The 141,304-nt window shown below is 37.9% G+C and overlaps 14 protein-coding genes and 2 long non-coding RNA genes across 22 annotated transcripts in view; 9 read left to right on the top strand and 7 right to left on the bottom strand.

The window, feature by feature from the left end:
* Window positions 1-8,613, bottom strand: part of LOC103441138 (uncharacterized) — a 9,902-nt gene extending 1,289 nt beyond the window's left edge. Inside the window, exons 1-19 of the mRNA XM_008379840.4 lie at window positions 7,574-8,613; window positions 5,872-5,987; window positions 5,187-5,395; window positions 4,824-4,943; window positions 4,477-4,605; window positions 4,276-4,401; window positions 3,883-3,938; window positions 3,634-3,733; window positions 3,427-3,544; window positions 3,102-3,311; window positions 2,663-2,999; window positions 2,458-2,551; window positions 2,150-2,258; window positions 1,707-1,978; window positions 1,472-1,599; window positions 1,065-1,299; window positions 712-900; window positions 326-612; window positions 21-222 (exon numbers count right to left, since the gene is read on the bottom strand). Of these exons, the coding sequence (XP_008378062.3) occupies window positions 21-222; window positions 326-612; window positions 712-900; window positions 1,065-1,299; window positions 1,472-1,599; window positions 1,707-1,978; window positions 2,150-2,258; window positions 2,458-2,551; window positions 2,663-2,999; window positions 3,102-3,311; window positions 3,427-3,544; window positions 3,634-3,733; window positions 3,883-3,938; window positions 4,276-4,401; window positions 4,477-4,605; window positions 4,824-4,943; window positions 5,187-5,395; window positions 5,872-5,987; window positions 7,574-8,403 (3,867 nt within the window). The 5' untranslated portion in view covers window positions 8,404-8,613. The remainder of the gene's footprint in view (window positions 1-20; window positions 223-325; window positions 613-711; window positions 901-1,064; window positions 1,300-1,471; window positions 1,600-1,706; window positions 1,979-2,149; window positions 2,259-2,457; window positions 2,552-2,662; window positions 3,000-3,101; window positions 3,312-3,426; window positions 3,545-3,633; window positions 3,734-3,882; window positions 3,939-4,275; window positions 4,402-4,476; window positions 4,606-4,823; window positions 4,944-5,186; window positions 5,396-5,871; window positions 5,988-7,573) is intronic.
* Window positions 8,614-10,981: 2,368 nt separating this feature from the next.
* Window positions 10,982-15,105, bottom strand: LOC103428780 (RNA polymerase sigma factor sigC). 2 transcript variants are annotated; one of them, XM_070826194.1, is made up of 8 exons: window positions 14,828-15,105; window positions 14,273-14,422; window positions 13,613-13,770; window positions 12,939-13,499; window positions 12,615-12,845; window positions 12,173-12,313; window positions 11,884-12,084; window positions 10,982-11,597 (listed from the first exon to the last, which is right to left on the bottom strand). In XM_070826194.1, exons 4-8 carry the CDS (start codon window positions 13,440-13,442, stop codon window positions 11,313-11,315), a joined length of 1,362 nt encoding a protein of 453 aa, XP_070682295.1. In that variant the 5' UTR covers window positions 13,443-13,499; window positions 13,613-13,770; window positions 14,273-14,422; window positions 14,828-15,105; the 3' UTR covers window positions 10,982-11,312. The 2 variants fall into 2 exon arrangements, with proteins under 2 accessions (XP_070682295.1, XP_008365120.3); XM_008366898.3 differs by lacking the exon at window positions 14,273-14,422.
* Window positions 15,106-16,839: 1,734 nt separating this feature from the next.
* LOC103415452 (putative lipase ROG1) lies at window positions 16,840-20,963 on the top strand. The gene is made up of 10 exons (XM_008353784.4): window positions 16,840-17,448; window positions 17,672-17,739; window positions 17,910-17,980; window positions 18,143-18,412; window positions 18,807-18,967; window positions 19,073-19,128; window positions 19,329-19,381; window positions 19,452-19,581; window positions 20,062-20,159; window positions 20,335-20,963. Exons 1-10 carry the CDS (start codon window positions 17,144-17,146, stop codon window positions 20,404-20,406), a joined length of 1,284 nt encoding a protein of 427 aa, XP_008352006.3. The 5' UTR covers window positions 16,840-17,143; the 3' UTR covers window positions 20,407-20,963.
* Window positions 20,964-28,608: 7,645 nt separating this feature from the next.
* Window positions 28,609-30,087, top strand: LOC103410786 (F-box protein CPR1-like). The gene has a single exon (XM_008349450.3). It carries the CDS (start codon window positions 28,624-28,626, stop codon window positions 30,085-30,087), a length of 1,464 nt encoding a protein of 487 aa, XP_008347672.3. The 5' UTR covers window positions 28,609-28,623.
* Window positions 30,088-32,618: 2,531 nt separating this feature from the next.
* LOC139198012 (uncharacterized) lies at window positions 32,619-33,503 on the bottom strand. Its single transcript, XM_070826243.1, has 2 exons — window positions 33,172-33,503; window positions 32,619-33,099 (listed from the first exon to the last, which is right to left on the bottom strand). Exons 1-2 carry the CDS (start codon window positions 33,501-33,503, stop codon window positions 32,619-32,621), a joined length of 813 nt encoding a protein of 270 aa, XP_070682344.1.
* A 4,797-nt stretch (window positions 33,504-38,300) lies between these two features.
* Window positions 38,301-39,281, top strand: LOC103441291 (EPIDERMAL PATTERNING FACTOR-like protein 2). Its single transcript, XM_008379980.3, has 2 exons — window positions 38,301-38,748; window positions 38,889-39,281. Exons 1-2 carry the CDS (start codon window positions 38,640-38,642, stop codon window positions 39,200-39,202), a joined length of 423 nt encoding a protein of 140 aa, XP_008378202.3. The 5' UTR covers window positions 38,301-38,639; the 3' UTR covers window positions 39,203-39,281.
* A 7,011-nt stretch (window positions 39,282-46,292) lies between these two features.
* LOC114826511 (uncharacterized) lies at window positions 46,293-51,849 on the bottom strand. 2 transcript variants are annotated; one of them, XM_029106920.2, is made up of 7 exons: window positions 51,498-51,849; window positions 50,781-51,145; window positions 50,452-50,637; window positions 50,240-50,341; window positions 50,081-50,155; window positions 49,862-49,978; window positions 46,293-47,723 (listed from the first exon to the last, which is right to left on the bottom strand). In XM_029106920.2, exons 1-7 carry the CDS (start codon window positions 51,724-51,726, stop codon window positions 46,494-46,496), a joined length of 2,304 nt encoding a protein of 767 aa, XP_028962753.2. In that variant the 5' UTR covers window positions 51,727-51,849; the 3' UTR covers window positions 46,293-46,493. The 2 variants fall into 2 exon arrangements, with proteins under 2 accessions (XP_028962753.2, XP_028962754.2); XM_029106921.2 differs by having other exon boundaries at window positions 50,084-50,155.
* A 644-nt stretch (window positions 51,850-52,493) lies between these two features.
* LOC103421204 (phospholipase SGR2-like) lies at window positions 52,494-62,904 on the top strand. 4 transcript variants are annotated; one of them, XM_070826193.1, is made up of 22 exons: window positions 52,494-53,135; window positions 53,244-53,344; window positions 53,441-53,635; window positions 53,975-54,127; window positions 54,405-54,476; window positions 54,558-54,710; window positions 55,577-55,627; window positions 56,302-56,472; window positions 57,358-57,507; window positions 57,641-57,706; window positions 57,804-58,352; window positions 58,448-58,526; window positions 58,629-58,750; window positions 58,864-58,936; window positions 59,938-60,040; window positions 60,353-60,446; window positions 60,560-60,622; window positions 61,133-61,181; window positions 61,321-61,424; window positions 61,697-61,743; window positions 62,024-62,160; window positions 62,304-62,904. In XM_070826193.1, exons 1-22 carry the CDS (start codon window positions 52,925-52,927, stop codon window positions 62,315-62,317), a joined length of 2,757 nt encoding a protein of 918 aa, XP_070682294.1. In that variant the 5' UTR covers window positions 52,494-52,924; the 3' UTR covers window positions 62,318-62,904. The 4 variants fall into 4 exon arrangements, with proteins under 4 accessions (XP_070682294.1, XP_028962749.2, XP_028962752.2 ...); XM_029106916.2 differs by having other exon boundaries at window positions 62,024-62,217; XM_029106919.2 differs by having other exon boundaries at window positions 61,318-61,424.
* Window positions 62,905-66,954: 4,050 nt separating this feature from the next.
* LOC139198011 (uncharacterized mitochondrial protein AtMg00810-like) lies at window positions 66,955-67,728 on the bottom strand. The gene has a single exon (XM_070826242.1). The coding sequence runs from the start codon at window positions 67,726-67,728 to the stop codon at window positions 66,955-66,957; it is 774 nt and encodes a 257-aa protein (XP_070682343.1).
* A 20,596-nt stretch (window positions 67,729-88,324) lies between these two features.
* LOC103428814 (wall-associated receptor kinase-like 9) lies at window positions 88,325-91,933 on the top strand. Its single transcript, XM_008366928.4, has 3 exons — window positions 88,325-89,312; window positions 89,397-89,561; window positions 90,628-91,933. Exons 1-3 carry the CDS (start codon window positions 88,979-88,981, stop codon window positions 91,848-91,850), a joined length of 1,722 nt encoding a protein of 573 aa, XP_008365150.3. The 5' UTR covers window positions 88,325-88,978; the 3' UTR covers window positions 91,851-91,933.
* A 12,491-nt stretch (window positions 91,934-104,424) lies between these two features.
* LOC139198010 (uncharacterized) lies at window positions 104,425-107,634 on the top strand. Its single transcript, XM_070826241.1, has 5 exons — window positions 104,425-104,629; window positions 104,675-106,044; window positions 106,805-106,925; window positions 107,043-107,154; window positions 107,274-107,634. The coding sequence occupies exons 1-5, from the start codon at window positions 104,425-104,427 to the stop codon at window positions 107,632-107,634; spliced, it is 2,169 nt and encodes a 722-aa protein (XP_070682342.1).
* On the top strand, window positions 107,635-108,219 carry LOC114826248 (uncharacterized mitochondrial protein AtMg00810-like). Its single transcript, XM_029106323.2, has one exon. The coding sequence runs from the start codon at window positions 107,635-107,637 to the stop codon at window positions 108,217-108,219; it is 585 nt and encodes a 194-aa protein (XP_028962156.2).
* Window positions 108,220-111,510: 3,291 nt separating this feature from the next.
* Window positions 111,511-114,278, top strand: LOC139198271 (putative wall-associated receptor kinase-like 16). Its single transcript, XM_070826745.1, has 3 exons — window positions 111,511-112,471; window positions 112,553-112,717; window positions 112,908-114,278. Exons 1-3 carry the CDS (start codon window positions 111,526-111,528, stop codon window positions 114,116-114,118), a joined length of 2,322 nt encoding a protein of 773 aa, XP_070682846.1. The 5' UTR covers window positions 111,511-111,525; the 3' UTR covers window positions 114,119-114,278.
* Window positions 114,279-114,772: 494 nt separating this feature from the next.
* Window positions 114,773-116,212, bottom strand: LOC139198356 (uncharacterized). 2 transcript variants are annotated; one of them, XR_011583783.1, is made up of 5 exons: window positions 116,104-116,212; window positions 115,952-116,005; window positions 115,558-115,829; window positions 115,170-115,280; window positions 114,773-114,978 (listed from the first exon to the last, which is right to left on the bottom strand). It is a non-coding gene; the product is annotated as an uncharacterized lncRNA (long non-coding RNA). The 2 variants fall into 2 exon arrangements; XR_011583782.1 differs by having other exon boundaries at window positions 115,558-116,005.
* A 1,386-nt stretch (window positions 116,213-117,598) lies between these two features.
* Window positions 117,599-117,926, bottom strand: LOC139198270 (uncharacterized). The gene is made up of 2 exons (XR_011583637.1): window positions 117,808-117,926; window positions 117,599-117,679 (listed from the first exon to the last, which is right to left on the bottom strand). It is a non-coding gene; the product is annotated as an uncharacterized lncRNA (long non-coding RNA).
* Window positions 117,927-120,963: 3,037 nt separating this feature from the next.
* LOC103428776 (putative wall-associated receptor kinase-like 16) lies at window positions 120,964-124,133 on the top strand. The gene is made up of 3 exons (XM_070826744.1): window positions 120,964-122,006; window positions 122,087-122,251; window positions 122,773-124,133. Exons 1-3 carry the CDS (start codon window positions 121,064-121,066, stop codon window positions 123,981-123,983), a joined length of 2,319 nt encoding a protein of 772 aa, XP_070682845.1. The 5' UTR covers window positions 120,964-121,063; the 3' UTR covers window positions 123,984-124,133.
* Window positions 124,134-141,304: the final 17,171 nt, after the last annotated feature.

Genomic DNA, 141,304 nt, shown 5'->3' with positions numbered 1-141,304 from the left:
TATATAAGCACGAGAGATACCTGGTGTCCAACAGGTTTAGTATTATGAAGTATAAAAGAGAGAAGATAAAACATGTCTCTCTTTTCTTCAAGCGTTTGTAAGTTGTTAGCATCTATAATCCCTCCGTATTCTCTTTTTGGCCTCATAAAATTTTCACTTCTGCGAGACTGGTTTAGGAGCGATTCTCTCAAATGACCAGATGAATCTTCTTTGTAGCTTGCACTGAAAGTCAAAGGAAAGACAAAGTCAGACTCAAGGAAGGGGTCTAAATGAAAAGGACTAAATAGGTGTACTATTTCTAAACACAAACGTTAGAAGCCATTACCGTGATTCTTCAGTTCGTATTTCTCCATCAATGTTCCTAACAGAGGCAGGTTCACTGTCTTCTTCAAGAACATCCACCACGAGCCCATAATGACAATAACCAAAAGATGTAGCCTGAAACCAGGCAAGATCAACACGTACACCATAAATCTTCAAGGCAGGATTGGCATAATGTTCTAGCCACCGAAGGACAGGCTGAAGTGTAACTCTTAGCCGTCCACGGCAAACTAAGCGTAACTGTGCATTCAAACCAGCAACCATACGGTACCATGCGGTAGGCGGGACTGACTGCACAGCAAAAAGCATTAAGATTAATGAAGTTCTTTAGAAGCTAGAGCATAAAAATATCAGAGCTGGGTTTGGATTCGTCAGCATCAATCAACAAACCTGACTCATGAGGCTTGTAAGAATGTTATCACTGTGAAGTGAGAAAGGGGCCATGTAACTTCCATCACCTCCAAAGGGTAATGAAATAGGAAATCTTTGATGTAAACGGGGGGGAAGATCAGTTCTCTTTTCATCACCACCAAGGAAGAAGTCGATATATGCTAGCATTAAATCAGAAGTTGCAGCTACCTGACGGTATTACAGAAAAAGGTTACAGGATGGTTTTCCAAGTCCACATAGTGCACGTAAATTAGTTTGAAGCACCCTACTATCATATGAATTGAATTAATCACAGGCAATGTATGCATTTAATTCACGACCCTCAGTGCTGAACTATAGAATGAATTTCAAACCTTAATCCCTTCATACAAAGCACGCGAACGGCAGGACCGTAAGCAGGCATGATCATACTCCGATCGAACAAATTCACGTAGATGTTGCAATTTCAATCTTCGGCGGCACTGCTGCCATGACCATGCAAGCGGGTATGCAAGAACAGAAAGAATGATGTACATTGCTCCCTCCCACCACTGATAAGTGGCTATGGAATTAATCTCATCGACAAATGTATTGAATGGCCCCTCATATCTGCCAGAAGGAATGCTATATTTCAAACTATGATCTTTTAGATTTGTTATAAGTTATACGCAGACTAAGATTGATAATTAATATGAGGAAAGTCGCCATAACTTTAAAGTCCTTAAAATTCCAAGTGGGATATTGAAATGAAAATATAAATGATATATAAAAGTTAACTCACACAATCTCTTTTATTTGTTCTGGAGGTGTGTGGGGCAAATGCCAAGGATCACCAAAAGTATTAGGACCCATAAAATACATCCGGTGCACATGGCTCTGTGACTCCTCAGCCCTGTTTGTTTCTAAAACCTACAATATGAATACCACCTATTAATAAAAAAAGTGGGGGAAGAAAGAGAGAGATATATATAGGGAGACAGAGGGAGATAGAGAGGTTCTATTATACAAGAACAAACCTCATTCAATGACTCTAGGAAAGGGAAAGAGTGGTCTATTTGTGAGCCATGTTGAGTGGGAGCAGGGCCTGGTAATTCATCAACCCCAACCAATTTCATACGTGCAACACTGAGTACCAAAGCCAACAGGATGAGGAGCCCAATCAGAAGAAGACCGAATAGCCAAGGCCCACCAAATGTGTAAATCAATTCTTCAAGAGCTGTAAAACAGTTTGGCATGTGATATCTGTCTGAAATGCATTTGTAAGGACAAGGAATCTCAGCAACACCACCTGATAAGAGAACAAGAAATGGTTTCATGTTTAGATACCAGAAGTGACTAATATGGTACAGGAGACTAAATACAACAAACTACAAATCAAAGGATGCAATACCACTAAAAACTCAAAGGCAGTAGGCCTGGCTCCCAATAAAGCAATAAATTACTAATGTTAGAGAAGAACCTCGGACAGGAATATAAATCGCACGAGGGGGAAGCTGAGTAGCAGGACAATGATGACAGAGTGCCCTATCAGACCCAATAGCATTCTTGTAAGTACCAGCTGGACATGCCTGGAAAAAAAAAAAGAAGTTTGAGTAGCAATTATTAACATTCAAAGTGCAATAATATTACTGCCTACAGAATCACTTTTTCTTATAGACTTTTAATGAGTGCACGTTCATGTGAAAGAGAGAGAGATCTTAGAAGTTAGAAAATAACTAGATGATTGTACATAGGAATACAAAGTATGTCCAAATAATGAATAAGTACCTCACAAAAGGTCCCATAGAGACCTTTTGGGCAATCTGCACCTGTCAATGTTCCATTTTCTCCAGCACCACCCTGGTCTCTACCCACCCCTCCCCTGCAATATAGTTATAAACCAATAAATTATTTGTTCCTTTCCCTTTTTTTTACTTGGAGAATTAATCATAATAGTCCTTATGCACATATGAGCAAATTAGACTACACAAACCCTGCAAGGATGCTTCCGTCCACACTTGCAATGGGCTGATACACATCTCCAGTGGGAATATCTGACCAATGAAAATGAATCCTTCCACCACCACCTCCACCACCACCGATGGAACTACCATATCCCCCAACACTTGAAAGAATAGCAGTCTCACCAAGAGCTAGTGTTCGCAAGAACAGAAGTATAGTTCCACCAGACCCACCCCCAGGCCCTCCAGTTGTGTTATCAACAAGGGCATACTTTTCCTCCACAACAGTCCCTTCAAAACTTTCACCATCAGCTGTCATCGCGCCTTCAACAGACAAACTTGACAAGGGATGTTCTGAAGAACCCATTACTGTTTGGAAAATACAACGTATTAGAATGGGGAAAAAGAATTGGAAATGGTAACTGTTAACTCAATTAAAGTGTAAAATATACAAGTCAAACATAAGCTTACTGATAATACCACCGCCAGCAGTTAAGCCAGCTGAAAGGTCATATCCACTTCCACTACCAAGTTCGCAAGGCAACTTTGCATTCCCATATGAGATTCCACCCTCAACACAGCTGCCATTATAACATGCCACCCCACCTTTACCTCCATGCCCGCCACCACTGCTAATTCCATTGCTTAAAATGTTGCCACTGCCAATACCACCAGTACAACCTGCATGCATATGTAATCCAACCAAGAAAGATTATCATTACCTAGCAGTAAAGCTTTGCTTAATGTATTCTGGGGTTGGAATTTGGATAGGAAGGTGGGATCCCAAAAATCTTACCCATTCCTGATGCACTTATTTCTCCAGAAGAATGGATAGCAATGGTCCTTGCCCGGTGAAAATTAACAACAGATCCTTTTATGAGGCCTTCAATAATGATATCCTCAACTCGGCATACCTGACAAAGAAAGTAACAGAACTGTAAAACTTGAATACAAAAATTAACTTTTTTGAGCCCCATTACTGCATCACTCAAATGATACGCACCTGAAGAGTAAAGGGCAGGGATGAGTTCACATTGCAATCTTCAGGTGGAAGAAGTAGCTCATAGGGGCAATCTTTGTTTTCACAATAAAGCTTTGGTGTTCTATGGAAAATGAAAATCGAAAAATTTAGTGACTAAAGGACCATACAAATTTCCCCATTCATTTTTATTTTTTTTTGGGTTTGTTTTTTTTTTTTGGGGGGGGGGGGGTGTTGTGGAGATTCAACAACAATACCCCAGGTCAAACTTACACAGAATCAGATGCGGCATTCTCTAAAGGACCACGCAAAACAGATCCCGGTCCAACCTTGATAAAGAAAAAGAAGTCATAAATAATGACGAATCAGAGGAAAATGGGATTTGTTAGCATGATACAGCACATAAATTATCCAAGAAGATCGCTTATCAAATCCCTGGATATATTTCAATTCAAAATGTCATGGTTAGAAACTTTAAACAACCAATTGATCGAAAACGAACACAGTCCACACAGAAACAGTACAAGAAGAACAAGCACAATCCATAGGCCCTTGCATGACCAAAATTGCTAATAAATTTTCAGAATGAAAGAATAAACAGTTAATGACATACGTGTAAACAGAAGATTAGACATTGAGGCTAAGACATCAAAGAAAACCACTCACATGAATACTGTAGAATAGCGATAGAACCAGACGTTGTGCTTGAATCCAATCTCCAGGTCCTGATAAGTTCAATAAACCTTGTCCATGAACTCCCAGATTTGCATTAGAGTGTATCACAGATGATCCCTATTACAAACAAAGATTACTTGGCATAAATGAAGACAAACTCCACATAATGCAAAGAGATAGTAAGCAACTTACCCTGAGAACCACCAAGTTGCTAGACTCGAGTAAGGATGTCTCAACAGCTTCTTCCCCTCCACCATCAATGAGCATCTTGGAATTCCACATCAAGAACATTTTTACAGTCATGCGTAAGGCCCCATACACCTGAAATTAGAAAAGGAGGGGAGGAAAGGCGACAAGTTCAAAATTTTGAATACCATAACATCATATCAAGTTCAAAATCAAAAGAAAAAATAAATAAATGGCTTCGTACAATGTGAAATTTATTTATCTGAAGGAATTGAAACAAAAAATTGTCAACAAGATTGCATCTTAATATAATAAGGAACTGCAAACAATGAAATCCAAAATTTGCTACTTACTTTGATTACAGAGTCGCTCATCAACAATTCTTCAGCCAATAACTCAAACTCTGATGAAGCATAATGTTGAAGTCCAAAGCTTAACACACCATCACTCAAAAGGCTTATCTGTCCTTGCACCTATACAGTACATAAACAATGGATGACTCAACCTTTTCCTCAAATTTTAAATTCTTTATGGTATTGATACCTGTATTCTCTTTTCAAACTAGACCAAAATCTATATGAAAGTAAGACAAGGGATATAAACAGAAAACACCTTTTATCCAACAAGAAAGTGTTTTTATATAAACCATACAAAAAACTGAAAATTTACAGAGAAGGAAGAAACACTATAGGTTACACATTTTGAGTTCCACAAACCTGGACACGACTCCAAAGCAATGGGACAGTCGCCCTCGCCTTATTTTGAATATAAACATTTGTCCAAAGAGGCTGATAAGGAAATTCCATAAGAAGTGATTCTGTATCTGTTGACTTGTTATGATTGCTAACAATAAGGCTTCGAGGAACTGCATCATATAAAGTCCCAGCCCCGCCTGCATTTTCTGGACAAGAATAGCTATTTCCTCCTGATAATGAGATAATTAATGTCACATCCCCTCAGTCCACATCAAGAAGTAATTACCACCAAAACAATTTTTTGAACTCCACCAAGAGGGTTTTCATAAAAGCTGACACATTTCAATTTTAAGAATCGCATAACTTAAATATATAAAGATAAATAATAATTTATCTTCTGATAGATGACATTTTAAGAATAAAAGCTAAAATGAATTGAGTTACTTGAAGAGAATCAGTCTTTAACAAGTAAACAACGAGATCAGTGGAACAATTGTGAACACTAAAATTACTTTTCGAAGAAATTTAATATTGAAATCAGAACAGCAGATTACAAAACAAGAGAAACTACTGAGAGAATATTATAAAACGCTAAAAAACAGGTCAAGAAAATCTCAAACATTGAATTGAACATAAGATTTGTCCAAATTTTTTTATAAGAAATGACAAACAATTAGCCATGTCAGGCAAACACATGGTGTCTCACCATGCACAAAAATTTTGGGGTCATCATGCCTGCTATAGACATCAACTGACACTCTTCCACCACCACCACCAGCGTAACCATCACCACCACAGGCACTTATCCTGCCACTACCAGTCCTGCAGTTCATAACAACAAAATTCTTTAGAAGGCATATAGGTCACCCTGCATAAGATTCACATCCGTGTTGATATAACTTGATGCAGATGTAAAGCACAATCGTACCAACAGTCACATGGTCTTGGGAAATGAGAACAATGAGATGAAGCACGGTGGCACGTTCACAAACAACTATGCACACATAAGAATCACATTTGAATAATAAATAAAAAAAAAAAATTTTTTTTGAAAGGTAACATTTGAATAATAAGTAAAATGATCATGTTTTGATGCACAACTACAGAGTTACCACAGACCCCTGTTGTTACCTTTCTATCATTTTTGTCACTGGCGTAGAAACAACAATGAAGACACAAATTCAAACATAAAATCAAAATTTAAGATCAAACATCAATCATTCACTTTACTTATCCACAAAAACTCCATTCCAAAAGACAAGTAAGTGGATGTAAACTAAACAAGAGTTTTTAGAACACATCTCAAGACTCAAAGTACAACCAATTGTGATTGAAACAGCGCACAAATATCATCTCTGACATTCTATAAGAAAAATCTGGGTGAACACAACGTAGCACTGTAGAATTTATTCCAACCGATCAAAATTTATGTCATGTCAGTTCTTTCAGTGTTCCATTCTATTTGACTTGCCTCAACAAACTAAAAACTCAACCAAACGAAGGGTTATAATCCAGGGACATCTCTGAGAATTTGAGGTCATGTGCGAAAATTTTAAATGGGGCCCTCCTTAATATAATCTTTTATGAAAACACCAATATGTTTTTAACATACTAATTTTTGTCTTGGACATTGTACAAGGAAAATGATAATAAACACACACGCTTTTTAACCTCTGACACCTATTTTTAATCTTGTCTGTTGTTTTTGTGTGATTTATTCAATTCGATCGCCAAAAATAAAAGTATCTGAGAAGCTAAAAATGATGTGTGAAAATCACTTGCCAATAAACAAATGTATTATCAAAACTAACACAAACTATAATACTAAAACTCATAATCAATTAAGAAACACTCAAGTCAATTCCATAACAGTAGTAAAAACATAAAACACCTAAATTTCCTATGTCCATTCAATTAACAATCGTATTATAATATACGTTAAATGCCTTACATGAATCAAATTGTTAGCACTTCACTCCAAGTAATTGAACGATCTCATGTATTTGGGGATTTACTTAAGAGCAGTATTATGAGTTATGGACTCATGAGAGAGAAATAATCCAATATTATGTTCCCTATTAGGCTATTATATATTTATATACTATTGAAGAAAACATATATTATATAATATATCTATGGGGTGCAGAAACATCTGGGGTGCCTGTTCAATTGGGGGGCTGTGATGGCAACATTTCAGTTCCCTAGCATTTCTGTAAAATTCTTACTGAACAAATAAACTCAAACTCGCCGTCTTACCAACGGTAAATTTATATCTACTTTCTCCTACATATCATCAACATATGCATCAAAAACACAAAAAAGATCATTTAACAGAAAAAAACCACTACAGAACATCTAATTATTAATTAAATTAAGGAAAAAATAGGAGAATTGATGATGAACATTACATTTTATGAGCCTTAATGTAGATACTGCCACCAGAACCACCGCCACCTCTATTCCCTCCGCCACCGCCTTCAGCCAAAACACTTCCCTCCACCACCAGCAATTCCTTCACTTGGAGCCTCACCCTCCCTCCCCCTAAACCTCCATAATCCACCTCCTTACTCGTCGACCCGCCTCGGCTCCCAAAACTAGCCGGCCTCTGCAGCGTCGACCACGAGTATGCATCCCCACCCCAGACGTCCTCCGGAAGCTTCGTCTTGTCCACCAAACAACACGCCCCACGCCCTCCGTGTCCCCCACCCGCCCCATCTATCCCCTGCGGAGTCCCACTTGTCTGCGGAGGCGGCTTCCCAGCCAAAGCCGTCGTGTTCAGCGCCGAGCCGTTGAGGAAGCTGGCATTGCACGCCGTGAGCTCGAAAGCCCCGGCCAAAAGCGACGCGTTGCTGCCTAAGCTAAAGTTACCAGTAATGTTAATAATTATCGCGCAGCCAGGAATCGCGCAGCCGAATCTCACCCCGGGCAGGATATAAAAGTTGCCCTTCCCTGTTATGTACACGTCGCTGGTGAGGTTCGAATCGGAGACTATCTGACACGTGGCGTCCAGAGAGCCGACGCCGCCGAGGTCATCGGTGCAAGAGACCGACGGCGGGAGCGGCGGAGGAGGTGGCGGAGCCGGCGGCGAGTAGTCTTGGTGGAAGAGATAGGAATCGGAATCGTTAATCGGAAAGTCATCATCTTCGGACGCGAGGAGGAGGTGGCTAGGGTTTGCGGTTAGGGCAACAAGGGCGGAGAGGAATGCGAGGAGGAGAGTGGGAGTGCGGAAGCGAGCCATTCACTGGTGGCGAGAGTCATTACTCATCAGATTGAATTGGGAATTTTTTAAGGCGAATTGGAATTAGGGATTTTCGAATACTATCAAAACGCAGAATGCAGTGTGCGAAGTTTTGCGTTTTGGTGTGTGAATTGGCCTGAAGAAATCCGACTGGCAACCCTAGAAATCGCTTCTGCAACAATGACGGAGAGAGAGGGGACACAGAAACTTCATCGAGTTTTGGGAAGGTTGAGGAGGTTAAAGGAAATGATCGCCTGCATCAGGTTCCACAAAACCTTACTCGTGCAATGCAACCATTGGCTATTGTGTACGGGTCTTGTCGGACCGTCCTACCAGGATTGGTGAACCGGGTTAGAGTTTCGTAGGATTGAGCGTAGGTGATAGCACAGTCAGATGGATCTCACGCTTCTATAGAGAACGTTTCAGACACTCTCCGAGATAAGGGGGACAGATAATGAAGAAGCGGGAAAACGACGACGTTTACTGTTTGTTGGCGCGTGGCGGAGGCAAGAAATTTGGCAGCAAAAAAGTAACGGCTACTTCCCCGCGGGTGAGCGAGCTACGTGACCGATGGATGAAGTTCTGCCAGCGAGGCCGCTCCCATGAAGTTTGACTTAATCCATCAACGGGAATCGGGGAATGGATTGGTCTGTGACGTCGGTGAGGTGAGAGGAGGGTGACGAAGTCGTTTTCTTAACGGAATGGGTTAGGTTGCTTTCGGGAGGATTAAAAGTAGACACGTGTCCAAATTGGGGTGAAAGCGATTAATGAAGCTTACTCACTCGCACAAACTTAAGGGCGTGTTTGGTTGCGGGGTTTTGCGTGGTTGGTTGGGAGGTTTGGGATATTTTTTTAACTAATTTATTTCCTTTTTTAATTACTTGCTGTTTTTAATTACTAGGTTCTCTGAGAGTGTGAGAAGAAAGTTTGGAAAACCTCTGATTTGTTGACGAATGATTGGATTCATCAATAAAGTAGTGTGTTTGGTGGTTTGTCAGTTTGATTTTTTTGGTTAACGTCTCCTCACCGCCATAAGTAGTCAAGGACAAGGATCCTCTCCGGATCCCTTTGTAAGGATCTAAAGATTAATTAATCGTGTCCGTTTATAGTATATCATATGGTTAGAAATCATTTTAAATTTTAAATTGATTATAAATAGTACCTAATAAAAACTGACCGTACAATATACGATGAACAGACATGATTGATTGATTATCCGAATCCCCACAAAGAGGATCCTATTCCAATAGTCATAAAGATTGTTGACTCCGTACACTCATTTTTACTTTTTACACATTTTTGGTTATTTTATATTTTTTGATATTCTTCAATTTCTTTGATTGGGCACCAAAAATTGTGAGGGATGTGTGGAAAGTAAAAAAGAATATGTGGATAACACATCTCTTGTCGCAAACATGGATTAAGACCGTGTTTCTGTATAATTATCTTTGAATTTTCTTCTTTTTAAATTATAATAGTTTATTATTTAGTATTCAGATATGATATTTTTCTTTATTTGTAAGTCAGAGATCTTAAGTTTAGATATTAGAAATAACGAGTTTACAACTAATTTATTACTCTATTTTTTTAGGATAAATATAATCGTTATATAAAAAAATATAATATTTGGGATGTTGACTTGTAAAAATTGTATGCAGTTAGATGTGTTATTTTACATCAGATACAAAAGCATTAGATTGTTATGTGATTGAGCAAGATTCATACGTACTTTTTAAATGCATTATACTTAACAAAATTAACTTGAGTAAAATTTGAGTTGTAATACAAAGACTGAGTAACCCAAAACAGCAAAAACTTAAGGAATGATATTAATATTTGGGAGTTTTAACGAAAAACTCATTGTACTGTTTACTTTAATGAAAAACCACATTTTTATACTAAAAAGTCAAACCTGATACTATTCACTTTACCCTTTATTTTGTCCTTATCATTAAAACTCGAAGTTTTCAAGTCATTTTCGTTAATTTTCTATTAATCTTTCCTTAAAATTAGTGCTCGTGGGAGGAACGAGAAACAATAAAGTTTACAATAAGGAGAAAGACTTAAGTAGGTTGCCTCATGCATCGTTCAATAACAAGGAGCTGAACTTCCTGTCCTTGCGCGTGGTACTGCATGAGTCAACCCTATTGAATAATATCTTCTACCCCGAGAGGTGTAAAAGATATGCCAAAAAGATGGAGGGGCGGCATCTCTATTAAAGCAAGAGGTGCAAATGAAATATCAGAAGGAAAAGTGACATCTCTTGGTACGGATGGATGGATTTTGTAGGAAAAATATCTTAAAGAGTCATCAATGTACATCAGACTGTATAAAACTGTGTCATACATTGGCGTACTCTAAAATTTTCAAGGTCGACAGGTCGTTTTATGCCTTGTTTTCATGTTTTAGAGACAAAAGAATTGGTATTGGAAGTATAACGAGTGAGGCAGATAAGTCCACACTTTCTATGATACACGATACATCCGTAGTCAAAATATCAAGCTACTTTGTCCTTAAGGCCTTCAAATTGCGTGGAGGGTGAGCTGACAGGAGTTTGAGAGAGAAAACACAGATGATCTGGAGGGAATCAATTTAGCATTCATCAAATAAGCTAGATTAACGGAGTTTAACCGCGTCATTAGAGCAATCCCTTGTGTATAAACACCACCATTAGATCAAATATACAATACGCGCCATACGGCCGCCTCTATACTATACAATCCCACCAAGGGAAATGAAAGAATGCTAAGGATACAATACAACAGTATATGATCTTCACATGAGAGAACGGAAAAATTCCCATGGTAGTGTTGTGAGCTGAAATTTTGGCGCGGAACAAAACCGAAGGTCACCCATGATTCTGATAGAGAAACTCAGAATGACTTGCTCTTTTTCGTATTACTCTGAATCTACCAGTTATTCAAGTAATGGCTTAAACTTCTGTGTGTTTCATCGTCCCTTAGCTTCGTGAGAGCTTTCTTTTCTATCTTCCGTATCCACTCCTTGCTCACATCGAAAAGCTTTCCAATCTCCTCGAGTGACTTGGGGTCGTAGTTGTTTAGTCCATATCGCAGCACCAACACTTGCCTCTCCTTCGAGTTCAAGCACTTGAGCAGATCATGAATGTCTTTTTTCATGTGTTGCCTCGTTACAGTTTCTTCAGGGCTCTTTATTGATTTGTCCGCTGTAAATTCCTAGATCATTAACACAAAACAGGCTTTCTAATTAACAAGCTAATTACACTACAACTTTCGACGAGATTTTCCATTTTATTGCACGTTTGCAGGATTTTACTTGTATTACAAGGTTAGCATCCCAAACTATAAAAGCTTCGAAGTTGACATGTAAAGAATAAGATAATTTAAGCGTACAAACTAGCGAGACTAACGACATTGATCTTCATTTAGCACTTCCTATAAACAAAAAATATGTATTTAATGCGAATGCACGAGAGATGGAGAGGATTAGTTAGATCGTTACCATAAATGTCCCAGCAGAGCTATCCCACATCTTCTCATCTATCGAACCCACAACTCTCAAGCATGTGCTAGCTGATTTGATTCTCGCCAAAGAAAGACCTGTAATCTTTGCAATTTCATCATCATCGGGGTATTTCATTTGGCTGTTGTAAGTGGCTTTGCGAGCTTTCTGTATCTGATTTATTGCCTTGCTTAGCGTGAACTAAAATAAAAACAACTCAAGGATCAAATGCCATCGCTCACTGAGATGATAATGTATGAAGAGTATTTAAAATAATGGAGGAACATACAGGAATTTGGATCCCCCTAGCATGCCGTGCCACCAATCTTGACATTGATTTCTTTATCCAATACCGGACGTAGGTTGAAAATCTGTAACCCCTCGAGGGATCATACCTTTCTGCACCTTGCAGGAGACCCAAGTTTCCAGCCTGTGAAATAGGGGGAACTCAAGAGAGGGACTAATAAATTGAGAGTAAATATCATGGAAATACAAGAAGTAGTAAGTTTCGAGAAAAAAAGAAAAAAGAATTTATGCATTGAGTTTTGATGTCTGAGTCTACCAAAGCTGTTTTTTCAGCGATCAATAACGAACTGTCTCGAACTTAATCATATGTAAATTATTTCACGAAAAAGTTTACTGAGAAGTATCTTTTATAAACTAGACAAAACAGTTAAATGTTATATTGCAACAAGCGGAACAACCACAAAATAGTTATAGGTTTCACAAACCTGCAGTAAATCATCCATGGCTACTCCTAGCCCTCTATAGCTTCTAGCTAGGTATAGGACTAAGGAGCGAGTGCTCCTTATAAGCTCATCCTGGCAATACCAACCAAAATGTAATTTCTGTAACAGCACCTTCTTGTGAACTCCAGCTGCTTCCGCCCAGCAACTTAAGGTAGCTACGGTACCAGTTTCCTTTTCCAAAGTTGCCTTAACTCTCTCCAATTTGGCGATCACCTGTTATGATACAAAAGTAAGGCTGGTAAAGACATCCTTGAAGTAAGGAAGGAAAGCTTCATTTTAATCTGTATGTTGAAAGATAAGTACAACCTTAACCCCAGTTGACAGTTCTGCCTCATTTAGAACAATTGTAAGTCTTCTCCTTCGAGAATTTGATGCTCTTTTTGCTGATGAAACAGTAGGCGGCTTAAAACCTTCCCAAGTTGTTTTAGGAGACAATAATTCAGAAGAAACTCTAGCATTGTCTGATGCTCTTTTCCTTGATCTTCGTTCTTCCTTCTTCCCAGACCAAACAATAGTCTTGCCTCTGTCATTATCTACTTTCTTATCCATCTTATACTCTTCAATGGGTACCGTAGGTATGTCAGACAAATCGAAAAAACTTGATGATGTAAGAGTTCTCGACAGATAGGCATTGAATAACTGTAGAGCTCCAAGCCTTCCTAACTGCGAAAGTATCTCATTTTCCAACTTTAACACATCCGAATTAGCAAAAGTCTCCTCCAGAGCATCAAGATTTTTCAGTAACAAACTAAAATGAGCTGCACTGCAAGCTTCTAAGCCTTTGCTGGATCTAAAGTCACCGTCAGGCATCTGGTTATTCCCAGTCGTATTTGATGAACTACTCTTTGGCACCCTCCTAAATCTTATCTGAGAGGCGAAAGTCCTGGGTAAGATTTTCATCTACTAAAAACAAGGAAAACATAGTGCCCTTAACACTCTGCAAATTGTATGCAACAATTCAATAAAAGGCAAACTATCACCTCTTCCAAATTTGAGAAGCCATCCTCTAAGATTTGTGGGGAAGCAGATGAGCAAGAGTAGATTTTCAGAGTATCTTTACCGGAAGTCTCGCCTTCCTCAGAAATAATTGACAGAAATGACAGCCTTGCTGAGTTGAAAGAGCCCTCCCTGCCTCTAACTGTATCATTTTATATTGAACATCATAAATACAAAAATATTTGACAAAAAAATCGAGCAAATACCAATGTCACTTATGTTAACAGATAAACAGGCAATTTAGGTTTAGCAAATACCTCGTAAAAAAAATACTTCTTTTGTGGAATTAAACATTCTCTTTCATTTAGGTTTAGAAAGAAATTTAATTATGATTATGTCCAAATAAGAAAATATGTCATGGTTGCAGGAGTCTATCCATCGCATATAGGCTTTAAGAATATTGTGAAATAACCGTCCAGGCGAAGTAGAGACCTAAACGATCGAATGGAATGATACATAGACAAGTATATAAATCCCGTATGAATTTTAAAGGACTCCTTTACTTTAATGTAAGGTGATTCATCATTCGAAGGGAAGTAGACTACTCAAGAATTTCACATTTCATTTGTTTTCTGTCAGAAACTGAATAAGGAATTCAGAAAATCTAATAAAATAACAAGAAGAATGAATCAATGAAATGTTGCCTGATCTTCTTTGAGAACTTGTGTAAGGAGTAGTCGTGGTTTTATAGAATTTTAAAGCGGGAACCCCTCTCTTTATCTTTATTTGGCGTAACTACTTCAGCCGGATGAGATTGCAGATGGGAACTTATTAAACTCCAAATTGCCCAATGTCTGCCATCATAGCACATTGATTGAAAACATTAAGACCCAATTCTTGAATATCCCTTGTGATCATCTTGCAAATTCACTCTACTACTATTTTGTTTCTCTTTGTAGGTTAAGATTGCAAAAAGCAGAAAGAAAATCCAATGCAGCATAATTCAAGAAAATCTCAAAACTTTCAAGACCCAATTCTCAAACATGCATTTTGATCATCTTTCCAATTCACTTTAGCATGATTCTTTGTGGGTTTTACTTAGAATATGCTACAAAGTTTTCAAATTGCGAAAAACAGATACAATGTCAAACCAAAAGATCAAAATTTGAAAGCAAAAGAAAGTTAAGAAACAGATTTTTTTTTCTGAAGCAGAAGCAGGAAATCAGCTGGGGAAAAAAGCCAATCAAAATTAAACTCACCAGAAGCAGAAGAGAGCTGGGAAGGAGAAGAAGCAGTTTGCCAGTGAGAACGCTGAAGTGGGAAGCCGGACTTGAGGAGGTTCAGCCTAAAACCAAACCCCATTGCCTCCTTTGGGTGTCTTTCTTCTTGGCAGCTAAAAGTGGTAGAGAAATAGGGTCCATTAAATCCTCATTCCTCATCAGCCACCAAAAAAATCTTCATGGGGTTTTGTTTCCTCGACAAGTAATAAATTCCCCAACTATTTCTTTCTTTTTTTTTCTATTTTTTCTTTTGACTTGCTGTCCACCACCGATTCTTCATCTGTTTAAACGTTTGGGTGAACTCTGTTTTTTCACCTGTTTGTTTGTTTGGGCTTTCTCGATTGTTGGGCTTTTCTTCTCACTCACTCTGTGATCGAGGACTGCAAGAAACAATAGGCCCAGGAGCTTGTGAATAAGAAAGAAAAAAGCCCGGGAAGTTGTGGGACCGGTGGCCGTCTAATTAAGGAAAATTGTTTGGTAATCCTTGAGCAATTAATTATTCAACTAATAGTCACTTAGTACTACGATCTAACGGTATTCCTCTTTATATATGAGTGAGAAATCTTAGGTTCGATTCTTGCTAAAATATTCAACTAATAATACAAAATAAAATCCTATATATAAAGGGTAGTGTTATCTGCACACTTATTTTTAATATTCGCACACCCTTATCAATTTCAGACCATCGAATCGACTGAATTGAAGAAAATTAATGACAAAAAATTAACAAGGTTGTGTGGGAGATTAATGAGTGTATTGAAAGTAAAAATGAGCGTGTAAATAACATTATTCTATATAAAATCTGGTATACGACCAATGAATTGCGTATTTGTGCAATCACAACTAAAATTGACATCACCCAACCTCATTATTGATCTTCCTCGTGGAAAGAATCTCACATTACAGTTGAACGTACATAAGAATTACTCTTAGACCATCTCCAACCCTGGGCTAAAAGCCAAATTACCCCCCCAAATTACCCCCCAAACACTCTCCAATCCATGCTAAAATTTTAGGCTAAATGCCAAATGCTATTTCTGGGCCAAATACCCCCAGCTTTCCCCCCGGGCTAAATGCGAAATGTTTATCGGAATTTAAATTTTTTTAGATTAAAATGTTCATAAAATTAATTTACAATAATCTACATATTTATTTTTTTAAAAAAAATTGATTTAAGAAAAAAATTTAGGCTAATTTCATTCTTTAATAATTCCGGGCTAAAATTTTAGGGTAGAAGGGTTGGAGCAGAAAAGATGTTTCTGGGCTAAAAGCTAAATTTTCCGGGCTAAAAAATTTGGCTTTTAGCCCAAGGGTTGGAGATGGTCTTAGAGGAGGAATACTTCATTGATATCACATGATACATATCTATTGAATACTAAGAGTAATTTTTAAATACGTGATAAATATTCAATAAACCAAAACGTTGCTAAGGCCATGCATTTGTTTCAAGACAGAATATTATCCTGGGTACAAACCAAAGCATCGTGATCCATGTCCAATGGTTATAAAAGAGTGCAAAAAATAAAAACGAATAAAAGGAACAGGATTCTCTCCTGACTTTGTGAGGATTTTAATATCCTTTAATCGTATCCGTTCATCGTTACGACTAATTTTCATCAGGAACTGTTTGTGTTCATTCGAAGAAAAGAATATGAAGTTCTTATTATGTTACACCCTTTTTTACTTCTCACATACCCTTGTTAATTTATGTCAGCTGATCTTCTTCAATTCATCCGATCCGACGGCCTAAAACCAAAAAAGTATGGGAGAAGTAAAAAATGATGTGTGGATATCACACCCCTTATGTTATTTATGGTATGTGTTGCATAATTAACCTAAAAGCTTTCTAAAGATTCGATAATACAACGTGGCAATTGGCCAACATGCAACAAAGCGAAAACAAAAATAAATTAAATAATACAAAAGGGCGTAATTTTTTAATAAATCATGTAACACATGCAGGAGAATTACGTGTCAAACCGTCAAAGTCGTTTGCTACCCAGTAGAATCGTAGATGCAAATTTCAAAGCTTCTGGATACAAAAACAACCACTACCAGCGCAACATATGACATTTCCGTAATTAACTTCAAGACCAAGGGCTATTAACCACCAACCCCTTCAGCAATGGTTCGCTCCAGTTCGCGGTACGGACCCATCTGCCCGACGCCAAAGTCCCGAATCGAAGGCGAAAGATCACAAAAACCCACATTTCATATTGCGATTCGCGAGCTCGTGCGACTTCCAAAAGTCCACAACCTCTCGCATTGACGGAAGATTCCGCGGATTTGCAGAGCATGGCGACGATGGATGTGGAGATCGGCGGCGATGGAGTCGTGCGGAAGGAGGAGCCGCCCCCGATCGAGATGAAGCACAGAGGGAGCAAGAAAAACGCGGGGAAAAAGAAAAGGAGCAAAAGCAAGGGGACGATGACGACGAGCGGAAAAAAAGAAACGTTTTCTTACATGCCCAAGTTTCGGGGTTTCAGATCGAAACCCGAAACGGATAAGAATGGGGGTTTCGATATGGAGGTGGAGGATCAAACGGGTGAAAAAATGAGTCCGACCCATTTGATTATTTTGGTGAATGGTCTCATCGGCAGGTAAGTGAAAAATGTACTCTGTTTTCTGAGTCTCAGTTTCGTTAATTTGAATGTGGGTTAGGCCAGTTGGCGAGGGTGGTGAACCCTCGGCCTTGCACCCGAGTTCAAATCCTGCTCTCTGTAGATTAGAGTAGTTTAGAATATTGCTTGCATCGAAAGAAAGGAAAAAAAATGAATGTGGGTTGCTTGAGGGTTGAGTTGATTTTGTGCATTTACGGTGTAGTGCTAAGAATTGGAAATATGCAGCAAAGGAGTTTCTGAAGAGATACCCAGAAGATGTTGTTGCTCACTGTGAGTCCTTTTCTTATCAAAGTTGCTTGCTTTGGCAATATGTTTTGTTTTTTGGTTTTTAATAAATTACTATACTTGATAAACCCATGAAATTAGACTGTACGAAATACGAATGGCATTTCCAAGCAATGAAGTGAGTATGCTAAATAATTTGCAATTTTGCATTGCAGGCAGTGAATGCAATTCTTCAATGTTAACATTTGATGGTGTTGATGTGATGGGAGAGAGATTAGCAGAGGAGGTCGGTTTTTTCTTTTTTTTGGATTTGTTCAGTTTGAACCTACTTGTTTATCATTTTTCATTTGAATTTGAATGATGGGTGTTTGATCTCGTATTCGTTGGCTTGGTTCGTATATGAAGGCATTATGGAGTTAATGGCTATTGTCATTGTTTATTTTCTCAGGTTATTTCTGTGATAAAATGTCACCCGAGTGTACAGAAGATCTCGTTTGTTGGTCATTCGTTAGGTGGGCTTATAGCAAGATATGCCATTGGAAGGCTTTATGAACGAAACATCACAGGAGAACTATCTCAAGAAAATGGAGAACATAGGAGAGATGGAGTTGAGGATCCCTTGCTTAAACAAAAAGTCCAACGCAAAATTGCTGGACTGGAGCCCATGAATTTTATAACGTCCGCAACTCCGCACCTCGGTTCCTGGGGGCATAATCAGGTGAACCAATTTGGTTATGAACTTATGATATAATGCTTATTCTATGTTATATCATCTGTATTTTTGTTTAGAAATTAAAGTTTACTTTTTTGGTGCCATTTTATGGTAGAACTATGAGATATTGTTTTAGTTGAATGAAGAATTAGGTATTTATTCACATATCTACCAACATCTTGATAGATGATGAATATTAATTGGGTTTTCTCCCCCAATTCGTGACATTTTTCTGGACTTCCAAGACTTATGTGAGGGCGGAATTATATGAATTGCCTTAATCTAAACAATACATGCAAACTTGAAGCTTCAGAATTTCTTTAATGAGGAGAGAATTGGTTCAAGTGAATTGGTACAGAATTTCTATAGTTCTTGATTATTTGTTGGTTTAATATTTCAGGTTCCAGTGTTTTGTGGCGTAAAACCCCTTGAAAAAGTAGCGGCTCGTACTTCATGGTGTCTAGGTAGAAGTGGAAGACATCTGTTTTTAACTGATAGGAATGATGGAAAACCTCCCCTTCTTCTTCAGATGGTCCATGACACTGAAGATCTCAAATTCATGTGAGTCCTCATCGATAATTATAGCTTCTTCTTTTTCGTAATATATGATCGTCTATTGTCGTTCATAATTCTAGAACTTGCCATCATATCTTCTTGTCTCTACAGATCTGCACTGCAGTCCTTCAAGCGCCGTGTTGCCTATGCAAATGTTCGATTTGATCGTATCCTTGTCATTTATTTGTGCTTTGTGTTTCTTTTTATTTTCTATTATTTGGCGTTGTTGAAGGGTAAATGTTGGGAGATAATTTGGCGTCTTTAAATGTAGGTAAAAGTTTGAGTGAGTTGAACTTTCAATTTGCACTGACAAGTCTGTTTATTACTATGTCCGTCATGTATGTGAAGCACTTAACAACTCTTATAGACCTTGTGGGATGGAGTACATCATCTCTACGGCGTAAGAAGGAGCTGCCAAAGGTATTTCTGAAGCTACTCATGGGTGCTTTGTTAGTGTCTGGAGTTAATCTAACATGAACTTTTCTGTCAGCTTAAAAATTTATCCAGAGATGACAAATATCGACATATTGTAAATGTGGAGACAATTAAAAGTCCAAGTCCTCAAGAAGAATTACCGTTGGAAGCCATAGCCAGTGGGCCCGAGAAAATTGATTTCGAAGGTATTCTATTTGTGTATCTTGTCTGACTAAAAACTTATTCCCAGTGGTTCATTGCTCTCTGAAGCTTATTCCAGCTTTAGCACGAAGGAATTTCTACTCATAGGGTTCCATGTTCCCATGGGATTATACGGGTATAGGACATGCACTAGTTGTAGACAAATTGAAAGAAAAACGTTGGAAATTCTGAGTACCTTAGCAGATTATTTTTAAATATGTGTAGGCTGATTAGTAGTTCTATGGGACTAAATTGATGTTAATTGTAGTAATCATAAATTTGGAGGGAGAATAAGTTTATGTTGCGAGAGGCATCCATTGTACATGGTTTTGTTTTGAATAAAACTAGTTTGTATTTCTATCTCTAGTTGTCGCATTCATCCGATAACTCAATTTTATGATGTCAACCCCATGATTGCCTTATTATGACGTTGTACTTCTTAGTTCCTTGACATTTTATTCACTAATTTCGCAACACGATTGCAGAGGAAATGATCAGAAACTTGACCAAGATGAGCTGGGAACGGGTGGATGTGAACTTCAGCAGAAGTAAACAAAGATACCTTGCACACAGTACCATTCAGGCAAGTCGATGCTTTCTTTTCCTTGAAATTCATTGCGTTTAACAAACAAATCTTGTAATGTAGTTGGAAAGATTAGTCAAAAGGCTTCAGAAATTCACCATTGCCGTTATTTTTCTTATTCGTTTCACATTGCAGGCCGAGTTTGACATGCGTTACGGTTTTTATTGTGTTGCAGGTGAAAAACACCTGTCTACACTCTGATGGGGCTGATGTGATCCAACACATGGTTGACAATTTTCTTGTGTGAAATGTGCCAATTCGTTATCAACTCAAACTCAAAGCCAGCGGAATTGCATGCCCTACAACAACATTGGCTTCGGAAAGAGAAGCCAAGGATTGAGGTTCTGGGGTCGTGCTTGGAGGGTGTGTTTGGAAGATTCCAAGCCTCAGGTGAGCTTAAGCGTGGGGATCTGAAATGGACATTGAGAGAGCATGCATAAAGCCGGTCGGTTCGACAACCAAGTACAGTACGTACCTGGAAAAGAGAGGCAATGTGAACTTCCTGAGGCAGGTAGTAAGATGTGGATGTGACATTACGAGTGTATGACCTGTTTTCGTGTATCAACATCCCTCATAAAACTCAAAAGCATGTTTAAGTGCTTTTAACATCAGTAAAGGTAGACAAATTCGTTTTAGTAAATCTTCCTGGCAAGCATATGCATGTTAGGAATATAATAGAACCTATATGTAATTAAAGGTTTTACTTTACTTAGCTGTTAAGCTAATTGTACCTATTTATATGATATTGTATTCTTTCGGACAGTAAGATGAATTCATTCAATCAATACACTTCTCTTTCTAGAATCCTCTCTCTCTCTCTACCTTTACCCTTTCTCTCACAGAATCATAAGTTTCTACATGGTATCTTCGCCGATGTCTAACGACCTCGATCCACCGCTTCCGTCTTCTTGAATTTTCTCACCCTTTTCTCTTCTCCCAAACAGATCTAATCTGCCTGACCTTCTTCAATTTCTAACAATTTCTTCTCCAATCTTGCTTCTCTGATGGCGACTGGTGTGAATTCTGCGGATCTTTCTTCTCCGGCTGGTTCTTCTGGTTCTAATGTCGCGCCCAATGCGTCCAATCCGTCTCTTTCTTCGATCACTGTTCAAAATATCACTGGCATGGTTGCAACGAAGCTCACTCGCCATAACTACATCACTTGGCGTAGTCTCTTTCTTCCTGTTCTGAAACGATTCAAGCTTTTAGGGCTTGTCAATGGAACTGATGTGTGTCCTCCTCCATTTGTGACTGATTCGTCCGGATCTCAAGTTTCTAATCCTGCATTTGAGAATTGGTGTGATCGTGATCAAATCCTGATGATTTGGATTAATTCAACATTATCTGAAGATCTCCTTCCATTGACGGTTGGCATGGACGATTCCAGATCTCTCTGGCAATCTCTCGAACGTCGGTTTTCTGGTGCATCTCATACTCACATTCACAGCCTTCGTTCGAAGATTCAGACTATCCAAAAAGGAGACTCTTCAATGACTGATTACCTCAACTCTCTTAAGGAAATCTCTGATAAACTTGCCGCGGCTGGCGAACCAATTTCTGACTCAGATCTTGTGGCCTACATTCTTTCTGGTCTCTCTACTGAGTATGAATCATTTATTGATTATATTGAAACACGATCTGACTTTGTCAATCCTGATGAGCTGCATGGATTACTCCTGAGTAAAGAGATTTCTCTTCTGAAACGCAAATCCAGAGAACCGTCTTCTTCTTCAGCACCTTTTCATGCTTATACGGCTCAACCTGGTTCCAACAATTTCAGAGGCCGTGGTCGATTTCAGAACAAAAATCGCTACAATTCGAATCGCAATTTTGGAGGAAATCGTCATTACAACAACACTTCTGGAGGTCTTCTTGGTCCTGGTCCTAATTCCAGATCCACATTCTCTGGTCAGAATTTCACCAATTCCTTTTCTGGCCGCTCTCTTCAGTGCCAATTATGTCTTAAATTTGGTCATGAAGCTCTCAACTGTGAGAAGCTCCTTCAGTTTGCATCTCAAAGATCACCTCATGGACCTCCTGTTGGCATGACGGCTGCGACTTCTCCTCCACCGAGCTATTGGTTGACTGATAGTGGAGCCTCTCATCATGTGACACCTGATCCATCCTCTCTTAATTCTGCAATTCCCTACAATGGCAGTGATCAGCTGTTTGTTGGTAATGGTAAAGGTCTGTACATTTCTCATACTGGATCTGCCTTAATTCGTACTTCCAATGCTACATTTAAGCTCAATGATGTGTTGTTGGTTCCCAAAGCATCCCATAATCTGTTATCCGTTTACAAATTTGTCTATGACAATTGGGCTTCTCTGACTTTTGATCCTTTTGGGTTCTATATCAAGGACCTAAGAACTGGGAAGATGCTTTTCCAGGGCCTCTGTGAAGGTGGCTTATATCCTTTCTACTGGACTGCATCCAATAAAACCTCAGGCATTGCTCTCTCGCCTACGGCATTGATGATAGCTAAGGCAGATGTTCATCTCTGGCATAAAAGACTCGGCCACCCATCGAGCTTAGTTTTACATAATGTTGTCCATAAACATTAGCTACCTGTTATTGGTTCTGTCAATTCAGGGTCCATTTGTACTGATTGTAAGATGGGGAAGGCATCTAGATTACCATTTTCTACTTTGCCTTGTACTTCCACTAGGCATTTTCACTTACTGCATACAGATGTTTGGGGTCCTTCTCCCACTCTTTCATGTACTGGTTTCAAGTATTACCTCATTTTGGTAGATGACTACACTAAATACAGCTGGTTTTATCCTATGGTTTATAAGTCTGATGTTTACTCCACTTTCAAGACTTTTGTTCTCAAAGTTACAAATTTCTTTTCTTGCAAGATTCAATGTCTCAGGTCAGATTCAGGGGGTGAGTTCTTAAGCAAGAATTTTCAGTCTTTTCTCAATGAACAGGGTATTACACATCAGTTAAGTTGTCCGCATACACCTGAACAAAACGGCTGCGCAGAGAGGAAGCACAGGCATGTTGTTGAAATGGGTCGGACTCTTCTCTTTCAGAGTGGAATGGCACCAAAATTCTGGGTTGAGGCTTTTCAGACTGCTGTCTACATTATAAATAGACTGCCTCCTCAAGCATCTCCTACTAGCCCTTGGGAAAAACTTTTCAATGTTGTACCTCAGTATCACACTCTCAAAGCCTTTGGCTGTGCGTGCTACCCATGGCTGCAGCCCTATTCGTCAACTAAACTTGATCCGAAGAGCAAGTTGTGTGTTTTCCTCGGCTATAGTCTCAATCATTGTGGCTATCGTTGTTTTGATCCTGTGGCTAACAAAGTGTATATCTCACGGCATGTTACTTTTGATGAACACCTGTTCCCGTTTAAGCAAGGCTTGTTCTCTGCCTCTCCTTTACCCCAGCGTCCTTCACCTCTCAGCTCTTCTCCTATTACTGTCACTATTACTGTCTCCTCTTCACCAAGGACTTCACTGAGTACTTCACAGCTTGCTAGTCCTGCTGGTTTATCACCACATCAAGCATCTTCTGTACCTGACAGTAATCCACATCAAGCATCTTCTGTACCTGACAGTAATGCCTCCACAGCTGCTACTTCTCCTCAGTCTACTCCCTGTTTACCATCTGTTACTGTACCTGCCCCTGCTCTATCTAATTCGCAGCCTATGATTACGAGAGCTAAGGCTGGAATTCATAAACCAAAGGTCTTCACAGCAACCAAACATTCCCTTCCAGCCTCTGTTGATTCTATTGCTTGTCTTCCTTCCACACCTACAACCTTTTTACAAGCTTCCAAAAATCCCAACTGGATGCAAGCTATGAAGGATGAGTTTCAAGCATTGAAATCCACAGGCACTTGGGAATTGGTTCCGTTTCAGTCTCATTTGAACTTGGTTGGTTGCAAATGGGTCTTTCGACTCAAACATAAACCTGATGGCTCTATTGAACGGTATAAGGCTCGTCTTGTCGCCAAAGGTTTCCATCAACAAGAGGGTCTTGACTTCTCTGAGACATTCAGTCCCGTTGCAAAGCCTACTACTATCCGCATTCTCTTATCCATTGCTGTTTCCTATGACTGGTTTGTCCATCAGCTTGATGTCAGTAATGCCTTTTTGCATGGTACATTAAAGGAGGATGTCTACATGGTTCAGCCTCCTGGTTTTGTTGATCAGTCCAAACCTACACATGTCTGCAAACTCCAACGGTCACTCTATGGTTTAAAACAGGCAACTCGTGCCTGGTATGATGCTTTTCACAAGGCTATCCTCTCTTTAGGTTTCTCCTCTTCACATTCTGACTCCAGTCTGTTTATCAAAAAGGATTCTACCATTACTTTCATCTTAGTCTATGTTGATGATATCATCATCACTGGTAGTTCTACCACGGTTTGTCAATCCATTATTACTCAGTTACAAGCTATGTTTCCTGTGAAAGACTTGGGTGATATTCACTACTTTCTCGGTATTGAGGTTCACCGATCTGCCAAAGGTTTATTTCTGCATCAGTCCAAATATGCTCTTGATTTGCTGAAGAAATCTGATATGCTTGGTGTCAAGCCTTGCTCCACTCCTGTTGGTTCTGCGAAACTGGATCACTCTGGTTCTCCTCTTTCTGATCCTTCCTTTTATCGCTCCACTGTTGGAGCCTTGCAGTATCTCACATGGACTCGGCCTGATTTGGCTTTTGCTGTTAACCAAGTCTGTCAACATATGCATTCTCCTAGGACAGTCCACTTACAGGCAGTTAAACGGATCCTTCGATATTTGAAGGGTACCCTTCATTTCGGTCTTTGGCTAACAAAAGGTCCTCAATACCTCACTGCGTGGTCTGATGCTGACTGGGCTGGCTGTCCTGTTGACAGAAGATCCACCAGTGGCTACTGTGTTTTTCTTGGACCGAATCTCATTTCCTGGAGTGCAAAGAAGCAATGCATTGTTGCTCGATCATCTACTGAAGCTGAGTACAGGTCTCTAGCTCATACAGCTGCTGAACTCAGTTGGGTTTGTCAAGTATTGCAGGATCTTTCCTTTCCTCTTCTCAAAACTCCTGCGATTTTCTGTGATAATAAAAGTGCAATTGCACTGGCCTTCAATCCTGTATTTCATGCTAGGACGAAGCATGTTGAAATAGACTATCACTATATTCGTGAGAAGGTTCTCTGTGGCAAAGTCAGTGTGCATCATGTTGCTTCTCTTCTTCAAATTGCAGATATTTTCACTAAATCTTTGCCCTCTGATAGATTTGCCGAATTGGCTTCCAAGCTTTCAGTTCGACCTCCTCCCTTCACCTTGAGGGGGTGTGTTAGGAATATAATAGAACCTATATGTAATTAAAGGTTTTCCTTTACTTAGCTGTTAAGCTAATTGTACCTATTTATATGATATTGTATTCTTTCGGACTGTAAGATGAATTCATTCAATCAATACACTTCTCTTTCTAGAATCCTCTCTCTCTCTCTACCTTTACCCTTTCTCTCACAGAATCATAAGTTTCTACAATGCAACAGGTGTGAGGGAAGGAAGTGGACTGATGGATTCGCTAGTACTGGGCTCACAGCAACCCCATTTCTAAAACTCAATGCGCTAGCCATTGTCATCCATTGATTGTCGCGCCTCTTGGTTATGATTTAGTGAGGTGCACCCAACTAGAGCCTTTCGAACAGTAACTATGTTGTGCGGCTTAGATTTATTGACCGTTGCAGTCCAACGGTAGGTTTCGAATTTTTTTTTCAACGGCAACTTTTAAATTCAAAAACTCAAATCCAATTTAATCAATTTTAACGGTAATAAAAAAGATTCAACGGTTCAAATAGGAATTTAACAATCAAAATAATATTATTAATTAAGTCAAATCAGATCCAACAATAAAATTATTCCAAAATCCTAAAAATACCCATTAATTTGTTCACTAATCCATAAAAAATAAAAAAATTTAAAAAAAAAATCAACGTTCTCGTATTTCAACTATGGCTGATTCGGTTCGATCCCGAACCCAAAGTATTCAAGAAAGAATAGTAAATACCCTTTCCACCAAATCCACGATCCGGACCGTTAAAATTTGATTTAACAGCTACAGTTATTATATCTTTTAAAATGATCTCCTGTTTATTATAACTTTTAAAAGGATCCCCTATTTATAACCGTTAAATCAAATTTCAACGGCCCGGATCCCGGACTAGGATCCCTTTCCGGTAAATACCAAATCCAAGTTTTCTCAAAATTTGGTAATACCAAAATTATTTTTATTTTTTAGTTCGGAATTGGGATCGGGATCGGTAATGACAAACAAATTTCAATAAAAGATACAGAGAAACAATTGAATTTCAATTTCAAATACACCAATTCAATTTCAAATACACCAATTTCAGAGAACCTAATTTGAAACCCAAAACCCTAATATCAAAAACTTCAATTTTAGAAACCCTAATTTGAAACGCGAATTACCATTTAAGAATCCCAATTTCAGAAACCCTAATTCAATTTCAGAATTCCTAATTCAAAACCCTATTCCCTATTCAAGGGGGTGTATTCAATTGGGATTTTAATTCTTTTAATGAATCTAGGGGTATTTAATCATGATTTTAAGTGATTCTCTAAAATTCAAGGTGCATTCAATTAGAATTCTAAGATAGTTTATTAAAATCCTTAGAAATCCAAGTGTATTGAATTAGGGTTTTAAAGAAGTTTATAACATTCTAGGTGTATTCAATTAGAAATTAATTTTAAAGAATTTGATAAAGTTGAGGAATTAGAGGGAATTGGAGAGATTTCGTAGTGTATTTTAAGCATCCACAAATTTCACCTCTCCCCATGAAATTTTGAGGGAATTGAATCAAAATTTTATATGGAATCTCTACAAATCAATTAAACTCCATAAAAATCCATGGATTTATATATCCATTAAAATCTCTTAAATTCTCAATTGAATGCACCCTCCTAAGAACCCAAATTTCAGAAAGTCTAATCCAATAAAACCCTAATTTGAAACCCTAATCCCCATTTTAGAATCCCAAATCGAAACCCTAATTAAACTTGACGAATAAAAGTGAAAATTTCTTGCTTTGAGCAAGACTCAATCAAGAGGGAAAGTCGGAGAGAGATTGAGTGTTGCCGGAGTCAAGATCAGGTGGCTGTGGCTCATGTGGGCAGAGTTGAGAAAGTGACAGAAATCAGGAAAGATGACTGAAGATCTGAAGTACTGAAGAGAGGCCTGAGGAGACTTGGGAGAGTTGAGTCGAGATTGAGTGAGGTGAGGTTGATCGAGAGAGTACTGATTTGGTACTGAGATGCTTTTATAAAAAGTTAGTATAAAAAAAAGTTGAACTTCAAAAAGTGTTTGGTAAATACTTAAAAAGAGCTTATTTTCATAGTTTTGAGTAAAAAAAGTTGAAAACATGAAGCAGTAAAAATGAGCTTATTCTCACAGCAAACCAGAATCAGTTTTTTTCCAAAACACATCAATACCAAACCAACGTGACTTGATTTTAATTTCACAATTAAGATTAAATCTTAAACAATCCGACAGCATTAATAATTTGGAATCTTACAATGGCGTTCTAGGATTCATATAGCCGACCTCACTTAGTGGGAAAATGCTTTGTTGTTGTTATTGTTGTATATTATGCATTTTAAATTAAAATTTTATTTATATTTAATTCGGTTTGAGTCAGTCTTATCAAATGAACCCACATTTCGTACTGATTCTCGTACCGAAAGTGTCGGTTTCGAGTACTGAATAATTCAGTATTTTCGATTGGGTATTCCTTCATTTCGGTTTTTTGGTCAGTGTCGATTTTTTTTTTGGTATTTTTCTCTACCACTATATTTCACTATCAATTTCTTCGACCATTCCATTTTCCTTTTAAATTTAGCTAATCTGGTAGACAAAGAGAGTGTTAGAAATTCCAATTGCCTTCTTTCTTGTTTTTAGTATTTTTATTGGAACAACATGCTTGGAGTATTCTTGTGTAATCTCTTTGTTATTCATGTAATGTTAGGAATTTTAGGTAATGTCAATTTTATTTGTCTGCAAATCATAGATATTGTGATATACAATCCAGTGATCCAACTCTAATTTATTTATTTTTTTACATCACAATGTTCGTAAGAATAAAACAAGATTATACAAACATTAATTCTAAAATTGATAGAATAAAAATTCAACAAATTATAAAGTAGGAGGTGTGAATTATAGGTCTCGTCATTGGAGGAAAAAACTGAAACCTAATACATGTAGATGAATAGTTGAAAATAGGAGACTAAATTTTAGGATTTCCCGGCTTAGATTGAATTGGAGATAAGTCTTAGAAGTCCGATATGTCCTACAGTTTGGATTAGAAATATATCGTTGTGGTTTTGGATTCCTAGTCGAATACTCCTTGTCGACGTACACACACATATATATAAACACCAAGGGGAAGGAACTTTTGCTGGTATACCATTCGACAACTCTCAGTTCCAGCAAACCAAACATGTCCACCTCTTCTCTTGGAAGCGCCACCAACATCAATTCACCACCACGTCCTCCCTTGAAGGAGAGGAAGTTGTCGTCATCTTCTTCGGTGGAGGAGGCTCCAAGTGATCCTCGTCGCCGGTTCTCTGTCCTAGGGGAGAACCCTAAGACCACCACCACCTACGCCGCCTTTCAATATCCACCTGATGTAAAAACCACCTGCATCAAACTCCAAGGGGAATTTCAGTACTGCTGCGACTTACCCGAAGAAATCGTGCGTGAAATCCTGTTGAGGTCGTCCGTCAAATCTTTAGTTAAATGCTGCGCCGTAAGCAAGTCATGGAGATATATGATCCAAAGCTCATCCTTCATTGCCGCCCATCTCCGCCGCAGCCAAAGTCCAAATACCGACGACAATGATATTGGTCGTCTCCATCTATTATGGTCCTTTAATGATTATTTGTTGTATTGGGATAAGCCTGCTTCTGCTTCTGCTTCTTCCTTCAGCATTAATGCTACCAATACCAAGAAAATAACTCCCGTGACTTACCAACCGGCTTACAAAGGAGGAAGAAGCAAAGTGACTCCTTCAAGTTACGGTCTGGTTGGGACTTCCAACGGCCTCATATGCTTTGCTAATGACATCCCCAAATTCCCCATAATAATTTGGAACCCTTCGGTTAGAAAGTTTGTGACTTTGCCCCCTCCTTACACGTATAAACGGGTTAGACCTACTTATGCGTTTGGCTACGATTCGAGCACCAATGACTATAAGGTTCTAACAATTTTTAGGAATGATCGTGATCGTTCTAGTGGTCCTGCCAGGGACACCCCAATCGAAGTCAAGGTTTACTCCTTAGCCAGGGGCTCCTGGAAGACTCTCAGTCCTCCTCCACCAGCTTCTCCTGCTGTTTCTCTTCAACGTTTATATCATAAGACTGTTTTCGTCCGTGGTGCCGTGCATTGGATCCTACGCCACGACCGAGACTGCAACAATGATGTCATTGCGTCGTTTGATATGGCCACTGAATCGTTCAGCGAGATTGAGTTGCCGAAATCATTGACGAGAAAAAGGTTGCTCCGTGGTGCCTCTCATTTTGTTCTTTCGGCACACGAGAATTCCCTCGCCTTGGTTCAGTTTCCTTGGCATTACTCGAGATTAGGAGAAAATACTTGCTGCCTCAGTTTATGGGTGATGCAACAATATGGTGTGGTGGAATCGTGGACTAAATCATCCCGCGTGGTGCTGTCCAAGGGCCCTGAATCACTCTCTTTAATCTTCCATGTTGCTTATGTTGGTTCTAAAGGCAATGGAGAAAAAGTCTTCCGCATGAGTAGTAAGAATAGTATAAGACTGGTAACGGTGGATTTTAAGACCAAACAAGTTAAATATTCTGGAGAAGGAGAGGGAAAATACGAATCCATGCATGCTTTTGTCGAAAGTCTTGTCTTACTGGACCAATTTAATGCTTATTCTTACTAAATGATAGATGATGAATTTTTTTTTTTTTTAAAGTTTGATTTTTGAAGTGTTTTTTTTTTCCGTAAAGAATCATGAGTCTCTACATTTAACATCGATGCATTTATTCGCATTCAGCACGATCTCAACCATTAGATTAATTTACCGAATTTCAATCCGTCAGCACGATCTCAACCATTAGATTAATTTACCGAATTTCAATCCGTCCGCGTCAACATAATTGTATTAAACCATTTACACAGTATCACTCACCCGTCTCTCCCTCCCATCAGGTGCGATTGTTCCCATTATATCATAGGTTTTTTTTAGTAAAAAATAGTCTCTGAAACTGACATAACTCCTCACTTTTTCCATTGAGATTGAAAATCGATATAAGTCTTTCCTTTGGTCATTGCTTGAAAATTTCTGTTAAATTAAGGGTATTTTTATCTAATCAATGGACAAATTTATGGACCAATTCTGTTGATTTTCAATATCAAGGACCAAATGAGTTGCGTCAATCTTTAAAGACCATTTTAACTAAAAAAACCTAATATCATATTCATTATAACAATCAAACCTGAAATCCCATAAACCTATGAATAAATTATGGCCTCCATTAGATTATAGTCCAATATTAACCATTGAATAGTCATGGATAATCCCATAAATAATGGCATCAGATCGTCTTTCTCCTATTTTTTCAGTTTATCTATCTCACCCTCTTTTTTTAATATTATCTCTCTTTGCACCAAAAATTATATATGGAGATAAAACTTTATTTGGTGTGCTTTATCTCTTTTTCCGAAATTATAAAATCCCATAAACTTGAAAAAGCTTTCAGACTGCAGATTTTTTTCTTAAATTCCGTGGGCAGTATTTCAGGGAAAAAAAAATGAAGCGGAAAATTGCAGACGAGAAAAATATGAAACGGAATGAGAAAGAGAGACGGTTGAGTGATGATTCGGTGTAAATGGTGAGTTTTACTTTAATACAACTATTCTGTTTTGGATTGATTGTCCTCGATCTCTGTCTCAATTTCTAAGGTTTGTCTCAATTTTCTTGAATTTGTCTCAGCCTTTATGCACTTTTCTTTCACCAACGGTTTTTTCCATCGTGTATCCTCAACTACCAACCGCTGCGACTCGACTCGGGTGCTTCTCCTCGGCAGCACCCTTGGGTTTTGAGTGGCTGTTAAAGTAGAATTAGCACTATTTAGTAGGATTATGGGAGCGCTCATTGCACGGGTGACTCGCTCACCCCCATTTTTCTTTGATCTAGTTGGTTTGTTTGGTTCATTCTCTTGGTGGCGGTAGCCATGCGATGGAGGCACATCGGCTGACTTGGTGGTGGCTGCTGGTTTCCTCTCCATTTTTAGGATTTTTTGTTGTTTCTAAATTAGGTCTTGTTGTGTTTTCCATTGTATTTTCTTTTTTCATGTTAATCTTGTATTTAGGTTGTGAACTGACTTTTGGGTTTTCTTCTCCTTGTATTAATCTTTTTATTCAATGAATGTAACTTAGTATGACAAAAAAAAAGAGAGGTTAAAATCTTGCTAATGCGAAAGTGTACTGATGCTAAATATAAAGATTCGGGATGTTTCACTAAGATAAATGGTTGTTAGGGAAATACACTAGTTAAAGAATTTTTCTTTTGGATCAAAGGTGATTCAATGTGCAAAGAATATTGCTTGTGTTTCTTTCATTGGGGAACATACTTGTCTTCTCATTTACGATTAACGTATCTTAACCAAGCGAATATTATAATCAAAATTGTTCATTCTCTTTATAATCATCTAAATATCATACATGCAAAAATCATTCAATTTGAAGATTTTTTAATCATCTATACGTCTCAAACCACTCAAAGATTTTGTGACTAAGTAACAAGTAATACCCCAGTATTTTACTTGTTATATATCACAAGTTATGGTTGTTGCAATAGCATGGTGCGGTGGAATCGTGTACTCAATCATACCGCATGACGCTCCCCAAGCCAGTCTATCTTCCATCTTGGTTCCAAAAGCAACGGTGAACAAGTGTTCACAAGTGTTGATGATGAATACACACACGCGCGCACACACATATATATTGTTAAATAGTATACGGTAAAGCATTGTTTTATTGATTGATAAATAAAACCAAATACAAAGAGTCCTTTAAATAGTGAAAACCTAAAGCAAACCCTAGACTAAAACAATAAAGTAATTTAAAACTTAATGAGCAAGTGATTAATCCTTGGCCCGCAAGACAACTAATTTAAAAACTAATAATCTAAATTCCAACACCCCCGTCAAACTCATGGCGGTACACGACATGGGTTTGCTAAAGTGATGTGGATGCAAGCTCCATTATACTATCTTCCGATGCCAATTCCAATACGAAATTCCATTGGTGCAAGTGCAAGATCCCAAATTCCAGTGCCAGTGCCAGTGCAAGATTCCAATGCTAGTGCCAGTACCAGTGCAAGATTCCAATGCCAGTGCAAGATTCCAATGTCAGTGGCAGTGCAAGACAAATACTAATGCTAGTGCAAACTTTCAATCCAAGTTCAAGCTACCATGCCCAATCATCCTTTCTAGATTCAGATTCTGAATCATTTGCAATATGCAAAAGAGAAGGCACAACTGCTGCTACATGTGGTGGTTTATGTGGAAATCCATGTTTTTGAGATAACTCGGGACATTGGGATTTCCAATGCCCTTTCCCTTTACAATAAGAACACTCATCCATAGCAACACCAGTTTTATTACGAGGTCTCGGCCCAATTGTCGCAACCAATGCTGAAGTGTTTGACAACGATGAAGAGAGCCTATGCGACTGCACACTGACTTTTTTGGCTTGTAACTCATTAAGAACAGAATCAACAGATGGAAGAGGAGTTCGATGTAGAATGGAGCTACGGAGTGTCTCAAACTCATCCCGAAGAGGCATTAGAAACTGAACAAGACGTTGTTCTTCTCTATATTGACAATAAAGCTCGACGATGCCAAGTCCTTTAGGTTCAGTCAATGCAAGTTGATCCCAAAGATTGGTCCTTTCATTATAAAAAACTTGAATACTCTTATCACCCTACTGAATTGCACGAATCTCCATTTCTAGTTGATACCTCTTAGCAAAATTTGCCTTGGTATACAACTTTGCTAAGTGATCCCAAATTTCCTTACACGTTGAGAACTTAGCAAGTTGCATTCCAATAGTCAAATCAACAGAATTATTAATCCAAGTAATAATCTTTGAATTATTCATCTCCCATGCAACAAACAATTCAACATGTTTCTCATCTTTAGGGTTATTCGGAATAGAAACCATTCCAGAAACATAGCCCCACACTCCTTTTCCAATCAAAAAATTCTTCATCACATACGCCCAATACACATAATTATTTCCATTTAATTTCACACCAATGGCTTGTAGGGAATCATCCTTTGCAGATGCCATGACAACACTAAGGAAAAAGATACTTGATAGCAAGCAGGTGACTTACTGGTGCAGACTGATGCAAGTGCAAAGATGCAGATTCAAAGGGTGTGGGTGCGAGGGTTTCAAGGCTTATGAGCACGAGGGATGACAGGTTGCATGTCAAGTTGCAAGTATGAACTCGAGAATACAAAGGTGCAGGGCAGCGAAGCGGTGTGCGATGGTCCAGTTGGCTGCGATGATTGCAGCGATTCAAGCAGGTGCAAATTCAAGCCGATGCAGGCAGGTTGCAGTCGAAAGCGTACATATAGGTGCATTGGTGCAGGGCGATCTGGTGCTAGTGGTGGACTCACGAGTTGACGAATCACTCAGGCTGACGGCACCGAGACAGGTCCAGCGAACCTGCTCTTGATACCATGTTAAACAGTATACGGTAAAGCATTGTTTTATTGATTGATAAATAAAACCAAATACAAAGAGTCCTTTAAATAGTGAAAACCTAAAGCAAACCCTAGACTAAAACAAGAAAGTAATTTAAAACTTAATGAGCAAGTGATTAATCCTTGGCTCGCAAGACAACTAATTTAAACTAATAATATCTTTTTCTTTCTTTCTTTTTTAAATATTTTTTTTTATTTTTTATCATATAGTACGTTCTCAAAACTATTGTAACCGAAAAGAAAAAAAAACCTCAAAACTCCTTTTTCATAGTCAAAATACTTAATTAAAAAACACCGTTTTGGAGAGCACAGAATTTTTTCGAACTCAATGTACTTGACTATCATTACATCCAAATTAACAGTTGACAAATAATATAATTTTTTATAGTTTGATCGTTGAAGTGTTTTTCACTGAAATAAATCGTTGTAAGAGAATTAAGCACAATAGTTTGTAAAGTTATTTTTCCCCCTCCTTTGGCAATAGATTAAACACCCTCCCAACTGGCTGTGATTTATAATCCTACTGTGATCAACAGAAGGTATAAGATTAAATTTCTTGTAATGTCATTGGACAAATTAATGGTATCCATGCGATCGATGTGATGCAATTCAGAGATATGAAATTTGTTTGAAGTTTGGAACTAGAAGTAACTAGGCTGCATCATATATATATATATATATATATATATATATATATATATATATATATATAGGAAGCTCTTAGAGCAACTCCAGTGTAGGAGCCCTCCCCCCAGGCTATTTACTATTTAATCCACCCAGTGAACAGTAATTGTCCTTAATGAATAGTGCATTCTCCTGGCAATTGCATTTTGCATCTCCACCCCTGCACTGAATAGCCCTGGCAATTGGTAATAAAATATTAGTATTTTATTTATAAAATAATACAAAATAATTTTTAATTGTTTTCCTTTTTCCTTTTTCCTATTCCTTTTCCATTTCATTCTTCCAAACTCAACCGACAACCATTCTCTCATTTTTTTCCAGAACACTCTTCATGTTTCTAGCCCTCTGTCTCTCATTTCCCTCTCTCTCTCTCTCTCTCTCTCTCTCTCTCTACCGACGCAACCCCCCTCATTTCTGAAACGTCTCTCTTTAATCTCTCTCATTCTCTTGTATGCATCATCATATCACAATTTGGGTGATCCACCATTGAAGCCGACGCCGGAATCGCATCATCAGATCTACTATGCTACCTATCCTTCCCTCCCCTTCTTCTCCTCCACCGCCACGTCCTACACTGTGCAGTCTCCGTCTCTAGCATCATAGACGTCGGAATCGCATGCTCCGAATCCTCCGTCAGCTCCTTCTCCTCCTCCACCGTGACCATCGCTGGAGCTGGAGAGGATGGGGATAGTGGACAAGATCAGCGCGATGTTGGAGGAGTTGGAGGCCTGACAGAAAAAACAAACATTAAAAAATGCGTCTGACGTCAGACCCACCTCAGGCTCTCGGGCAGGCGAGAATCGACGGGCCTGGCGCTCGGGGGTGCTCGGGCTCCCTCGCCAGCCAACGCTGGACTTCCTCCCTCGGGCAATCAAGCCTGTTCCGGAGCCTGTCCCTCGAGCAAGAGCTCCCGCTGGAACTGCTCTTAAGGGAAGAGATCTCCATTTAAAAAAATAAATAAATAAATAAAGACACCCTCTTGATCGTTAGATTTAGCTTTAATGAAATTATGTGGCTTGTGATTTAATCTGAACCACAAAATTTCATTAAAGCCAAATCTAACGGTCAAGAAGGTGTTCTTATTTTTTTTTGAAAAATGAAGATCCGTTTCCTTAAAAGGCCATATATATGAGAAGGTGATTAGTAATAGTTCTTGTGCAGACAAAGAACGGAAAAAGACATATATAGAATGAGCTCATCGTCATCACTGTTGGATTTTGGAACCTGCCAGTTTTCACGGCGTTACAGTTTGTTTAGCACTTTTGCCACAATTTCCTTCAGACTTCTTCACCTGTGACTAAAAGTTTGTTACTATTCAGTGTATTTTTTTTTTTGGCAAACTACTATTCAGTGTATTCTTTCATTGTTTCAGATATACATTATAAGAGTCCTTTTTATTTGTACACATTATGTGTTTACTGTGTCGAGTTAGTAAGATTCTTGATTACGTTAAGATTTTTAGTCATGTATATAATGAACGGATCGAGAATCTTATTAATTTGACACATATATGAAAGGGTTGTGAAACCAAACGTGAAGCGCGCGCATGCAAGTTATGCTTTGAAAAACAATACCATGCACAGTTAAATCGATGAGTTGTAAGGGAAGAAATTTCTGCAAGTACTTTTTCATTTTCTACCCACTCCTTTTAGTTTTAACCGTTGATTCTCCTTTCATTTCAATAGTTAGAAAAAGAACAGAGTGAGAAATGTGTTTGAGGTGAAAAAATTAGTGTGCAAAAAGGATTTCCTATAGTCCTGTATTGTATTTAGGCTAAATCACTTAAAAAAACAATAGAGGATTATTGAGCTCAACCCTATAAACCACTTGAATCGAACATAGCCTGAATTTTCCTAAACGAACCAAAACATATCACTTAACAGTTGTTTAGTTTGTTCATTAACTTAAAGTAAAATAAATCAAATCAAATCAGAGCGCGTACAAACTTTAATGTAAACCCCTTTTTCACTCATATTTTTAGAATGATTTGTTTTCAGTAATCCTGCCTATCAAATAGTAGACTTTTAAACAATTATAACCGTTGAATTTCTTAAAATCAATCTTCACCTTTTATTTTTTAGCCTACTTTGTAATCCTAAACCGTTGACGAAAATTGGTTTTGGGATGGAGCTTGGTATGAGTTGATTCCATGCGATGCATGATGTGAACTGAGCAATGTCGTAGCAAAGATGTGGTGAAAACTTGGAAAAGCATTGATTGATTGTCTTGAAAGATGACAGCTTTTTAAGGGTCCGATCAGGACCAGAGTTTTCCAACTCCAACTCTGTCCCTTTGATTTTTGGCTAAAAACAAGCAACCGTCTGATTTGATGACGCAGGGCTTCTTTTCCATACACGGTTATTTGGGAACTTGATGAATAACTAATCCCGTTACTATTGCGCACGAGGTACAAATCCAATTCCAAACCGACGGCTCAGATTCGATCAAGGACAAGTGTTGTCAGAATCTGATGGAAGGAAAGAAACTTGTCTAAGCAATTTTTGGGTGTCCCCAAAATCCAGTTTCCTCTATGCACGCCCAGAAATAGTATCTTTCTGGGGAAATCTATGGAATCCAACGTCCATGGTACTCTTTTCGAGAAATAAAGAAACAAACAGAGCACTCTAGCGTGTTGAGATGGAGCACCCCAGATTCTCACAATCCATTAAAAAAAGAAAAAGAAAAAAAAAAGACTAAATAAAGTTATAGTCCTCATAGGTTACTTGGATTTCGATTTCGTGTTTCTTAGTTTTTTTTCTTGCATTTTCATCCTTGTAATTTCATTTTGTTTTCACTCTTAGTCAAATTCGACAAATGAGGCAAGTTCATTCAAAGTTGAGTTTTCCAAAAGGGGTGGAGGGGCGGGTCTAAGACTGTTGAATCGATAGACCAAACTAAAAAATTGTGTTGAACAAAAGTTAATTTTGGTTTAAAAGTTGAACTGAAGCGGTTTTGACCAATTTAATTCTTAATTTTTGCCTTAAAATGGTTAAGGTCCAAAACCGAATAAGACCAGGCTAACCAAAGTTGATTGGTTTGGTTTCCTGGACTAGTTTTGCTTTTAGCGAAACCTGACCAAACTGATGAGGAGCTTAGATTTCGTTTACATCTTTTCTATGATCAAATGTGATCATGAGAAGATGTGCACTAAAATGGATTAAAATATTACATTAGTTGAAGCGAAAACAAATTGAGACAATAAGGACGAAAATGCAAAAAAAACCTTTCAGATAGGAAAATGAAAACTCTAATAAACTACATGGATTATTAGTGCAATTTGAAAAGGACACGCAACACCAAAACTGAATAGAATAGAGACATACCAAACTCGGCTATTTTAGGTCCGAATTGGTTTAAATTCCTTCACCATTTCTGCATTGGGCTGGACTGATGAGAAAACTCAACATACTATTCACTAGGATACTTTAAGAGAGAAGAGAGTTTCGAAGTCAGAACGAATGAGTGAAACCTAATATCTTATTCACTAAAATATTAGATCACGAAACCTTAAAGACGAAAATGAAAAGTAGTTCTTACAGAGACGAAAATGAAAACTTGAATAAACTACAGGAACTATATCTATTATACACAGAACATTGTGGGCTTGCTGCTCCCTAAGCTGTCCATGTTTTTCTTTTCTGCATGCAAAACTCATAAATGTTTCTGTTTTGCTTTAGAATCATAATTCATAAATTGTACTAATTAGTAATTACCTGGTTTTTTGGTGGCCCATCAAACGAGGCTGATGTCCTTCCCTTCTCGCTTTGATCTCACCATTTTCCTCCTCTGCCTCCTCTGTCCTCCACGTCCACTATATACACTGTACACATACGTAACTATATAGATATGTCTGTTCCGAAACACCCTATCTCCCTCTTTCTCTCTGAACTTTCAACTTTTAATTACATCCCACTTGTCTCTTCCCATCAAGGTTTTTATTATTTACATTCTGAAACTTTCACTCTCTGCAAAAATCTGATCTTGTTTTTCTTCAACTTGTTCATATAATCATTTTCCAATCCTCTTCTGAGAAATGGGCAGCTCTCAAGATTTCATCTTTTGCCACAGAAATAGAATTCTTTGCGTTTCCATCCTCCTGTTCTTGGTTTCGAGCTCGGCCCATCTGATATTCCTGGCTGAAGGTCAGTAAATTCTACTCCTTTTTTTAAATTTATTGAAAAAAAAAGAAGAAAAAAGACCTCTTTCTTCCAAAGAAAAAGAAAAGCTCACATGGGTTCTGTTTGTTTTTTTTTTAATTAATTTATGGGTTTTGATTTTTCAGGTGGTAAAACAATTTCAGGCAAGCAAACTGAGGCTGCTCCGGCGAGAGTTATAGACGAAAATAGAGCAGGAGTGGCGGTCAACGCACGTCAAATAGGATCAGTGCCGCCGCTGTGCGAGCGGATTTGCAGCGCTTGCGGGCGTTGCGTGGCGGTTCAGGTTCCAGTTGCTCCTCAAGGCAATAAAATGAGAAGCCATGGCGGCAGCTCCTCTACTTCTCCCATGAATGTAGCTTACTCCAGAGGAGATGACATTACAAATTATAAGCCAATGAGCTGGAAATGCAAGTGTGGGAATTTGCTCTTCAATCCTTGAATATTTTGATCAATTTTCCCATTATTTTGTAATTACTAATTAAAAAAAAAAAGAAATGAAAAGAAAACTCTTATTTGTACACTCTGTCGTTCTCAATGTTTTTTTATTTTTTATAATTTTATTGTATTTTGGTATTTTTGGCATGAATGCGGTCTGTGCAACAGTAACAATTGTTTATTTTTTCCCTTTTTGCAGACTCATTTTCAGTGTGACGTGAACACGTACGGTACCTGAAGTGTCATAATATAATAGAAGGTTAAAATTTGTTTAAATATACAACTAATTATATTATAACACTTGATATACTTGATTGTGTTTTCTGCACACTAAAAAATATCTTCTTTTTGCATGGCTGACATTTTTTAGTTATGAATCTAAAGAAGAAAATATATTTTAAAAGGGAGTGATGTAATTACTAAATACCCACCGACATTATGGAATGATGTAATAGCTAAATACCCACTGACTTCATCTTTATTGTCATTAGTATCATCTAATTAATAGAATTAGGAGAATTTTTCTTAATGCCCTAGAGTATAGAATATTTCGAAAGTTTTACCTCTTATAGTCTTATTGAAGTTATTTAAACAAATGATGTTATTTATATTAAAGAAGAGGGGATGAATTTAGACTCATAAGACCATCTCCAACATTTGCCCTAAAACCTAAAATTTTAGCCCCATGTTATTAAAAAATAAATTTAGGCTAATATTTTTTTTTAAAAAATTAACTTAAAAAAATTGTGTACACTATGGTAAATTAATTTTATGAACATTTTAATCTAAAAATATTTAAATTTCGATAAACATTGAAAAATCACTAATTCGATACATGAAACTCATGAAACACTATAGAAGAATATGAAAATCATGATATAAAATTTAATAATAAACCACATAAACTTAATACAATCGAAAATTCATAAACTACATAAACTTAATAATGATATCCACCATTTTGACTTGGTGGTGGACTTGGGATATAGCCTTGAGATGAATCATCATCTTGAAATATACTTCTTGTAGCATGCCTTCGCAAAATTTCCTTTTGCTTAGCACGTAAGAACTTCTTCCTCTTTCAAGTGTATTTGTTGAGGTCCTCCATCAAGAAATTACATTCGATCCTCTTTTGTGTGGATGTTTGAACAAATAGATAGGTATTTAGAGAGTTTTTTGATGAATTTTGAGTTAAATAATTTTAAAAACAAATTATTTTAGTTGTTGGATTTAAATTTGAGCTGTTAGATCTTTTTTTTTATCGTTACATTTGATTATATTCGATCTTTGCAGTTGAATTCAATGTATTTTAAAATTAGATTTAAAAAAAAAATTGAATCTGGACCGTTGAATCAACCAACGGTCCAAAGAAATTAGCCGTTGAATTACAAATAGAGTCGTTGGGCTTGTGATGGTGGCTGACAGCTGCCTTGATAGTGGGCCCCCTCATGCCGGGCGTTGAAGGCTTCAAACCGTGTGTGGAAAGTGGGGCGCGTTGGTGGGCTAAGACTGGGCTTGTTTCTAAAGAGTCCATGCGCATAGCTAGGCTCCATCAGTACTTTTGGGCTAAATCTTGGTTGGTATTTGGCTTTGTTTTAGGTTTTAGGTCCAATTTTAAACTTGGGTTGGGTTGGGTTGGGTTGGATTTGGGGGGGGGGGGGGGAATAGAAGGGAAAAATAGGTTAGGCCATCTCCAACTGAAGGGTCCAGAGGGTCGGAGGGTCGAAATTAGCCCAAAAACCGTATCCGACCGAGGGTTAGGCCAGAGGGCTCAGGAATCTGGGAGGGCCCCAGGGAATCGGAGAGGGCTGGAGGGCTGGCTGCATGCAGAAATAATATACACTATATTATTAGTGTCGGTTATAACCGACACTAATAGCAATGTTAATATAATATCAGTTTGAACAGTGTCGGTTAAAACCGACACTAATTTGAATTTGAATTCCAACGGCTAGCCAGTCACTAACTGTTGTATTCAATTTTTTTTTTGTTTTTTGTTTTTATGAATTTAAACCTTTTTTTCTTCTATAACTTCCTATAACTTTTTTTCTATAACTTATATTTTACAAAGTTTGGTTCATATTTTTTTTCGTATAACTTCTATTTTACAAAATTTGTTTCATATTTTTTTTAAATTCCATTTTTTCCTATAACTTCTATTTCACAAAATTTGATTCATTTTTTTTTAAATTCCATTTTTTTCCTATAACTTCTATTTCACAAAATTTGTTTCATATTTTTTTTAAATTCCATTTTTTTTCCTATAACTTCTAGCCGTTGGATTTGAATTTAAGTTGTAGTTTTTAAATAATAAATTATGTTTGGCCCTATGACCCTTTGGCCCTCGGTTGGAGACGGAGGAAAATATGGCCATGTACTGTTCATTAAAATATTAATATATTGGAGAATCTTGGAGGGCCAAAGGGCTAAAACGAGCCTTTTGGCCAGCCATCGGTTGGAGATGGCCTTATAGCATGGTTATAGCCTAGGGTTGGAGTTCGCCTAATGGACTAGAAATAATGTAATTCAAAGTCTTATTAAAGTTATAATAAGCAAAATCTAACGAATATAAACCTCAAAGCATAAGATACTCTCGAACAATATAAATACTTCATAAAACCACAAACGTACAATAGGAAGAAAAATGATAGAAAAAGTACTACTGTTTGGATCAAAACTTAAACTTTGGGCTCGGGGGAAGTTAGCCCAAAGAGCAGCCTAAAGGGGAAAGGTACTCGGAGGCCCAGTAAAAACCCAGCCGAAGTCCAGAAGATAGGAGAAGCCCGTTTCTGATTAGGTGCAGGCCATGCAGACCATTTGCTCACCTACCCAAAGGCCAAGTGGTATAGACCAGCCAGCTATACAGCCCAAAAAGTACTTTTAAATGGCAGTACAAGTAAAATAGCTGATGAGTCACTACCCTTCAAGCTGCATTCGGGCAAGGTTGCTGCTACAGGAGGCCAAACCAAGGTGTCTATAAAAGGAGAAAGAGAGGTTAGAATCAAGGACACTCAAACAAACAAATACAAGCACAAACTCTGCTCAAAAGCCAGATTTGCCTTCAAAACGAAGCTGTAGTCAGCCCAAGCCTTCATCCCTTTCGGGATAAACCTCTTGTAATAGCTCTGCTACCCTGTTCAACTCTTGCTGTAGTATCGATTTCTTTTGTAAACTCACCTCCCAACCCTTTTTCTAAGCTTTCAAACCTCTTGCAAGACGATCAGCCTTGCCCGACAAGGTTAAACCTTGCTCGATCCTCTTTGTTTTTGTCTTTTCATTCATTAGCCTAGCAATATGTTGTATACTACAAGTTATATCCAAGTTATTTCTAGTAATATGGCTATTAAAAGATTCTCTCAGTGCTTAGATCCGATTTGAATATGTCCTCACAGTTCAAACCAGATCTAAGTTCTAAGCCTTCGGGTATATAAGATTTGATCACCTTAAAAGTCCTTGGCCTCAAGGCATAAAAAAGAACATGATGTGGACTTAACCCATCCACTACAAGCTTTGATAACAAGAAGTCCGAAGTTACTTGGTGTGCAAGTAATCAACCTGTCACTTAGTTTTATTGCTGTTATATTATGATTACCATATAACGTTCGGGGACGGGATGAATTCTGATTGGAAGCCTCAAGGCCTACACCTAAGGCCTAACAAAGGCACGTATTTGGATTCATCCTGTTTCTCTGGCAAGAACATTGAGAATGGAAGGGGTTCTGATGGGAAGCCTTAAGGCCTATTCAAGGCCCCACAAAGGCACCTATTTGGATCCATTCTGCTCTTTGAGTCCAGGTAATCAGAAGTATGACGGTTATAAGACCTACATAACTAAGAAAAGGAACCTTATATGTTCGAGTACTAAGTTAGTTATTTATGGGAAGCCTTAAGGCCTATACCTAAGGCCCCACAAAGACACCTGTCAATAACTAACGTAGTCTTTCGAATATATAATTAAACTCAAACATCCGTTCTACATCTGCCATACTGAAGATGGCAGTGGCACGCCTGAACACTTAAAAGTTAATCTTGATTGTGAGCCTCAAGGCCTACACCTAAGGCCTCACAAAGGCACATTTCAAAGTTAACTCTGTCTTTCTCTTTCAGCCTTGCCCGACAAGCCCGCCAGTAAAGCAGGAGCCCGACATAAAAGTATCAACCGGCGCCAACCTCTCGGGAAGCTGTGTGCTCGTCGGACAGGAAGCATCCCCCACGGAAATTTCCGCCACAAACAACTACCACGATAAACACGTTTGGGCACATGTAAGGTGTTTTTAATTCACTCTAACATTTTAATTTGTGATCCACATGTTAATTTTATCGTAAAATATTTCACCAAAGTAAGCTATTGTCATTTAACTTGAACAATTAATAAACTTACACGCCTAAATATTAAAAAGAAACAAAACTAGAGAATTCCCTCAAAACTACATGAACGTAAATCATAATTTAGCTTAAAACTCTGCAAATGGTGAGACTGTAATTAACAAAATAAATTTGAAAGAAATAAGACTGAATAACAATAATACTAAAACCAGTCGTATTTGGAAGAATATCCTCCTTCTTCTTAGTAAGTGATACAAAAAATAAGTAAAAATAATGGTATCTCAGTCTCACAAAATAAATACATGAATTTATATATTCGATTTTATTTAATTTTTTGGTGGGAATTTGGTAGGGAGGGAAGGAAGGGAGGAAGGAAGGAATGTGAAATTGGAAATGGGAACGGAGGGTGTCAAGTGACGACATGGAGTAAGATAATAAAAGAGGGAGGAGGATTCTCTGCCCTCCAAGTTCCCGTGCCCTCCCATGCCCTTCTGATTGTGTGGTCACGGTTAAGCCACGTTAATATTTTATATTATTATTCATTTTTGTCTTATTATCTCTATAAAAAAATAATATAAAATATTAACGTGGCTTAACCGTGACCACACAAAACAGGAGGGCATGGAAGGGCACCGAAACTTGGAGGGCAGACAATCCTCCTCCATAAAAGAGTTAGAAGAAGATGGCGAGGTGTCAGTCTGCTCTCAGGATTCAGGCTACTTCTGCACCTTCTGTTGCGTATCCTACAAGATACTCTCTCTCTCTCTTTTTCTTTGCCCCATTTGCTTTCTCTTGCTTGCTTGCATTGCAGATTACGGTTTAGAGAGAGAGGGAGGGAGAAGAGAGAAGGAGAGACATTACAGTTTAGAGAGGGGTGGGAGAAGAGAGAGAGAGAGAGACATTACACTTTAAAGAGGGTGGGAGAAGAGAGAGAGAGAGAGAGACATTACACTTTAAAGAGGGTGGGAGAAGAGAGAGAGAGAGAGAGACATTACACTTTAAAGAGGGTGGGAGAAGAGAGAGAGAGAGAGAGACATTACACTTTAAAGAGGGTGGGAGAAGAGAGAGAGAGAGAGAGACATTACACTTTAAAGAGGGTGGGAGAAGAGAGAGAGAGAGAGAGACATTACACTTTAAAGAGGGTGGGAGAAGAGAGAGACATTACAGTTTAGAGAGAGACAGAGAGAGAGAGAGAGAGAGAGAGAGAGAGCTGAAAGCTGAAGGCCTCTGCCATTTGTTAGACAATAGACAGAGTCACACAGCCCACCCACCGCCACCTCGAATCGATAAACATTTAAACCCTACCTACGCCCTTTTCTTTTCTACCCACCACCACATCGGACTCACATGAGACGGTATATTATAAGTTTCTATATAAATGGTGAGATATGTGTATTAAAAAATTAATAATTTAAAAATTAAAAATTTTCACCATTTACATAAAAACACTCGGTGTACTATCTATATTTCCATCACAACTAAAAATTTCTCCATCACATAATCTCATCTCATATTTACTTTTGAGAAATGTTAAAAACTCTCAAAAGTTTGACTTTTTATGAATTATCCGTCATTTTATTTTTTGATATAATTTTTATATCAATATAATAAAATATTATGCTAAAAATATAAGGTGACGGAGTTTCATTGTAAGTGAGTCTCCTTAGTATTTCTCTTATTATATTATTATATATATTTTTCTAAAATTAATTAGGTACACTGCTACTGTAATATCCTACACTAATAAAATATATTTTTATACACACGACGTCACACCAATAAGAAAGAAAAGCTAATGGTGCATCCGTACTGTTTAAGGCGCTCTCTAAATTAGGGTGATTATGTAATCCATAAGACTTAAGGGCTGATTTGGTATTGCTGTGCTTTGAAAAAAAGCTGCTGTGAGAATAAGCGGCTGTGCTGTGAGAATAAGCGGCCGTGAAATAAAGCCAGTAGAGTGTTTGGTAAAATTTTTTGTGAAAGTGCTTTTGGAAAAAAAATCAGGATGATAGTGTGTCTTCTCATTAAAGGAGCACGGTAGCTCCGTGTGTTTTGAAAAAACTGGCTTTTTTTCAAAGCAGGAAATAGCAGCTTCAGCTTTTCCTTTGATTTTCAGTTTATTCTCACAGCAACTTCCAAAATAAGCCATTTTTTTCAGTTTACCAAACACAAAAATGACCCTCAACTTTTTTTCACAGTAGCTTTTTTTAAAATCACCTCAATCCCAAACGGGACCTTAATGGCTCGGTACATGTTGCGTCGACTGTCGATTTCGATCCGTTGCAAAAACCTGAAACCCTCAAAACATTCACAAGGTCATGATTAATTAGTCTGCCAATCATAAAATAATTATCAGTATTTAGGAGACGTCAAAAGCATCCATCTTGTTTGAAATTGTTTCTGGAATACCTAAAATTAATTCTCAACCACTTAATAATCTTTTGATTGTGTAACGAAAATACACCTACGAGATGCGTCATCAAGAAGCACTTGAAAGCGTTTCCGGGCTTGTATCAAAATGGCTTATGAACTAGTGCTTTTAACAAGAGCAATCTCAAAGAAGCCCTAAAAGCGCTCCCAAGCAAGGGGAATTCCTGATCGCAACGGGGTGTTGTATGACACAATATCTCCACAAGCAGAATATGAGATGATTACACACTATACAACTACATGAAAAATAAATAAGAGCTGCCCCAACATATCATCCCCTATGCCTCTGCTGGAGAAATCATAGGACTGAAAATATAATGACAAAAGAAATTCACATATATCAGAAATTTTATGTCATTCCTTGTTAAGGTTCACAATTTAATACAGCGGTAGGGCTTGCATTACATGGATATAAAAACACAGTAAGTGCGAATGTTCGGCGAACCGGTCAGATTGGGCCTAACAACTAGTAGGAAAATGAATCTGGCATCAAACAACAACATGAAACTCTGAAAGACGAAACTAGATTAGTCTAATATTCAGCGAGGTGCAGCAGCATACATTTGGCTCGAGTCATACTGGGGATAACCAGGCTGGGGGGACACCGTCTTTCCATAACCAGCTGATGCAGCTGGTGGTGCAGCTCCATAACCAGCAGACTGGGGGATCGACTGATCATAAGTTTGTTGAGCTGCTGGTTGTGCATAGCCTGGCTGCGCAGCTGCTGGTGCACCATATGCTGCTGCAGAGGCTCCTCCATATCCAGGGTCTTGAGACCCCTGGTACCCATAACCTGCTGCATTTGGAGCAGCCTGCTCAGCGTAACCTTGCTGAGAAGATGGGTATTGTGCGTACCCTGCAGTGGGAGCTGCCTGTCCATAGCCGGGTGCCTGCTGTGCACCAGGCTGGCCATAACTAACAGGTTGTCCTCCTTGTTGTGGATAACCCGAGCCAGAAGCGGGTGGTGGCTGACTGTACCCATCAGCAGCTGGTGCAGAACCATACGCAGGATAGGTCTGCTGAGCAGGTCCACTGGATGCATATGGATATGGCTGTTGAGCTGGGACATTTGGACCATATGAATGAGGTTGTGCAGAACCCTGGTAAACCGCTTCTCCTGGTTGACTAGCCCTAGGAGGGCCATAAGACTGAGGATTTGGAGCTTGTGATGGCATGCCATATGGTGGTGGCTTGCTGTAAGTCTGCTGTGGACCATAACCTGGATGAGCTCCAGTTTGTGGATATTGCTGAGAAGGTGCTTGTCCTCCGTAGGGATACTGCATTGGAGCATGATTATCATATTTTGGTTCTTCGTATCCATGCCCATAGTTATGCTGAGGAGGTGCAGCCTGGGAATAAGTTGCCGGATGACCATAATTGTAATTTGCTTGGGAGGGTGCACCCATTGCAGGGTTAGGAGATGGGCCAGGAGCATGAGAAGGAACGGGAGCAGAATGTTGGGCAGATACTGGGGCATCTGCTCCTTGTCCACCATAGTAATCATATCCACCACCATGTGGCATGCTGGAAGGTGGCCTTTGCCCCCAACCAGAACCATAGCCACTTCTTGGACCCATATGTTGAGGATAACCCCCATACGCAGGAGGGTACTGAGGATTATGGGATGGATAAGGTCCTCGTTGTGGATAATCATACGAATATGGCTGAGGTAGATGAGGTCCTCGCGGACCCCATTGAGGACCACCTGGTCCATGGGGACGATAACCCTGATGATTAAAACCACTGGAGAGAGGTGATGGCCTCACAGTCTATTCAAAGAAAATCACAAAATGAAATAATTAGTACATATAAACAACAAAGCCACAAATAAATGAGAAACTAAATACAGAAGTTGCTGCTCTAGCCACATCTTGCGTTCTTAAAACTTGAGGGCTCCTGTGTATTATCTTGACTGAATGTGATGAATGGATACAAGGAACAAGAGTTACTATAGCAAAAGATACAATGTGAAATTGCAATCAACAAACCATACAAGAAAATAATGTCTGAGACCACACATAGCAGACAACTGTTTAAATAGAAACAAACTAGTTTAAAAGGTTGCTAAAACAAATAGTAAGCCATCAAACAATTCATTGTAGAAGTATGTTCAACAAAATGTATACTCAGGGTAGTTCTATATTGTCTGGCTATCACAGTCCCCGTCTTATCAAACAAACAAAAAAATGATAATATGTTGACAGGTGCCTCTGTAAATGTCTAATAAGTTCAAACCCACTATAACCCTTTCAGCAAAGTCATCCATGTATCATTTCACAGTCAAAAAGTAAACTACTAAGATACAATGCAAAGTTGATTTCTAATGCAAAAGTCACAGATCTGGTTTTACATGCTTGAGTTTACCCTATAAAGATCCTTCCAAACTCAAATAGCAGAGATAGCCAGGTGCTGCTAAAATTCTATCACTACCACACTAGAGTAATAATTGCCCTTTCTTTTTTTCTTTCTCTTAAGTCAACATGCAGTAAGGAAAATTAGTTGATGTTAATGACTCCAACTTTGACTGGCATCATCTCAAATGTTACGAAGAATTTCTAGCAAAGCCACAACATTGAATCACAAGCACGTCAGGATTTCAAAGTATCAAGCAAGAAACATCACATGTTGATTTCAACTCTTTGAGGACTATGATAATTCTGCTTGACGTGTGTGTGGGACATTCTTCAGCATTAGTTCAAGTTGATTCAAATGGGTCACAAGTAATAGACGTAAGATACTGTTATATTCTAGAATTGACCCTAGCCAAAGAAATGCCGGTACCTTCATTGATACATATCAGAAGACATGTACACATAGTTTGAGAACATCAGCATATCATCATACACAAACACTTAGACTAATGGTTTCATACAAATTCTTTTGAATCATCAAGTCACCAGGAATATCAATTTTTTCCACGGACGTGTCATGCATAGAATACTGGAAGTGCTTATGAGCACTAAGGCTAATGAAATATAGTCTTACTAAATTAGGATTTTCAACTTCAGGTCTCAAAGCAATCTTACCAACTATTAACATCCTGCAATTGCGAGATTAAATGCCTGATACCTTTCTTCGGTGGATGAGAGTGAATAGTGGTTGTCTAGGCAATGCTGACCCCATGCAAAATGCAGTAGCCAAATCTGCATTTTTAAAGCCAACCAATTCGAAATTGGCACCTTCAACACAAAAAAATCATGGCAACCGGCATCTTTGATTGAATACATGATCTTCCTAACAGCAATTAAGCGACGTTGGCATGGTTCATTCATCAATATTGCAAACTCTTAGGGGCAAAAGGTCATGCTCTCATTCCCATGGCAAAATATGGTAACAATTCTTTCCTCAAATGGACCAAAAGTTGTCACAGGCATGCAAATACAGTTCTTGGACATCCAATCATACCATACTATATAAGTGTACTTGTTTATCGGTGTCTCCAAAAACAATTGACAGGAATCAAAACATCCAAATACCTCAGTTCATTTTTACTCAATATCTAAATAACAACACTTGACCATCTCTATCTTAAATCTTGATGAGCATAGGATATGGTTGACCGCATTTCAACTAAGCAGGAAAGCCATTATGCAGGCACACTTCAAATAGAATTAAAATAGAAAAGCACAATGCTACACATAAAGCTCATGCTTTTACACAGTATCCAACCATTTGTAGCGTAGAACATGCCTATCAGGTGTATGAGATCAGAAATAGGTACAGGAAACAAAAGAAATCAACCACCATACAGTGACAATGGTTCAAGGCAGAAGAAACCACACTAGCAACCACAATACCGCTCACAGAAAATAAAACACCACAAACGTAACAACCTCTGTATAGGCAATCACAAATTAAAAATCCAAAAAAAAAAATTTTTTTTTTGAGGAGTAGGTCAAATAGTAACCTGATTCATAACCTCCTTTATCAATTCTTTAGCAACTTCAATCTGCTTCTTATCGCCAGTAACTCGGACAGTCCTTTCTTTAGATTCATCCCCCTCCGGAAGATGTTGGGGTATCAACTAAATGACAGGAAAAAGACTAGGGCAGTAAGGACACGTTGCAGTAAGAAAAAAGAGCAACATTCTATTCCCATGCATAAAGGCAAGGCATACAATATCAACTACCTGGATGCGTGCCCCTGATGTGGTCTGCAGACCTTTAATGGTCTCCCCACCTCTGCCAATTATCAAACCGACCTACAGAAGAAACTTTTAGAATTTTATAAAGTATTATGGAATGTAAAGGCACAGAACATGTACACATGGAAGAAAATCAATCACCTTCTCATTCGGAACTTGAATCTGAATTTGTTCTGCAGCTGCAACAGCCTGTGCAGTAGCAACACCTCTAGCAACCAAAGAAGGAGAACCCCCTGCATCAGCCTGAAAAAAAGTGTACACCATATTCAGCATGAAAAAACTACAGATCTCCAATTGAGTTTACATAGGAGGAACAAGATTCTTGGAAATCAGAACAAAACAGAGTCAGAGACCTCTGCAATAACAGCATTAATCAGTTTCTCTGCCTTGCTTATACTATCCAAAGTTCCTATTATCTCCACAGGCCTGGTTGCAGAATATGGGTCTGCATCGGAATCCCTTGTGATTTGAATCTTTGCTCCAGAATTGTATTGCAAGTACCGTATAGTATCCCCCGACTTGCCAATTAAAACCCCAACCTGCACATATATTTATACTTTAGGCCACATTTTTTTCTTTCCAGCTAATATTTACAAATGAATTCCGAAGAAGTTATACGTGGAATTTGAACCAATTGGAGCTAAGAGCTCCCAGTTACATAATATGAATGTAAGCAGCAGACCTTATTATTAGGAACCTCCATTTTGTGTGTCAAAATCTCATTTGCAGAAGGCTGCTCTTGTTGCACAAAGTAAGCTCCACCTTGCTGAGGTTCCTCTGCGTGGTGTGCTTGACACTCCCCTTGAGGGGGTTCCTCAGCTTTTTCCGCCACAGAATTCTCAGCAGGCTTTTGGGTGTCACTCGGCTCACCATTCATGTCATTATGTTGTTCGTTAACTTCAGACTTTTGCTCGTCGGTCACTGCTTCAGTAACTTCCACAGATGTGGGCTGGGGGACCTCTGGGTCACCGCTATCAACATTTGGTTGATCCCCATTCTCTTTTTCAGGCTCATCTACCTCCTCCTCTTGGTGGCCATTCTCACTAGCTGTTACCATCAAAGAAGATGCCACATTAAAATAGATAAATAAAACAAAAAAAAAAATCCCTTATTTTTTTTTTCATGCAAACCAGTTCTTAAGAACTAGTAAATTACCTAATCCTTTACAAAAAGGGCACAAAAAATATTTCTTTTATAACAAATTTAAGTACTCCTAATCAAGAATTACTTCATAATGCTAATCAATTCAAACAATTACAGGAAATCACTTCAAACACATTTACAAGATTCTAGCAAATAAAACCGAAAAAAACTACTCGCGGCGGCTAAAAACAAGAGAACCTGCGACTAGTTCACAACCAAAAGGATGAGAAAAACCCTAGAATTCAAGCAAAATTACCTATTCCGTGGGGCTTGTCAACAAGGCGGGGCCTCTTCGCCTCCGATTCATCAGAAGGCGGCACATCAACTTCTTCAGCACAACCAGGCTCCGCATTCGCATCATCCTGCCCGTCGGAATCGAGCTCAAGTATTTCCGGTGCTGCTTTAGGCTCCAAATCCTCGAGCTTCCGCTTGTGATCCGACGGCCCAGGGCTTTCCGCGGCCGCCACAACCTCCTCCTCCGCCATATAGCACTTATTTAGGCCGGTGGGCCTTGGCGAATCTAGGGTTTGGATGAATGTGAGGGTTGGAGTTTTTGAGTGGGTGGGAGCTATGGAGGGAGTTGATCAGAACGGATACGACTCTGCGTGTGTGATATGTGAGGGTTTAAGGCTTTATATACAGTGGGGCCCTTAGTTAATTTAATGTGACCCACCCAAATCAATTTCTAGGGTTAGCCTGTATTGGGCCAACGGGCCATTTTGAATTTTTCTTCAATGGGCCGGTGGGCTGCATTGCTTAGGGTGAGTACGGTCCAGTTCAGCTTGCTTCCTTCAAACTAAAATCGGCACCAGATAATAGGATAATGCTACCTACGCATTTATTCTTAATTCTCAAACTTTTTTTTTAATTTTCAGCTATTAAATTAAATAAATTGATGAAAATTAATTAAGAAAAATTAACAAAGTTATGTGAGGGGTAAAAATTGGTGTAAATAACGTTTTCCTTATCTTTTTGTTGATGGAAATTTTGAGAGAAATAGAGAAGGCTTGCAAGTTGCAACTATAACTGGGACTAAAATCAAACTAAACATGGCCACTTGGTACTACAATGTTAGTGCGATTCTATTTTACAGGTAGCGTCTATTGGCCCTACTTCAATACTTATCCACGTGAAGTTTGTCCTGTTTTACTTGGACTTTGTTGTCGCAAAAGAAAATAATTTTATTTTTTCAAACGATAAATTTTATTAAATTATTTACGAATAAATGAAGTTCGATACCACACCAACGTACAAGTGCCCATAGGAAACTATTTAAAAAATGAAAAAAGTACAAGAAAGAAAAAGAAAGGGGTCGCAACGGCCAATTGCGACGGTAAGTGCGTGCCGACGTTGCAATCCACCTTCCATTCAACACCGACAGAGCTGTCATTCTTCTTCCGAACAACAAGTCCCTCGCATTTCCTTCTCATCTCTTCCTTCTCAGTCATGATTTTTCCAGATTCACTCTCCGCAAATTCCGCAACCATTTGGGTTTTGCATTCCACTTCCTGGCGCTCCTCTCACAAATTCTCAAATTCCGAGTTCCACTATAAAATCCCGACCCAATTCCATTGTTTCTGATAGTGTTTCCGGCGCCGGCGATTAGTGTTTTGGGATGAATTGAAAAGGAGGAGCTTTTGAGTTGGGGATTTGAAAAGGGGGGGGGGGGGAAGGAACTGGAGTATGGGCATGGCGGATTCGGAGGCGAAGCGTGCGGCGCAAGCGGAAGAAATGTTTCCGGATTTGCTGAAGAACTCGCCGAGTAATATCGCGAAATTGGAAGATGAGATTGGTAAGTGTAAGGGCCACCAGAAGTACTTAGCTCAGACTAGAAGCCCGTCCGACGGCAGCGATGTCCGGTGGTACTTTTGCAAAGTTCCATTGGCGGAGAATGGTAATTCGAATCTCACTAAATTCAAATTCCAAGTTTTAGTGTGTGTTTCTACTTCTCAATTCACATTTGACTCACAATTGGTAATATTCTGCTTCTGGGATTGTGCAGATGTGGCTGCTTCAGTCCCAAAGAGTGAGATGGTGGGGAAAGGCGAATATTTTCGGTTCGGTATGAGGGACTCTCTGGCAATCGAGGTATCGTTTTTGCAGGTACGTTTGGTTTGTTATGTATAAATTTGCGTTTTTGTGATGTTTTTGTGTTTGAATTAGTCTAATTACTTGAGGGTTGGATTTGCATGTATGTAGAGGGAGGAAGAGTTGCTTTCTTGTTGGTGGAAGGAGTATGCAGAATGTAGCGAAGGCCCGAAAGAGCAGCCTAGTTCAAGTAAGAAGGTGGCTCAGCGGCAGAGTTCATTTTCTTTAGAAAGAGGACGGTCAGTTGAGTTAAATCAAGTGGAAGAAGAGAGAGTTGGTGTCCCTGTTAAGGGAGGGCTTTATGAGGTCAGCCTTCTATTTCCAAGGTTTTCTGTGTCAGTGTAAAGAGTAGAGAAATGCCTGTGGACCTGAAAATGTAGCTATCCAGTACCAATCAACTCATTTGCATGCTCTGGCAAGTCTTTCGTGGTGTTCTCTTAAGTAGTAGTTGTTCATGAATCCAGTTGAGTTGATGCGGGGAAAGTTTTGTATGATTTTCAGCAAAACTCTCATGATGTTGTTTGCATGATTAGATATACATTGGTTTCTTAGTCTGAAGTGTGTTGAGTGAAATGAACCGACTCCAACTATATTCTGGATGAAGGTGTGATTGATTGAGTTGACATAGTCATGTAATTGCTGCAGGTAGATTTAGTGAAGCGACATTCTTTCCCTGTTTACTGGGATGGAGAAAACCGGCGTGTCTTAAGAGGTCACTGGTTTGCTCGTAAAGGGGCTGATTGGCTCCCATTGCGTGAAGATGTTTCTGAACAGTTAGAGGTTGCATATCGTAGTCAGGTTAGCCGCATTAATTTGGGTGAATTTAAACATTTACATGTTCTTCTCATTGTCTATTTGGTAACTTTTATCCAGATTCTATGTGTCAGAAAGTTTGATACTCCCTTAATTTAATTTGATTCAGGGTATTATTTTAAGTTCAAAACATAAAAAAATTATGGAATGATTTTAAGACTGTTTCAGTCGGCCCCTTGTACAATGTGCTCTTCCATTTTTAGACTCATGTTCTGAATCTCATTTGGTATACGCGGTATAAGTTGGAACTTTTCATCTCCAGGTTTGGCACCGGAGAACGTTTCAGCCCTCTGGACTTTTTGCAGCTCGAGTTGAATTGCAAGGCTCTACACCTGTAAGTGTATTGCTATTTGGAAAAGACATTTTATTATTTTATTGTTGTATTCTTAAACACATCCTGGGGATGCACTTTTAGGGACTCCATGCGCTTTTCACAGGAGAAGATAACACTTGGGAGGCTTGGCTAAATATACACGCTTCTGGTTTTTCTAGTGTCATTTCTTTAGGTGGAAATGGAATGAAGTTAAGGCGTGGATATTCAGCATCTCACTCTTCGAAATCCACCCAGGTGTCTATTTTGCCCCTGATAAATTCTTTGATAGGATAAGTTCCGACACTGCCTTCAATATTTTTTTTCAATGTTTTATCTTTTTGGGATATTTATATGAGTCAAATTCTTGAATTTGTTTGAGCAATTTTGTAATTGATGCCAGATTTGTTGTTTCTTTTTGGTACTTGTGTAATTACACTTATTGCTGTGTGAACTTTTCTGTTATATCATCTTAATCTTATGGTGTCTATGCTTTGGATTCTAATGGACGTTTGAAGTTGGAAAAATCTGATCTGAATTTTGTTGGAAGTCTGGCATTCTATTCAGTAGCTGGTGTATTTATAAAATTTCAGATAATCCTTAAAACTTTTAAACAGAAAATGAAAATTGCTTCTCAGATTTACTGAAACTATTTAAGCAAGGCATGCATGGTATTTGCTCCTAGATTTTATCATAGTATTTTTGCTCCAAGAATGAAGCAGTCATCTTTAACTTTTATAAAAAACAGCCAGTGTTCCAAAGCCTGTCTATATATTTTAGGTGCAAATTGTAATAATGATAACAAGAGGAAAAGGAAAAGACAACAAAACAACAGGAAAAATTAGTTGCTACCATGATAATAGGTTTTATGTGTCATTGCATTTCGTGATGGTAAGGGTTTGGTCAGGCAGTTACATTCAAATCTCTAGTGGTAGCACATGAACAATTGCCATTGTTTCTTAACTGTATGTTTGCTTTGCCCCAGCGTTGTCTTATTTATCTTGTTCAGTTCTGATTTTTGAAATGAGGATTTCAACCATTTCCAGCAAAAGAAAATCTTCTTTGTGCTTTAAAAAAATAAAAATAAAAAACTTATCATTTTTCTCACAAACTTTCCATTATAGGATGAATTGCGCCAGCAGAAGGAGGAGGAAAGGGATGATTATTGCTCACAGGTATGCATTTTCACATATCAAATAATAATGTTGTTGTTAGGTTTGGTCTTATTCTTTTCATATATTCTTTCCTTCATACAACTTGTACCAATAATATATGCGTGTTCTTCCCTGACCAATGTCTTCATACACTTCTTAGTGATCTATAGTTACACAGCTGGGAAGAATGGATATCTTGCCTGCCTGACTTGGATTCTTGTTATGGATTCGAGTGTTTTTTGTTGTTTTGTTTACTGTGAAATCCTGGGTAAGTTGTGGTACTGAAGCTATCTACCAAAATCCCTGTCCAAGGAAATTGTCAGGCCGGGAAATAGTTTAGTTGACTAGTTGGTAACAAGTTCTTTATAATGTCCCTGAACAATTTGAGCCATTGACGAACCAGAAGATACTTAGTTTGGTTGATACTTAGTTTCAAGGTGACAAGTGTATGATAATAATTTTGCTAGGAAAGTGAAGGTGGGTTGCTCTGATATATAACTGGCATAACTGGAACTTTAAATTTAATTTGCCTAAAAAGAAAGGTGCTCCTTCATTGAGTCTGTTGCGGTCTTTGTTTCTTATTCAATAATTTTTGTTTTTCATTAACCAGCTATTTGCAGCAGTAAGCTTTCATTTCATTTAAGTTTTCTTGGTTTTTTTGAAAGTAATAAGGTTGATGTTGCATATTTTATTAGGTTCCTGTTCGACACCTTGTTTTCATGGTTCATGGAATTGGTCAAAGATTGGAGAAATCCAATTTAGTTGATGATGTAGCTAGTTTTCACCGTATAACAGCAAGTCTTGCTGAAACACATCTTACTTCACACCAACGTGACTCCCAAAGGGTTCTTTTTATCCCATGCCAGGTAAGCAATCTATTTTGTATGCTATTCAGCCCATTTTCTTTCTACTTAATTTCTTTTTAATTATCACAAAACTCCTGTTTTGTACTATATGAAATAAAGTGAATCACCACTTCAGTGATACTCGTGAAACTAGTTGTGTTTTTATAGTATATATAAACAGGGAGGTAAGAGAGCACCCATGGTGTTGTATATGGTTGTCTATCATAATGTTGATCATCATTCTTCTCCTTAAAAATGAGTGAATATTCGTTTCCCAAAGTAAGAACATTTGATGGTCATTATTCTTCTCCTTAAATATGAATTATTAATAATCTCCCTGCAGAAACGGTCTGGTCTATATAAATGAGTTCTATTTAAGAGGTCTGGTCTGGTACTTTAGGTTTGTTCTTAGTTGGTGGATTCCTTATCCACTTTTTGTAATCCTTCTGTTGTTTATAAAAATTGTTTCGTAAAAAATAAAAATAAAACTGAAATAAAATAATGTAAAATCTTCTGACATTGAAGCTTGTTAGTCTCCTGACACCCCTGGAAAGTATATTTTAAAACATCTTGGAGATTTTAGAATCATGAATTTGAATTTGGCTATCACTCTTTGGTACCATGATATGACAATATTTCTATACTGGAAGATGAAAATTATTTAAGGTGGCTGATTTGTTGTGGTATAAGCTGCAACCTGTTCTGATATGTTGCATGCCTCTGTCTAATGTCATTTTGGATTTATATGGTACCTTTTCAAACTTCTAATCTGGTTTAGTTTCTTCTTCATTTTCTCATTTTTATTCCTTATTTTTCGTTTGTGCCTTTTATGTCCTCACCTTAGTTTCCTGTTTTTTTGTTTCATTGTTTTTTCAATACTCTAGCTGATTGATCTTTTTATTTCAGTGGAGAAAGGGTTTGAAGCTAAGTGGTGAAACTGCAGTCGAAAAATGTACTTTAGATGGTGTTAAGGGTTTGCGTGTCATGCTGAGTGCAACTGTTCATGATGTGTTATACTACATGAGTCCCATCTATTGTCAGGACATCATCGACGCGGTAGTGCATACTTGATCGTTTAATTTCAATGGTTTGATATTGTTGGGATGATATCATGTTTCACTTTTCTAATACTTTTGCCTGAATTTTTGGATGTGAATGGCATCTTAATTGCACACTTTTTTCCCACCAGGTATCCAACCAATTAAATCGGTTATATTTAAAATTTCTTCGGAGAAATTCAGGTTATGATGGAAAGGTAGGCAGTTAAAAAACATATCACTATATTCTTTAATCATGGTTTGTCTATATAAGTTTGGATTTAAATTAAGTGCTTTCGTCTCACATCCACATAGGTTTCCATATTTGGCCATTCTTTGGGAAGTGTCCTCTCCTATGATATCCTTTGTCATCAGGAGAATTTTTCCTCCCTGTTTCCAATGGATTCGATGTTCAAAGAACATGCTAGAGACAGAGAACCTTCTCCTGATATCGACAATCAATCTACGTACAACACTCCGAGTAATTTGGGAGATGCAATCACTTTTGTAAATAATCAAACTGATGACATTATGGGTTCAATTGATGATGGAAGTATGAATGCACAACCACCTCTATTGATACATGAGGATGGAAATGCTGAAGATGCCTCGACTGTTGTTGGTTGCAACACATCAGATTCTAATGAGGTCATTGCACGGTCTATGGACTCGAAACAACCACATGGTGATACATTTGTCAATGAATCAGTTTGCCAAGCAAGCGACATGCTTAAATGGGATGGGTTGGATGAAACCAAAAGCATAAACTGTGGAGTCCCGGTTGTTGGTCCTGAGGATGTGGTTGAAGAAGTATGCAAAGAAACAAACAATAAAGATGAAGTAGTCAAATTGCTGAGGGAAGAGGTGAGATTATATAATTGGATAGGTTATTCTGCCTAGCCTTTTGTGGGCACCATTTATATACAATGCATATATTCAATGAATTCTCTATTTTCCAGATTGATGCACACAAATCCAAAATAGCAGAATTGGAAGCCAAATGCCGTGATAGAGGTCATAGTCCAGGATTGCATCAAGGTGCTCTATGATATTTGGATTTCTTATTGTTCATTTTTCATTTAATTTTTGCTTCTAGTGTATGAAAGGAGCTCTTAGTGTTCATATACATAATCTGAACAGAAAATGAAGAGGTTCTTGCAACTGTGGCAAAGCAACCCATTTATGAGGAATTGCCTGTTGTGCCAGATGGCTCACCCAAGAATCATACCCCTTATATCACATATACAAAACTTGAATTCAAGGTGCAAGAAAATTGTCCATTTATTGTATATCCCTCTTCCATTTTGATAGTAGCATGTACAAAATTTAAATTTTGAATTTCACCACTCATTAACTGTAACTCTTCACATTTCAGGTTGATACATTCTTTGCAGTTGGATCACCCCTTGGGGTTTTTCTTGCCCTTCGTAATATTCGTATTGGGATTGGTAATGGTCAATGATTATGTCTTAATATGCTTTACATGTTGGTGCTTTGCTTACCCAAATTCTTGATTTCTTTCTGTGAAGGATGTTTTGATGCTCTTATATGCATTACGTGTGTGCTGTGTCTAGTTATATTGGGCTTCTTTCAAGAATATTTTATTTTTGTTACTGTATCTATTGGTGCTTTTGTTAATGCACAAAATCAGTGAAGACTTTGGAACAACGTAAAGTGTCAAGTTTGTGACCTTCGCTCGGTTGCTCTGGTCACTAGTGAGGATAAATATGTAAAGAGATAGAGAAAGGGAAGCAAACACAAGATGTACGGGGTTCACCCTAAGTTTGGCCATATAGAGGAGTTCTCATTAATAGTGAAGGGTTTACACAAATACATAGGTTCAAACATAATCATCATTAGTGAGTTCTAATGACTAGTTTAAGTACAATAATGACTTTAGGGATTCATTGTAGGAGAATGGTCTTCTTTTGTAGTTGAGGAGAGTCTCCAGCTTTTGTTCGTGGTAGATGTGGGACTCTATGAGCTTTATTCTGACGTTGACATGTGTCGTGCTGTGATTGGCCTCCTGGTTGGAGGGAAACTCTTGTGCTTTGGCAAGGGTGCCTCAACATGAACCCCTTAGTGGATCCTTGAAGGTATAAAGTTGACCAGTGCTTGGTAGTTTCGGGATTGGTCAAGTATGGTACAAACAACTTTAACTTCTCAATGGTAGAAATTCAGATATTTGGTGACATCTGTGTTGCTTCTACTGAGTGGGGTTTTTTCTGTGATTGAAATGGTGCATGCTATTTTCATGATGTATAATGGTGGGATGGTGGTAACCCGTGTTTAAGGTTGTTTTGTTGCTTTGTGCATTGGCTTATTCCCCTTGTATATCTTTACTTAATAAATTGAAGATCTGCCAGGAGATATAACTTCGGATATGCTTGTCTGCTTTTGATTTGAGACCTGAATCTGAGATTTAATATACTGTATCATTTCATTTCAGGAAAGGGGAAAGAATATTGGGAAGAGGAAAATATAAGTGAGGAGATGCCAGCTTGTCGGCAAATATTCAATATATTTCACCCCTTTGATCCTGTTGCATATAGGTCTGTTACAATCCAGCTCTCATGATGTTTGTATTTATTAATATGAAATCCAATTTAAGTTGAACCAGTACCAGATGTCGTTTCTCTTAGGGATATGGTTTGCAGTGCATGACATGAACCTTTTATTGAATAGATTCCACTTAGTTTGCTGACAGTGCAAAAAATCTGATGATATCATCAGGAAGTTCTTGTATACGCATAAAACAACTTTATGTTTATCACTTATTTATTTTATTATTTTGGGTTCTCTTGTTTAATTGTACATGTTGATCTAGGAGCACATGATAGAACTTTTCTCATATTGAAATGCAGAATAGAACCACTTGTATGTAAAGAATACATCGGCAAGCGGCCTGTTATCATACCCTATCACAAAGGTGGAAAGCGGATGCATATTGGATTTCAGGTAAATAATTTTTAACATATGCATGATTTTGGATCGCCCACCTTAACTTCCCCCTTCCCCACGCGTTCTCTCTCTCTCTCTCTCTCTCACTCGCACACTGCTTTGTGATGTAGGAATTTACTGAAGATTTAGCTGCTCGTTCTCAAGCAATAATGGATCGTCTAAACTTCGTAAAGGTAGGCGTGGTTAGACTTCTAGAAATTGATATAACTTCTAATCTGTTATGGTCATACATCAGCCGTATGTATAGTAATTGTATATATGTTATGATAGTCTCAGTAAACTAGGGTTTTGGACTTTGAATATGTGAATTCTCTCTCTCTCTCTCTCTCTCTCTCTCTCTCTCTCTCTCTCTCTGTGTACAAATTAGTTTACACAATATAGTATGGCTAACTTAAGTGTACATAAACTAAGTTTCAAGGTTGCGTGCCTACTGCCAACATATAGGTGCCAGCACCAGTCTAAAACTACTCATCCTTGCATTGGTTCTTAATAGATTAATCATGCGACCAAAATATAATGATTTCTTTATATGAGATTCTGCTAGTAAAACATATTGGGACTTAGGGTTTAATCAGTCCTTTTTTTTTTAACAAAATTGTGTTATTCGATTTACATCTATGATTTGGTTCCTATACTATGTTAGAAGTTGTTATAAAATCAAGGTTCTGTATGTTTGAACACAGGTTAAAGTGCTGACAGTTTGCCAGTCAAGAAGCTCGGACAACCTAGAAGGTAGCAGATTTATTTATTTTTTATTTGCTTCTTCAATCTATATCCTCCTCTTTTTAATGATATTGACATCAAAGAATAAATTTTTAATAAAAGTGGCCCTCTGTAGTGATCTCGCTTTTTTGTTTTGGTTATATAGCAGAAGAATCAGAAACAACCCAAGAAAAGGAAGTGAGATCATACGGTTCTCTTATGATGGAAAGAGTAACAGGAAGTAAAGAAGGCCGGATTGATCATGTGCTTCAAGTGCGTAGATATTCCCACCACCTCATTCAGTCTACAACTCTACATAGACATACAAACACAGACACACACAAGAATTCACACTCATTCTTGTGCATCCATTGATTCTCATTGATTCTCATTGATTTTTCTTTTCAGAAATATGCCTTCCATTTGATTGCCTTATAGCTTTGTTGCTTTTCTTTATCTCAGTTAGGCATAACAATTACTTCCCTTATGTCATCACTACCAGCTCATTTCTTTGATTCCTCAATGAGTCTTTGGTGATCATGCAGGATAAGACATTTCAACATCCGTATCTTGCTGCAATTGGAGCACATACGTACGTATTCACTTCGAATGTTTCCTTGTACATGCAATTGGGATTGTTATTAATCTTTTTTTTTTCTCTCTAATAAACTACTGTATACTGTTGATGCATGTTTTCGTGTATCCCCAAGCCATGTTTGTTTATTTCCTTGCTGGGATTTTTTTTTTTTGGCAATTGTTGAACGGCCATATTAAATTCAGCTCTTGTTGCCTTTATCTTTTACTCGAATGTTCCTCGTATTCATTTGAAAACGTATCTGTTCCTCATTTAATGGGTGAGTCTTGGTGTGCAGAAACTATTGGAGGGATTATGATACTGCCCTTTTGATATTGAAACACTTGTACCGAGGAGTTCACCGAGGAGTTCACAATGAAAGCTTACATGAAGAATCTAGTAGGCGAAACTCAAAAACTGAGAGCGGTTTCACAGGTTGGTCTGATCAAAGAGAGACGGGAGAGGAGGAGCGTCCTTTGACATTCTCTGACAGTACGGTCATAAATTTCTCAACGTAAGCTAACAAGTTTCCGTACAACTCCTGGGTTATAACACAGCTTCCTTATTTGTGGTTGCAGGAAGACGACGCTAGATTAGGTGGTAGCAGCAGGGGTTAAAACCATTTGGAGTTATATAACCGTAGCCTTTCTTTCTTCGACCAATGTCTTCACAGCGGGATGTCCAATCTGTTCCAGCTTCCATAAGACCGTGGTAGATTGGAACTACTTCAAAAACCTCAAGTTACGATACGAAGGATACTGTACCGGTAGCTTAGCTAGCTCCCTCCTTTAGTTAGATTGCCGGGCGCCGGAGCGGAGGGTGCGTGCTGGTGTTAACGGATAGGTGCACATCCTAGATCTCTTCTTTTATGTTTGTCTGTGTAAACATGTGTGGTCTTATATGCTGAATGAAATTAGTTATAGATTATCAGAGTCGAGAATTATAAGTAGAAATAATTTAATTCATTGGATAGTTAATTTAATCTCTCTTTATTCTGGCACATAAATGAAGGGATTGAAGAGAGTATGTCAGATCATGTTCACCAAGAAATAGACCCGAAATTTTATCGTGGTCCATTTGAGGTTGTTCCTTTTAATCCTAGTGCAAGACGTTTTCTTGTCTCGTTTATTTTCCGAACAAATCGAAGAACCTAATGAATCGAATTTATCATTGGCTAACCTATACTTTTTTCATTTGTCTATCATCTGATCCACAATAATTATCTATTCTTGCATTGCTTCTACTTGTGCTATTGCTTCAGAACTTCTCTTTCTAAAATCTCTCTTCCCACTGAAATGCTGCTCCTTGTAGTCCAATTACGTTCGACAATTCATCCATATATAGTAGGAAGCATAGTTAGTAAAATACGGAACGAATACGTACTTGTATTATTCGGTAGCTTGGCTAAAAAATAATCTGAAAACTTGGCCATTTTTTTATATTTTAATAATTATTTAGTTTTTAATTATTTTTCTTAAAAATATGTTAAAATACATCTAAAATACATGGATTTTATGTGTATTATTATTGACCAGAGATAATATCAAGGGCCAAATATTTTGACAGTAAATTTTCATCCAACAGCCTACCTATTATTGTAGAATTGCAAACCTAAACGGCAAATGAGAAAGATGGAGGTTGGATCTATTTTAACTTCACAAAATTCCTCTATCAAAATATTTTATGGAAGTTTAGTTTTATTTCCATGTCATTGCCACCTCTTCTTTTTCTTTTTGGAACGCATGAGACGATTTAACGAGACGCTAGGCCCTTCCTAACATAGTTGGTAAATTCGTCTACATACTTATAATATAATAAGGAAAACTAATAAAAATGACTTCAAAATTTTAAATTTTAACTAAAAGCCTTATGATAATTTTATTTAATGGTAAGAACGAGAAAAAAAAAAACAAAACAACAAATAATCACCTAACAAAGCGCCTCTAAGCCCACTTGCCAACTCAATTCCACTTGTCGACCAATTCCTCTCTTCGATAGAGAAATTTTTCATTGAGACCGGAATATGGATGGTACACCACGTGTTTTTATATAAGTATTAAAAAACTTTATTTTTTAAGTTATTAATTTTTTAACACACACACCCCACCATTTGTATAATAACACGTGGTGTACCACCTCGTGTTCCGATCACATTGAAAATCCTCTTCTTTGGGTATTGGTTATATCTGCTTTTCTGGTGTTTACAAAATCGTTTTCTTTCTCCACATCATATATATACATACATACATACATATATACATACATATATATATATATATATATATATATATATATATATATATATATATTCATTCTTGCGAACGTACTCCCAAGGCGGGACACTTAACGCATTAGCTATAGCACTCCACGGGTCGATAAGCATAGCGCCTAGTATCCATCGTTTAAGGCTAGCGTCAGTCCATACAGTTGTCCATGTACCAGTAGAAGATTCAACAGCTACATCGGCCCTTGTTTCCTCAGGTGGAACACCAGGTTGAGGAGTTACACAAAATGCTACCAAAATATCAGTATCTTTGGTTTCATAGTCAGGAGTATAATAAGGTATTTCAGTTTCTAGGGTAGGATCTACAGCTCAAATTAAAGCCATGAAATAAGTAGCTGGCAAATCAAAATTGGAATTGGCACAATTTGTAGAATTAGAAGCCTTTGCATAATTTGCTTCTAATCTTGATAAAGCTACTCATAATCAATTGGCAAGAGGTCAACGATTATGTGAGTTGCTTAAACAATCTCAATCATCCCCACTTTCAGTGGAACCCAAACTATGTGATTGAATAAATCCTCCTTTATCCGTTGTGGGTCGAGGACTCCTTCGCCTTCTTCAAACTCCGATTCATAATGTTCATAGATAAATCTCTGACCAACGATAGAACAAGATTCATTTTGCATCATATTTAAGGGATTCCTTGGTTCGGGCTGAAGAAGCAATGTCACTCAATCATTATCAAACTGACTGCAATATCAAGTTGGCCCTTGCAAACAGCTTGATGCACTATCTCCCTTCAACCCTTTAAGCGAAATGCGTCATAAAGAAGAAAAATCCATGGACTGACCCCATTGTCTCCACCCCGTAGGAACTACTAGATCACCCCAAGGACGCCTTCAGCATCCAGGGGTTGCGGACCGACTATAGAACCCTGTTCAATAAGTGGACCGCATTAGCTGTCTGCTTTAGTGAATGTGTCACAATTAATTACTCCTATTTTTGTTTTTATTTATTTTTTGTAAAGATGAAGAAACAAATTCTAATTTCTCACCTATTTACTATGGCGACGAAGAATCAAATTATCACTATATTTATTCATTTTTCTACTTCTTCTTCCAAGTGCAGGATAACTCCAGGGGTTGCGATTTTTTTTCTACCAATTGGGGCCCTCCCCTTCAGGTTATACAATTCATCCTTATTGATGAATTATCCACGTCCCTTGTTGATAACTTGGGTATAAATTGATTTAATAGGCTCTTAAGTTCATACTGAAAAAAAAAATTAATCACGAGTTTGAAGATAATCTATAACGGTGGTTAATCTATGCGATGCTTGACAGTTTTAAAATGATTCTATTATATGCCAACCCGTGTCCATTTTCAAAAATAGTTAGTGCACGTAAACCTGTATTACAGTTTTAAAAATAGTGTATGTGTTCAATTTCGAAATTAGTGTAATACCCGTGTTCAATTTCAGAAATAATGTAGTACTCATGTTTAGTTTCAGAATTAATTAGTGTTCAGTTTTCAAAAATAATATTAAGTTTCAAAAATAGTGTTAAATTTCAAAAATAGTGTAGTACCTTCCAGTTTTAGAAGTAGTGTGTGACTGACGCGTGGGTCCTGTGCGTCAGCTTTTTATTACTTTTTTTTATTTTATTTTTTATTATATTAACTTTTGTCATTTTCATTAAAGTTTAAACCATTTCCATTAAATAAAGTTATAGGATGGTTTTTTATTAAAATAAACTTAGCTCAAACTCTTTTCATTAAAGCTCTCTATATAATATATGTACTAGCGTATTTTAAAACACTTCAATTTTCCGTACAGATTTCAGTCATTCACAACATTACACATTTTTAAAAACTCTAATGTATAACACACGTGCATGCATACTTTTTACCTTTTTTTAACACACAAAAAAAAAATATTTTAACACATTTGTCAATACAGATAGGATAAAATGACAAACATTTAGACAAATATTTTTATACTTTTTGTACATAGAATAGAATGGGGCTGTTCACCACATGTAGCCGGTCATCTCCCACCACTTCCTGGTGGTAATGATATACTGTAATTCCTCATGGCATCGTACCCGGAACTCGTATGTTCACCTCATCCATAGCTGCTACCATTTTCCGACGATATTCCGAGAAAATGCTCGGTCTCTTGTAGATTAGATCCATCATGAACCCACAGATGCATTACGTACCTGCACTCCTGTCAGTCCCTCTAGTGTTGGGGCTTAAAAAGACTTCACTACTTTGAAGATGTTTATCTCACAAAAAATAATGTAATACAGCGAAATTGATAGGCAAGAGAAAAAAAGAATACTCAAAGTATTGCACAAGATTTTTTTTTCACTCACAAACTTAGTACAAGAGGAAACACTCAAACACTCTTATAAGCTTTGTTGCTTCTTCTCACTTCTCACTACTTGCTCTCTTGGTTGTTACATCACATAGCTTAGCACCTCACCTATTTATAGGCAAGGTTTGCCAACTTTGACATTGCTAGAACGTTCTAGCTAATGCTTAACAACCACACAATTTTACAAGATTTTAGATCTTTCTACAAAAAGCCTTAGATATTTATGCATGCATTCCACCAACTTGAATTTGCTAGAACTCTTAGCATGTGCATGGATCTTTCTTTGTGTATGGGCCGGATCAATTGTCTTGGGCCAAGACAAGATTACAATTCAACATCCCCCCTTAATCTTGTCTTGTGACGCCGATTGAGTTCCTCAGTCTGATGAAGTCTTCTTGTTTGAGTGGCTTAGTGAATATGTCTGCAATTTGGTCTTAAGACTTCACGTATTCCACTTGCACATCCTTTCTTGCAATACACTCTCTTATGTAATGATAGTGGGTATCCATGTGTTTGCTCCTGTCATGGAATACTGGATTCTTTGCTAGAGCTATTGCAAACTTGTTGCCGACATAGATCTTTGTTGGCTCTTCTTATGGCATGCTTAATTCTTTTAGCAACTTTCTTAGCTAGATTGCATGACAGACACATGAGGTAGCAGCTACGTATTCAGCTTCGCAAGTATAGAGAGTGACAATCGGTTGCTTCTTTGACATCCATGTGAATGCAGTGTCTCCCATGAAGAACACAAATCCAGTAGTGCTTTTTCTATCGTCGAAATCTCCTGCCCAATCACTGTCGCTATATCCAACAAGTTTGTAGTTACTAGAACTTGAATAGAATAAGCCAAAGTTAATACTACCTTTAAGGTATCGAAGAATTCTTTTAGCGGTCTTCAAGTGTGTAGTTATAGGATTCTCCATGTAGCGACTAACTAATCTGACGGTATAGAGGATGTTTGGTCTTGTGCATGTCAAGTAGCGCAAGCTTTTAACTAAACTCTTGAAAAATATTGGATCTACACTTTCTCCTTCGTCATGCTTGGTTAGTTTGACTCCACACTCTACTGGCGTGCTTATGGGCTTGCAATTGTCCATTTTGAACTTTTTCAGTATCTTCTTTGTGTAGCTTTCTTGGGAGATGAAAATGCCTTCTTCGTTCTGCTTGACTTCAATGCCTAGGTAGTATGCCATTAACCCGATGTCAGTCATCTCGAATTCTTTGGTCATCACTCTCTTGAACTCTTCATACATGCTTGGATTACTTCCGGTGAAGATTAGATCATCCACATATAAGCACACAATTAGAATATCTCCATGTTTGACTTTGACGTAGAGAGCATGTTCATGAGGGCACTTGGTGAATTTGTTTTCTTGGAAGTACTTGTCAATGCGACTATCCATGCTCGTGGCACTTGTTTTAACCCATAGAGGGCTTTCTTTAGCTTCATAACTTTGTCTTCATGCCCTTTAATTTCATAGCCTGACGGTTGCTAAATGTAGAGTTTTTATTCAAGGACTCTATTTAAGAAGGCGGACTTTACATCCATTTGTTGAATCTTCCAACTGTTTTGAGCTGCCAAAGAAATTAGTAATCGTATCATTTCCAAACGAGCAACGGGTGCAAATACCTCATCATAGTCGATTCCAGCTCTTAGACTGTAACCCTTCGCCATTAGTTTCGCCTTGTCTCTTTGGACCTCTCCGTTGGCATTTTTCTTTGTCTTGTACACCCACTTGACTCCGATGGCTGTGTCATTTCGGAAGACTAGCGAGTTCCCATGTATCATTCTTCTAGATTGCTTCAATTTCTTCATCCATTGCTTTCTTCCACTTAGCATCTTGCAATGCTTATTGGAAGTCAATTGGTTCACAATCACCAAAGAGACAGAAAAACGTAGGATTATCAAGTCTTTCAGCTACCTCATAGAGATCTCGTATACTTCTTGTGCGTGATACTTCTCTTTCATTTAGGCTCCCACTTGACGATGCTGATGTTGGTGAATTACCATGATTGGTTGATGTCGGTGAGGCATGTGGGGTAGTGGATTCTTGTTGAACCTCTCTTGCTTTCTCCATCATCCCTTGTTTATTCTCTTCTCCAAACTGGGGAAAGAAGCTGAGATCACTTGCATGAGAGCCAAGATCTCATTCTCCTTCTTCATCGAACGTCACGTCTCGACTGATCAACGTCTTCCCATTGTTCGGATTATACAGCTTATAGCCTTTTGAATTTGAATCATATCCGATGAAGATGAACTTCTCACTTTTGTCGTCGAGTTTGGTTCTCCTCTCGTCTGATACATGTACATGGGCTATGCTTCCAAAAACTCTTAGATGAGAGATACCTGGCTTTCTTGTTACACCCACCCCTAATTTAAATTGTATTTTCACTAAGTTTGAGATTATCTTGCTTTTAAAATTGTTTTTAGGTCTTAAATGGTGTGCCCAACGGGCCCACCCCTGTTTTGTCCCCCAGTTCCCTTTCCATTTTCTTTTATTTTTTTGAAAAGTCTTTTTATTTCTCTTTTCTCTTCTCCCTCACTCTCCTTTATCTCTCTTTTTCGAGCTCACCTCTCTCTCGGGCTCTTTCCCGATCGACACCCATACATACAACCGTACACACACACACCCATACACACTTTCATGAATACACCAAGTCACCATCTCAACGGAGGAAAGAACGAATACCAACCTTCGAAACCGTAAGCTCGGAGAACAACTCCCTCCTTCGGTGAACCCTCAACCTTGGTAAGCTTCGAGACTCTCTCTAATCTTCCTTAGATCGATCAAACTCTAGTTAGGACTCATTTTAGGTACTTTGGTGAAGGTTTGTAGTGAGAAACAACTCGGGGAGCTTTCCCCAGATTTCCGGCGAGGATTCCATTACTTTCGAGGCAATTCCGGCCAAACCATGACGAGTTGGCTGGCATGCAAGGTATCAATCTCTTTGTCTTGCTGAGTACTACAACTTTCCTTTTTGTTTCACCCAATTTTGTTGAGTATTGAAGAAGTTATACCCATTTGAATCTTACCTAGTTTCCGGCGACCTCTGTGGATTTCGAGGCGTTTTTCGGCCAAACCACAGCTAGTTAGACGTTGTGCGAGGTACCATTCTCTTCGTCTCTTCGAGAACTATGATTTTCATTTTTGAATCACTCGATTTTGTTGAGCTTTGACAAAGTTATGAACATTTAAAGTTAGGGAAGTTTCTGGCTGAATTCCGGCCTTCTTCTCCGGCTAGACCAAGAAACCAAGGCCTTTGGGCCTAAACCCATTCAAACCAGGCCCTTTGGGCCGTGCTTAAACCCAATGCAACTCCTTTTATTTTATTTTATTTCAAACCCAAAACAATTGGGCCGGGCTTTCAAGCCCAATACCTTTCAAACCCTTTTTAGTTTTATTTATTTTGTTTTTTGTTTTAAAACCCAAAGGCCTTGGGCCATTTCTGTTAGGGCCTTAAGCTTGTTAGCCACTAAACCCTTTAAACCTTTTCAACCCATACCCTTTTTAATTATTAAACCCCAAAGCCATTTGAGACCAAAACCCTATACCCTAGCCGGCCCAAACACTTTATGTGGAATATTCTATTGACTTTTACGAAATTTATCTGGGACCCATCTTAGGGTAATTCGACATTCTGAATACGTTTCCAAAGTCCTTTTTCCCAAATTCAATTGCTATTATATAGTTTTATTAATTGGACTCTTTATGTGTTTAAGGGCAATTATAGTGGCGTTTTCGTCTTCGCTAGCTCCGTGATTCTTCGGCGGCGAAGTACTGTGAGTGGACCCCTTCTAAAATGCATGTTTTTATAGTAGAAATGCATGCATGAAAGGCATGATTTAATGATTACGTTTTATGAAAAGCTTTGAGATAACATGCTTACTGAGGCTAGTTTGAATTATTACTATTTTTCCTATAACCCATGTTCTTATAGAATATCCGATGGATGACGATATAATATTTAGAACATGTTTCGAACACCTCTTTATAGTATAGATGATGGATGACTTTATACTATGAAGTTGTTTTTCAATATATATATGTTCAATGGTTTTGTACTTACCTAGTGGTCATTTCCGCTACGGGACGTAGGGATAGATTCTGGTCCGTCTTGAGCGACAGTTTGGTGTTGGCATAGGGCTTGGAGTGTGTTTCCTCTAGCTATTAGCACAGGGACGGGGAGCCGGCATGGGGCTTGAATTGTATTTTCCTTTGACTGTCTGCTCAGAGATGGGGAGCCAGCATGGGGCCTGGGGGTTATCGGACATTCACTAGTGATTATTATATATGAGTTATGATTTGAGACATTGCACGGCATGCTAGGTTTCAGAAAACCTATGTTTATCATGATATATATGTGTTTTCATAAAACTTGGGGGTTAGTATGTTGATAACTGTTTTATTATATATATATATATATATATATATATATATATATATATATATATATCAACTTGGTCCACTCATGTTTGTTTTGCATCCTTTTCAGGACATAGAATCGAGGCATACAATCCCGGCATCTAGGCACTTCCTCATCGGCATCTTCGAGTCCTCTTGGTGTAGGACCCATTCCTTTGTTCATTCAATTTTTATATTAATTCTTTTAGTGTTCTAGATTAGATGTGTACTCTGAACACGTTCCTTAAATGCATATTCTTTATTCTTTTACGTTTATAAACCTTATTTATTCCTTATTCTTATCATTTGCATTCAATAAATGGATTTCGTCACCCTCGAGTGTCGGCGAGCACGTGCCTATCCTGGTCGGCGAGGAATATCGGGATCAGGGCGTGTTAGATTGGTATCAGAGCCTGGTTTGTTCAGATCATACTTAAGATTCTCTTATATTCTCGTAATGTGTCGGTCATGGCATCATTTGGGTGTCCCGACTTTCGGATTTGGTGTCATTCAGCGCAATTGTACAAAACTTTCTCTATTTGAATTGTCATATTCTGGTTGAAATACAAGAATTCGTGTTGGGATTGTGCTTCATCGGTGACGTGTTTGATTTGTTAGACGACTTTCCACATAGGACAATATTCTGCGATGTGCATTCCCTAGGAATGGCGAGCAGAGTCGGTGTTACTTGGAAGCGACATGTTTTAGAAATATCAGTTTGCGGAAGTCTGGTTAAGACCAGTTGTAGATCCGAAATGGCGATGCCACTCTGCAACATGCGTTCCCTAGGAATTGCCGGCGGAGTTGGCTCTACATCGAAATCTTGGGAAACAGAAAAATCTTGGCGGTACGAATTGGTTAAGACCAACTGGAGTTCTGAAATGGTGATATCACTCTTCAACATGCGTTTCCCAGGAATGGCGGGCAGAGTCATATCTCAGTGACAACTACTAGAAACATTCGAAGTGTGTGTTGGGATAAAACGAGTAAATGCTAGTTTTGACGACGGTTAGTAAGTGGTTTTTGGTGGGAGCAAATCAATGTTCTCAGATTCATTACCACTGAAGAAATTAGTGTGGATCTTTAGAGCAATTCTCGACGATTGTTCTATCAATAAACTTCTTGCTTACTCCAACAATGAAGTCAAGTTCACTAACCTTTGACCGTCAACGCACATCAAATTCTTCGAGTGTTGACTTCGTTTAATTTATATACTTTTCTTGGGAAACTTCTCAGTAACGGACGATATTCTCATTAATTTCCCAAAATGGAGTTGCGATTCTTGTTGTTGTGGTAGTTGGACTTGGATGATGAAGATCCAATCTTGTTTAGATAAACAGACTCCTTAAACTTCACCTGGGTCTGGTACTCGATGGTAACCCTAGCTTAGTGTCCATGTACTTTTCAGTAGAGGTGAACTTAGCCTTTTGCTTGTAGCCTAACTAACCAGTGCTCTTGTCCACTGGCTGTTCAGCCTTGTAATTTTCAGTGTAATGGCTTGAGACTCCACCATATTCATCATTGTATGAAGATCGAAATTGCTCTAAATTTCCCTGGACTCATTGAGCTTTGGTTTGCTCAAGAGCATCACTTTAAGGTAACCAATCGTGCCACTGCATGCATTTGCAGGCTGCTTTGTATCTTTCTTCTTCGTCATTCTACTGATTCAGAGGTTCTATGTTTAATTTTTGAACTTTGAAACAGCTTGCACAAAGTATTTTGAATTTCGAAATGTCTTTGGCCTTGTCAAATCTTATTAACTGTTCTTAACTATTCTTGAGCTTAGACCTGTTTCCTTTTTGCTAAGAAACCAGTCAACCTTACGATGATGTTTAACCGAATAATCAGAAACAGTGACTTCTATTTCTACATCTTTACCTTCCTTTGCTTGTTTGTTTCTCAATGTGAACTGGATCATGTCGGAACATTACACGAAGGGTGTAAAAAAATTAAAAAATAATAAATAAAAAAAAAGTTTGTTCTCGACATGATTTCTTACTCAATTAGATACCTTGTACTTTAGATTTAATGGACTTATTTTGACCCTCAAAATCTTAAGTGTTCTTCTTGCATTCTCGACATGGTTTCTCGCTTAATCAATGAGGAATTCACAATCGATCGATTCGGCGGAAGTGTGCACCCAATTCTCATCGATTCAGACAGGAACGTTAGGAGCATCATATTTTTACAAGCTTGCTAGGTTTACCAGAAATAGTTCCACGTGGGTGTGAGGTTGGAGCCGTCTTGTGGTAAAAGATTGATGAAGATTGTAATGCAGGAAAACAACATATTGCATCACTATCTTCACCCTGAATTGAATGGTCACCACTCATTGTCTTGCTACAATTCATAACCATCATATCGTACTCTAGTAAACCTTTTCGATGATGTGACGTGTTCGCCTCAACGCAGCTTTCCACTACCTTACATCAGAATCCTTCGGTTCGAGAGCACATGAGCGTGAGGTTTGTGCGATCATTTAGTAAGAGTTGGATGAAGGTTTTAGTACAAAAGGTCAACAGATTGTATCACTATCTTACTATAATTCATAGGCATCACATCATTTCTTTTCCAACGATATGTGTTCCTCTCAACACATCTTTCCACTGCTTCACTTCTGAACCTTATTGTTGTGAGTATGTGGATGTTGAAACACTTATAGCAGATCTGTTTGGTGCACTCTAGAATGGCACCACAGCGCTGTCAAGGCGAGAATCAGAAGATCTTTAAACTTCTCTTGAATGGTGTGTGCTCTTATGGGATTTTTAGGTTGATCACTTGAGAGTCCTTCTTCTTTCTTCTAACATTGACCTTATTTGACTAGAAATCTGCAACTAAGCAAAAATGGAGAGGTGGATTGAGTACTACAATAGCTCCCTAGAGATATTGCTTGTTGAGGAAGATGAGTTCTAGTTTTCTGCTTACTTGGCTTGAGCTTTTGGGTATGCTACTAACATGGTAGCCGCTTTTCTTGAATCTCAAGGTACAGTTTTAAAATGGATTCTCTGTTGGCAAATTTTGGAGTAGTTGGTCACATTTGGAAGAAGAAAGGTGAATATGATGGTGTGCTTGGTGTTGGATGAAGTTGTTACGACGATAGTTCTTATTTTGTTTGGTGGGGTACGACACTTTTTGCGACATGGTGTGAAAGTTTTCTATAGGCAACATTGGTTGGCAGATGAGTAATGTGAACTGATATTCGGAAGGTCAAAAATACATTATAAGAAATTGTGCACCCTCAAGAAATTACTGCTTGTTTATTGAGACAACAAATGTGTGATCGATATCGCGGGCGACCGACTGTGGTATTGAAAACTTATTTGTTGGGTTCATTGAGCAAGTGACCAGAAAGATCCGTCTACGGCAGCTGATACAGTTTTGGATTTGTTATTATTGGGACTCGATCCAAAGACACATCTATCCTTGGAGTACATGAGGTTACGAATTCTTGGGCGAGGCCCTTTCTCATTTTTCAGTCTTGGTTTTCAGTATAAGTATTTTAACTTCCTTTACTTTAATTATTTGTTTTTGCCGTTACAAATGTTTTAGGGGAAGTGTTTCTGTTTTCAGTTTTTAAGTTCAGCTAGAATTTTCAACCTATATGTTAGTACATATCTATTTTTGACGCTGTAGTATCTTGCGTACCTATTTTTGACCTTACGTCAATATGCGTTTTCGACTTTATATCTTTATAAAGTGTGTTTTCTACTTTTATAATGATGGGGAAGAAAGTAAGAGCTTGGAGGCATGATAGAGGATTTTGCAACCCGCTCGCGACAATGTGGTATATTTTCTTTAATGCACCCACTCTGACTTGATTTCTCTTTATACATATATTCTTCTTCCTATTTTCGAGTATTTCAGTTTAGTAAGTGAACTTAAATTTCGGGGACGAAATTCTTTTAAGGGGGTAGATTGTTACATCCCACCCCTAATTTAAATTGTATTTTCACTATGTTTGAGATTATCTTCCTTTTAAAATTGTTTTTGGGTCTTAAATGGTGTGCCCAAGGGGCCCACCCCTGTTTTGTCCCCCGGTTCCCTTTCCATTTTCTTTTATTTTTCTGAAAAGTCTTTCTCTTTCTCTTCTCTATTCTCCCTCACTCTCCCTTAACTCTCCCTCTTGAGCTCACCTCTCTCTCAGGCTCTTTCCCGATCGACACCCATACATACAAACGTACACACACACACCCATACACACTTTCATGGATGCACCAAGTCACCATCTCAACAGAGGAAAGAACGAATATAAACATTCGAAACCGTAAGCTCAGAGAACAACTCCCTCCTCCGGTGAACCCTTAACCTTGGTAAGCTTCGGGACTCTCTCTAATTTTCCTTAGATCGATCAAACTTTAGCTAGGACTCATCGGTGAACCCTCAACCTTGGTAAGCTTTGGGACTCTCTCTAATCTTCCTTAGATCGATCAAACTCTAGTTAGGACTCATTTTAGGTACTTTGGTGAAGGTTTGTAGTGAGAAACAATTCGGGGAGCTTTCCCAGATTTCCGGCGAGGATTTCATCATTTTCGAGGCAATTTCCGGCCAAACCATGGTGAGTTGGCAGCCGTGCAAGGTATCAATCTCTTCGTCTTGCTGTGTACTACAACTTTCCTTTTTGTTTCACCCAATGTCATTGAGTATTGAAGAAGTTATACCCATTTGAATCTTACCTAGTTTCCGGCCGAATTCCGGCCTTCCTCTCTGGCTAGACCAAGAAACCAAGGCCTTCGGGCCTAAACCCATTCGAACCAAGCCCTTTGAGCCGTGCTTAAACCCAACCCAACCCCTTTTATTTTATTTTGTTTCTATTTATTTTATTTCAAACCCAAAACAATTGGGCCGGGCTTTCAAGTCCAATACCTTTCAAACCCTTTTTAGTTTAATTTATTTTGTTTTTTTGTTTTAAAACCCAAAGGTCTTGGGCCATTTCTGTTAGGGCCTTAAGCTCATTAGCCATTAAATCCTTTAAACCCATACCCTTTTTAATTATTAAACCCCAAAGCTCTTTGAGACCAAAACCCTATACCCTAGCCGGCCCAAACCCTTTATGTGGAATATTCTATTGACTTTTACGAAATTTATCCGGGAACCTTTTTAGGGTAATTCGATGTTTTGAATCCGTTTCCAATGTCCGTTTTCCCAAATTCAATTGCTATTATATAGTTTTATTAATTGGACTCTTTATGTGCTTAGGGGCAATTATAGTGGTGTTTCTGTCTTCGCTAGCTGCGTGATTCTTCGGCGGTGAAGTACTGTGAGATGACCCCTTCTAAAATGCATGTTTTTATAATAGAAATGCATAAATGAAAGACATGATTTAATGATTACGTTTTATGAAACGATTTGAGATAACATGCTTACTGAGGCTAGTTTGAATTATTACTATTTTTCCTATAACCCATGTTCTTATAGAATATCCGATGGATGACGATATGATATTTAGAACATGTTTCGAACACCTCTTTATAGTATAGATGATGGATGACTTTATACTATGAAGTTGCTTTTCAATATATATATGTTTAATGGTTTTGTACTTACCTAGTGGTCCTTTCCGCTACGGGACGTAGGGATAGATTCTGGTCCATCCCAAGCGACTATTTGGTGTTGGCATAAAGCCTGGAATGTGTTTCCTCTGGCTAGTAGCACAGGGACAGGGAGCCGGCATGGGGCCTGAAGTGTATTTTCCTCTGACTGTCTGCTTAGAGACGGGGAGCCGGCATGGGGCCTGGGAGTTATCAGACATTCACTAGTGATTATTATATATGAGTTATGATTTGAGACATTGTACGACATGCTAGGTTTCGGAAAACCTATGTTTATCATGATATATATGTGTTTTCATAAAACCTGAGGTTAGTATGTTGATAACTGTTTTATTATATATATATATATTAACTTGGTCCACTCATGTTTGTTTTGCGCCCCCTTCAGAACATAGAATCGAGGCATACAATCCCGGCATCCAGGCACTTCCGCATCGGCATCTTCGAGTCCTCTTGGTGTAGGACCCACTCATTTGTACATTATATTAATTCTTTTAGTGTTCTAGATTAGATGTGTGCTCTGAACACGTTCTTTAAATGCATATTCTTTATTCTTTTACATTTATAAACATTATTTATTCCTTATTCTCAACATTTGCATTCAATAAATGGCTTTCGTCACCCTCGGGTGTCGGTCAGCACGTGCCTATCCTGGTGTTCGTGGAATATCGAGATCAGGGCGTGTCATTTCTTCCACTCCATGCTTCTTGCGGAGTCTTTCCCCACACACTTCTTTTTGGAGACCTATTCGATAGGTAGGCAACACATTCTACAACTTCTACCCACAACTATTTAGGCAATCTCTTTCTTTTGAGCATACTTCGAGCCATGTCGAGGATAGTTGAATTTTTTCTTTCCACCACACCATTTTGTTGAGGGGATCTTGGAACTGTCAAAGGTCGACGAATTCCATTGGCTTCACAAAATTCTTGAAATTCCTTCAAAGTGATTTCTCCTCCTCGATCAGATCTCATGGCTTTGATCTTGCAGCCACTTTCTTTTTCTACAGCGGCTTTGAAGTTCTTGAATGCTCCAAATGCCTCTGATTTCTGCTTCAAGAAATATACCCATGTTTTCCTTGAAAAATCATCAATGAAGAGAAGGAAATAATTATTTTTACCGAAAGAGCTTGGTTTTATTGGACCGCACACATCGGTATGAATAAGCTCGAGTGACTTCTAGGCTCTTGTGGTTGACTCCTTTGGAAAGCTTTTCCTGAACCATTTCCCTAGTAAACATTCTTCACAAACTTGATTAGAGTGGCTGATGCACGGTAAGCCTCTCACCATCTCATTCTTGGATAATAACTTTAGTCCCCTAAAGTTAAGATGCCCAAAACGAAGATGCCAAAGCCAGGATATGTCTTTGTAACATATCTTGAGACACTTTGCAACATCGTTTTTAATATTCATTGGAAACATCCTATTCTTTGAGATTTTCACCTTGGTAATTAATCTTCATTTGTCATCTCTAAGAAAAAGGCTATATTTTTTCATATGAATATCATAACCTTTTTCTAAAAGTTGACCCAAGCTCAAAATGTTGCTTTTTGTATTGGGCAGATAGTAGACATTTGAAATTAATTGGTGACTGCCATTTTTTAGGGGAATAAGGATGTTACCTTTTCCTTTTACGAGCATTTTGGATTCGTCTCCAAAAGAAACGTTGCCACTCACCGATTCATTGAGCTCTACGAACATGCTTCTTCTTCCGCACATGTGGTTGTTGGCGCCAATGTCAAGGTACCATGTATAGTCTTAGTTGCCATCATTGTTCTTTCATGCTAGTAGCACAATGCCATTCTTTTCTCTCTCTTCTTTCACATAATTGACCTTCTTATCAGGTCTGTTGCTTGGAGCTCTACATTCTCAAGCATAATGCCGAAACTTTTGACAATTGTAGGATTGAACTTGAGATTTTTCATACCTCAAGTTTGAACGTCCTCTTCCATGACCTTTTGTTGAGCTTCCTCCTCTTTTGTAGTTGCTATGGTTGTTGAAGTTCCAACCACGTCCACGTCCATGTCCACGCCCACGTTTGCGACCTCGGCCACGACTTCTTTCATATTGGATTCTCTCATTGTTAAAGCTTCCTTCTTTCTTCTTTAACTGAACATGCGTCTTGAAGAGCTGCTCATCATTCCCTTGCCTCTTCTTATGTTTCTCTTCATATGCTTGTAGCGAACCTATTAATTGCTCTATACTAATTTCTTCCAAGTTTTTAGTTTCTTCAATCGTCACAACAATGTGCTCGAACTTGGGGTCCAACAAGCGTAGTATCTTCTCCATAATTCTAACATCTTCTAACTTTTCCCCATTTCTTTTTAATTGATTGGAAACTGCTAAGACTCTTGAGAAATAATCAGAGATTGACTCAAATCCTTTCATTTGGAGAGATTTGAACTCACATCTTAATACTTGATGATGAACCTTTTTCACTTGTTCGGCTCATTTGTAAGAGGTTTGAAGCTTCTCCCATGCTTGCTTAGCAGAGGTTGCACTCGAGACCTTCTCAAAGCCATCGTCATATAATGCTTGGTAGATGAGGTAGAGAGCCTTCTTGTCTCTCTCTCTTTCTTGAATCTTTCAAACTCTCATTTTGGGGTTGGGACAGAGTAGCTTCATCTTCCGACTCAATGTAGCCTTTCTGTACGACTTCCCATACATCGTGTGCTTCCAAAACGGCCTTCATTTTGATACTCCAATTAAAAAGAATTAACTACTTTGGAGATGTTTATCTCACAAAGAAGAGTGTAATGCAGCGGAATTGATAGGCAATAGAAAGAAAGAATACTCAAAGTATTACACAAGATTTTTATTCACTCACAAACTTAGTACAAGAGGAAACACTCAAACACTCTTAGAAGCTTTGTTGCTTCTTCTCACTTCTCACTTGACACTCTCACTTCTCACTACTTGCTCTCTTGGTTGTTACATCACATAGCTTAGAACCTTACCTATTTATAGGCAAGGTTTGCCAAGTTTGACATTGCTAGAACTTTCTAACTAATGCTTACCAACCACACAATTTTACAAGATTCTAGATCTTTTTACAAAAAGCCTTAGATATTTATGCATGCATTCCACCAACTTGAATTTGCTAGAACTATCTAGCATGTGCATGAATCTTTCTTTGTGTATGGGCCGGATCAATTGTCTTGGGCCAAGACAAGATTACAATTCAACATCTAGTACCAATGTTCCATTGCCACTTCCTTCATGGTTGGCCTCTCATCTCATTTTTCTATCCAATACACCTCTTTGCAAGCCAAGAAACTTCCTTCACCTGCTCAACATTTGACTCATTTACCATACAATCATCGAGAAGTTGTACTGAGCGATCATGTCTCGATCCAGAAAGAAAATACGTAGCCAAATTTCTTTCTTCTGGCTTGTCAAACAAAAGCAACTCTTTTCCTGTTAGTAGCTCCACGAGTTCATTCACAGGCTGGTCCGATCAAAGAGAGACGGAAGCATTCTCTGGAGAGTAGGTCTCTCAACGAGAGCTAACAAGTTTCCTAAAAATTCATGAGTTATAACATAGCCCTTGCTTCGTTCCTGGTACCAGGATGAAGATGCTACTGTAGGTGCAGGGAGTTACACCCTTTGGAGTTATCGTTGGCAATTTTTACTTTACCAATTGCCTCACAAAAAAAGAAGAGTTGATCAGACAAGAAAAACGAAAAGTTGGAAAACTACATTTGTAAAGCAGTCTAAGATTTATTGTAACGGGATAATCCGCCCTCACCAGGGCTATGTCGTCACACTCAGCTAGTCACAACTAAGTAGCGAACTCATCATAATCTTGATTTCCTCGTGGGTTGAATTTTGGAGTGTTAGATCACATATATAGTAAAACCCTAATTTATTAGCAAGTCATTAATCACATATATCAAAATTAGATAGAAGTTAATCAATAACCATTACTTCAAGATGAAACAAATTAAAGGTATAAGGATGAACTGCCCACCTAAAGAAGCCATGGAAGAAAACCAAAGAAGAGCTTCTACTCACACGAGAACACTGACAGAGCCGCCATGGGTTGTAGCCCAGGTGCATCCGGTGAAAAATAAAATTTTACATGTAATGTTGATTGATTTTCGAATGTAGCCCACCATATATTTAGTCACTAATTTGAATTCTCTAGGTTTAACTATATAAAATTATATAATGCAGTTTACAAACCACATTTTTTTTCTTAAATCATTTTTCTCATTGCTTCTTGTACATGTACAAGTTTGGATTTGTTTAATTACAAATTTTTTTGGCTCACCCTGTGAATTTTTTTTAAGCTAGATGATACTATGAAAAATACGGTATCAAATTTCTTTATTTATAAAGATATAAAAATTTAAGCTAGCCCACTTGATAAAAATTTTGAAGCTCCGCCATTGCACAAGAACCTTTTACTTTTACTGGTGAGTGGTAATATGGGATTTCTGTAAAAGAACATATATATTTCTTGTGAGCAGGGACCTTCTTTTTACATCAATTTAAACCCTAACTGATTTCCACCTACACTACAAGAAAACAGGGCCTATGTGACGACAGATATTCATCACAGAAAATAAAAATGCATCACATTTGATAATATGTGATGTTTTTACAGCGTCTCAAATATGATGCTTTTACAGTGTCATTGCAAGCGTCACCTATAACGCGTCACATAAAGTATACGTGACGAATTTTTAAAGTGCCACATATTTTTAGTATATGTGACATTGCCTTTTCACTTAATACTGGTTTAAATTAACAAAAATAGGAGATTGTGATGGAGAAGGCCTCACAAAAGAATAAATTATGTGACCTATATAATTTGTCACTTATGAAATAGATAAGTGACGCTGAAAGCGTCACATTTTTCTTCCATATGTGGTGTAGCCTGGGTCACTTATGTATAAATAAAATACCTATTTTGGAAATATATGTGACAGACTTATACTATTCCCTATTTATAATATGAAATTACAATTCCCTGTTTATAAAATGAAATTACAATTCATGTCAAATATAAGGTAATGCTTTGGTTAATTGCATTTGGGTAAATAGCCAAAATGGTCCTTGAGATTTGCATAACTCATCCCTTTGGTCCCTAACATTTCAAATCAATCAAAGTGGTCCCTGAGATTGTCCACCATCCATCATTTGGTCCTTCCGTTAAAAACTCCGTTAAGTGTCCCGGAACTCTTGGCCGAAAGTTTGGGCAATTTTCAAAGCTTTGTAACTCAATCGTTTCTTAACCAAATTCGACCCATAATATATCAAAATGAAGATAGGAAAGTGTAGAATAAGATTATATCTATTTGGAAGCTCAATGGTTGCCATAGATGATTAGAAAATAACCTCAAAGTTGACTGGTCCGAGAGAAAACTGGAAAACTCGCCGGAAACTGGGTAAACTTTAAACGTTCATAACTTCTTCAATACTCAACGAAATCAAGTGATTCAGAAACAAAAATCATACTTCTCGACGAGACGAAGAGAATGGTACCTTTTTAGATGGCTAAATAGCAGTGGTTTGGCCGGAAAATGGCTCGAAAGTGGCTATCCATGGCCACTTTCGAGCCCTTTTTTGGCCAAACCACGACGAGTTAGCCGTCGAAAAAGGTACCATTCTCTTTGTCTCGTCAATAAGTATGATTTGCATTTTTGAATAACTTGATTTCATTTAGTATTAAAGAAGTTATGAACGTTTAAAGTTTACCCAGTTTCTGGCGAGTTTTCCAGTTCTCCCTCAGACCAGTCAACTTTGAGGCTATTTTCTGACTATATCTGGCAACCATTGGGCTTCCAAATAGGTATAATCTTATTCTACACTTTCCTATCTTCATTTTGATATATTATGGGTCGAATTTGGTTAAGAAACGATTGAGTTACGAAGCTTTGAAAATTGCCCAAACTTCCGGCCAAGAGCTCCGGAACACTTAACGGAAAGACCAAAATGATGGATGGTGGAAAATCTCAGAGACCACTTTGATTGATTTGAAATGTTAGGGACCAAAGTGATGAGTTATGGGAGTTATGCAAATCTCAGAGATCATTTTGGCTATTTAGCCATTGCATTTTCATTAATAAACTACTTGGGCACATACATCAAGTACTTGTGCATTTCATATACTCACATAAAAATCCAAAAAAAAAAAATCTAAATTTTGGTGTCCCATCTCAGCTCGATGGCAGTTCATCATGAAGGGCACCAACTCCTCTATACATGTAGAGATGCTAACAAAAGAGAAATCTAAGACACTGAGGAGCTAACCAAAAAGTTCTACCATGTGCATGACTAAAACTAGATAACAGTAAGACTTTGTAATATAAATCAGTCCTCATCTGTACCAAGGTCTTCTATTTCAGCATATGCACCCTTGATATCTGAAAGATCATCATCAGTACCTATAGAGTTGTTGATGCTTGCCCCTTCTTTGCTAAAAGAGCTTTCACTTGTAATATGAGAATATCATTCTTCTTTTTCAACTCTTTATTCTCCTTTTCCAAGTTGACGAAACTAGTTGACAAAAGCTTTATTTGATTTCATCTTTGTTAACTCAGAACTTGAAGGCATTGAAGAAACATAACCAGATATATTCATACGAGGAAAAATACCTACACCATTAACAAATTTTCCCTTCCTCCCAAAGATTCTCAGCCATGATGCCAAACTCATCATCCAATGGAACTTGTAGAGAATCTGGTGGAGTACCATCTGGTGCTTCTTGAATCAATTTCTGCATAACTTCATCATTTTTTTTCTTCATCTTATCCTTACATAACAAATAGCACCAAGAGAATGCTAAAACAGTGAATTCAATATTCATCAATTGCTAAATAAGTAATAAATAAACAATAGTAATATGTAAAGAATTCAACTTCTTTTAGTGGCTTTGCTTTCTAGGGGAAAAGATGGAGCGTTAATTCCATTTCGGGTTGGGACTGAAATGTTCAACATTAAAGAGGGAGGATTTTCTGTGGAACTGTATGGGTCAGGCTAGGTGGTTCCAATTGCTTGAGTTGAAGAAAGAATGATGAAATTATGATTTTGTAGAGCATCTCATTTCTGTTTTCGGGTAATTTGAGTTTTTTTTTTTCTTTGGCAGTTTATGGGTTGTTTTATAACCAGTTTATTTTTTTATTTTTTTATTTTTTTAAAACACACAGTAGGGATAATGCTTGTGTTCTTAATTATGCAGTTGGTATGAAGTTTGATTTCTTTCTAACCACAAATATATTTACTCCTAGCCCTTGGCTATAGGATACGACAACTTCTTCAACACGGTTGTCAAATAAGGTCCGAGGTGACCATGATGTGCATATTATTAAGACTCCAAAAAGGCAATAAGTGGGACGAAGATAAGATAGGGTCAAGTATAACAAGAACTTGGACATTGTAAGTCTTTATATATACCGAATGAAATTAGGAATTTAATTAAACTCTCTATGCAATTGGCGATTGCACTAAATGTCATCAGGTATGAAGGTACAAATGTGTGTGTTTGATTCTCCTTATCAATATATCAGTAGAAGTTTTTTTTTTTTTTCATTAAAACTTCAAATTTGACCTATTGGTGACCTGTGTCTTATTTTTTCTAACAAGTTTTGGGGAAATGTACTCTTGCAGTCAAAAGCATGGCTGTGTGGAAAATGGAGGGGAAGTAAATGGCATGAACGTATGATGGTCAAAATAAATTCATGTTGATGATTAAAAAAGCACAGTTGAGGTTTTAATTGTTTTCCTTTTTCATGACTTCAAATGGATTTGATCTCACATATACTGGGTATTGTATTTGTTGGTACTATACTTGACCAATCCTGAAACTACAGAGCACCGGTCAACGTTATACCATCAAGGACCCATAAGAGTTTCCCTCCAACTAGGAGACCAATCACAGCGCGATACGTGTTGACATCATAAACCAATCATATCGCGACACGTGTCAACATCAGAAGCCAATCACAACACGACACGTGTCAATGTCAAAATAAAACTAGAAACTCTCTTCTATAAAAGGAGATCATTCTTCCACAATATTTCCTAATGTCATTTGTACTAAATCATTCACTAGTACTCACTAAAGGAGAGCTTGAACCTATGTACTTGTGTAAACCCTTCACAATTAATGAGAACTTCTCTACTCCGTGGACGTAGCCAATCTGGATGAACCACGTACATCTTGTGTTTGCTCCCCTGTCTATATCCATTTACATATTTATCTACATTAGTGACTGGAGCGATTTATCAAAGGTCACAAACTTGACATTTTATGTTATACCAAAGTCCTCACTGATTTTGTGCATCAACAGTATTTTCTAATTGTAATGCATTATGTTGTTGCAGAAGTACGCATAATGCAAATTGTGAATTTGACAAACTAAAGCGTTTGAAAATTAAGAAAAAACTTCAACAACCATTTGAGTTCATGATTGTTCTGCAACTTTTTCAATTATATTATGCTGTAAGCTTTCCATACAGTGTCAAGATGAAAAAATGACCAAGAGCCGTTGGCATTCAATTTAAAGCTTTCCTCAACATGCCAGCTGTAGGTAATTCTAGTTCCCTATAATATTGTCGTGTTTTTGGCTGAAAGCTTGCAAGTATCTCTAAAATTGATTCAGTTGGTTTCTTGGACTACAATGCAAGACTTCTCATGACCTTTTTTTATGCAGAAGTTTATTTGATCGTAGGTGGGATCTTAGATAGGATAAAAATGTCAAAGCAATGTGGAAGGAGATGTTAGATTAATTCAAAAGTTGTTTGTATCTCTTTAATTTAATAAGAGGTGAGCCCTTATTATGTAAATGTGCAATTGTTGAATTCAATCATAATATAGTAGTTTAATAAATTTTGAATTGAATCATAATACAATAGTTTAATAAATTTCATATTTTATATTTTCAAAAAGTAAAAATTTGTATAAGAAAGAAAACAATTAACACAATATGTCTTAAGGGACGCTTTGAAAAAAAACATCTCGCATGTGCATTAAGTATAAATCAAGGTCATAATAATCGTTGTAACTCAACTGTAGAGATAAAAAATAAGGTAAATTACAAAAAATTACCTCAATTATAAGTCGAACCACAATATCATATCTCATGTTTGAAAATTACAATGTCTTATCTCATCTTAAGAATTTGTTTCAATGTCATACAATTTTTCTTATTAAATGCTGACGTGGCTCAAGATGGGCCCCACTCTTTAGTTCAAATGCATTAAAAATTAATTATATATTAGAAAATTAAATCATAATTTATTTAAAAAATTTTATTTAAAAAAGTGGAACCCACCCCTACAAACTCATCATCCTCACCAAATTAATCTTTGTAACCAAACACCCTCACAATCCTCCTCTGCTCCAACTCCACTCTACACTTCTCTGTTTCCTTTCTCATCTCCACTCTACACCATCGCCGTCCCCCACCGCCTCTCTCCCTCTCTTTAACTTTGATGTTGCCGCCAGTCATTGCAAAAACGAGGCATTTTCGAATAATCTCTCCATCTCTTCTTCTTTTTCTTGTTGATGTGGCATCTCCTCCATGGCCATAGCAGAGATGGGCATGGCCCGAGGAGCTCTGGTTTTCTGGCCGGAATTGGTTCTCTGGTTCTCGAAGAAGGGCCAGCCGGAATTGGTTCTCTGTCCGAGGCGCTTCTTCATGGTGCGGTGTCTATACAGGAGCTTCTCCATCTTGTGGCGGTATTGCGTGTGGATTTCGACGGCTCGCCGTAGTCGTAGCTGCACCTGGTCGCCACGGTCACCACCAAATCCTCCCACTGACTCGAGTTCTGCTCGACCCTCCTTAGCTGCACCGTCTTCTCTTGGGTCCACAGCAGTGGCTGGGTCTTCTTAGCGGAGGCTAGGGACGATGGCAGTGGTGGTGATTGGGGCTAACAATTTGAAATTTAGGGTTAGGGTTTAGGGGGAATTGGGGTTTTCTGTTTGAAATTGGCATGGAGATTGTGGGTGTTTGGTTACAAAGATTAATTTGGTGAGGATGATGAGTTTGTAGGGATGGGTCCCACTTTTTTTATTAAAAATATTTAAATAAATTTATGATTTCAGTTTTTTAATATTTAATTAAATTTTTAATGCATTTGGACTAGAGAGTGGGGTCAATCTCAAGCTTCGTTAGTATTTAACATAAAAATTGATGGAGGTATGACATTGAAACGAATTCTTAAAATGATGTATGACATTGTAATTTTTCAAATATGAGGTATGATATTGTAAGGAGATGATTGAAAAAAGAAAATAATAACTGTTATGATGTGCGCATACACACAATTTATAAAATAATCACTTAAGAAATATAAGAATTATATAAAGCAACACATTTTTGAAGCTTACAACGCCCGTGATGCAAAAATATATCTCGCATGCACGTGAGCGCGTGCGGAAAGACTATTAATTAGTTAAGTCCAATTAGTTACGTTCAAACATGGAGATCCTTCAATCAAGTGAAAACAACTACTAGACTAAAGACTTAATAAAGGTCACGGTTTGAATTCTTCAAAACGAATGAAACAAGATGATAAAATCCATCACAATTTACATTGGCTCAACAGAAAATTAATTAATTTGGTTGATCAGCCTAGCATAATCGATTTCCAATCCCCCTCTCTTCTTTTTTTTTTTATTTTAATTTTTTTTATCAAATAATAGATTTTGTTGGATTAAATGTTAGATTAGCCACTGATGGGGTTTGAACCCACGCTGTCATGCAAGGACTCAATGCCTTTCCAACACTTGTTGAGAGTTGATGATGTGTGGACAATTTGTCCCACATCGGTGAGGGATTGACTTAGCTATGGGCTTATATGGTCTTAGGCTAATTCTCATATTATCATTTGGTTTTATGGTGAAACCTCAATTTCATCATGGTATCAGAGCGACTTGTCCCTTGTATGAAAGCCCAAAAGGGCCACACGTGCTCAAGCGTCACCCAATTGTTGTCCATGTGTAGGCTTGAAAATTGGCCACACGTGTGGGAGCGTGTTGAGAGTTGATGATGTATGGACAATTTGTCTCACATCGGTCATGGATTGACTTATCTATGAGCTTATATGTTCTTGAGTTACTCCCAATATTGCTAATTGATTTTATGGTGGAACCCCATTTCATCACCATTGTGGTAAAGGGTCACTTGCTCCAATCTCTTATTCAAACTTTGTGACTAATTCATCTTTCACCTTCAACACTATTTCATCTTTTACCTTCAACACATGGATACTTTAATGTTTACATTAAGTTCTTCATTAAACATACTTCCAGTCTAGTGAGTATTCCAATCCGATACACCAAACGAAACCCTAACACATTGGTAACGATTGCAACAGCTTTGGCAGGTATAGCTGACTAAACAGAGTCGACGAGTCATGTCTTTAAGCATGGATAGTGAAGCATGGATAGTGATTTTAGTGAATGTTCTTATATTTTGACCTGGACAAACAGAAAGAAACTTATATCAGTAGGTCCTCTAAGACTCATAAACCTAGTTTGGAATAGTCAATGGTGGTGCTCCATCACCAATCAATTCCTGAGTGAGCCCCCTTATAACTCCGATTACTTGACTTTGTGATTGCCATCGTGCTCCCCCGAGGCATAAGTTAAAGTCATGGTAGATACTTTCAACCACCTTAATTCCCAGCAATGACTTGTAGAACTACGTTTTGTTTTGTTTGGCGTAGTAAGCGACGAAATGCTTCGGGGAGTTGAAAATAAGCGTAGATCCGGAGATTCCCGAATAGGTTAACCTTTCGAACTGCTGCTTAATCCATGGGCAGGCAAGAGACAACCTGGCGAACTGAAACATCTTAGTAGCCAGAGGAAAAGAAAGCAAAAGCGATTCCCGTAGTAGCGGCGAGCGAAATGGGAGCAGCCTAAACCGTGAAAACGGGGTTGTGGGAAAGAATTAATAACACGTCATATCTAAGTTATGGCAGGTATCCTCTCCAAGGTTTGCTCAATCAATTCACAAGTCTCCTCTCCAAGTCTTCCCCTCCAAGTCTTCCCCTCCAAGTCTTCCTCTCCAAGTCCTCCTCCTCCCTACCAATAAAAGGACTAAAACATCTCATTTTTTTCAACAACAAAAACTTAGAAGCCATGACCATGAGCAAACAAAAAGTGCTTCTGCAACCTATCATCCTCCTAATAGTAATAGAGGTACTATTAGCAGCAGCCACTTCAGCCCAAACACAATTAGCCTCTCCACCTCTTCCTTCTCCTCCTCCACCTCCCAGTGAAGTAGAAGTCAAGCCGGGTTGTCAAGACAAATGTGGGAATGTTAGCATCCCATATCCATTTGGTACAAAAAGGGCTGTTACTTAAATGAGGATTTCCTCATTACTTGTGATCGCACTTATGACCCCCCAAAACCATTTCTTAGAAAGAGTGATTTCATTGAAGTCACAAACATATACGTGGATGGGAAGCTTTACATTACCCAATACACAGCCGTACAATGTTACGAAAGATCAGGCCGGCCAATTGAAGGCTTCTACAATTCTCTCGATCTTTCCAAATTCTTTATATCAAACACCGACAACGTGTTTGTCGCAGTTGGTTGTGACACCAATGCGTACATCGTAGGCTACAAAAATGAAACCTACGGGTACACTGGTGGGTGCACTACAAGGTGCAGAAGCATTGAATTCGTTGCCAATGGTTCCTGCACTGGTATCGGTTGTTGTCAAACAAGCATTCCTAAAGGAATGACTTTTTTTTATGTAACTGCAGAGAGTTTTGATAATCATACGGCTGTGTACTCCTTTAATCCTTGCAGTTTTTCCTTCGTTGTCCAAGAGGGCAAGTTCAGCTTCTTCTCCAATATGTTGTCGTCGGATTATTTGAAAAATGCATCCCTTCCGGTGGTACTCGATTGGTCAGTTGGAAACGACACATGCACCAACGTTATTGAGAAGAAACAAGTCATGAATTACACATGTCAGGGCAACACCATGTGTTCTGATGTCGAGAACGGATCCGGTTATCGCTGCAAGTGCAAGGACGGTTACCAAGGGAATCCATACCTAAATGACTGCTATGGTAGTTCTATTTCACTTTATTAGTACTACTAATTAAAATAACATGCTTAATTTCTGATCATGGATTATATATGTTGTTTTGTAGACATTGATGAATGTAAGGTTCCGAAGCTGAATACATGCAAGCAAAAATGTATAAATACAGAGGGAAATTATGCTTGTTCTTGCCACAAGGGGTACCATGGTGATGGTAGAAAAGACGGAGAAGGTTGCATCCCTGATCGGAACTTTGTTATCCAAATTGTCGTTGGTAAGAATGTACATATATAGTAACAAGTGATTCAATGCTTTTCTACATGTTTTTAAAGAATCCAAACTTCGTTAGGGATGTGATACAAAAAGATGGTTATAACTACCAGGGTTTACAAAAGATGGAAGCTAACTCAAATAAATTAATATAAATTCTTGATTCTTTCCGCATATTCATAATTATGAATATCTTATTCATATATTTAAATTTTCAGGGTATTACAGTTTTCTTAATAAAGAATGGACGCCTTGCACATAAATGTAACTAGTAATTGTGCCCGCGCATTGCTGTGGGTTTTAAAAGTGTATGTATAAAAGTTGTAAAAAGTTTTACAGACATGTATGTGTATCCATCATACTTACAGCAAGGTACAAACATATAGGGATAACAGATGGTTCATTTTTGACCTGGTAATGTAGTAATTGTAAGAATTAATGTAGTTGTAATTCAAAGGTTAAAGTTGTCCTCTAGGGTGTCAAAAAACGTTGGTTGAAATGTGAGTTTGTGAAGGGTTGTTAAGTTTGTAAATTGATAGTTAACACGTAGGAAAGTGTTAAGGTAATTAATATTCAGCTAATTAAATTTATGATTAAGAAGAAATGAATACCGAATACACTATAGAACAATACTGATTTCATTTAGGCATAATTTTTTGAGCCAAAAACTTGAAAAACACAAATTTCAAATTGTAAACCAAAGATTAAAATCCTGGATAAACACATGAAATAGTTTCTAGTGTTAACCATAGTTAAAATATAGTTTCTAGTGATCCCTTTTTCCACCCACTCATCTTGATGATAATCGTCCACTCTTCTTTTATTTATTTTTTATTATCTTTTTCATCGTTTAGTTACAAGAAATAGATAAGACTTATAAATTTAAAATATAATAAATATGCATTTAAGGAACGTGTTGAGAGCACATATATAATTTAGAACACTAAAAAAAACAATATAAAATTGAATGAATAAAAGAATGAGTCCTACACCGAGAGGACTCGAAAGTACCGATGCGGAAGTGAGTTATCGTAGAGTAATCTATAAAACTTCAATTTAACGTTACGCAGGTCTTGGTGCGGGCGTGGGACTATTGTTACTGCTTATCAGCGCATGGTGGATACACAAAGTCCTGAAGAAAAGGAAGAACATAAAACGCAAGCAAGTTTTCTTCAAACGAAATGGTGGTTTATTATTAGAGCAACAATTATCTTCAGGTGAAGTTAATGTGAAGAAAATCAAGTTGTTCAAGTCGAAGGAGTTGGAGAAGTCTACCGACAATTTCAACGTCGATAGAATTCTTGGGCATGGAGGCCAAGGTACCGTGTACAAGGGCATGTTGGCTGATGGTAAAATTGTTGCCGTAAAAAAGTCCACAATTATTGATGGAAGCCAACTTTCAGATTTCATCAATGAGGTTGTAATTCTTTCACAAATCAACCACAGACATGTTGTTCAACTATTGGGTTGCTGCTTGGAGACTGAAGTTCCGCTTTTGGTTTATGAATTTATTCCGAATGGAACACTTTCCCAGTACATCCATGAGCAGAATGAGGAGTTTCAACTTACATGGGAAATTCGCTTACGAATTGCCACAGAAATTGCAGGAGCCCTTTTCTATTTACACTCCTCAGCTGCATTTCCCATTTATCACAGGGACATCAAGTCTACCAACATACTCTTGGATGAAAAATACAGAGCGAAAGTTGCCGATTTTGGAACTTCAAGATCAGTTGCCATTGACCAAACTCACCTTACCACACTTGTACATGGCACATTTGGTTACTTGGACCCGGAATACTTCCAGTCAAGCCAATTTACGGATAAAAGTGATGTGTATAGCTTTGGAGTGGTCCTTGTTGAGCTATTAACGGGACAAAAACCAATTTCTTTTAGCCGGTCACAAGAACAAGGCAGAAGTCTTGCTACATACTTCATTATTTCGATGCAGGAAGATCGTCTGTTTGACATTCTTGATGCTCAAGTTGTGAAGGGAGGGTCTAAAGCAGATATCGCAATAGTTGCTAACCTTGCAAGGAGGTGCTTGAATTTAAGTGGACGAAAACGCCCTACAATGAGAGAGGTCACGGCAGAGCTGGAGGGGGTTCAAATGGCCGGAAAGGCTACTTCTCATGGTGGAAAGAATTACGAAGAGGTTGAATATGTGAGGACTGAATCAGTTGAGCCATGGGATGTTATTTCAAGCTCAACTGATACAGGGCCTGCAGTGGATGGTGGTGCTGCTTCATCACAAATGCATGAAATCCCACTCTTCCCTTTCAAGTCACGGTGAACAATAATCCTATATTTCTAAATTTTAAATATTGTAATGAATGTTCCACTTTCATATATTTAGGTTTTTCATTTTTTCTTAAACTCTTCTGTTAGAGTGAATGAGGCTGATTAACTGGTGATTTTTTTTCCCACACATATGAACTGAAACAGAAAACTAATCTTGACAGATCAACAATCAATTAGCTAATTGATTCTATAAGTCATACTCAACAATTACTTGTCCTTTAACCAATCCTCTACCTGGCCTGCTTTTGTTATATAAGCAAAAAATAAAAATAACAAGCTCAAATTAAACTCTGGTTTTCTTCTTTCTTCATTCAAGCGAATGGGGAGGCGGAATTGAACTTGGGACCTCAAGTGCAGGAGTTGAATGATCTTAACCAACTGAACTACAAGTCCATTATAGCTTAAAGCAAAAACTTTGTTTCTTAATGTGGCTTGATATGGCAATATGTGAAATGAGCTTTGTTGAAAGCTAAAGACATGTGTTGCACGTTGATCTTGAAGCAATAGGGGAAGAGTCTCAACATCTTAGATAGAGTGTGCAAGGATTTCAATTTCCCGACATGAGATTTATACCCTCAACGAAACCACCCCAAACAAAACTATGTCAAAGTTATAGAATTACCCTGTTCCTAAGCTAGCCTCGGACCGAACTAAATCCCCAGATTTTAGCATCAGCTATAAATTAATAAAAAATTACTAATTAGCCATATGTTTCTGTTTTGGACTTATTTTTCATTAATTAGTAGATCAATAAGGAATGCTAAAGATCCACTATATTATTCTTCACAAACTTATGCACGGCGTACCTCTTTCTTGGTATCACATCGATCCGAGTCTTCCCGCCCCACCCTCACGGTTCAGTCCTCGGCTCTTGGGTTGCATATTCCCTCTTTTGTCTTTCGTCCACGATTCCAAGGTTATACTATTCAATGTTGGCATTATTCCACCGTGTAATTTCCGCCTTTGCTCTTCTGCCTGTCCACTCTTGCAGTTCTTATACTTTTCAATGTTGTCATATTCTGTAATTCCTAATTTCTTGTACGAATTTTATTTACCCATATGGGTTCGTGGGGTTTTTCTTGTTGACTATCCGGACAAATTAGTAAGAGAAGCTTACATGGGAATAAGCATGTTAATCGACACTTAATTAATAATTCAATCATCAACAACCACATCATTTGGTTTACACAATTTGATTTAAAATTTTGGCATCTCTAGCATTACCCTTTTTAATGCATTGTGCAAGGGAGATACTTTATATCATCCACATCCTAAAAATTTCTTATGTTTTTTGTTTTTACTTTGCATAAAGTAATGACTTATACGTTATTCATGTTTACTGTGCATGAAGTAATGACTTGCATGTTATTCATGTAATCGTTAATCAACATGAGATTTTGGGTACAAGTTCCTACCTAAAGTCCATGAACCATAGTACGCCATGCTACTCTTTTATTATTTTGGAGCATAAATTTTCACTCAAATCAAAGGGCATGTAGGCATACTCAATTGAAGGTGAGGTTCTGGTCATGACAGATGCAAGAAATCCTGCACCAGGTTCAACCAAAGCACCAATTAAAAGGCAAAAAGCTATATAACAATTTTTCCACTGGTGTTTGTTCTAAAACTTTAATGCATCAGAACTACAAAGGAACCTAAAAGTAGGAACTACCGCATTAGGATTAAGCTATAAAAACGATAATTTCTCTCTTTTAGTTTTTACCTATACATGCATAAAGTGTATGTCTAAATTTCATGTTATATCTACAAAGAGTAAAGCAGGTACAACTCATCTAACCAGAAGAGTTTGAAACGGCAGCCAACCATGCAAAGAAGTTCTCCGTAAAAAAGAAAGAAAAGAGAAGGATTTCTCAATGGCAGACATCTTTTGCTCAGAATATTTCTTGTCAAACATTTTATTTAGTAGAAAAAGTCTACCAAGCAAGCAACATAATTGTTTTTCGCAGGCATTTCATTAAATTATACACATCAAACAAAAATAAAATGTCATACAAAGCAAATATAGGACTTACCACTTCCAGTTGCCATAGAAATCAAGTAGTCACTTCCGTTTTCCATGTTTATCTAGATAACTTTCTTTCCGTATAGAGTACCCATAATTTCTATCTGAAACGTAAAAAAGAAAAGAGACAATTTATACATGAAAATAGAGCAGGGACGAAGAGAAAAGGTTTTCCCCGAAAAATCTGACCATACCAATTTGATCTCAATTGTAAGTGGGAAGTGTGCAATGAGAGGCGAACAAAAATATGAAACACAGAGGAATTGAATTAAATTCCAGTGAACTCCCAAAACAATTGTATGGCATAGATGAACTTACATGAAATCAGTATAAAGTGGAGAAAGGAAACCGACTTCACCCACACAATCACCATAGAGAAATAACCAATCCTTGTTCATAAATCTGCAAGATGAAAAAAACATAACTACGTACGTACTAATCTTAGAACCAAATTGTCTGATCCATTGAAAAAAGGGAAAGAATGAAAAGAGTGTGGTGATTGAAAGCAGCCATAGTATACTACAATTGCACTTCATTTACAATGTAAAATCGATAACTTTTCACACAACCAAGATAAATATGAAAAATGCACACGTTTTGGGCATCTACCAACTGTATTCCGAGACATTTATGGTCCGAATGAAAAAGATATGGACACAACGGATTACTTGATTTAGTTATGGTGGACATGCATGAATTTTGGAAAAAGCCACATTTCTTAGCTTTAGAGTCTACAGTTGACAATCCATTTCTTCGACGGTAATCAATAAAATTGACCAAGTCCATTTCATTAGCTCCCAAAAGACACCCATTTAAGTAGTAGGTTCCTAAAGCTGTAAACGCCTTTAAAATGAAACGGTGGGAGAATTTGACTAATCTTGTCTTTTTGCAGATTTTTTTCCTTGTTCTTCCATAAAGATTCCAAATCTTATAAATTCAACAAAGAACACAACAATTGTTTATTGATTTTCCTCATATTTTCTCACCACCCAAAAACAAAGTACTAATCGTAGTAGTACATTACACAAAATCCCATTTAATTAACCAAATCAAAAAAAACAAAATCCAAGATTCTAAGTTCATAACCAACAACCAATCATCACGAACAAACCCCATCAAGCCCAAGCTCAAATACAAACGCCACTAACATAATCACCCACAATTCATTACAGTATACACAAAAGCCGCCAAGAAATTACCTTCAGAAAACTTTTAATCCGAAACCAAGAAATTAACCACCAAGGAATCGCTGTAAAACCACTTACAGAAAATTTTAATCCGACAAATCATCTGAAACCAGGGCTCGGCTCAAAATATAAAAAACTTCAAAATTAACCACAAATTATTTATCAGACTATCCGAAAGCACAAATCAGACCAACACAGGAAAGAAGAAGAAAACAAAACAGTCGGAACCAAACGGCGTCAAAGATGGAAACCAGAGAGTCATTTAACAGAAACTCAGGTCCCTCAAGAACTTGAACAAACCCCCAAAAACCAAGAAAACACAGAAAATCTGACAGAGAGAAGCGGGGAAAATGCTTACCAAATGGTTCCTCAAGGCTAGCGATTTCAGGGGTTTTTGTCTTTTCAGATGTAAAAGAGTGAGTGCGTGTTCTTCCTCATTGCAATATCTGAGAGAGTGAGAGAGTGATCGTATGGAAGGTACCTAAGGACAGAGAAGTAAAGATGGAAAAAAGAAAGGAAACTAATAAAAAAGGCTTCAATATTTTGAATTTTAACCAAAAACCAGCTAATAGTTTTATTTAATGGTTAGGACAAAACCTAATGTCAAACCAGCCCATTAAGATTAGCCCAAACAAAATAATTTATCGAACTACCGGTTTTACCCCGTAACATCAGTCTTGCTCCAACGTTAGGTTTGACGAATGTCGTTGCTAAGCTCTACGCGATTGCGCCCATGGAGGTCGTTTCCATACTATGCCCATTCAAAAGAAGTATGTAATGGATATACATCTGATCCTCCATTTCAAATTTCTCCAAGTACTACGCGATTGCGCCCATGTAGGTCGTTTCCCGTACAAATTGATCCAATTGCTATCTATTTTCACACTCGACACCCTAATTCCCGTCCACCTCCTCTCTCCCTCTCTCTCCGCTCACCTTCTTCCCTCTCTAAAATCCCCAATTCAAAGTCCGATTCCGATCGAAGCCTCATCAATCAACAAAAAGGTACTCAAAATTCTCAAACCGTTGCTAAATTAGGATTGATATTATGTAATTCTTCTTCCTCTTTGTTTTTTTTTTATTTATTTTTCAAGAATTATTCTGTAAAAACATTTTCCATTTTAGTTGATATTATGTAATCCAACTAAATTAGGATACTAAATATGTTCCATCTTCGTGTAAAAACCTGTTCCATCTTCGTGTTCATGGATACTAAATCTGTTTTTGTATTAGTGGATTGTTTCACGAATAAAAATGGGGAAGCTGAGTTATATCAAGTATCACAACCCAACGGCGGTGGTGATTGTGGCAAGCATGGTGATCAAGACAATGGTAGATACAGTTGGATTTTCCCCTCAGGTCGTGTCTTGTTAAGTCATTGGTTCAAGTGGAAGTTATATATGTTGTTGCCTGTATGGGAAAGCGATTTGGGAACAGGCACCTCCACCAAGTGGTTGTCTATGGGACGTACTTTTGACCCTCATCACAAGTTAACAGGTAAATTCAAGGCCCCCGATTCACTGGAACCATATGGAGAAATTCAAGGCCCCCGATTCACTGGAACCATGTGGAGCTCTCATTTCTGCCTATGACAACCGTTATTACCTTGCACAGCCAAGGGTCCATGGGGAGCTGTCGAGCCCCTTTCAGTGTTATCATCTCGGTTCTGACACTTGGAAAGATCTGCCAAGAATTCCCCCCGATCTTCGTCATAATTTACATGACACTGTAGCTGGTTATGCAGTCTGCAGCGGTCATATTTTGGTTTCGATTAGCAACAGATTATTTGCCTATCATGTGCATGAGAAAAAGTGGCATTGTGTATCTAAACCCAACAGGTTTTTTGGTATTTCCGGTAGGGCAGTGGTTTTAGGCGACTATATCTATGATGTAGATTCAATGTCTAGTCTGGTTTGAGAAATTACATTTGACTGCACTGACTATAATCTGAGCACACATGTGTTTTTGGAAGGTTTGACATCCTTTTGTGAATAAAAATCATGGATTTGTGCATGAAAATTTATGTGGTGTTATTGTTGTATCTGTAGGTGCCCTGTAATTGTGTTTTTGTTTCATGCATGTTCAGTTTAAGAAATAATGATAGTACTCGTGCTCAGTTCTAGGTTCAGTTTAAGAAATAGTAATAATATAATGTTCAGTTTAAGAATAGTATATTCGAGAACCCTCTCAATGATGCATGCGCACATTTTATCTTTTAACTATCTTGGAAAATTGCAAGGGTGAAGTGCTTTCCTTGTAGCTCAATTCATCTCAACTTTGGTTTTTGTTCCTTGTCAATTATTCTTAGTATTATGTTTTCGTTTTGTAAATTTTCTTTTCATATTGCCACTATTTCGGTGGTCTCTTCTTTGCAGCCCTTTACAGCTTGAGTATGGAGTGCTTTCGTATCACAAGTTGAATTGTTCGTTGCTTCCTAATCTCTATTTTCATTTTCAATTCCATTCGAATTCACCATTTTTTCGAATCACCATATTAAGAGTCTTTGATTCACTAGTACTATCACTGTTTCGTAAACTAAACACTGACTATTTATTAAACGGAACTAGTACTATCACTATTTCGTAAACTAAATACTGACTATTTTTTAAACGGAACACTAGTACTATCATTGTTTCGTAAACTAAACACTGACTATTTATTAAACGAACAATAGTACTATCACTGTTTCGTAAACTAAACATTGACTAATTCTTAAACAGAACACTAGTACTATCACTGTTTCGTAAATTAAACACTGACTATTTATTAAACGGAACACTAGTACTATCACTGTTTCGTAAACAAAACACTGATTATTTCTCAAACGGAACACTAGTATTATCATTGTTTCGTAAACTAAACACTGACTATTTCTTAAACGGAACACTAGTACTATCATTGTTTCGTAAACTAAACATTGACTATTGATCAAACGAACAATAGTACTATCACTGTTTCGTAAACTAAAAACTGACTATTTCTTAAACGGAACAATAGTACTATCACTATTTCGTAAATTAAACACTGACTATTTATCAATCGAACAACAGTACTATCACTATTTCGTAAACTAAACACTGACTATTTATCAAACGAACAACAGTACTATCACTGTTTCGTAAACTAAACACTGACTATTTCTAAAACTGAACACTAGTAAACTAAACACTGACTATTTCTAAAACCGAACACTAGTAAACTAAGCACTGACTATTTCTAAAACCGAACACTAGTACTATCACTGTTTCGTAAACTAAACACTGATTATTTCTTAAACGGAACACTAGTACTATCACTGTTTCGTAAACTAAACATTGATTATTTATCAAATGAACACTAGTATTATCACTGTTTTGTAAACTAAACACTAACTATTTATCAAACGGAACACTAGTACTATCACTGTTTCGTAAACTAAACATTGACTATTTATTAAACGGAATACTAGTACTATCACTCTAACACTGACTATTTATTAAACAGAACACTAGTACTATCACTGTTTTGTAAAACTAAACACTGATTATTTCTCAAATGGAACACTACACACACACACACACACACACACACACACACACACACACACAAGAGTTCAATTTTATAATGAGATAGATCCAAGGCAATTGCATGAGACTTCCAAACATAATTCAGACCAAACATAATCATAAACTAGTTTTCAAACATAATTCAGACCAAACATAATAAAAAAAAAACATAATCATAAATGTTGATGTGAGTCTCGCACTTTAAGTTTCACTGATCCAAGAAATCTTCCTTTAACCTTCATTATTTTGTAGTGATTTGTGTAGAAGTTTGGATTATACAAGTGAATGTGCAATGTGATACACTCCGTGAAATTATGTCATTTTCCAATCTAAAGTTCATTATTGTGTAGTGATTTGTGGAATTTAAATTTTTTTGAATTTATTTGATGAGAGGCGAGGCGAGGAATTGGAGATACTTAATTATGTTGGGGGTTAATTGGTATCGACTGGCAAAAGTTTTTTTTATTTATTTATTTTTGACGAATCCTCTAGAAAATTGCATATTTGTAAATAAATGAAAATTTAATTCTAACAAAAGTGGGCTGACGGAAGGCAGGGGCATGGATGCAAAATGAATTTCTTATTTTGCACGTGAGGCTTCCTTGTTTTGGTTGTTCTTTCTAGTTTTTGTCATTATTCATTAAAGTTTAAGTCCTTTTTATTAAATAAAGTTAGTAAATGATTTTTGGTTAATAAAAAGTGTGAAAAAACCTTTTTCAGTAAAGCTCGGGTCAAAGGTGAATAAATATTTGGAATAAACAACATGGCAATTTTTATTCCTAAAGAATGTTAAACATGACCTGTAAATAAAAAAAGTTAATTATAGATCTATGGCAGTTATGGTCTAGTGAATGGTTATTTTGTTCTAGCTATTCTCAAGTAACAAAAGTGGGTTGCCAGCTTTAGAGCAAATGTTAAAATAAATTATCAAATTGGGAATAAAAATTGTCATGATATGGGTTTTCAATTGGTGGAATGATTGCAACCGTTTCAGGAAAAAAAAAAGTTGAAAATGAATTAGTTTTTTTTTTATTTGACTTTTGGGTTCGATGGCAATTTCGTAAATAATATGAAGTTATATTAACAGATTTTGGTTAACATCTGTCAGGGACAAAGCTGGAAGAAAAAATTGATGTTGCATGCTGGGCTTTGCTTCAGCCCGTGGGTCTTTTGTTTTTTTTTTGGCCTGTTGTATGACTTGTGTCATTTTCATTAAATGTCAAGCCCTTTTCATTAAATAAAAGTTGTTAATGGTTTTTTATTAAGAAAAAGTTGCCCTAAGCCCTTTTCATTAAAACTCCAAAAAAAAAATGGAATAAAAAAACATAAGTTGAATAAAGAGTTGGGGAAATACTCACCGACTTGTGTAAATCCTCAAGTTTATTTTTTGGATTGCAGGTTTCAGATGAAGAAATCATACGGAAGCGCGGAAGAAGGGGGGTTCTGTACGGTACACGAAAGTGATTAACACGTATTAGTTTAAACAACAGAATTCAATTCACACATTACCCCAAAGCATTAGTAAAACAGAAATAACAACTGGTAATTCAGTAACTCTTTCAATGTCTTTGGCATTCCACAACGGCAAAAATTAAAAGCCAGAAACTGAATAACCAATACACAAAACAGAGAGCTTTCTACAAGTTGGTCCAAAACCCATTTAAAAAATCTGTTTGTATATGCTTCGAGATCGCATACACCAAAAATCACAAAAAACAAACATTCAGAGATCAAGTAATGAGACAAAACTTTTCGATGGTTATAAAACAAAAACTCTTTCATTTTGCATATCCTTGCACATTTAATATTTTGTAATAGACTAGTGTATGAATGTTTTTTTATTAGGCTCTTATTTTTTTAGTGTAGATGTATTACTTAAATGACAAATATGTTTTAATGTTTTGAAGTAATATTTATATGGTAATATGTGGTATGTGCAAATTTAAGAAAAAAATATATTTTTCTTAACGGGTCATAATGGGTCGGGTCACTTTACCCGTTGGGTAAAGTGACCCGACCTGTTAAGGACCCGTTAAGATAACAGGTGTGACACGACACGACCCGTTAAGATAACAGGTGTTACACGAAAACGACACGAACACGACAGACACGACCCGTTTGCCAGGCCTACCCGAGGTGGCGAAGCCATTTTTAAACATGCCTATGAATAAAATTATGTACTTAAAAAGAAAATACTAGTGCAAGAACTTGTTTAGAGCATACAATTACTAAGAATCATATGGAAGAATTTATAGGAAAGTATACGAAGGAATAATACCTATCCGAAGAAGACTTGAGAATAACTACGCAGAAGGGTCCTGACGCCGGGGTCATGTGCCGTGAATCTAAACCCTAAGGGGGCGCAAAACAGAAAAGGTGAGTGGACCAAACTTTATAATAATACTAATAATAAGAAAATCATTTCCTTTATGAACATAATAACCTCCCTGTTTTGAAAACATGTATAATACTACATAATAGGTTTTCTGAAAACTCCAATATGCTATGAAATACGTCCATAAAACATGTACGTAAAAACAAATGTTCAACACTGGTACTATCACCGCCCGAAGACAAATCCATAAATCTCAATAATATTATAGTCTCTATGGGTATCATACTCACCCGAAGGCAGTACCTGTCCATCACCTGAAGGTGAAACTGTATGACACTGGGTTACGCCAGTGAAGAAACATGGTAGGCCCCATCACCCAAAGGTGAAGCTGTACGACTACGGGTTACGCCAGAGAAGAATCTATAACATCACACACCAACACTGCTTTCGGCAGTGAAGCTGGGGGTATAATATATATATCTCACTCCTCCTCATCACTGTGTCCTATGGCCATAGACATCTAATACCCGTGTTGTGTGGATGTGTTGTATGATAACCCGTTAGATATATACCCAAAACATATCTCAAAACTACGTCGAATAAAGCCATAGAATTTCATATATGAGAATCCGATCATTCATATCCTTTAGTAAACATGATTTCGATAAATCCTAATATTTCAAAAGCATGGATATAGGATTCATAAAACATAATTGAAAACATGCTTATTTTATGAGAATTATAATGCATGCAAACCTAACATTTTACAAAACCATGCAAGTTATGAAGGGGTCCACTCATAAGTCTTCTTTTGTCCGGAAGCCGCTTGAGTTAACAAGGATGGTGTTACTCCCACTCGATGCACCTAACCATAATTAGAAAACCATTTAGTAAAACTCTACTAACACTCTAATATTTGGGAAAACAGATAGTGGATTCAGATTTGGCACGTCAAATAACCTAAGAATGGACCTCGGGTTACCCCACGCGCCAAGATAAGTTGCCAGAAAAGTCGTCGGCGTTGCCGTGGTCGCCACCGTGGACGGCGGCAAAGAACAGTGCCTTTCGGCGAAGGCGTGTGTGCTCCACGCACGCTCACGCGCCGTGGATATGGGTGGCAGACCCGAGTCGGGTCGAATCTGGGCTTGGATCTGGGTCGGATCTAGGCTCGGGTATTGGCTCGTTGGGCCTGGGTTTTGGGTTTAAACATATGGGCTTGGGTATTGGGCTTAATCCATTTTAAATCTCAGGCCTAGATTATTACTAAATGGGCTGGGCTTAGCCCGTTGTGGGCTAAAACATTTGGGCTCTGGCTAGGGGAATCTGGGGTGAGTTGGCATGTAGGTTGGGTCGACTTGAGTTACTCGTGAGTCATCGGACCCCTTGAAGAAGAACACCGGCTTTTTGGCCGAAAATTCCTCCTAATTCCAATTTAGACTTAAAACTCAACCAAATTCATAACAAAATGAAGACCAAAGAGCAGTGAATAGAAGTATACCTTTAATAAGCCAAGCCGTGGCCGAAGAATGGCCTGAGAACGGCCTGAAAATCGAGTTAATCGCCGGAAAAACTGGGAACATTTCCAGGGGTGTTTTTTGCAATCAAAACATCACCACACGAAATTCTCATCTAAGAATCAGGCGTAGACACACGAGCTCGAGATCAATTTCAACTCAATCACCATTTCAATAACAATTAGGAGTTTAGAAAGGTAGGGAAGGAGTGAATCTCACCTGATATGGAAAACTAGAGCTCAAAGCTCTCATGTTCCATGGAAGATCACTGCCCACTGCCCCGATGGTGCATGCAAAGGTTTAGGTGAGTTCCTCTCGTCTCAGGGATTAAGGTTTTGGGGTTGAGAGATTTTCGATGAGTTACAGTTTCGAAGATGAAGAAGAATGGGAGCTCCCGGAACTCTAGAGAGAGAAATTGATTTTCAGAAAAATTAGGGAGAAAAGGTAGGGGAAAGAAAGAAAGATGTGTGGGCCGGGCTTTGTGAGTGATGGCACAACCCAAGGATTTAGGCCAGATGGATAGACCCAACATAAGGCAAAATAGTACTTTACTCTATATTTTTGAAACGGGCTATTACAAAAAACGTGTAATTTTACGAATGATTGAAATGTGTATGAAAAATTGAAGTGTTTTTTAAAATATGCTAGTACGTATAGTATATTATACCTATGTACACGAATTTACTAACTATGTTAGGAAGGGCCTCTACGTCTAATTAGATCGTTTCATGCATACCAAAAAGAAAACCAAAGCAAACCAAAAAGAAAAGAAGTAGGGTTCCCCGTAGAAGAGACGCAATAAACCTAGCTAGGAAAAGCATTGAATCCCTGTATACATAAAATCGAATGGGTTGTTCACCACATGTAACCGGTCATCTCCCACCACTTTCTGGTGGTAATGGTATATTGTAATTCCTCATGGTATCATACCCGGAACTCGTATGTTCACGTCCTCCGTAGCTAACATTTTTCGACGATATTCCACCGAGAAAATACTCGGTCTCTTGTAGATTAGATCCATCATGAACCCATGGATGCATTACCTGCACTCTTCTCAGTCCTTCTAGTACCAATGTTCCATTGCCACTTCCTTCATGGTTGGTCTATCTTTTCCTTTTACTATCAAACACCTCTTTGCAAGCCTAGAACCTTCCTTCACCTGCTTAACATTTGCCTCATTTACAATACAATCATTGAGAAGTTCCGAGCGATCCTGTCTCAATGCAGAAAGAAAATACGTAGCCAAATTTATCTCTTCTTATGGCCTGTCCAACAAAAGCACCTCATTTCCTGTTAGTAGCTCCATGAGTTGATTCACAGGCTGGTTCGATCAGAGAGAGATGGAAGCATTCTCTGAAAGAGTACGGTCTTTCAACAAAAGCTAACAAGTTTCCTAAAAACTCATGAGTTATAACATAGCTTCCGCTTCGTTCCTGGTTGCAGGATAAAGCTGCTGTTGGTGTGTAACCCTTCAGCTGAAGCTTGGTAGCAAAGATCAATTTAAATGTTTTGTTTTTTAGTTTGAATCTGAGCCATTGGATCATAGTCCATATGGCAGCTCAATCTTGTATCTAGCTTAAGTAATAGATTAAGACAAGTGGCATCGTATCATAAAGTGATATCAATTAAGGGTTGAGATTGTATCTTGGTTTGGTGAGTGAAGGATCTCCCTTCCTTTCCATGTATAACGGTAACAAACACACACATGTTAGTAGTGTGTGAAAAAAATCATCAGAAACTATTCCATCATCTTCTCTCTAAAATTCTCTCTACATTTTCTGCCAATTTCAAAGGTTGCAAAAAACCTCCATTGAAATACACAGAAAACACACAATCACTAACATGGCCTCAAAGCCAGGTTTCATTGTCTAAACTAGGCGTGAAATTTGTGAGTGCGTTTGAGCTGTATTTTAAGCTCAAATTGAATCTGGAAATCGCGATTTCTTTGAATCCAAGTCTAATATGGCTGGATCAAGTAGTGCCGAGCTTAGAGCCCCAGTGTTCAATGGAGAGAACTATGAGTTTTGGAGGATTCGCATGTCAACCATACTGAAATCGTATGGTTTGTGGGAGTTGGTTGAAAATAGGTTTGAACCTCCAGATCCGAAGATTGAGAAAGTTGTGGTCAACGAGACGAAGAAGAAGACGCCGGAGGTGGTGTCATTTAGTGAGATTCTGATGAAGGATGCTCATGCGCTTGGAATGATTTAAGGCCCTGTCTCAGATCAGATCTTCCCTAGAATCGTGAATGAAGAGACATCCAAAGGAGCTTGGGATGTTCTTAAGGGTGAATTCGGAGGAGATAAACAAGTAAGAAATGAAAAATTGCAAGGGTTACATAGAGATTTTGAGTATACTCGTATGAAGGATAGTGAATCATTATCTATATATCTCTCTAGATTGTTTGATATTATTAATCAAATGAAAAGTTATGGAGAAGAACTATCTAGGGAGAGAATTATGCAGAAACTACTAATCAATCTTCCAAAAACATATTATGCAATTTGTTTTGTGATTGAGCATTCTAGAGATCTTGACACTCTTGAGGTCCAAGAAGTTGTTGCTTTTCTCAAGGGATTCAAGCAGAGGCTTGATTTATATGCTGAGTCTTCTACTGAGAGAGCATTTGCAAGTTTAAATGTTGCAACTAAGAGTTCCAGAAGTGGTGGATTCTCTGGGAATCAGAGATCTCAAGAGAACTGGAAACCAAGAGGGAGAGGTTGGGATCACAAGCCTAACTTTGTCCATAGGCAGAATAACACTCAGAGAAATTGGGATCACAAGCCTAATTATGCTCAGAGGAAAAATAATGCTCAGAGAAATTGGGATCATAGGCCTAATTATGCTCAGAAACAAAACAACACTCATGGAGATTGCAAATGGTGCGACAGGTTCCACTATGGGAAATGTTTGTATGAAGGAAAACCAAAGTGTACAGGGTGTGGGAAACCAGGTCATGCTGTGAAGGATTGTAATGAGAACAATGGAGTGCAGAAGGTTAATTATGCAAGGCAAATGGGAGAGACAAGATCACTGTTTTATGTTTGTAATGCAATGACAGATGTGAAGGTTAATAACTCTTGGTATATTGACAGTGGTTGCAGTAACCACATGACAGGTGATGAGAGGTTGTTAGTCAATATCCAGAGAAATTTGACTTCCAAAGTGAAGATGGGAGCTGGAGAAATTGTACAAGTAGCTGGAAAAGGAACGCTGGTGATAGATACCAAATTGGGAAGAAAACACATACAAGAAGTGATGTTTGTTCCTGGACTCGAGGAGAATCTTCTCAGTGTTGGACAGATGATGGAACATGGTTATTACGTGGTGTTTGGAGGAAATGTAGTGAATAATTTTTATGGCTGGTCACTTGACAATTTGGTAGTGAGAGTACAAATGATTAATAATAGATCTTTTCCTTTGACAATGATGCCTGCAACACAGTTTGCACTAAGAGCTAATGTCACCCATTGCTCTCATATATGGCATAAGAGATTGGGATATTTGAATGAGAGAAGTCTCCAGTTGCTTGAAGAACAGGAAATGGTGCATGGATTGTTTCACTTGGAAATGTCCACAAGTGTATATGAGGGTTGTATGATGGGAAAACAACACAGGGATTCATTTCCCTCTAAATCAACTTGGAGAGCTAAGAATCCACTATAATTGATTCACATAGATATTTGTGGTCCAATGCAAGTTGAAACTCATTCTGGAAACAAGTATTTTCTGTTATTCACAGATGATTGTACCAAGATGACATGGGTGTACTTTCTGCGATATAAGTCTAATGCATTGGTGTGTTTTAAGAAATTTAAAGCAATGTGGATATAAGGTTAAATTCCTCAGAAGTGATAGAGGGGGAGAATTCCTTTCTGTAAATTTTGACAAGTACTGCAGTGAGCTAAGAATTCAAAGACAGTTGACTATGGCTTACACTCCCCAACAAAATGGAGAGTTAGAGAGAAAGAATAGGACTGTGGTGGAAATGGCAAAGTCAATGTTACATGAAAAGGTTCTTCCATATGTATTTTGGGCAGAAGCAGTGAACATTGCAGTTTATTTGCTTAATAGGTGTCCTACCAAAGCATTGAAGAAAACAACTCCATTTGAAGCTTATAGTGTCAGAAAACCAGGGATAGCTCATTTGACGATCTTTGGTTCACTTTGTTATGTTCACATTCCTTCAAATCTCAGACACAAGTTGGAAGAAAACTGTCATAAGTGCATCTTTGTAGGCTATGGTGCTAGTGAGAAAGGTTACATGTTGTATGATCTGATTTCAAGGAAGATCATTCTATCAAGAAATGTTACATTTGATGAGAATGCTTCCTGGGATTAGAATTGCACTACCAGCAATGAAGTGAGATTTCCAGCTATCACTGAGTATCAAAGTGTTAATGAGATCTGTGAAATTGGTGAAAGTTCTCATTCTGAGCAACCTGTTACTTCTCAAAGTGAAAGTATGATTGACAGGTCTCAAGTATATGATTATACACCAAAAAAGTGGAAAAGTGTGAATGAAATTATGGCTCAGTGCTACATGTGTATTGTTGAACCTGAAAACTAATATGATGCAGCTAAAGATGAATCATGGAGGAAGGCAATGGAAGCTAAGTTGGAAATGATAAAAAAGAATAATACATGGCAGCTTGTTGAGAGACCATTTGACAAGCTTGTCATTGGTGTCAAGTGGGTTTATAAAACCAAACTTAATCTAGATGTACTGTGCAGAAAAATAAAGATAGATTAGTGGGCTATTCACAAAAGCCTGGAATTGACTACAATGAAACATTTGCCTCAATGGCAAGGTTAGATACCGTTAGAACCTTGATTACCCTTGATGTAGAGAAGAAATGGAACTTGTATCAATTGGATGTTAAGTTTGCGTTTCTCAATGGAGTATTAAAAGAAGAAGTGTATGTTGAACAACCACAAGGTTTTGTGAAGGAGAATGAAGAAACTAAGGTGTACAGACTGCATAAGGCACTGTATAGATTGAAACAGGCACCAAGGGCCTGGTATGATGAAATTGATGCATATTTCAACAGTGCTGGTTTCAAGAAGAGTTCAAGTGAAGCAACCTTGTATGTTAAAACAAGGGAGGATTCAGGTATCATTATTGTCTCCTTATATGTAGATGATATTGTATACACTGGTAGCAGTCCATAAATGCTTGAAGAGTTTAGAGATGACATGATGAAGCACTATGAGATGACAGATTTGGGATTGTTACACCACTTTCTTGGAATGGGAGTGTTACAAACTGAGAAGAGTATTTTCATACACCAAAAGAAGTATGCACAGAAGTTGATTGAGAGGTTTGGTTTAAAAGACTGCAAAGCAGTAGCTACTCCACTTGCAATGAATGAAAGATTGAGCAAGATTGATGGAAGTGAAGCTGCAAATGAAAGAGAATATAGGCAGATTGTGGGAAGCTTGCTCTATTTGACTGCAACTAGACCTGATGTGATGTTTGCAGCAAGTCTATTGGCAAGATTCATGCATAATCCTACCAAGAAACACATGGGGACAAGAAAGAGGGTGTTGAGATACATTCAGGGAACAATTGACTTTGGAATTGTTTTTGAAAAGGGGAAGACAACTACTCTAATTGGTTACTGTGATAGTGACTGGGCAGGAAGTGATGATGATATGAGGAGCACTTCAGGGTTTGCATTTACACTAAGATCCGGTGTATTCTCATGGGCATCGATCAAACAAAGCATAATGGCATTGTCCATAGCAGAAGCATAATATGTTAGTGCTACAGAAGCTATTTCTCAAGCAAAATGGCTGAGGTTTGTACTTAAGGATTCTGGAGAAGAATAAGTGGAAGGAACTCAGATCATGTGTGATAACACATCAGCCATTGCTATGGCAAAGAACCCTCTTCTTCAACAAAAGACAAGACACATCAGCAGATAATTTCATTTCATTCGAGAACCAATCCAAGCCAAAGAGATTGAACTGGTGTACTGCAAGACTGAGGAGCAAATTGCAGACATACTCACTAAAGCTTTGTCTAAAGATTGATTTGCATATCTAAGGGAGCTACTCGGAGTTAAATCAGCTAAAAGGTTAGAGGGGAGTGTTGGTGTGTAACCCTTCAACTGAAGTTTGGCGGCAAAGATCAATTTAAATGTTATGTATTTTTAGTTTGAATCTGAGCCATTGGATCATAGTCCATATGGCAGCTCAATCTTGTATCTAGCTTAAGTAATAGATTAAGACAAGTGACATATCATCTCATAGGGTGATAGCAATTAAGGGTTGAGATTGTATCTTGGTTTGGTGAGTGAAGGATCTCCCTTCCTTTCCTTGTATAACGGTAACAAACACACACATGTTAGTAGTGTGTGAAAAAATCATTAGAAATTATTCTATCATCTTCTCTCTGAAATTCTCTCTACATTCTCTGTCAATTTCAAAGGTTGCAGAAAACCTCCATTGAAATACACAGAAAACACACAATCACTAACAGCTGCTACTGTAGGTGGTTGCAGCTGGGAGTTAAACCATTTGGAGTTACGTTGACAATTTTTACTATGACCAATTGCTTCACAGAAAAAGAAGAGCTGATCAGACAAGAGAAACAAAAAGGTGGAAAACTACATTTGTAAAGCAGTCTAAGCTGTATCGTAACGGGATAATACGCCTTCACCAGAGTTATGCCGTCACCATGAGTTAGTCACAAGGCAGCGAACTCATCATCATCTTGATTTCCTCATAGGTCAAAATTTGGAGTGTTAGATCACATACATAGTAAATCCTTAATTTATTAGGAAGTCGTTAATCACATATATCATAATTAGAGAAGTAGTTAATCGATAACCATTACTTTTTTGAACTAATAATATTATTTACATTAAGAGGGTGGGGAAGTATCGATAAGCATTACTTGAAGATGAAGCATATAATAGAAGCATATTAAAGGTATAAGGATGAACTGCCTACTTAAGAAGCCATGGACGAAAACCAAAGAAGAGCTTCTACTCACACGAGAACCTTTTACTTTTACTGGTGAGTGGTAATAGGGCTTTTCTGTAAAGAACATATATATTTCTTATGAGCAGGGACCTTCTTTACCTCGATTTACACCCTAACTGATTTCCACCTATTAAGGGCATCAGCTGGTAACCGTAATATCCCAGTTTAGACTCCAAATTGGGTTATCCACCACAAATCTGGATCCTTTTTGTGGGGATTCCAGAGATCTGTGAATCATATCTGTTCATCGTATATCGTGCGGTCAGTTTCGTCAGGTACTGTTTGTCTTCAATTTTAAATAAAAAAATTTAAAATGATTTATGACCGCACGATGTACGATGAACGGACACGATTCATGGATCCCCGGATCCTCACAAAGAAGATCCAGAGAGGATCCTCATTCATCCACCACCCTAAAGGCTAGCTTGGAGTAGCTGTGCTGTGAAATAAAACGTTGTTTTCAAAAGTAGGGGTAAAATTGCTTCTGCTTTCTGTTGTTTTGGACCCACGATTTTAACAAAAAGCACTTTTTTTTTTCATTTACCAAACACAACTTTGGCCACAGCTTTTTCAAAAAACTGCTTTTAAAATAATTTTAACAATGCCAAACTAGCCCTAACATGTCCTCCTTTTTAAGGGTAGTGTTTGATTCAAATATTAACTCTAATTAATTCTTAATTTAACAATATATTTAAACTTATCATAATTAGTTAAGTCCAATTAACTAGGTTCAAACACGGAGATCCTTCAATGAAGTGAAAACAACTACTAGACTAAAGAGTAATTAAAAGTGACTTCGTTTGAATTCTTCAAAACGAATGAAACACGATGATAAAACCCATCGCAATTTACATTGGCCCAGCAGAAAATTAAGTACTTTGGTTGATCAGCTAGTACATCAACTAGCATAATTGATTTCCAATCCCTTATTCAAAGTTTGTGACTAATTTATCTTTTACCTTCAACATATACAGTTTAAAAGCTTACATTCAATTCTTCATTCAACATACTTCCAGGCTAGTGAGTATTCCAATCCGATACACCAAACAAAACCTTTAACATTAGTAAGGATTGCAACAACTTTGGCAGGTATAGCTGACTAAATAGACTCGACTAGTCATGTCTTTTTTTGAACAAACGATATATCTACACTAAGGGAGTGAGATAAGCTTTATAATGGGCTTGCCATAATAATGTGGTTCAAATGTGTCTTTGGCAAGAACGAACCTAAGATCTCTCACTTACAAGTGAAAAGGAATACTGATGAGTAGATTTTATATTATATATTTTACCCTAATCTTAGTATATTTTGGTTAATATATTAGAAGAATTTTGATACTTTGAATTGTATTTTCAATATAGGACTTCCGACTTCCTCTGGAGCAAAACAGGATCAAATGGACGAATTTTGGAGTAATTCCAGTTGGATGACGTTCGTGAGTCACTTAGCTTGATCATATCAAAATTTGGGTATTTTCTACCAAGCCATAAGTCATGGTGGACTCTTTCAACCACCTTAATTCCCAGTAATGACTTGTAGACTACGTTTAAAGTCATGGTGGACTCTTTCAACCACCTTGATTCCCAGTAATGACTTGTAGAACTACGTTTTGTTTTGATTCATTAACATGTATGGTTACAAATCCATCTGGAAGATTCGTACATTGAGTAAGTCCGAAGTTCCGTAGAGATCGAGGACGTGATAATTACAGTCCCGAGTTGTAATGGTTAGCATATACGTAGATATAGTTAGTGTAGTGTAGTTATAAGAGGTAATGTTTTCTCCTCAGACTTACATTGTTTGATGATATTTATTATATTTTGTCTGATTTTCAAAATGAACCACGTCTCCTCAGACTTACATTGTTGATGATATTTATTATATTTTGTCTGATTTTCAAAATGAACCACGTCCGCGAAAGAATTAGTAACACGTCATAACTAAGTTATGGCAGGTATCCATTCCAAGGTTTGCTCAATCAATTCACAAGTCTCCTCTCCAAGTCTTCCTCCTCCCTACCAATAAAAGGACGAAAACATCTCATTTTTTTCAACAACAAAAACTTAGAAGCCATGACCATGAGCAAACAAAAAATGCTTCTGCAACTTATCATCCTCCTAATAGTAACACAGGTACTATTAGCAGCAGCCACTTCAGCCCAAACACAATTAACCTCTCCACCTCTTCCTTCTCCTCCTCCTCCCGGTCAAGTAGAAGTCAAGCCGGGTTGTCAAGACAAATGTGGGAATGTTAGCATCCCATATCCATTTGGTACAAAAGAGGGCTGTTACTTAAATCAGGATTTCCTCATTACTTGCAATGGCATAGATTATGACCCCCCAAAACCATTTCTTAGAAAGAGTGATTCGATTGAAGTCACAAACATATCCGTGGAAGGGAAGCTTTACATTACCCTATACACAGCCGCACAATGTTACGAAAAATCAGGTCAGCCGACGACCGCCGGCTTCTCCAATTCTCTCAATCTTTCCAAATTCTTCATATCAAACACCGACAACGTGTTTGTCGCAGTAGGTTGTGACACCTATGCGTACATTGTGGGAAACAAAAATGGAAACTACGGGTACACTGGTGGGTGCACTACAATATGTGACAGCATTGACTACGTTGTCAATGGTTCCTGCACTGGTATCGGCTGTTGTAAAACACCCATTGCTCAAGGAATGACTTCTTTCGATGTAAGTGCAAGGAGTTATTATAATCATAAGAATGTGTCCTCCTTTAATCCTTGTAGCTTTGCCTTCGTTGTCCAAGAGGGCAAGTTCAACTTCAACCGCACTATGTTGTGGTCGGATTATTTGATAAATGCAAAACTTCCGGTGGTACTCGATTGGTCAGTTGGAAATGAGCCATGCACCAACGTTGTTGAGAAGAAACAAGTGATGAATTACACATGCCAGGGCAACACCACGTGTAATGATTTTGAGAATGGATACGGGTATCGCTGCAAGTGCAAGGACGGTTACCAAGGGAATCCATACCTAAATGACTGCTACGGTATTTCTATTTCACTTTATTAGTACTACTAATTAAAATAATATGCTTAATTTCTGAGCATGGGTTATGTTGTTTTTGCAGACACTGATGAATGTAAGGATCCAGACCTCAATACATGCAAGCAAAAATGTATAAATACGGAGGGAAACCATACTTGTTCTTGCCACAAGGGGTACTATGGTGATGGTAGAATAAAAGGAGAAGGTTGCACCCCTGATCCGACCTTTGTTATCCAAATTGTCGTTGGTAAGCATGCATGCACATATGTACTAACAAGTGATTCAATGCTTTTCTACATGTTTTTAAAGAATCCAAACTTCGTTAGAGATGTGATGAAAAAGATGGTCTACACATATGGTCTAGATAGCAATACATACTCATTTCATTTGGTTTTAACTACGTACCAGGGTTTACAATTAATTTGTTGGATATGTAGGAATCGGCGTAGGCCTCGTGTCCCTATTAATGGGCAGCTCTTGGTTGTATTTGGGATACAAAAGATGGAAGCTCATGAAGCTAAAGGAAAAATTCTTCAAGCGAAATGGAGGAATCATGCTACAACAGCAACTTTCACAACGGCAAGGATCCTCTCATGAAACGGCAAAAATCTTCACGACAGGAGAACTTGAGAAGGCCACCAAAAATTATCATGAGACTAGAATCATTGGCAAAGGAGGGTTCGGTACAGTCTACAAAGGAATTTTAGCAGACGGCCGTGTAGTTGCAATCAAGAAGTCCAAAATGGTAGATCAGAGCCAGATAGAGCAATTCATAAATGAAGTGGTCGTACTTTCCCAAATCAACCACAGGAATGTGGTCAAGCTTTTAGGTTGTTGTTTTGAAACCGAAGTCCCCCTACTAGTTTATGAATTTGTCACCCATGGAACCCTATTTGAATACATCCATAACACAACCAAATCATCCAAATTCAACGCGCCTTGGGAAATTCGTCTACGTATAGCTACAGAAACTGCTGGAGTGCTATCATACTTGCACTCTGCAGCTTCTGTTCCTATCATTCACAGAGATGTCAAGTCTACAAATATACTCTTAGATGAGAATCTCACAGCCAAAGTGTCCGACTTTGGAGCCTCAAGATTGGTTCCGATGGACACAGCTCAGTTATCTACAATGGTGCAAGGAACTCTCGGGTATTTAGACCCCGAATACTTACAGACAAGCCAATTGACTGAGAAAAGCGATGTCTATAGTTTCGGAGTTCTCCTTGTAGAGCTACTAACAAGAAAGAAGGCACTTTCCTTTGACAGGCCGGAGGAAGAGAGAAATTTGGCAATGTATTTTCTTTCAGCACTCAAAGACGACTGCTTGCTGCAAGTTCTTGATGATTGTATTGTGACTGAGGCAAACGTTGAGCAGCTTAAGGAAGTTTCTAACCTTGCAAAGAGGTGCTTGAGAGTAAAGGGAGAAGAAAGACCAACAATGAAGGAAGTTGCAATGGAACTGGAGGGGCTGAGAAGGATGGTCATGCATCCATGGGTTAATGATAATTCCAATTTAGAAGAAGCTGAATGCTTGCTTGGAGGAATATCAATGGAAACTATTAGTTATGAAGGAGGTGACGAATCAAGTTCGGGGTTTCATAATACAAGGAACCATGTTGTATTACCAGTTAGTGATGGGAGATGATCGTGCCAGTGAACCAAGTCTGTTTTATTGTGCTTTTTTTGCCTAATGTTCCATGGAGTACTTATGTCTATCATTTAATTTCTTTAATTACCTTGTTTAGTTAATTTGGAGTAAATGTAATTTTGTAGTGAACGGAAAAAAGTTGCTCTTAATGATTGTATCCATGGAGTTCTTTTTTTCCCCTTCTCAAACTGCATTCATTGTTTCGTGATGCACTTTTTTTTTTTTTAAATTTTAACGAACGATATTTATATACACAAGAGAGGTGGGATAAGTCTTACAACAAGCTAACAATAATGTTGTTCAAATACGCATTTGGAAATAATTGAACTTAACCTCTTACATATAAGTAAAAAAGAATATCACTAGACCGTAGTACCAAACGGCAATGTAGACCTAACTTATAAACGAATGATCAAAATCAAAATTTTATGGAACACCAGGATTACTCTTAAAAGAGCACCAAAAATTAACTGACTAAAATTTAAGGGTATTTAGCTATAAATTACTTAAAATTACTGATTAGGCATATACTAGCAAGTGTGCCCGCGCGGTGCTGCGGGTTTTGAAACTGTATAAAACATGTAGAAAGAGGCAAAGAGGCAAGTGTAATTCATATGATCTCACAAAGACTGACATTATTGCAAGTTGCAACACATTCCAATTGAAATTTAAAATGGTTCATCCTATAGTGCAAGTCCTTCAGATGATACAAATATTTAAGCATGAGCACACACCTCATCTTCAGATTCAAAACTCTTTTTAGATCCAGAGCTGCTAGTGTCTGCCTTCTTAACAGCCACTGAGCCTTTCTTTGCAACTGAGCAGGCTTTTTGGGCAGTAACCTTTGCAGGGGTTTCCTGTGAACACAAAAGTTGAGGATCACTATCGACCAAAAGGTATCTTTCCCAATCTAACAAAGAATAAATACACAACACAATGTATCCCAAATATACAGATATGAGTGACTCAATCTTCAGGTGAATGTCCCATGCAATAACCCCAACGGCAAAAAAAATTATGGCACCAGGTTGGAAAACCAAAAACTCACATCATCATCTTCCGAATCATCGCTACTCTCATCTCAGCTTTCAGCTGAGACTTCTTTCTTCTTTGTAGCAACAGTTGGGTCATTCTTAGCAGCTACCTTAGATTTAGGAGCCTTAAACCAAACAGTAACATACACTTAGAATAACCACTATTTTCGAAAGGGATATTATATTCACACACCCCAAATTACTTCTCTCACACCCTTATAATTTTTTTAATATTTTTCGATCAAGTGCTAGTGGTGTGTAGAAAATATTAAAAAATTAAAAGGGTGTGGGAGAAGTAATTTGGGGTGTGTGAATATAATCTCTCTTTTCAAAATCACAAATCAAACACAAAATTAGCGATAGTATATGTGCATCAGTAGTCTTATTAGGAAAAAAAATTACTCATTTCCTCCTCAGCAGATTCCTCATCTGAAGAATCATCACTGCTAGATGACACAGCTTTCTTAGCTTCAGCAATCCCATTTTTATCTGCTAAAATGGGCCCATCAAAATAGATAAAATGACTGTGTCGTCAATTTTCCTCAAAATAGATGAATAACATAAGTACATTTATCCACCATCTGAGTGTGAAAGACAGAGAGAGGCTAACAGAAACTAACAGAACAGAGAGAGACTAACAGAAACCGCAGTGTAGCAAGGCCGGACATCAATTTCTCCACCATCATGCATGCAAGAAGTAATTAGTCATGGTAAAAGTATATCAAAGGTAATGATATGATCATTGTACATATATGTCCTCAAACTATAGAACCACACAAATCAATGTGATATCTACCTGAAGCCGCAGCTTGGAAGTTTTAATTGCTGCAAAAATTTGTAGAGTTCGACTCTGAAAAGAAAAAGAAATCATGTCAAATCACTTCAAAATGTAATGAAATGCATTGTTATGAAAAAGAATTTTTCTCAAATGGAGGATAAACAGACCACCTATTAATTTATGAAAGCGCCTCATCACCACCAAGAGTTATAAGTGCATTAACTGCAGCATAAGTCGTTGCAAGATGTGGCATCTGGGAAATCAAAGAACACGCTATCAATTGTAAGGAAAATAATGCAAAGCACTATCTAATAGAGAAGATAAGTAATGTTGTATAAGCTTAGTCAAGCTATCACAACTAACATTAACTGAGTTAAACAAAGATATATCGACACTGGCCAAGCCAAAACGGCAGATAGTGAGACCAATTTACTTGCCTGTCCTTGTCCGCCGCAATATCCACCATCTGAGTCCTAGAAGCAAAACACAACTTCATGAAAATCTAAGGATACCATTTCATACTAACAAAACAATAAAGATCACTTTTTTGTTGTTGTTCCTAGTGGTGAAAAGAAAATATATAAATGACTTAACAATCCGGATCTTCTTTTTTTTTCATTGAAAGGGCAACTTTATTTTTCAAAAACAAAAAAACAAAAAGAAAAAAACTCAATGGTCATTGTTTGTTATAAGAAAAGGAAAAGAGAAACAGAGGAGTTGTCGTCAATCTTTGTTAATCTTTGAGATTCTCTGGACCATGTTGGGGGGAAGATTTTGTAGTCGTCATCTTTGTTAATCACATCTTCTTCTAAATTGTCTTTAGAAGGATTAGCCTTAATACAATTCTGCAAAACTACAAATGGATGCACACAGTCTGGTCCCTTTTCTTCCACTGTGCTTTTAAGATAACAGAGAAAAGCCTCTGAAAACTGAAGTCCACAGGGCCCACTTCGTAAGTCAGGCTTTGCAGGGGCATTTCAGTGCCTTGTGAGTTGTGAGCCTTGGCAAGAAACTCATTTCCATCAGTATTTCATCAAAATAGAAAGGCAGAAGCTTGATGCAGGCCCAAAAATCAAAAGAATGCAGAAAATTTTCATTGCACAAAAAAAATGCTAAAAAACAATGTGAGTCACAAAATATATGAAACCTAGATCAAACTTCTTGAAAAAACCTAAGAATAAGTCCACAAATTACTGAGTTGTAAAAAAAAATTCAGAATCCTAAACCAAATTTCTTGATAAACTTTAAAAACCCCAATTCGGATGAGGAAAATATGTGAGAGACAAGTTTTAGCCGTATTAGTTGTTTGCATTAGGTTTTGTGAAGTGTCCTTAGTTGAGCAAAATATTCAGATATGTTCCTGATGGCTTCCACCTACAAAGGTAAAAGCAGAACAACAAAAATCATGCAAGTGTCCCTGTAGAACCTTTCCAACTGACGAAAAATAAAGGAAGAGATCAAGACTGACCTACTCAGCCAAAAACTCGATTTCAACAGAATCTATTAATTGCACATCTTTGTTTTTCCCAGCAACCTGTTAGTCGTAAATTCAAGGATGAATATAGTATAGTAAGATTGGTAATTCACAACACGAACCAATCAATGTTACTGGTACAATATATAATCACCTAAACCCAATCATTTTATATTAAGAAGACATCATACAATAACAATGAATGTTTCACACTGTGCAAGTGAAGCAGCTTTCACTTGCCAATTTCTCAAGCGATATTGCAAGCTCCATTGCTGGATATAAAAAATAAGGACCGAGAAGACATCAAATCCAATGCAGACAGCAGATAAAATTGAACCCGTAAGGCAAAAGCCTTCTCTAACAAATAGATACATATAAAGAGTCATTTGGGATATAGAACCTGGAAGAATAGAGACGCACTGAGTCGGAGAGAGCAAAGAGAGATAGTGGAATTTTGGAGGAATACTGGACGACGACGAACTGCGCAGCCGTAGCTGTTGGTGGCGGTGATTCTGCTGCGAGAGACAGTTCAAAAAAAAGTATTCAACAAGTCTTACAGAACTGTAATAATTCAGTCATGAGCTTCAAATCATTGGCATTTCAATTATAAGGATTCATAATTTCAATTTTAAGATAGTATTAACAGTTTACAAAATTAAAGGCAGCTGATGGCATAGCATACTGGCTTCAAGTATGCTAAAGTTAGACATAATCTTCAGTATGTAGAGGTGTTTTCTTTTCTGAATCTTTCCTGCAACAGATCACAGCTGGTTTCTACAAATTTTGAAAACCGGAGTGAAGGTGCATATATGACCCCCCAAAACCATTTCTTAAATGAGTGATTTCATTGAAGTCACAAACATATCCGTGGATGGGAAGCTTTACATTACCCAATACCCAGCCGTACAATGTTACAATAAATCAGGTCAGCCGATTGACGGCTCCTACAATTATCTCGATCTTTCCAATTTCTTTATATCAAACACCGACAACGTGTTTGTCGCAGTTGGTTGTGACACCAATGCGTAGATCGTAGGCTACAAAAATGAAACCTACGGGTACACTGATGGGTGCACTACAAGATGCGGAAGCATTGAATTCGTTGCCAATGGTTCCTGCACTGGTATCGGTTGTTGTCAAACAAGCATTCCTCAAGGAATGACTTATTTTTTTGTAACTGCAGAGAGTTTTGATAATCATATGGATGTGTACTCCTTTAATCCTTGCAGTTTTTCCTCTGTTGTCCAAGAGGGCAAGTTCAGCTTCTTCTCCAATATGTTGTCGTCGGATTATTTGAAAAATGCATCCCTTCCGGTGGTACTCGATTGGTCAGTTGGAAATGAGACATGCTCTAACGTTGTTGAGAAGAAACAAGTGATGAATTACACATGTCAGGGCAACACCATGTGTTATGATGTCGAGAATGGATCCGGTTATCGCTGCAAGGGCAAGGACGGTTACCAAGGGAATCCATACCTAAATGACTGCTATGGTAGTTCTATTTCACTTTATTAGTACTACTAATTAAAATAACATGCTTAATTTATGAGCATGGATTATATATGTTGTTTTGCAGACATTGATGAATGTATGGTTCCGAAGCTGAATACATGCAAGCAAAAATGTATAAATACAGAGGGAAATTATACTTGTTCTTGCCACAAGGGGTACCATGGTGATGGTAGAAAAGACGGAGAAGGTTGCACCCCTGATCGGAACTTTGTTATCCAAATTGTCGTTGGTAAGCATGTACATATATAGTAACAAGTGATTCAATGCTTTTCTACATGTTTTTAAAGAATCCAAACTTCGTTAGGGATGTGATAAAAAAAGATGGTTATAACTACTAGCGTTTACAAAAGATGGAAGCTAACTCAAATAAATTAATATAAATTCTTGATTCTTTCTGCATATTCATAATTATGAATATCTTATTCATATATATAAATTTTCAGGCTATTACAGTTTTCTTAATAAAGAATTGACGCCTTGCACATAAATGTAACTAGTAATTGTGCCCGCGCATTGCTGTGGGTTTTAAAAGTGTATGTATAAAAGTTGTAAAAAGTTTTACAGACATGTATGTGTATCCATCATATTTACAGCAAGGTACAAACATATAGGGATGGGTGAATAATGGTGATATGTGACAGGAAAACAACTAAACGAAAGCTGAGGAAGACGACAAATGGAGTGTATCTCATGGCCTTGGTCTCTGCATGTCTCCTTGTGTGCTATGCTATCAATTGGATTATCTTCCATCTTTGATAAGTATATTCAACTAATTAATCTGCAATTTGATTCATGCTTCAAATAATTAATCTGCAATTTGATTCATGCTTCAACTAATTAATCTGCAATTTGATTCATGCTTATCTATATAATTAATTAATTAATGAAGTAACGTATGGGAGCTCGTCATCATTTGTGCCTTCTACTTTAAGCTTTCTCATTTTATATGATTAAATTGCGAATATTCCTCAGGTCCAAGTTTTAGGTTGCATCCAAGTTTTCACCCGCAAAACCAATGAACAAGCACATAGAAAATGTTGAGAGTTCTATTTGTTCCCGAAAAAACTAATATTATGAGATGGAATCCAATCTATTTTATTGATTTAGATAAACAATTTATAGTTCAAGCCTAAAAATATTAATTGTATATGATGCCCAATGTTTAAGTATCCTTCCGAAATATCTCCTATATAAAAAAGTGAGATTTATAAACTTTTTCTTTGTCTTATCATATAATTAGTTAAGTCCAATTAGATTCAAACATGGGGTTCCTTCAAACACGGTAATAAAACCCATCACAATTCACATTTGCTTAACAGATAATTACTTTGGTTGATCGGCTACTACATGTCAACTAGCATAATTGATTTCCAATCTCTTATTCGAACTTTATAACTAATTCATCTTTTACCTTCAATTTAAACAAGTTTAGAAGTTTGCATTCGTTTCTTCATTCAACATACTTCTAATCTAGCGAGTATTCCAAAATCCGATACACCAAACAAAACCCTAAGACTAGTAATCATTGCAACAGCTTCGGCAGGTGTAGCCGACTCCTCAACGAGTAGGTGTCTTTAAGAATAGACAGTGATTTTAGTGAATTTTTTTATAGCTTGACCTGGACAAACTGGTTGTACGTCTCACCAACCAATTCCAGAGTCAGCCCTTCTTAACCCCGAAGACTTAGACTTTGTGATTGCTCCCCCAAGCCATAAGTTAAAGTCATGGTCGACTTTTTCAACCACCTTAATTCTCAGAAATGCCTTGAAGAACTACGGTTTGTTTTGTTTCATTAACATGTATAGTTAGAGATCCATCTAGAAGATGCGTACGTTCAGTAATCCCCAAGTTCCATAGAGATCGAGGACGTGATAATTACAGTGCCAAGTTGTAATGATATAGTTAGTATAGTTTAAATATTAGGTAATGTTTTTTCATTTGACTTATTGTTTAATGATATTTATTTTATTTTGTCTGATTGTGAAAAATGAACCAAGTTCACGCAAAAATTAATAACACATCATATATAAGTTATGTCAAATCACAAGTCTCCTCTCCCAGTCTTCCTCTCCCAGTCTTCCTCCTCCCACCAATAAAAGGACGAAAACATCTCACTTTTTTTCAACAACAAAACCTTAGAAGCCATGACCATGAGCAAACAAAAAGTGCGTCTGCAACTTATCATCCTCCTAATAGTAATAGAGGTACTATTAGCGGCAGCCACTTCAGCCCAAACACAATTAACCTCTCCACCTCTTCCTTCTCCTCCTCCTCTCGGTCAAGTAGAAGTCAAGCCGGGTTGTCCAGACAAATGTGGGAATGTTAGCATCCCATATCCATTTGGTACAAAAGAGGGCTGTTACTTTAATCAGGAATTCCTCATTACTTGTAATGACACACATTATGACCCCCCAAAACCATTTCTTAGAAAGAGTTATTCGATTGAAGTCACAAACATATCCGTAGATGGGAAGCTTTACATTACCCTAAACCCAGCCGTAAAATGTTACGACAAATCAAGCCAGCTGATTGACGGCATCACCAATTCTGTCACTCTTTCCAATTTCTTCATATCAAACACCGACAACATGTTTGTCGCAGTTGGTTGTGACACCTATGGGTACATTATGGGATACAAAGATGGAAACTACGGATACACTGGTGGGTGCACTACAGTGTGTGGCAGCATTGACTACATTGCCAATGGTTCCTGCACTGGTATCGGCTGTTGTCAAACACCCATTGCTCAAGGACTGGCTTCCTTCGAGTTAAGCGTAAGGAGTTTTAACAATCATACGGATGTGTACTCCTTTAATCCTTGCAGTTTTTCCTTCGTTGTCCAGGAGGGCAAGTTCAACTTCTTCTCCAATATGTTGTGGTCGGATTATTTGAAAAATACACAACTTCCGGTGGTACTCGATTGGTCAGTTGGAAATGAGACATGCTCTAACATTGTTGAGAAGAAACAAAAGATGAATTACACATGTCAGGGCAACACCATGTGTTATGATGTTGAGAATGGATCCGGGTATCGCTGCAAGTGCAAGGACGGTTACCAAGGGAATCCATACCTAAATGATTGCTATGGTATTTCTATTTCACTTTATTAGTACTACTAATTAAAATAATATGCTTAATTTCTGAGCATGGGTTATGTTGTTTTGCAGACATTGATGAATGTGAGGTTCCAGAGCTCAATACATGCAAGCAAAAATGTATAAATAAAGAGGGAAACCATACTTGCTCTTGCCACAAGGGGTACCATGGCGATGGTAGAAAGGACGGAGAAGGTTGCAACCCTGATCGGACCTTTGTTATCCAAATTGTCGTTGGTAAGCAGGCACATATATAATAACAAGTGATTCAATGCTTTTCCACATGTTTTTAAAGAATCCAAACTTCGTTAGAGATATGATAAAAGAGATGGTCAGTACATAAGGTCTAGATAGCAATACATACTCATTTCATTTGGTTATAACTGTTGAGAGTTGTCCCATATCGGTGAGGGACAATGTTTGTTATGTACTTATATGGTTTTGGGCTACTTCCCATATTACCAATTGGTTTTATGGTGGAACCTCAATTTCATCATGGTATCAGAGCGGGTTGTCCTCGTGTAAAGCCAAACAGTCACATGCACTCCACGTCACCCAGTTGTTGTCCACATGTAGGCTTGAAAATCTGGCACACGTGCGGGGGCATGTTGAGAGTTGTCCCAGATTGGTGAGGGACAATGTTTGCTATGTGCTTATATGGTCTTGGACTACTCTCCATATTGCCAATTGGTTTTATGGTGCAACCTCAATTTTATGAATAACTACCAGGGTTTACAATTAATTTGTTGGATATGTAGGAATCGGCGTAGGCCTCGTATCCCTGTTAACGTGCATCTCTTGGTTGTATTTGGGATACAAAAGATGGAAGTTCATGAAGCTGAAGGAGAAGTTCTTCAGGCAAAATGGAGGGATCTTGCTACAACAGCAACTTTCAGAACGGCAAGGATCCTCTCATGAAACGGCAAAAATTTTTACAACAGGAGAACTTGAGAAGGCCACCAAAAATTATCATGAGACCAGAATCATTGGTAAAGGAGGGTTCGGTACAGTCTACAAAGGAATTTTAGCAGATGGCCGAGTAGTTGCAATCAAGAAGTCCAAAGCGGTAGATCAAGGCCAGATAGAGCAATTCATAAATGAAGTGGTCGTACTGTCCCAAATCAACCACAGGAATGTGGTCAAGCTTTTAGGTTTTTGTTTCGAAACCGAAGTGCCCCTACTAGTTTATGAATTTGTCACCCATGGAACCCTATTTGAATACATCCATAACACAACCAAATCATCCAAATTCAACGCGCCTTGGGAAATTCGTCTACGGATAGCTACAGAAACTGCTGGAGTGCTATCATACTTGCACTCTGCAGCTTCTGTTCCTATCATTCACAGAGATGTCAAGTCTACAAACATACTCTTAGATGAGAATCTCACAGCCAAGGTGTCTGACTTTGGAGCCTCAAGATTGGTTCCATTGGATGAAGCTCAGTTATCTACAATGGTGCAAGGAACTCTCGGGTATTTAGACCCGGAATACTTGCAGACAAGCCAATTGACTGAGAAAAGCGATGTCTATAGTTTCGGAGTTGTCCTCGTAGAGCTACTAACAAGAAAGAAGGCACTTTCGTTTGACAAGCCGGAGGAGGAGAGAAATTTGGCAAAGTATTTTCTTTCAGCACTGAAAGACGACCGCTTGCTGCAGGTTCTTGACGATTGTATTGTGACTGAGGCAAACGTTGAGCAGCTTAAGGAAGTTTCTGACCTTGCAAAGAGGTGCTTGAGAGTAAAAGGTGAAGAAAGACCAACAATGAAGGAAGTTGCAATGGAACTGGAGGGGCTGAGAAGGATGGTCATGCATCCATGGGTTAATCATAATTCCAATTTAGAAGAAACTGAATCCTTGCTTGGAGGAATATCAATGGAAACTATTAGTTGTGAAGGAGGTGGCGAATCAAGTTCGGGGTTTCATAATATGAGGAACCACGTTGTATTACCAGTTAGTGATGGGAGATGATCGTGCCAGTGAACAAGTCTGTTTATTGTGCTTTTTTTGCCTAATGTTCCATGGAGTACTTATGTCTATCATTTAATTTCTTTAATTACCTTGTTTAGTTAATTTGGAGTAAATGTAATTTTGTAGTGAATGGAAAATAGTTGCTCTTAATGATTATCCATGGAGTTCTCTTTTCCCCTTCTCAAACTACATTCGTTGTTTCGTGATGCACTTTTTTTATTTTTTTTATTTTTTTTAACAAATTATATTTATATATACAAGAGAGATGGTATTAGTCTTATAATAACTTATAAACGAATGATCAAAATCAAAATTTTATATAACACCGGATTACTCTTAAACGAGCACCAAAAATTAACCAACTAAAATTTAAGAGTATTTAGCTATAAATTACTTAAAATTACTGATTATGCATATATTTCTAGTTTGAACTTACTTTTTATTAATTAGACGCTTCTTTGTATCACATCGATCCGAGTCTTCTCGCTCCACCCTCACGGTTCAGTCCTCATCTCTTGGACTGCAATTCTTTTTTCAATGTTGGCATATTCCCTCTTTTGTCCTTATCCATGATTCCAATGTGTAAATTTCCCCCTTTTCTCTTCTGCCTGTCCGCTCTTGCAGTTCTTATACTATTCAATGTCATATTCTGTAATTCCTAATTTCTTGTACGAATTTTTTTCACCCAGACAAAATTTGCAAATTATATGACGTGTCATCAAAATTTTTAATTTAGTGCCTATTCATTAATAATACATATCAATTAAAGACTCGAAAACATCATTATTTTTTAGTCCCATATTGACAAGGTTAGTAAATAAGAAAAAAAAACCTCACGATTTATTCAAAAACACATTCAAAGTTCAGATGGAAAACCAAACTCATCATCTATTTACTTGTAAGCCCGAAGTTTTTTTTGTTTCTCTCTCTCAATACAAAATAAATTAGTCTTTCTGTGTTTCTAAATTATTGAGTTTGAAGTGTTTTTCTAAGTATAATTTTTTTCGATGTCTTATGTGTGAAAATAAATAATTTTCTTACATGAAGTTATGGCACTTTTTTTGACGTCGCCCCGGGCCTCAAAAATCTCTGAACCGGCCCTGCAGCACTTAACGGATCAATGGATAGAAAATGTAATGGAGGTATTATTTTAAAATAAAATAGTACTTGAGGTATGAAAGTGAAATATTTTAAAGATGTTATATGAAGTTGTAATAGACCTCAAAACCTGATGAGCTACTGTGTAATTTACCCAAAAATCAAATTAGTCACTTCTTTTTGTTCACGTCAAAGCTTTAATTCCAGCAGTACTTTGCAGGGAGGTGGATTGTTTGCCCTCCCATTTTCATACTGTTCTCAACTCTTCATGTTTTGTGTAGCCACGGTTAAGCCACGTCAACATTTTATATTCCTATTACTTTTACTTTATTATTTTTATAAAAAAAATCAATATAAAATATTAACGTGATTTAACCGTGACTACACAAACTAAAAAGAATGGAAAGAATATGGAAATAGGAGGACAGACAATCCACTCCACTTTGCAGACCCATCACAGTCCAGAAAGTTTCTCTTACTAATTTGTCCAGAAAGTCAATAAGAAAACCAACTAGATTCTTTTTTTCAAAAAAAAAAAAAAAAAATCAGAACTTTAACGAAAAGCTTCCGGTACTGTTTACTTTAACAAAAAACCACATTTTTACATTAAAATGTCAATACAACTCACATAGCTACTAGATAGTAACTAAAAAAAATTAACAACCAAACAAAAATTTGTAAAAATTAAAAAGAATAAACATGCACATAGCATTTCAAACTTAGGACCTCTTGTTAATTTTAAACAACAAAAATCATTGTTTATAGTTAAACTTCTTGATCCTTTAACCAAATTTTATAAATTTATACTCTTATAAAAAGAAATTTGTAAAAAATGGAAAGTAAATAAGCACACATGGTGTTTTGAACCCAAGACCTCCTCATCATTTTCAAATGACAAACCACCACTTCTAGTTAAATTTCTGTGTCTTTGAACCAAATTTTTTAAATTTATACTCTTATAAAAACATATATAAATATACCGCCTTAATAATTTTGGTGCCCCTAATTTTTTTGGGCCTTGGACGGTCGCCCTACCTGCACTGGGCCTGGGCAGGGCCTGAGTGCTGACGTGGCTGCCAAATGTGTGCCACGTGTCAATTTTTTTTTATATTCATTTTAAATATTATAATATTTACTTAGAAGAAAAATTGAAAATAAGGATTCATCCCTTTTCTCTTTGTCGACTAGGAAAGATACCCAAAAAAGATTCTTTTTGTTAATTTTTTTCTGGTTTCTTTGTCGACTAGGAAAGAAACTAAACCCCGTTTCTTCCTCCCTCATCCCATCATTGGCACCTTTATCCTTTTCCAGTGCTCCTCCACTTTATCTTTTTCCCGTTTCTTCCTCCCCCATTCCTCAAGCACTCCGCGACCAAGGACCCAAACTCTCCCTCCCTCATCCTTTCTCTCTCGTCTCTTTCACTGCAATTTTTTGAAATTTTATCTCCCTCTCTCTCACTACAATTGCATATCCGTTTGATGGTGGAGCTCATCGAGATCGGAGGAAAAGAGGGAAAGGGGAAGTGTCCAGGATGTTAGGTGGAAAGGTAGGTTGAAGGCTGTAATTGAAGATCTGCAATTACAGATCTACTTTTTGTTTTTTACATATTTTTCTTTCATTTAAATTTTTTTAATTTGGTTTAATTGATTATTTCCAGTATTGAAAACTGGAAACGAGAGCTCTGCAGTGGTGATGGGGAGGGGGTGGCTGGGTGGGAAGATATGGGGTTTTTTTTTCAAAACACTTTTCTTTAAATAGAAGGGATGAGATATTTGGGGGACTCAGAGGGGAGATTTGGGCGATGATGATTTGAGTAATTTGGGGGAAGATTAGCAAAATCGAAAAATAAGCAAAAGCGAGTTTGCAGAATCGAAAAATGAGCAGAACCCAGATGGGGATTTGAGTAATTTGAAGGGAAAATTAGGGTTCTTACCTTTGAACATCATGTGCAACTGCATCAGTTTCTAGGTGTGATGTGGCAACCATGGAGTTTGGGCTCTGCATTTGCAATCATGTGCAACTGCATCAGTTTCTGGGTGTGATGTGCCAACCATGGAGTTTGGGCTCTGCATTTGTAGCAGGTTGGGGTGGAAATGGTTGTAGCATACAAATTCTCGTCCGAATAGGAGTTGGGAGCACATACAAATTCAAATCGAAGAGGAGTTGCAGTTGTAGTGAGAGAGAGGGAGATAAGGAAAAATGTGGGATGGGGGGCTGCGGGGGAGGGGTGGGGGCTGAGATAGTGATGGGAAAGGGCTGCGGTGGTGATGGGAGGTGGGACGGGGGGGGGGAGGTTTCTGGGTTTGTTTGCAGGGGTGGGGGTTGCGCGGAGGTGGGTTTCAATTTGGGTTTTTTTTTATTTTTTATTTTTTTGTTTAAAGGGTAAATTATTATAATATTTAAAATGAATAAAAAGAAAAATTTGCCACGAGGCACACATTTGTCAGCTACGTGGCACAACTGTGGCCGCCACGTCAACATTTAACAGACCAATGGATAGAAAATCTAATTGATGTATTATTTTGAAATAAAATAGTATGTGAGGTATGAAAGTGAAATATTTTAAAGATGTTGTATGAGGTTGTTATAGACCTCAAACTTAAGAGGTATTATGTAATTTACCCTTGATTTTTGGAAAAAAGGTAAATACATTACCACAAGAAATCAACAAACTTACAAATAGTATAAACAACAAAATGGACCAACCAAGTAAAACCAGAGCAAAGCCCAACCAACAACGTGGGCCCAAACTAGAAAAACCAAAAGAAAGCCGAGAAATTCGGGAATTCGGCAGCAGCCACCGCTGCAACAGTATTTCAGATTCATCCAATTCCACGCCTCCACCCGTACGCCGACTCGTCGATCATAGCATCCAACCCTCAGCACCACTTGGTACGTAGCCACCACAGTTGAAATCAAGCAACCAGAAAAAGAATTTCGGCTACCAGAAGAAAGAAGCCCATGGAGATCCACAAGCAACACTGCCAGCAGAGGCAGACATCAAGAATGTGGTGGTGTTGGAAACACTCGAGCCGGTGCATCGAAGCTCTACACACCATCTCAGCGAAGCATGACTGCATATTGGAGTATGGATGAACGAGGAGGAGAGACGCCAGTAGGATAAGAGGAAAAGGGCAAAACGAAATAGAAAGCAGGGGAAAACTCTGCCGAAGGAAGGAAGAGGAGACAAAGAAAGGAAGGAGAGATGGGTTAACCAACCCCAGCCGAAGCTAGGGTCGGCGCCCGCTGATCTGCACAGAATTGAAACCCTCAGACAAACACTGAAAAAAGCCTTCAAGCAGAGGGGAAGGCTTTCACAAGGGAGAGAATCAAAAGTAACTAATTTGATTATAATAAAATAAAAACTGCAATGCTATGTTGATAATTCTTGATCATTAATTTGGTAATAACTAATGACTAACTAACACGATAATCAAGCTGCTCAATCAATTCGCAATTCTTTCATCCATCAATAAACGGACCAAATATCTCATTTCAAGTTCGGACACTTGGACAGCGAGCTAAAATTTGAAGAAGCCTCAATTGAGAGTGTGATAAGCATACGAAAAATGCTTTTAACGCTGATTAAGGGTGCGTTTGGTACGCAGACGGAACGGGACGGGACGGGACGAAACGGGACGGGACGGAACGAAGGTGTAATTTTTGAAAAAGACATGGGGTATATTTGTCTTAAAATGGTAAAATATTGCGTTCCACAAACGTGGAACAAACCCGTTCCAGGGGGGGAGGTGGAACGCAAAAACACTCAAAATCTGTCCCGTGGAACAGCCCGTTCCACCCATTTTTGGCGCACCAAACGCGGGACGGAACGCCTCGTCCCGTTCCGTCCCGTCCCGTCCCACGTACCAAGAGTCAAGTGTTTATGCATGGGCTGGGATTTACTGATATTTTTTTTATCCACAATTGTCCAAAAAACATCAACAGTATGAAAGAAACTGTAATTTATGATTTAACAAGTCGATACTTTTAAATTTCAACTAGACAAAGAGACGAAATAAGCATGCCTATGGATTAGGGGAGTATGAAGAAGTGATGTAATGACACAGATTATCACCCTCATAACCATTTCTTACACAAACTAACATTAAGATTACAAACATATCCGTGGATGGGAAGCTGTATATTACCCAGGCCCCGTTTGGGATTGAGGTGATTTTAAAAAAAGCCACTGTGAAAAAAAGCTGAGGGTTATTTTTGTGTTTGGTAAACTGAAAAAAAATGGCTTATTTTGGAAGCTGCTGTGAGAATAAGCTGAAAATCAAAGGAAAAGCTGAAGCTGCTATTTGCTGCTTTGAAAAAAAGCCAGTTTTTTCAAAGCACACAGAGCTACAGTGCTCCTTTAATGAAAAGACACACTATCATCCTGATTTTTTTTCCAAAAGCACTTTCACAAAAAAGTTTACCAAACACTCTACTGGCTTTATTTCACAGCCGCTTATTTTCACAGCACAGCCGCTTATTCTCACAGCAGCTTTTTTTCAAAGCACAGCAATACCAAACCAGCCCCCAATATGTTGCTTGTAAGTGCTAAAACAAATTGATTGTCATCATAGTTGACATTAAAAAACAGTCTTCCCTCACTATGCCTAAAATGTTCACCACATTATACATTGACAACAAGTTCATGAGCGTTGGTTGTGACAACAAAGGATTCATAATCGGTAGATTAATCCAAGGGTTCAAATAAAAGAGATCATCACAAGTCTCAAAATAAGGACTTTAGGAGAGCAACTCTTGTTAATCTTATTAGTATTTGTTTGATATCTAGGGGTGGAAAAAAAATACCAAATATTTTGAACCGAATCGAAAAAATACCAAACCAAAAATCCTGAAAATTTTGGTACCCAATGACGAACTGATCCCGAAATTTTGGTACAAGAATTAGTCTAACAAATTCATTTGTTCGGTAATCCTGAACCGAACTGAAATAAAAATATATATTATTTAATTTTAAATATATATATATAACAGCCGTCGAATTTGGTTGAGATTTGATCTCAACCATTGAATACAAATAAAACCCTCACTCAGACTCAATCTCTCTCTTTCTCCGTCTCTTGACCTCACCTCACCCTCCTCGCCGATTTCTCTCTCCGTCTTCGAATCCAACCACACCCACATCACACAGACCTATCACCTCTTTGATCTCTCTCTTGACTTCTCATCCTTCACTGTGGTGCCTTCCTTCACCACACAGAGCCACGGCCACCGCTCTCTCTCTCTCGTGATTCTCTCTCAACTGAGTCCTGACCTATCAGTTATCACCTCTCTGATCTTTATCTCGACTTCTTCATCCAGTGCACTGTGCATCGATTCCCCCCCAAATCAGATAAATTTTGGAATTAATTTTGGGTTTGAAATTTAATTTAGGGTTAGTGGTCGTGAAAAGTGATGGTGTAGGTGCCTACGTTGTAAATCATAGGGATTGATTGTGTGTTAAACTGATTGCACCAGATAACAATGGTACTTGGATGGTCCTGCTTGGTATATCCGCAATGGGGGACCATACGCATTCTAGGAGTGATCATGCTTGGTATATCGGTGATAGGTGATCACTACCTAGAGTTAGGACGTGGTCTTGCTTGGTATATCCACGATAGGGGACCACACGTTAGACTATGCTTATGGTCCTGCTTGGTTTATCCGCAATGAGGAACCATACACATTCTAGGGGTGATCATGCTTGGTGTATCCACGATAGGTGATCACTACCTAGAGTTAGGACGTGATCCTACTTGGTATATCCACGATAGGGGACCACACGTTAGACTATGCCTATGGTTCTGCTTGGTTTATCTGCAATGGGAGACCATACGCATTCTAAAAGTGATCATGCTTGGTATATCCGCAATAGGTGATCACTACTTAAAGCTATATGATATAGTCCTGCTTGGTATATATATGATAGGGCACGATTAGGATTGATCATGCTTGGTTTATCCGCGATGGATGATCACTACTTGCACGTTTAGATTATGCCTATGATTCTGCTTGGTATATCCGCAATGAGGGACCATATGCATACTAGGGGTGATGATGATTAGTTGTACTTGGTACACTTCGATAGGCCCCCTTATTTTAGTTGGATTTCATTGAGAGGTCCGGAATCTCTCCTCTTACTCGTTTCCATAAGGTTAGTCCAGCCTTAGATTCGAATGAATAGTAATTGCTTACAGTAGGCATTGTGTTTATAAATTATATTTACCATGTTATTATTTATAATCTAAGTGGGGAATTGTATAGGCTTATTTTATTAATTTTGTGAGGTGATATATGATCTTGTTGATTGATTAACGTAATTAAATGTTAATATCGTGTCTCCTTGATTAATGGAATTGGTTAATTGAAGTGATTGTGGAATGATGTTGGATATGATTGTTATTAATTGATTAGATTAGTTGATCAATGTGACTAGAGGATGATATTGTGCTTTATTGATTCTTTGATATGTTACATGCTATGAATTGCGATTTTGTGTTGAAAACATAATGATTTATATGATGGATGGAATGGAAATCTTGACTTGTGCTTTGTTCATAGCCGGAGGCGAAGTACGTTAGATGTACCGGTACTTGGTGACGTCACGTGTTGATCTGGGACATATGTCAAGATCGGGGCATGACAAAACTCATGAATGTGATATCAATGTATTGAACTCACACATTAATGTGATAATAATGTTATAAATATCAAAACCCAAGTTGCCTGTTTTTTCTTATGAACGCAATATCTCTCATATCATATGCATGGTGTACATGTCCTTCCTTTGTTTAGTTTTTTTTTGCTGAAACAGTGTCAAAATTTAGGGTTGATGGAATTTTTGAGACAATTATGGAGAAGATTCGGATCGATCCAACATTAACAGTTGAAGATGAATTTTTGATGTGTTTGGACTTTAGATCGATAGCATAAATTAATAAACTCGTAGTCAACCTCACTTGATCCCAAAGAAATAATACAACATTTAACTTAGTGATCATATTATAAGTTGGCCTGAAAAACTAAATTAGCACATAAACATTTTTGGACAAATGATATTTACACTAAGAGGGAGGGGGACTTAGCCCACAAAATTAGCACATAAACATTGAGTATAGCATCTCATGACTTGTAAATATATGCATTTAAAACCAGAAACAATATTCAAACCATCCCTCTTCTGTGGTGTTTATTTCTTTATTCAAAATATAAGATCAAAACAACCCTAAAAGAAACGAAAAAATGAGGATAAAAGTTTGAAAGCTAAAAGTAAAATTATATAAAATAAAATAAAAAACAAACCAAATGAATAAATATACAGCAGAAGAATTAACTAGTTTGATGATCCAGTAGATCATCCCCACATTGCCAAACCATAAAATGAATGAATGAATTCAGAAGACCACACACACACAATTAATGCTAATCTACAGGAAAATAAAACATTCAAGGGATATTGAAGGGTTATCAATGTCCTCAGCAGGAAGAGAGTCCATATAGTCAGCTAGTGCTTCTCCAGCTGAAACCTCATCAATTTTAGATGTGATCCTGTGAATTCTCATCTCTGTTTCATTGCTCTTCAAACAAGGCCAATGCAGCCGGCTCGAATTGTTGTAATTTGTATTGGGGTTTGTGTGGCTCGATACGAGCTCTGGATGTGGATTTAGTTGCGCAACAATTTGAACCTGCAGGCCTAACATTCAATGCATTACTAGGCCTCAAATGGCTTAAATCTTTGGGTGGGATTGGCATGTTGAAGCTTCTACTTGGAGAGGGTGACCTCAAAGTTCTACTTGGATGTGAATCTGCAGGGATCATTGGCTTCTCTGTCTCTTTTCAGAAGCTCTTTTGCCTTCCTAGAGAAGTTGGTGAGCTTGATCTCACTCTCTTCTGTGGTGTAACTGACACATTTCCCCTTTTCGGGCTTGGCGGCTGCTTCTTGTTCACACTGTGGCCAAAACTGGCTTTTGTGGAATTGCCGATGAGGAAAACCTCGAAAAGCTTGCATCTTTGATCGAGTTAATCCAAATGACATGAGGGTTTTCCTTGTAACACGACCACAAGAACTCGTTGGAGAAAGACCGGTTGATTTTTGAGCTGGAGACCTTAGAAGCACTTGACAAGGCTGAGCTCAATGAGGAAGCGCTTGAGTTGGAAGTGCTTGTGGTGCAAGTGAAGGAGGAGGCAGAGGACGTGGAGTTTCTAGGAGATTGAGGACAAAGTGAGATTTTGTTGGAAGCAGAAATTGGAGGGATGGTGATCCTAGGAGGAGGTTGTGAAATTATCAACTTGTATTGGACATTGTTAAATTCTTGTAGGAAGTGCTTTTTGGGTGAGCATTTGCTAATGCAGGAATCCACTTCCTGGATTTTGAATTAATGTAGGAACATAATGGTTACACAATTTATATAATGGTGGTAGCATTTTTATTTAATTTGTGGCTTTTGCTTTTTCTTCTTTTGCTTTTCAGATATTTGAATTTTGTTGCGGGGTATGAATTCCGTTGTGCAACGGTTAGGTTGGCAGGGATGTACCAAATGGTGTCTGAATCCGGCTTCTAATATGCACATTGCAGCCAACTTTTTTGTATCATTTTCTTTACATGCGAAGATGGGGATGTTATCGACCTTTTTCTGTTGGACTTTCTTGAATTTTCTTCTCATTTTGCAATGTTGTAGTATAATCGGAATCATATATTTTTTATTTTACCTGATGAGTCCATATTATACCATATATTTTATCATTTTCTTAGTTATAGTTTATTGGTTATTTTGGTATAATTTTGATACTTTGTTATGTACTTTCAATGTAGGACATTCGACATCCTCTGGAGCAAAAAGTGATCAAACGGATGAATTTTGGAGTGATTCCAATTAGCAGATGTTCGTGAGTTTCAAGATGATTGTATCAAAATTCCAGATTTTTCTACCAAGCCGTCTGACCATGGCAATGAAATAAAGACCCAGCATGCAGCTTTCCCAGATTGACGTTTCTGGATATTTTTGGTATTTTGGAGGTCAAGATGGCATATTTTGAGGACAATTCCTTATGAGGATTTGTAGGGGACGTCTTCAACTTTCAAAAGAGACCTTTTGGGACCAAATCGGAGTTGATTTGGTCGGTCAAAAGTTTGATTTTCTGAGAAGTCTGAATTTCAATTTAAATAGGAAACCTTTTATTTCCTAGTTATCTTATTCTATTTGGTTTGCTAGTATTATTCTAAGACCTTTTCTAGGTAGGGTTTTATTTTCTAGTAGTATAAATGAGGCTTTTGAGCCATTAGGGTTTTTTTGGAGAAAAGAAGGAAGGAAATGAGGAAACGCACGCACGCACACTTTAGAGAGCTTTGAAGTTTATTTTCAAGCAGTTTTCTATTCATGTTCTTAATAATATTTTGTTTTATGATTGTTTGTAACTAGTTTCGTTTGCTAGGGTAAGGTCATGAGCCTTAGCAATAATATGTAGTCTCTTTTCAATTTGCTTATGATATTATGCATGCAAGTTTTGAATTATTAGTCACCGATTTAAACTATCTAATTGCCTTGATGATTGGCCACCATTAGGATATTTAGAAAAGTAATTTGATGCAATTTTGACGAAAGGCTGTCCCTGAAATTGGTGTTAGCTTCTTGTGATTAATATGTGTAACTTCTTAAGATTGACTACACATCTTAAGGGTTATATGATTTTTCAAAAGGTTTTCACAAAATTTAATGAGTCTTGCATGTTTACATTCGATCTGGACGCCATAGACGGGTTGCATGTTAGATATACGTTCTATGTTGGAGGTTCCAAGTAGGATATATATTAGGAAAACCTAACCTTCAAATATGCATGTGTAAGTCATAAGTAATTGGAAGAACTACGTAGGATTGTTAAGGTGACATCGAAACCCTAGTGCTTAAAGTTATTTTCATAACTTTTTTTTTTCTTTACTTTCCCAATTTATTTAATTGTTTTTAATTAAATTCGCTTTTAATATTTTAGGACATTAAATCAACCTCTTCCAAACTTTGTTTTCAAATAATTAAGTAAGATTTGGTATTTACATAAATTATTAATTCATCCGATGTGGAAAAAGACCTTGCTTGAGCTGCTATACTACGATAACATCATACTCTTATAAGTATTTTTACGTGTTTCTATCCCTATTTTTGCAAGTGGTAAAATCCTATCATTACCCTTTAAAAATCAACTTTAATAAAAGTTAATCAAATCCAAAATTGTTTAATCATTCGATTAATATTTCCTTCTTATTTTATCAAATAATTGTATGATGAATAAAATGTTACAAATTTAGTTGATTTTTGCATAATTGATAATTAAAGAATGACATAAAAAGTAATCATTTTGAATTTTCGAGCAACATGCGGAACATCTAATTACTCGAGATATACATAGGTGCACCTCATGCGCCATAAATCTAAAACAGAAGGAATCCTCAAGTCTTTCTTTGCATTTGTTCAAACCCAATTTCATTCCCAAATACAACAAATTGAGTGACAATGGGGGTGAGTTTTATTCTATGCGCCAATTTATCCAAGATAATGGGGTTATTTATCAACATACATGCGTCTACACACCTTAACAAAATGGTGTTGTCGAACGTAAACATAGGCATCTCCTTGAGACACCTAGGGCATTAATCTTCCAAGCCAAACTTCCCCTCCGTTTTTTAGGAGAAAGTGCGCTTACCGCTGGCTATATTATTAATCGCCTAGCTACCAAAGTCCTTGCCATGAAAACACCATTTGAGAAACTTTACAACAAGCCCCCTACTTATATGCTTGTTTTTGGGTGACTCGCCTATGCCACATCCGCTCACCCACTTCTAAATTCGCCCCTTATGCCACTCAAAGCATTTTTCTCGATTATCCCATTGGGCAAAAAGCTTATCATTTATATGATTTGGACACCCAGAAAATTTTCACTAACCGTGATGTTTTTTATGAAGAAATTTTTCCTTTTCAATCCAAAGATAATACCCAATTAGCCCAAACAAAAGAGGCAGCATCAGGCCCACTAACCACACTAGTGCTTCCAATATGCCAAATTCGTCCTTTTCTGGTGTAATTTGTCGAACTCCTCAGCCAAACCCAGAACCTGACATCGGTCCCTATGTGCCAAATCCATCTTCACCTATGGCATGTTTACGTAAGGGTAATCGGAATAAAGAAAGGGAATTGAATTCCGATTACGGAGTATTCCGGTGTTTACTAAATATTAAGGAATCAAAAAAGTGGTGGAGCCCACATGAAACAAGGAATCCAATTCTTGAAATTGGAGGAACCGGATTCCCTAGTTTTGTGAGGTATTTGAATTCCCTGAGGGCAAGGGAATCGGGAATGCATCTTTTATTCCAATAATGCCCTCACTTGTTTCTTATTATTCCAACATTGACCTTCATTTGACACTCATTATGTCATTTTTAATAAATAAATAAAACCTGTTTATATATTTTTATATAGATAATTTTATTATATAAATTTAATTTAATTAATTAGTATGAAAATAATTTATTTATGTAAGGGCAATTTAGTCATCAATTTAGTTTTCATTCCGATTGAAGTGAATTAGTAAACAACTTATATGAACTCAACATCATTCTTGCCATCTTTTAATAAATAAATAAAACCTATTTATACATGCTTATGTAGATGAATTTTATTATATAAATTTAATTAAGAATTTAATTTAATTAATTAGTATGAAAATAATTTATTTATGTAAGGGCAATATAGTAATCAACCTAGTTTTCATTCCGATTGAAATGAATTAGTAAACAACTTATATGGATTCAACATCATTCCTACTCCAATTCATGACAGTTTTAGTAAACAACTTCAACAGGAATCGGATTCTGATTTCACCTCATTTCAATTTCTGCTCAATCCAATTCCCCTTCAATTCAATTCCTCTCAATTTGATTACGAATTAGTAAACGCGCCATTAATGTAGTTTCTTCTTCTCAGTCAAACCCAAAACCTTCAGCGTCGGTGCCCTCTTCTCCCTAAAAAAATGTGGACAATTTGTCTACCCACATTGACTCACCACCAACTACCATCGCACCCCCAATCGTGACGCCACCTCCTCATCTTGAATCACCAATTGCCATGCCACCCGCTCCTCTTGAACCACCCATCGCCCCGCCACCTGCTCACCTCGAACCTCCACTACCTGCTAATCCCGTCCGTCAATCACAAAGTCCCAAACAACCCTCCGTTCTTCTCAAGGACTCTGCCACCAGACCCTTTGTCTTCGTCGTTGCTCGGTCTTTCACCAGGTACTCGTTACCCTCTTTGTAATTTTGTTTCTTACAATCGTTACTCAATCAAGCATTATCATTTATTGCTAATATTAGTCGGGATGTCGAGCCCACTTCTTTTTAGCATTTATCATTTATTGCTAATTTATGTAATCTATATTAGGTGCTCGTCCGGTCTCATTTCCAATGGAGCAAGGAACCAAGCTCGCTGACTGTGGAGGAATACTCAAGGATCCATCTCAATATAGACAATTGGTTGGTCGTCTAATCCACCTCACTATCACAAGCCCTAATATTACGTATGCCGTACATGTTCTAAGCAGTTTATCCATGAGCCTCGTAAACCACACATGCAGACAGCATTACGTGTACTCAAATACCTCAAAAATGCACCTGGACAAAGACTTCTATTTTCACCCGAAAGCAACCTGAAGTTGAGTGCATTCTGCGACTCAGATTGGGCTGGCTGCCCGATTACTCGGAGGTCTACTACTGGGTATTGTGTGTTCCTTGGAAACTCTTTAATTTCATGGAGAACGAAGATGCAAAAGACTGTCTCTCTTTCCTCAGTGAAAGCTAAATATAGAGCAATGACGGGAAGATGTTGTGAGCTTACATGGTTGCAAAGCTTATTACGTGATTTACAATTGCCACATCCTGAATCTGCATTACTTCACTGCAACAACCAGGCGGCTTTACATTGCCAATCCAGTCTTCCATGAGAGAACGCAACATATTGAAATAGATTGTCATTTCATTCGAGACAAAATTCAGGATATTTCAGTTAGTACTAGGATTCAGGATGTGTTTACGAAGCCTTTGGGCATATATGGCGTCTTGGTTATGATACACAAGTTGGGAGTTTTCGACATTCACTCTCCAACTTGAGGGGGAGTGTTAGAAAGCAATCTAAATCCCGATGATTGAGGGATTATATTTGACAAATAGGTGTGTAATATGTAAATTGATTTGTATTATTTCTTCCCTTTCTTGTATAGCAGTTAGATGCTAGTTTATAGGAAGACTTTTGTATAAATCTTTCTCTCTGATATCAATACAATATTCATTCTGGCAAACATATTATTTGCCAAGTTTTACAGACTTAACTTATAAACGACTGATTAAAATCAAAATTTTATATAACACCAGGGTTACTCTTAAACGAGCACCAATAACTACAACAACAACAACAAAGCCTTTTCCCACTAAGTGGGGTCGGCTATATGAATCCTAGAACGCCATTGCGCTCATTTGTATCATGTCCTCCGTTAGATCCAAGTACTCAAGTCTTTTCTTAGGGTCTCTTCCAAAGTTTTCCTAGGTCTTCCTCTACTCCTTCGGCCCCGAACCTCTGTCCCGTAGTCACATTTTCGAACCGGAGCGTCAGTAGGCCTTCTTTGCACATGTCCAAACCACCGGGACCGATTTTCTCTCATCTTTCCTTCAATTTTGGCTACTCCTACTTTACCTCGGATATCCTAATTCCCAATCTTATCCTTTCTCGTGTGCCCATACATCCCACGAAGCATCCTCATCTCCGCTACACCCATTTTGTGTACGTTGATGCTTCACCGCCCAACATTCTGTGCCATACAACATCGCTGGCCTTATTGCCGTCCTATAAAATTTTCCCTTGAGCTTCAGTGGCCTACGACGGTCACACAACACGCCGGATGCACTCTTACACTTCATCCATCCAGCTTGTATTCTATGGTTGAGATCTCCATCTAATTCTCCGTTCTCTTGCAAGATAGATCCTAGGTAAAGAAAATGGTCACTTTTTGTGATCTTCGCTAGATTGCTCCGGTCATTAGTGTGGATAAGTATATAAATGGATAGAGATAGGAAAGCAAACACAAGATGTACGTGGTTCACCCAGATTGGCTACGTCCACGGAATAGAGGAGTTCTCATTAATTGTGAAGGGTTTACACAAGTACATAGGTTCAAGCTCTCCTTTAGTGAGTACAAGTGAATGATTTAGTACAAATGACATTAGGAAAAATTGTGGGAGAATGATCTCGTAGCCACGAAACTTCTAAGTACCGGAGTGTGGTATCGTCTTGACTTGCCTTATCTGTCTCATAGGTAGATGTGGCATCTTCTCTGGAAGTACTCTTCCTCCATCCAGGGGTGGTATCTGTAACTGGTGGAGATGCACAAGGTAATGTATCAATTTCACTTGAAGCTTACTTGTAGTTTCATGCTTGGTCAAGCGAGATACAAACCATGTAGTAGGAGTCCCCCAAGTCGCCGAGCTGGGGGATCTGCTGAAAGAGGTGACAGACAAGGTAAGCAATCAGAGCTCCGGCTGATTGTTCACATTCTCCCTATCTTGCAGGCAGCATGAAGGATAAAGAGAAGAAAAATGAGGAGAGATGATATGGGATACTTTTGCTTTTGAAGAAGTAACTTTCCACAGGCTTATTCTTGAACTGGGCTGGAGGGTTTTCTGGTTTCCTCCAGAGTATAAGGCCGACTGAAGAATTTGAGGGTCAAAACAAGTCCATCAAATCTAGAGTACGTTCGACCCTGCTGATATGGGATACTTTTGCTTTTGATAGAGTAGTGAATGTATCGGCACGTGTGCTGTTACGCTTGTCTCCACATGCTTCTTTGTATCCTTCTCACTTGCCCTATATGTTCCTCAGGCAGATGCGGTATCTTCCCTGGAAGCATAAGATGTTGAAGATGAGTACTCGAGAGCAATGCCAGGTAAGTAATCAGGTAAGGGGTTCCAGGCAGTCAGTTCCTGGCTGGAAGCTTGATTCCAAATGCTGACTGATTGCTCTCTTTCTCCTTGTCTTGCAGGTAAGAACAAGGCCAAAGGAAAAGACAGGGAAAAAGCATGATATGGGATACTCTTGCTTTTAACCCTGATGATATGAGATATTCTTGCTCTAGTATAGCTTGTTTACAGAGGTATTATCGGGGGCAAAAAAAGCTGAATATTTCGAAAGGCTTTGTTGGGAGTGCCCTCTCAGATAAGAGAAAGGGTTGAGCATTTTTGCAGGTCTGCCTGTCCGTTAGGGATGGAAGTCGACATATATAGGAGTCTCCCTAACATCAAGTAATAATGCTATTCCTTTACCCTGCTTGGTTATAGCACGGTAGTGGGAGCTGCCAGCTTCACATGTTTTAACTCTGTCAAAGCACTTTGAAAAAGTGGTTTGTGGTATCTGGAAAGCTGATGTTGCGTGTGAAGATTACAGACCTGTCGGGGTCTAGCTCTCGAGATTCGGAGAACGATGCCTCTTCGATTTTTGAGAAAGCAATCCTGCTGGGGGTCTGGCTCTCGAGATTCGGAGAGCGGTGTCTCTTCGATTTTTGAGAAAGTAATCATGTTGGGAGTCTGGCTCTCGAGATTCGGAGGGCGGTGCCTCTTCGATTTTGGAGCAAGCAATCTTGTTGGGAGTGTTTTCTCGAATGAGAGTAAAGGTTGGGCATGTTTGCTAGTCTACCTTGCCACGAAGCACAGAGGTTGACACACAGGGACTTTCCAATTATCCAGCAGTGGTACTGTTCCTTTACCCTCTCTTCGATTTTTGAGAAAGTAATCATGTTGGGAGTCTGACTCTCGAGATTCGGAGGGCGGTGCCTCTTCGATTTTGGAGCAAACAATCTTGTTAGGAGTGTTTTCTCGAATGTGAGTAAAGGTTGGGCATGTTTGCTAGTCTACCTTGCCACGAAGCACAAAGGTTGACACACCGGGACTTTCCAATTATCCAGCAGTGGTACTGTTCCTTTACCCTTGTGGGTAATAATATGGTAGCTAGACCTTCAAAATTTATGTGTCTAAACTTTGTTAGTGTTGTTTCTTTGCAATTCTTTTACCCTTCTTGGTCAGAGCGATGTAGTGGGAGCTGCAAGCTTCACGTGTCTCAACTTTGTCAGAGAACTTTGGCAAAGTTATCTGTGGTACCCATGAGCTACTGTTGCGTGTGGGAAGTGGGTGATTG

The sequence above is a fragment of the Malus domestica genome, chromosome 08, assembly GCF_042453785.1.
Source record: "Malus domestica chromosome 08, GDT2T_hap1".
Taxonomy (NCBI): Eukaryota; Viridiplantae; Streptophyta; class Magnoliopsida; order Rosales; family Rosaceae; genus Malus; species Malus domestica.
This window is presented reverse-complemented; position numbering and strand designations above follow the sequence as displayed.

Excerpts from the sequence above, each read along its gene's own strand:
- LOC103415452 (XM_008353784.4), top strand. The coding sequence starts at position 17,144 with ATGGCGACGATGGATGTGGAGATCGGCGGCGATGGAGTCGTGCGGAAG. Across the intron at positions 17,740-17,909 it reads AGAAGATGTTGTTGCTCACT|GCAGTGAATGCAATTCTTCA; the intron begins GTGAGTCCTTTT and ends TTTGCATTGCAG. Across the intron at positions 19,382-19,451 it reads GTAAGAAGGAGCTGCCAAAG|CTTAAAAATTTATCCAGAGA; the intron begins GTATTTCTGAAG and ends CTTTTCTGTCAG.
- LOC103410786 (XM_008349450.3), top strand. The coding sequence starts at position 28,624 with ATGTCCACCTCTTCTCTTGGAAGCGCCACCAACATCAATTCACCACCA.
- LOC103421204 (XM_029106915.2), top strand. The coding sequence starts at position 52,925 with ATGGGCATGGCGGATTCGGAGGCGAAGCGTGCGGCGCAAGCGGAAGAA. Across the intron at positions 56,473-57,357 it reads TTCTTTTTATCCCATGCCAG|TGGAGAAAGGGTTTGAAGCT; the intron begins GTAAGCAATCTA and ends TTTTTATTTCAG. Across the intron at positions 60,623-61,132 it reads ATCGTCTAAACTTCGTAAAG|GTTAAAGTGCTGACAGTTTG; the intron begins GTAGGCGTGGTT and ends GTTTGAACACAG.
- LOC139198271 (XM_070826745.1), top strand. The coding sequence starts at position 111,526 with ATGACCATGAGCAAACAAAAAATGCTTCTGCAACTTATCATCCTCCTA. Across the intron at positions 112,472-112,552 it reads ATACCTAAATGACTGCTACG|ACACTGATGAATGTAAGGAT; the intron begins GTATTTCTATTT and ends TTGTTTTTGCAG. Across the intron at positions 112,718-112,907 it reads TGTTATCCAAATTGTCGTTG|GAATCGGCGTAGGCCTCGTG; the intron begins GTAAGCATGCAT and ends TTGGATATGTAG.
- LOC114826248 (XM_029106323.2), top strand. The coding sequence starts at position 107,635 with ATGCTTGAAGAGTTTAGAGATGACATGATGAAGCACTATGAGATGACA.
- LOC103428776 (XM_070826744.1), top strand. The coding sequence starts at position 121,064 with ATGACCATGAGCAAACAAAAAGTGCGTCTGCAACTTATCATCCTCCTA. Across the intron at positions 122,007-122,086 it reads ATACCTAAATGATTGCTATG|ACATTGATGAATGTGAGGTT; the intron begins GTATTTCTATTT and ends GTTGTTTTGCAG. Across the intron at positions 122,252-122,772 it reads TGTTATCCAAATTGTCGTTG|GAATCGGCGTAGGCCTCGTA; the intron begins GTAAGCAGGCAC and ends TTGGATATGTAG.
- LOC103428780 (XM_008366898.3), bottom strand. The coding sequence starts at position 14,930 with ATGGGGTTTGGTTTTAGGCTGAACCTCCTCAAGTCCGGCTTCCCACTT. Across the intron at positions 13,771-14,827 it reads CCAGCTCTCTTCTGCTTCTG|TTAGAGGCAGGGAGGGCTCT; the intron begins GTGAGTTTAATT and ends AAAATGATACAG. Across the intron at positions 11,598-11,883 it reads GCTCTGCTGGGACATTTATG|GAATTTACAGCGGACAAATC; the intron begins GTAACGATCTAA and ends TTAATGATCTAG.
- LOC139198011 (XM_070826242.1), bottom strand. The coding sequence starts at position 67,728 with ATGGATAGTCGCATTGACAAGTACTTCCAAGAAAACAAATTCACCAAG.
- LOC114826511 (XM_029106920.2), bottom strand. The coding sequence starts at position 51,726 with ATGGCGGAGGAGGAGGTTGTGGCGGCCGCGGAAAGCCCTGGGCCGTCG. Across the intron at positions 50,638-50,780 it reads TGGAGGTTCCTAATAATAAG|GTTGGGGTTTTAATTGGCAA; the intron begins GTCTGCTGCTTA and ends ATATATGTGCAG. Across the intron at positions 50,156-50,239 it reads TTCAAGTTCCGAATGAGAAG|GTCGGTTTGATAATTGGCAG; the intron begins GTGATTGATTTT and ends TTTCTTCTGTAG.
- LOC139198012 (XM_070826243.1), bottom strand. The coding sequence starts at position 33,503 with ATGGCATCTGCAAAGGATGATTCCCTACAAGCCATTGGTGTGAAATTA. Across the intron at positions 33,100-33,171 it reads AAGGCAAATTTTGCTAAGAG|GACCAATCTTTGGGATCAAC; the intron begins GTATCAACTAGA and ends TTATAATGAAAG.
- LOC103441291 (XM_008379980.3), top strand. The coding sequence starts at position 38,640 with ATGGGCAGCTCTCAAGATTTCATCTTTTGCCACAGAAATAGAATTCTT. Across the intron at positions 38,749-38,888 it reads TCTGATATTCCTGGCTGAAG|GTGGTAAAACAATTTCAGGC; the intron begins GTCAGTAAATTC and ends TTGATTTTTCAG.
- LOC139198010 (XM_070826241.1), top strand. The coding sequence starts at position 104,425 with ATGGCTGGATCAAGTAGTGCCGAGCTTAGAGCCCCAGTGTTCAATGGA. Across the intron at positions 104,630-104,674 it reads GCCGGAGGTGGTGTCATTTA|GCCCTGTCTCAGATCAGATC; the intron begins GTGAGATTCTGA and ends GAATGATTTAAG. Across the intron at positions 106,045-106,804 it reads ACTTGGAAATGTCCACAAGT|AATTGCACTACCAGCAATGA; the intron begins GTATATGAGGGT and ends TCCTGGGATTAG.
- LOC103428814 (XM_008366928.4), top strand. The coding sequence starts at position 88,979 with ATGACTTTTTTTTATGTAACTGCAGAGAGTTTTGATAATCATACGGCT. Across the intron at positions 89,313-89,396 it reads ATACCTAAATGACTGCTATG|ACATTGATGAATGTAAGGTT; the intron begins GTAGTTCTATTT and ends GTTGTTTTGTAG. Across the intron at positions 89,562-90,627 it reads TGTTATCCAAATTGTCGTTG|GTCTTGGTGCGGGCGTGGGA; the intron begins GTAAGAATGTAC and ends AACGTTACGCAG.